Source organism: Salvelinus alpinus, chromosome 28, assembly GCF_045679555.1.
Source record: "Salvelinus alpinus chromosome 28, SLU_Salpinus.1, whole genome shotgun sequence".
NCBI lineage: Eukaryota > Metazoa > Chordata > Actinopteri > Salmoniformes > Salmonidae > Salvelinus > Salvelinus alpinus.
The window spans coordinates 44,370,381-44,514,559 of NC_092113.1; the positions used below are offsets into that span (position 1 = coordinate 44,370,381).

The following is a 144,179-nucleotide window of genomic DNA, read 5'->3' on the forward strand; positions in this document are numbered from 1 at the left end:
TCTTAGACAGAGCTTAGTAGGACCCCCCCATCTTAGACAGAGCTTAGTAGTACCCCCCCCATCTTAGACAGAGCTTAGTAGTACCCCCCCATCTTAGACAGAGCTTAGTAGTACCCCCCCATCTTAGACAGAGTTTAGTAGTACCCCCCCCATCTTAGACAGAGTTTAGTAGTACCCCCCCATCTTAGACAGAGTTTAGTAGTACCCCCCCATCTTAGACAGAGTTTAGTAGTACCCCCCCATCTTAGACAGAGTTTAGTAGTACCCCCCCATCTTAGACAGAGCTTAGTAGTACCCCCCCATCTTAGACAGAGTTTAGTAGCACCCCCCATCTTAGACAGAGCTTAGTAGTACCCCCCCATCTTAGACAGAGTTTAGTAGTACCCCCCCCCCATCTTAGACAGAGCTTAGTAGTACCCCCCCATCTTAGACAGAGTTTAGTAGCACCCCCCATCTTAGACAGAGCTTAGTAGTACCCCCCCATCTTAGACAGAGTTTAGTAGTACCCCCCCCCATCTTAGACAGAGCTTAGTAGTACCCCATCTTAGACAGAGTTTAGTAGTACCCCCCCATCTTAGACAGAGTTTAGTAGTACCCCCCCATCTTAGACAGAGCTTAGTAGTACCCCATCTTAGACAGAGTTTAGTAGTACCCCCCCATCTTAGACAGAGTTTAGTAGTACCCCATCTTAGACAGAGTTTAGTAGTACCTTATGAGTTAAAGGACTCTGACTCTCTTCATGTAGCTTTCCCACTCATCTTTTCGGATGCAAATAGCCTTGTGTGTGTGTGTGTGTGTGTGTGTGTGTGTGTGTGTGTGTGTGTGTGTGTGTGTGTGTGTGTGTGTGTGTGTGTGTGTGTGTGTGTGTGTGTGTGTGTGTGTGTGTGTGTGTGTGTGTGTGTGTGTGTGTGTGTGTGTGTGTGTGTGTGTGTGTCTTGCTCTCTGTAGGCTTAAGGTTCGTGTTTGTGTCTGTGTGGTCCTTTGTTAGAAAAAGGAGGAAGAGTGCTGAGGAGTTACATAATCACACTGAAGACACACACACAAGGTTGTAGGTAAGATTGCTATGGGTAAAGTCCAGTACACTTGTCTGTCTTTAGGTGAAGGTGTGGTCTTATACAGATCTGTAGGACAAACACACACACACACAAGGTTGTAGGTAAGATTGCTATGAGTAAAGTCCAGTACACTTGTCTGTCTTTAGGTGAAGGTGTGGTCTTATACAGATCTGTAGGACACACACACACAGGCCTTTAGAACAAACAGTGACTCAGTCACACTGAAAGACTCTGTACTGTTCAGTATTATTAGATACATCAAAGATGTTCAACAGATATATCCTGACTGTACCTGGTCTTTGCCTTTTTCAGCTCACTAACAGTAGTATGGGTAACTCTATCCCTAACAGTAGGCCAGGTAACCCTATCCCTAACAGTAGGACAGGTAACTATATCCCTAACAGTAGGACAGGTAACTCTATCCCTAACAGTAGGCCAGGTAACCCTATCCCTAACAGTAGGACAGGTAACCCTATCCCTAACAGTAGGACAGGTAACTATATCCCTAACAGTAGGACAGGTAACTCTATCCCTAACAGTAGGACAGGTAACCCTATCCCTAACAGTAGGACAGGTAACCCTATCCCTAACAGTAGGACAGGTAACTATATCCCTAACAGTAGGACAGGTAACTCTATCCCTAACAGTAGGCCAGGTAACCCTATCCCTAACAGTAGGCCAGGTAACCCTATCCCTAACAGTAGGACAGGTAACCCTATCCCTAACAGTAGGACAGGTAACCCTATCCCTAACAGTAGGCCAGGTAACCCTATCCCTAACAGTAGGACAGGTAACCCTATCCCTAACAGTAGGCCAGGTAACCCTATCCCTAACAGTAGGACAGGTAACCCTATCCCTAACAGTAGGCCAGGCTGCATGCAGGGCACAACAGGAGAATAGGTAACCCTATCCCTAACAGTAGGACAGGTAACCCTATTCCTAACAGTAGGCCAGGCTGCATGCAGGGCACAACAGGAGAATAGGTAACCCTATCCATAACAGTAGGACAGGTAACCCTTTCCCTAACAGTAGGACAGGTAACCCTATCCCTAACAGTAGGCCAGGTAACCCTATCCCTAACAGTAGGACAGGTAACCCTATCCCTAACAGTAGGCCAGGTAACCCTATCCCTAACAGTAGGACAGGTAACCCTATCCCTAACAGTAGGCCAGGCTGCATGCAGGGCACAACAGGAGAATAGGTAACCCTATCCCTAACAGTAGGACAGGTAACCCTATTCCTAACAGTAGGCCAGGCTGCATGCATGGCACAACAGGAGAATAGGTAACTCTATCCCTAACAGTAGGACAGGTAACCCTATCCCTAACAGTAGGCCAGGCTGCATGCAGGGCACAACAGGAGAATAGGTAACCCTATCCCTAACAGTAGGACAGGTAACCCTATCCCTAACAGTAGGCCAGGCTGCATGCAGGGCACAACAGTAGGACAGGTAACCCTATCCCTAACAGTAGGACAGGTAACCCTATCCCTAACAGTAGGCCAGGCTGCATGCAGGGCACAACAGGAGAATAGGTAACCCTATCCATAACAGTAGGACAGGTAACCCTTTCCCTAACAGTAGGACAGGTAACCCTATCCCTAACAGTAGGCCAGGTAACCCTATCCCTAACAGTAGGACAGGTAACCCTATCCCTAACAGTAGGCCAGGTAACCCTATCCCTAACAGTAGGACAGGTAACCCTATCCCTAACAGTAGGCCAGGTAACCCTATCCCTAACAGTAGGACAGGTAACCCTATCCCTAACAGTAAGCCAGGCTGCATGCAGGGCACAACAGGAGAATAGGTAACCCTATCCATAACAGTAGGACAGGTAACCCTTTCCCTAACAGTAGGACAGGTAACCCTATCCCTAACAGTAGGCCAGGTAACCCTATCCCTAACAGTAGGACAGGTAACCCTATCCCTAACAGTAGGCCAGGTAACCCTATCCCTAACAGTAGGACAGGTAACCCTATCCCTAACAGTAGGCCAGGCTGCATGCAGGGCACAACAGGAGAATAGGTAACCCTATCCCTAACAGTAGGACAGGTAACCCTATTCCTAACAGTAGGCCAGGCTGCATGCATGGCACAACAGGAGAATAGGTAACTCTATCCCTAACAGTAGGACAGGTAACCCTATCCCTAACAGTAGGCCAGGCTGCATGCAGGGCACAACAGGAGAATAGGTAACCCTATCCCTAACAGTAGGACAGGTAACCCTATCCCTAACAGTAGGCCAGGCTGCATGCAGGGCACAACAGGAGAATAGGTAACCCTATCCCTAACAGTAGGACAGGTAACCCTATCCCTAACAGTAGGACAGGTAACCCTATCCCTAACAGTAGGACAGGTAACCCTATCCCTAACAGTAGGCCAGGCTGCATGCAGGGCATAACAGGAGAATAGGTAACCCTATCCCTAACAGTAGGACAGGTAACCCTATCCCTAACAGTAGGCCAGTCTGCATGCAGGGCACAACAGGAGAATAGGTAACCCTATCCCTAACAGTAGGCCAGTCTGCATGCAGGGCACAACAGGAGAATAGGTAACCCTATCCCTAACAGTAGGCCAGTCTGCATGCAGGGCACAACAGGAGAATAGGTAACCCTATCCCTAACAGTAGGCCAGTCTGCATGCAGGGCACAACAGGAGAATAGGTAACCCTATCCCTAACAGTAGGCCAGTCTGCATGCAGGGCACAACAGGAGAATAGGTAACCCTATCCCTAACAGTAGGCCAGGCTGCATGCAGGGCACAACAGGAGAAGTAGAAAGATGAAGTATATTAGACAAACTGAATGCCCTTATATATCTCTCTGTTGGGTGTTCCTGTCTATATTCACCTGACCTCGTTTATCAAACTACAGCTATTAGAAGTGAACTGCCTTCATAACTATACATGGACAAGATCGAAAACATTACCTCACTCTCTCTCCCAGGTAGTTAGTTAGGTCATGTGATCTAGCAGGGTAAAGGTGGACTGTAATTCTGTCCCGCTGACTGATTCGACTCTGACAGCCACTCAGCGTGGTGCCTCAGACGCTTTTCCCGACTAAACTTCCTCACAGCCGGCCTCAACTCGACTGGGACCCCAGCTGCCATGTCCATCAGCCGGAAGAACTGGTCGGCTCTGTCCCGGTAAGAGCTGGTTTACGCCTGATGTATATGCGTGTTGTTTTGCCGGTTGTCTAGCCCACATTTTCCGTACTTGAAATATATGTGCTTCACTTTTTAACTAGCTGACAGCTAGCCAGTTGGAGTCAATGTGTGTACTTCCATTTGTACCACCGCATGAAGAAAGAAATGCACAACTTGAAAATATTGAACGCATGCAGTACACAGAACGCACCGGAGCCCAATGCGGCACGCAAAGAGGTTGATGTGTCTGGTGGACATGAGGCTTTAGTTCGTGGTGACTTTCTGTCAGGATTGTAACGATAACCGATAGCCTACAATTCATTTATAGTAGAGCTGCACTGCGCACTAATAGACACCTGTTTTCGCTGTGAACATAAATCAATGATGATTTAGATGGTTAGAACAGAATGTTGTTTTGTTTTTGTAAATAGTGAATGGTCTTCCGAGGTTTGTGACTGCTGTCGTTGATCATGATATTGATAAGGAAAGTGAAAGCTGATCAGATGACGGATCGGGTTGAGGTGGATGTTGTGTGGTCCTGTGATGTTGCTGTTGTTAACCCCCTAAAGTCAGTTGAAGCTAAAGATATCTGGATGATATCCATCTCAATCTACTGCATCCACCTGTGTCGTGCTTCTGCATCTGCGATGAAAGGTGACAGAGCTAAAGCAGTGTCTGTCAGACCATGAGACATCCTGAAAATTGGTCTTCTGAACGGTTTTGCCTACAAATTACTATGAACCCTCATAGGCTTCTCGGGACTCGTCTGAAGTCAGTACAGCCGATCTGCCAACTTCTGTCTGTAGCATCCCAACAGTTTGGGTTACATACTAATAACCCTAAACCCTCTATGGAAAGGTGACTCTCACGAACACTGTACATGATGGTTGTTTTGCTCTAAGACGCCCACAGGCCTCACAAGACTTGTCTGAAGGTCCCCCGGTACCAGTTGGGAAAATGAGTGAAAGTACTGTATGTATGGTGACTCGACATGTAAAAACAATTATATTCTTGATCTTTCTCATATCTCTCAGATACAGACACTTCAGAACAAACTTCCTTTAGATGTTCTGGCTGTCTGATGTTCCATGTAGTGAATCTGTTATTCAATGCGTTTTGTATGGGCTAATAGCAGTAAGGCCTATCTGTTATTCAATGCGTTTTGTATGGGCTAATAGCAGTAAGGCCTATCTGTTATTCAATGCGTTTTGTATGGGCTAATAGCAGTAAGGCCTATCTGTTATTCAATGCGTTTTGTATGGGCTAATAGCAGTAAGGCCTATCTGTTATTCAATGCGTTTTGTATGGGCTAATAGCAGTAAGGCCAAATCATCAGATTGTTTTTCTTTGATACTTCAAGGGGTCTGAAAATTAAGAGATGTTCCGAGTCTGAGTTTGATGTTGACGGGAGTTTGAAGAATTCCCTACCTCTTATCGGTCGGTCCTATCCCGTTTCTGTCCCTGTTCTGTCTGTGGTCGCTGTCCATTAGAACATTGGGTTAGTTCAGTCTAGTCAGAGACATTAGTGGTAAAGAAAGGCACATGTGGGAAATGTTAAATGAAGCTGAGATCCTTGATAAGGTGTGCCTCAATCGGGTCAATAGGAATTAGAACTACAACTCTAAATCTTACAAGTACCATCCAGATAGCACGTCACACAGACTACCGTCTCAGATAGCACGTCACACAGACTACCGTCTCAGATAGCACGTCACACAGACTACCATTTCAGATAGCACGTCACACAGACTACCGTCTCAGATAGCACGTCACACAGACTACCGTCTCAGATAGCACGTCACACAGACTACCGTCTCAGATAGCACGTCACACAGACTACCGTCTCAGATAGCACGTCACACAGACTACCGTCTCAGATAGCACGTCACACAGACTACCATTTCAGATAGCACGTCACACAGACTACCGTCTCAGATAGCACGTCACACAGACTACCGTCTCAGATAGCACGTCACACAGACTACCGTCTCAGATAGCACGTCACACAGACTACCATCCAGATAGCACGTCACACAGAGTACCGTCTCAGATAGCACGTCACACAGAGTACCGTCTCAGATAGCACGTCACACAGAGTACCGTCTCAGATAGCACGTCACACAGAGTACCGTCTCAGATAGCACGTCACACAGAGTACCGTCTCAGATAGCACGTCACACAGAGTACCGTCTCAGATAGCACGTCACACAGAGTACCGTCTCAGATAGCACGTCACACAGACTACCGTCTCAGATAGCACGTCACACAGACTACCGTCTCAGATAGCACGTCACACAGACTACCGTCTCAGATAGCACGTCACACAGACTACCGTCTCAGATAGCACGTCACACAGACTACCGTCTCAGATAGCACGTCACACAGACTACCGTCTCAGATAGCACGTCACACAGACTACCGTCTCAGATAGCACGTCACACAGACTACCGTCTCAGATAGCACGTCACACAGACTACCGTCTCAGATAGCACGTCACACAGACTACCGTCTCAGATAGCACGTCACACAGACTACCGTCTCAGATAGCACGTCACACAGACTACCGTCTCAGATAGCACGTCACACAGACTACCGTCTCAGATAGCACGTCACACAGACTACCGTCTCAGATAGCACGTCACACAGACTACCGTCTCAGATAGCACGTCACACAGACTACCGTCTCAGATAGCACGTCACACAGACTACCGTCTCAGATAGCACGTCACACAGACTACCGTCTCAGATAGCACGTCACACAGACTACCGTCTCAGATAGCACGTCACACAGACTACCGTCTCAGATAGCACGTCACACAGACTACCGTCTCAGATAGCACGTCACACAGACTACCGTCTCAGATAGCACGTCACACAGACTACCGTCTCAGATAGCACGTCACACAGACTACCGTCTCAGATAGCACGTCACACAGACTACCGTCTCAGATAGCACGTCACACAGACTACCGTCTCAGATAGCACGTCACACAGACTACCGTCTCAGATAGCACGTCACACAGACTACCGTCTCAGATAGCACGTCACACAGACTACCGTCTCAGATAGCACGTCACACAGACTACCGTCTCAGATAGCACGTCACACAGACTACCGTCTCAGATAGCACGTCACACAGACTACCGTCTCAGATAGCACGTCACACAGACTACCGTCTCAGATAGCACGTCACACAGACTACCGTCTCAGATAGCACGTCACACAGACTACCGTCTCAGATAGCACGTCACACAGACTACCGTCTCAGATAGCACGTCACACAGACTACCGTCTCAGATAGCACGTCACACAGACTACCGTCTCAGATAGCACGTCACACAGACTACCGTCTCAGATAGCACGTCACACAGACTACCGTCTCAGATAGCACGTCACACAGACTACCGTCTCAGATAGCACGTCACACAGACTACCGTCTCAGATAGCACGTCACACAGACTACCGTCTCAGATAGCACGTCACACAGACTACCGTCTCAGATAGCACGTCACACAGACTACCGTCTCAGATAGCACGTCACACAGACTACCGTCTCAGATAGCACGTCACACAGACTACCGTCTCAGATAGCACGTCACACAGACTACCGTCTCAGATAGCACGTCACACAGCCTACCGTCTCAGATAGCACGTCACACAGCCTACCGTCTCAGATAGCACGTCACACAGACTACCGTCTCAGATAGCACGTCACACAGACTACCGTCTCAGATAGCACGTCACACAGACTACCGTCTCAGATAGCACGTCACACAGACTACCGTCTCAGATAGCACGTCACACAGACTACCGTCTCAGATAGCACGTCACACAGACTACCGTCTCAGATAGCACGTCACACAGACTACCGTCTCAGATAGCACGTCACACAGACTACCGTCTCAGATAGCACGTCACACAGACTACCGTCTCAGATAGCACGTCACACAGACTACCGTCTCAGATAGCACGTCACACAGACTACCGTCTCAGATAGCACGTCACACAGACTACCGTCTCAGATAGCACGTCACACAGACTACCGTCTCAGATAGCACGTCACACAGCCTACCGTCTCAGATAGCACGTCACACAGCCTACCGTCTCAGATAGCACGTCACACAGCCTACCGTCTCAGATAGCACGTCACACAGCCTACCGTCTCAGATAGCACGTCACACAGCCTACCGTCTCAGATAGCACGTCACACAGCCTACCGTCTCAGATAGCACGTCACACAGCCTACCGTCTCAGATAGCACGTCACACAGACTACCGTCTCAGATAGCACGTCACACAGACTACCGTCTCAGATAGCACGTCACACAGACTACCGTCTCAGATAGCACGTCACACAGACTACCGTCTCAGATAGCACGTCACACAGACTACCGTCTCAGATAGCACGTCACACAGACTACCGTCTCAGATAGCACGTCACACAGACTACCGTCTCAGATAGCACGTCACACAGACTACCGTCTCAGATAGCACGTCACACAGACTACCGTCTCAGATAGCACGTCACACAGACTACCGTCTCAGATAGCACGTCACACAGACTACCGTCTCAGATAGCACGTCACACAGACTACCGTCTCAGATAGCACGTCACACAGACTACCGTCTCAGATAGCACGTCACACAGACTACCGTCTCAGATAGCACGTCACACAGACTACCGTCTCAGATAGCACGTCACACAGACTACCGTCTCAGATAGCACGTCACACAGACTACCGTCTCAGATAGCACGTCACACAGACTACCGTCTCAGATAGCACGTCACACAGACTACCGTCTCAGATAGCACGTCACACAGACTACCGTCTCAGATAGCACGTCACACAGACTACCGTCTCAGATAGCACGTCACACAGACTACCGTCTCAGATAGCACGTCACACAGACTACCGTCTCAGATAGCACGTCACACAGACTACCGTCTCAGATAGCACGTCACACAGACTACCGTCTCAGATAGCACGTCACACAGACTACCGTCTCAGATAGCACGTCACACAGACTACCGTCTCAGATAGCACGTCACACAGACTACCGTCTCAGATAGCACGTCACACAGACTACCGTCTCAGATAGCACGTCACACAGACTACCGTCTCAGATAGCACGTCACACAGACTACCGTCTCAGATAGCACGTCACACAGACTACCGTCTCAGATAGCACGTCACACAGACTACCGTCTCAGATAGCACGTCACACAGACTACCGTCTCAGATAGCACGTCACACAGACTACCGTCTCAGATAGCACGTCACACAGACTACCGTCTCAGATAGCACGTCACACAGACTACCGTCTCAGATAGCACGTCACACAGACTACCGTCTCAGATAGCACGTCACACAGACTACCGTCTCAGATAGCACGTCACACAGACTACCGTCTCAGATAGCACGTCACACAGACTACCGTCTCAGATAGCACGTCACACAGACTACCGTCTCAGATAGCACGTCACACAGACTACCGTCTCAGATAGCACGTCACACAGACTACCGTCTCAGATAGCACGTCACACAGAGAGCACCCTACAAAGAGAGTTGTTATCCCTAACCCTGTCATCAGCTGTTCATACTACTGCATCTTCATACAGATGATTTGTGAAGCATGGTGTGGTTATAAAGCCTTTTTGAAATCTAATGAGAACCTCAAAAGTCCCTGTAGTAGCCTCGGTCACTAGTGTTAAACTGTGTGGGTCTGTGTAGTCTTACCCGCCAGTGGACAGTGGAGGATGAAGAGGAAGTGGAAAGGGAGAGGAGGAGGAAGGAGAGGAGCTATAGCAGCACTGACCCCGACAATGGCCTTTCACCTGGAAACGACCTTTCTCCCCGACACACCCCCGGAAACCAACCCACCAATGACACTGCTCCAAGCATCACCAGGTCAGAGTACAAATACATGTTATCACACGCTCACACACACACACACACTTCAAAGTGTGTTTTTCTCTGTCGAGATGCTAGGGAGAACAGCAGTTAATTATGTTAATATACATGGTGTATTACAGTGTTTATGTTAATATACATGGTGTATTACAGTGTTTATGTTAATATACATGGTGTATTACAGTGTTTATGTTAATATACATTGTGTATTACAGTGTTTATGTTAATATACATGGTGTATTACAGTGTTTATGTTAATATACATGGTGTATTACAGTGTTTATGTTAATATACATTGTGTATTACAGTGTTTATGTTAATATACATTGTGTATTACAGTGTTTATGTTAATATACACTGTGTATTAGTGTTTATGTTAATATACATTGTGTATTACCGTGTTTATGTTAATATACATTGTGTATTACCGTGTTTATGTTAATATACATTGTGTATTACAGTGTTTATGTTAATATACATTGTGTATTACAGTGTTTATGTTAATATACATTGTGTATTACCGTGTTTATGTTAATATACATTGTGTATTACCGTGTTTATGTTAATATACATTGTGTATTACAGTGTTTATGTTAATATACAGTGTGTATTACAGTGTTTATGTTAATATACATTGTGTATTACAGTGTTTATGTTAATATACAGTGTGTATTACAGTGTTTATGTTAATATACATTGTGTATTACAGTGTTTATGTTAATATACAGTGTGTATTACAGTGTTTATGTTAATATACAATGTGTATTACAGTGTTTGTTAATATACAGTGTGTATTACAGTGTTTATGTTAATATACATTGTGTATTACAGTGTTTATGTTAATATACATGGTGTATTACAGTGTTTGTTAATATACATTGTGTATTACAGTGTTTATGTTAATATACATGGTGTATTACAGTGTTTGTTAATATACACTGTGTATTACCGTGTTTGTTAATATACATTGTGTATTACAGTGTTTATGTTAATATACATTGTGTATTACAGTGTTTATGTTAATATACATTGTTTATTACAGTGTTTATGTTAATATACATTGTTTATTACAGTGTTTAAATTAATATACACTGTGTATTAGTGTTTATGTTAATATACACTGTGTATTACAGTGCGGAGCTGCTCCAGCTGGACTTTGAGGAGATGCTCAGTGTTCGAGACGAGAGGAGGAGGAACAGACACATAGAGACTCTCAGACGACAGAAAGGAGAGGAGGAGGGGAGAGTGGAGCTATTGGGGGATATGGAGGAAGGGGGGAGACAGACACCTCCAATAGACACCCCCATCCAACCTTCACCCTCAACCCCACCCTCATCCATATCATCAACCCCTATACCTACCAACCCCTTAGAAAGACAGGTGAGAGGGAAGGAGGGCTCTATTTTGATGTGAGTGTGTCAGTAAGGACAGAGAGTGTGTGTTTGTGATGTTAAAGACAGTAGTACTGTATGTAATGTATAACATCGTGTTAACCCTAACCCCTACCATACAGGATGTGTAACTAGTGTTAACCCTAACCCCTACCATACAGGGTGTGTAACTAGTGTTAACCCTAACCCTAACCCCTACCATACAGGGTGTGTAACTAGTGTTAACACTAACCCCTACCATACAGGGTGTGTAACTAGTGTTAACCCTAACCCCTACCATACAGGGTGTGTAACTAGTGTTAACCCTAACCCCAACCATACAGGATGTGTAACTAGTGTTAACCCTAACCCCTACCATACAGGGTGTGTAACTAGTGTTAACCCTAACCTCTACCATACAGAATGTGTAACTAGTGTTAACACTAACCCCTACCATACAGGATGTGTAACTAGTGTTAACCCTAACCCCTACCATACAGGATGTGTAACTAGTGTTAACCCTAACCCCTACCATACAGGGTGTGTAACTAGTGTTAACCCTAACCCCTACCATACAGGATGTGTAACGAGTGTTAACCCTAACCCCTACCATACAGGATGTGTAACTAGTGTTAACCCTAACCCCTACCATACAGGGTGTGTAACTAGTGTTAACCCTAACCTCTACCATACAGAATGTGTAACTAGTGTTAACACTAACCCCTACCATACAGGGTGTGTAACTAGTGTTAACCCTAACCCCTACCATACACGGTGTGTAACTAGTGTTAACCCTAACCCCTACCATACAGGGTGTGTACCTAGTGTTAACCCTAACCCCTACCATACAGGGTGTGTAACTAGTGTTAACACTAACCCTAACCCCTACCATACAGGGTGTGTAACTAGTGTTAACCCTAACCCCTACCATACAGGGTGTGTAACTAGTGTTAACCCTAACCCCTACCATACAGGGTGTGTAACTAGTGTTAACCCTAACCCCTACCATACAGGGTGTGTAACTAGTGTTAACCCTAACCCCTACCATACAGGGTGTGTAACTAGTGTTAACCCTAACCCCTACCATACAGGGTGTGTAACTAGTGTTAACCCTAACCCTAACCCCTACCATACAGGATGTGTAACTAGTGTTAACTCTAACCCCTACCATACAGGGTGTGTAACTAGTGTTAACCCTAACCCCTACCATACAGGATGTGTAAATAGTGTTAACCCTAACCCCTACCATACAGGGTGTGTAACTAGTGTTAACCATAACCTCTACCATACAGGGTGTGTAACTAGTGTTAACCCTAACCCCTACCATACAGGATGTGTAACTAGTGTTAACCCTAACCCCTACCATACAGGGTGTTTAACTAGTGTTAACCCTAACCCCTACCATACAGGGTGTGTAACTAGTGTTAACCCTAACCCCTACCATACAGGATGTGTAACTAGTGTTAACTCTAACCCTAACCCCTACCATACAGGGTGTGTAACTAGTGTTAACACTAACCCTAACCCCTACCATACAGGGTGTGTAACTAGTGTTAACCCTAACCCCTACCATACAGGGTGTGTAACTAGTGTTAACTCTAACCCCTACCATACAGGGTGTGTAACTAGTGTTAACTCTAACCCTAACCCCTACCATACAGGGTGTGTAACTAGTGTTAACACTAACCCTAACCCCTACCATACAGGGTGTGTAACTAGTGTTAACCCTAACCCCTACCATACAGGGTGTGTAACTAGTGTTAACCCTAACCCCTACCATACAGGGTGTGTAACTAGTGTTAACCCTAACCTCTACCATACAGGATGTGTAACTAGTGTTAACACTAACCCTAACCCCTACCATACAGGGTGTGTAACTAGTGTTAACCCTAACCCCTACCATACAGGATGTGTAACTAGTCTTAACCCTAACCCCTACCATACAGGGTGTGTAACTAGTGTTAACCCTAACCTCTACCATACAGGATGTGTAACTAGTGTTAACCCTAACCCCTACCATACAGGGTGTGTACCTAGTGTTAACCCTAACCCCTACCATACAGGGTGTGTAACTAGTGTTAACCCTAACCTCTACCATACAGGATGTGTAACTAGTGTTAACACTAACCCTAACCCCTACCATACAGGGTGTGTAACTAGTGTTAACCCTAACCCCTACCATACAGGGTGTGTAACTAGTGTTAACACTAACCCTAACCCCTACCATACAGGATGTGTAACTAGTGTTAACTCTAACCTCTACCATACAGGGTGTGTAACTAGTGTTAACCCTAACCCCTACCATACAGGGTGTGTAACTAGTGTTAACCCTAACCCCTACCATACAGGATGTGTAACTAGTGTTAACCCTAACCCCTACCATACAGGGTGTGTAACTAGTGTTAACCCTAACCCCTACCATCCAGGGTGTGTAACTAGTGTTAACCCTAACCCCTACCATACAGGGTGTGTACCTAGTGTTAACCCTAACCTCTACCATACAGGGTGTGTAACTAGTGTTAACTCTAACCCCTACCATACAGGGTGTGTACCTAGTGTTAACCCTAACCCCTACCATACAGGGTGTGTAACTAGTGTTAACCCTAACCCCTACCATACAGGGTGTGTAACTAGTGTTAACTCTAACCCCTACCATACAGGGTGTGTAACTAGTGTTAACCCTAACCCCTACCATACAGGATGTGTAACTAGTGTTAACCCTAACCCCTACCATACAGGATGTGTAACTAGTGTTAACCCTAACCCCTACCATACAGGGTGTGTAACTAGTATTAACCCTAACCCCTACCATACAGGGTGTGTAACTAGTGTTAACCCTAACCCCTACCATACAGGGTGTGTACCTAGTGTTAACCCTAACCCCTACCATACAGGGTGTGTAACTAGTGTTAACTGTAACCCCTACCATACAGGGTGTGTAACTAGTGTTAACCCTAACCCCTACCATACAGGATGTGTAACTAGTGTTAACTCTAACCCTAACCCCTACCATACAGGGTGTGTAACTAGTGTTAACACTAACCCTAACCCCTACCATACAGGATGTGTAACTAGTGTTAACCCTAACCCCTACCATACAGGGTGTGTAACTAGTATTAACCCTAACCCCTACCATACAGGGTGTGTAACTAGTGTTAACCCTAACCCCTACCATACAGGGTGTGTACCTAGTGTTAACCCTAACCCCTACCATACAGGGTGTGTAACTAGTGTTAACTGTAACCCCTACCATACAGGGTGTGTAACTAGTGTTAACCCTAACCCCTACCATACAGGATGTGTAACTAGTGTTAACTCTAACCCTAACCCCTACCATACAGGGTGTGTAACTAGTGTTAACACTAACCCTAACCCCTACCATACAGGGTGTGTAACTAGTGTTAACCCTAACCCCTACCATACAGGGTGTGTAACTAGTGTTAACCCTAACCCCTACCATACAGGGTGTGTAACTAGTGTTAACCCTAACCTCTACCATACAGGATGTGTAACTAGTGTTAACACTAACCCTAACCCCTACCATACAGGGTGTGTAACTAGTGTTAACCCTAACCCCTACCATACAGGATGTGTAACTAGTCTTAACCCTAACCCCTACCATACAGGGTGTGTAACTAGTGTTAACACTAACCCCTACCATACAGGGTGTGCAACTAGTGTTAACCCTAACCCCTACCATACAGGGTGTGTAACTAGTGTTAACCCTAACCTCTACCATACAGGATGTGTAACTAGTGTTAACCCTAACCCCTACCATACAGGGTGTGTACCTAGTGTTAACCCTAACCCCTACCATACAGGGTGTGTAACTAGTGTTAACCCTAACCTCTACCATACAGGATGTGTAACTAGTGTTAACACTAACCCTAACCCCTACCATACAGGGTGTGTAACTAGTGTTAACCCTAACCCCTACCATACAGGGTGTGTAACTAGTGTTAACACTAACCCTAACCCCTACCATACAGGATGTGTAACTAGTGTTAACTCTAACCTCTACCATACAGGGTGTGTAACTAGTGTTAACCCTAACCCCTACCATACAGGGTGTGTAACTAGTGTTAACCCTAACCCCTACCATACAGGATGTGTAACTAGTGTTAACCCTAACCCCTACCATACAGGGTGTGTAACTAGTGTTAACCCTAACCCCTACCATCCAGGGTGTGTAACTAGTGTTAACCCTAACCCCTACCATACAGGGTGTGTACCTAGTGTTAACCCTAACCTCTACCATACAGGGTGTGTAACTAGTGTTAACTCTAACCCCTACCATACAGGGTGTGTACCTAGTGTTAACCCTAACCCCTACCATACAGGGTGTGTAACTAGTGTTAACCCTAACCCCTACCATACAGGGTGTGTAACTAGTGTTAACTCTAACCCCTACCATACAGGGTGTGTAACTAGTGTTAACCCTAACCCATACCATACAGGATGTGTAACTAGTGTTAACCCTAACCCCTACCATACAGGGTGTGTAACTAGTGTTAACCCTAACCCCTACCATACAGGGTGTGTAACTAGTGTTAACCCTAACCTCTACCATACAGGGTGTGTAACTAGTGTTAACCCTAACCCCTACCATACAGGGTGTGTAACTAGTGTTAACACTAACCCCTACCATACAGGATGTGTAACTAGTGTTAACCCTAAACCCTACCATACAGGGTGTGTAACTAGTGTTAACCCTAACCCTAACCCCTACCATACAGGATGTGTAACTAGTGTTAACTCTAACCCCTACCACACAGGGTGTGTAACTAGTGTTAACCCTAACCCCTACCATACAGGATGTGTACCTAGTGTTAACCCTAACCCCTACCATACAGGGTGTGTAACTAGTGTTAACCCTAACCCCTACCATACAGGGTGTGTAACTAGTGTTAACTCTAACCCCTACCATACAGGATGTGTAACTAGTGTTAACACTAACCTCTACCATACAGGGTGTGTACCTAGTGTTCACTCTAACCCCTACCATACAGGGTGTGTAACTAGTGTTAACCCTAACCCCTACCATACAGGGTGTGTAACTAGTGTTAACCCTAACCCCTACCATACAGGGTGTGTAACTAGTGTTAACTCTAACCTCTACCATACAGGGTGTGTAACTAGTGTTAACCCTAACCCCTACCATACAGGGTGTGTACCTAGTGTTAACCCTAACCCTAACCCCTACCATACAGGGTGTGTAACTAGTGTTAACCCTAACCCCTACCATACAGGGTGTGTAACTAGTGTTAACCCTAACCCCTACCATACAGGGTGTGTACCTAGTGTTAACCCTAACCCCTACCATACAGGGTGTGTACCTAGTGTTAACAGTAACCCCTACCATACAGGGTGTGTAACTAGTGTTAACCCTAATCCCTACCATACAGGGTGTGTAACTAGTGTTAACCCTAACCCCTACCATACAGGATGTGTAACTAGTGTTAACTCTAACCCCTACCATACAGGGTGTGTAACTAGTGTTAACCCTAACCCCTACCATACAGGGTGTGTAACTAGTGTTAACCCTAACCCTAACCCCTACCATACAGGGTGTGTAACTAGTGTTAACCCTAACCCCTACCATACAGGGTGTGTAACTAGTGTTAACCCTAACCCCTACCATACAGGGTGTGTAACTAGTGTTAACCCTAACCCCTACCATACAGGGTGTGTAACTAGTGTTAACCCTAACCTCTACCATACAGGATGTGTAACTAGTGTTAACACTAACCCTAACCCCTACCATACAGGGTGTGTAACTAGTGTTAACCCTAACCCCTACCATACAGGATGTGTAACTAGTCTTAACCCTAACCCCTACCATACAGGGTGTGTAACTAGTGTTAACACTAACCCCTACCATACAGGGTGTGCAACTAGTGTTAACCCTAACCCCTACCATACAGGGTGTGTAACTAGTGTTAACCCTAACCTCTACCATACAGGATGTGTAACTAGTGTTAACCCTAACCCCTACCATACAGGGTGTGTACCTAGTGTTAACCCTAACCCCTACCATACAGGGTGTGTAACTAGTGTTAACCCTAACCTCTACCATACAGGATGTGTAACTAGTGTTAACACTAACCCTAACCCCTACCATACAGGGTGTGTAACTAGTGTTAACCCTAACCCCTACCATACAGGATGTGTAACTAGTGTTAACCCTAACCCCTACCATACAGGGTGTGTAACTAGTGTTAACCCTAACCCCTACCATCCAGGGTGTGTAACTAGTGTTAACCCTAACCCCTACCATACAGGGTGTGTACCTAGTGTTAACCCTAACCTCTACCATACAGGGTGTGTAACTAGTGTTAACTCTAACCCCTACCATACAGGGTGTGTACCTAGTGTTAACCCTAACCCCTACCATACAGGGTGTGTAACTAGTGTTAACCCTAACCCCTACCATACAGGGTGTGTAACTAGTGTTAACTCTAACCCCTACCATACAGGGTGTGTAACTAGTGTTAACCCTAACCCATACCATACAGGATGTGTAACTAGTGTTAACCCTAACCCCTACCATACAGGGTGTGTAACTAGTGTTAACCCTAACCCCTACCATACAGGGTGTGTAACTAGTGTTAACCCTAACCTCTACCATACAGGGTGTGTAACTAGTGTTAACCCTAACCCCTACCATACAGGGTGTGTAACTAGTGTTAACACTAACCCCTACCATACAGGATGTGTAACTAGTGTTAACCCTAAACCCTACCATACAGGGTGTGTAACTAGTGTTAACCCTAACCCTAACCCCTACCATACAGGATGTGTAACTAGTGTTAACTCTAACCCCTACCACACAGGGTGTGTAACTAGTGTTAACCCTAACCCCTACCATACAGGATGTGTACCTAGTGTTAACCCTAACCCCTACCATACAGGGTGTGTAACTAGTGTTAACCCTAACCCCTACCATACAGGGTGTGTAACTAGTGTTAACTCTAACCCCTACCATACAGGATGTGTAACTAGTGTTAACACTAACCTCTACCATACAGGGTGTGTACCTAGTGTTCACTCTAACCCCTACCATACAGGGTGTGTAACTAGTGTTAACCCTAACCCCTACCATACAGGGTGTGTAACTAGTGTTAACCCTAACCCCTACCATACAGGGTGTGTAACTAGTGTTAACTCTAACCTCTACCATACAGGGTGTGTAACTAGTGTTAACCCTAACCCCTACCATACAGGGTGTGTACCTAGTGTTAACCCTAACCCTAACCCCTACCATACAGGGTGTGTAACTAGTGTTAACCCTAACCCCTACCATACAGGGTGTGTAACTAGTGTTAACCCTAACCCCTACCATACAGGGTGTGTACCTAGTGTTAACAGTAACCCCTACCATACAGGGTGTGTAACTAGTGTTAACCCTAATCCCTACCATACAGGGTGTGTAACTAGTGTTAACCCTAACCCCTACCATACAGGATGTGTAACTAGTGTTAACTCTAACCCCTACCATACAGGGTGTGTAACTAGTGTTAACCCTAACCCCTACCATACAGGGTGTGTAACTAGTGTTAACCCTAACCCCTACCATACAGGGTGTGTAACTAGTGTTAACCCTAACCCCTACCATACAGGGTGTGTAACTAGTGTTAACCCTAACCCCTACCATACAGGGTGTGTAACTAGTGTTAACCCTAACCCCTACCATACAGGGTGTGTAACTAGTGTTAACCCTAACCTCTACCATACAGGATGTGTAACTAGTGTTAACACTAACCCTAACCCCTACCATACAGGGTGTGTAACTAGTGTTAACCCTAACCCCTACCATACAGGATGTGTAACTAGTCTTAACCCTAACCCCTACCATACAGGGTGTGTAACTAGTGTTAACACTAACCCCTACCATACAGGGTGTGCAACTAGTGTTAACCCTAACCCCTACCATACAGGGTGTGTAACTAGTGTTAACCCTAACCTCTACCATACAGGATGTGTAACTAGTGTTAACCCTAACCCCTACCATACAGGGTGTGTACCTAGTGTTAACCCTAACCCCTACCATACAGGGTGTGTAACTAGTGTTAACCCTAACCTCTACCATACAGGATGTGTAACTAGTGTTAACACTAACCCTAACCCCTACCATACAGGGTGTGTAACTAGTGTTAACCCTAACCCCTACCATACAGGGTGTGTAACTAGTGTTAACACTAACCCTAACCCCTACCATACAGGATGTGTAACTAGTGTTAACTCTAACCTCTACCATACAGGGTGTGTAACTAGTGTTAACCCTAACCCCTACCATACAGGGTGTGTAACTAGTGTTAACCCTAACCCCTACCATACAGGATGTGTAACTAGTGTTAACCCTAACCCCTACCATACAGGGTGTGTAACTAGTGTTAACCCTAACCCCTACCATCCAGGGTGTGTAACTAGTGTTAACCCTAACCCCTACCATACAGGGTGTGTACCTAGTGTTAACCCTAACCTCTACCATACAGGGTGTGTAACTAGTGTTAACTCTAACCCCTACCATACAGGGTGTGTACCTAGTGTTAACCCTAACCCCTACCATACAGGGTGTGTAACTAGTGTTAACCCTAACCCCTACCATACAGGGTGTGTAACTAGTGTTAAGTCTAACCCCTACCATACAGGGTGTGTAACTAGTGTTAACCCTAACCCATACCATACAGGATGTGTAACTAGTGTTAACCCTAACCCCTACCATACAGGGTGTGTAACTAGTGTTAACCCTAACCCCTACCATACAGGGTGTGTAACTAGTGTTAACCCTAACCTCTACCATACAGGGTGTGTAACTAGTGTTAACCCTAACCCCTACCATACAGGGTGTGTAACTAGTGTTAACACTAACCCCTACCATACAGGATGTGTAACTAGTGTTAACCCTAAACCCTACCATACAGGGTGTGTAACTAGTGTTAACCCTAACCCTAACCCCTACCATACAGGATGTGTAACTAGTGTTAACTCTAACCCCTACCACACAGGGTGTGTAACTAGTGTTAACCCTAACCCCTACCATACAGGATGTGTACCTAGTGTTAACCCTAACCCCTACCATACAGGGTGTGTAACTAGTGTTAACCCTAACCCCTACCATACAGGGTGTGTAACTAGTGTTAACTCTAACCCCTACCATACAGGATGTGTAACTAGTGTTAACACTAACCTCTACCATACAGGGTGTGTACCTAGTGTTCACTCTAACCCCTACCATACAGGGTGTGTAACTAGTGTTAACCCTAACCCCTACCATACAGGGTGTGTAACTAGTGTTAACCCTAACCCCTACCATACAGGGTGTGTACCTAGTGTTAACCCTAACCCTAACCCCTACCATACAGGGTGTGTAACTAGTGTTAACCCTAACCCCTACCATACAGGGTGTGTAACTAGTGTTAACCCTAACCCCTACCATACAGGGTGTGTACCTAGTGTTAACCCTAACCCCTACCATACAGGGTGTGTACCTAGTGTTAACAGTAACCCCTACCATACAGGGTGTGTAACTAGTGTTAACCCTAATCCCTACCATACAGGGTGTGTAACTAGTGTTAACCCTAACCCCTACCATACAGGATGTGTAACTAGTGTTAACTCTAACCCCTACCATACAGGGTGTGTAACTAGTGTTAACCCTAACCCCTACCATACAGGGTGTGTAACTAGTGTTAACCCTAACCCTAACCCCTACCATACAGGGTGTGTAACTAGTGTTAACCCTAACCCCTACCATACAGGGTGTGTAACTAGTGTTAACCCTAACCCCTACCATACAGGGTGTGTAACTAGTGTTAACCCTAACCCCTACCATACAGGATGTGTAACTAGTGTTAACACTAACCCTAACCCCTACCATACAGGGTGTGTAACTAGTGTTAACCCTAACCCCTACCATACAGGGTGTGTAACTAGTGTTAACTCTAACCCCTACCATACAGGGTGTGTAACTAGTGTTAACCCTAACCCCTACCATACAGGATGTGTAACTAGTGTTAACTCTAACCCTAACCCCTACCATACAGGGTGTGTAACTAGTGTTAACACTAACCCTAACCCCTACCATACAGGGTGTGTAACTAGTGTTAACCCTAACCCCTACCATACAGGGTGTGTAACTAGTGTTAACCCTAACCCCTACCATACAGGGTGTGTAACTAGTGTTAACACTAACCCCTACCATACAGGGTGTGTACCTAGTGTTAACTCTAACCCCTACCATACAGGGTGTGTAACTAGTGTTAACCCTAACCTCTACCATACAGGATGTGTAACTAGTGTTAACCCTAACCCCTACCATACAGGGTGTGCACCTAGTGTTAACCCTAACCCCTACCATACAGGGTGTGTAACTAGTGTTAACCCTAACCTCTACCATACAGGATGTGTAACTAGTGTTAACACTAACCCTAACCACTACCATACAGGGTGTGTAACTAGTGTTAACCCTAACCCCTACCATACAGGGTGTGTAACTAGTGTTAACACTAACCCTAACCCCTACCATACAGGATGTGTAACTAGTGTTAACTCTAACCTCTACCATACAGGGTGTGTAACTAGTGTTAACCCTAACCCCTACCATACAGGGTGTGTAACTAGTGTTAACCCTAACCCCTACCATACAGGATGTGTAACTAGTGTTAACCCTAACCCTAACATATAGGGTGTGTAACTAGTGTTAACCCTAACCCCTACCATACAGGGTGTGTAACTAGTGTTAACCCTAACCCCTACCATACAGGGTGTGTACCTAGTGTTAACCCTAACCTCTACCATACAGGATGTGTAACTAGTGTTAACCCTAACCCCTACCATACAGGGTGTGTAACTAGTGTTAACCCTAACCCCTACCATACAGGGTGTGTAACTAGTGTTAACCCTAACCCCTACCATACAGGGTGTGTAACTAGTGTTAACCCTAACCCCTACCATACAGGATGTGTAACTAGTGTTAACCCTAACCCCTACCATACAGGGTGTGTAACTAGTGTTAACCCTAACCCCTACCATACAGGGTGTGTAACTAGTGTTAACACTAACCCCTACCATACAGGGTGTGTACCTAGTGTTAACTCTAACCCCTACCATACAGGGTGTGTAACTAGTGTTAACCCTAACCTCTACCATACAGGATGTGTAACTAGTGTTAACCCTAACCCCTACCATACAGGGTGTGTAACTAGTGTTAACCCTAACCCCTACCATACAGGGTGTGTAACTAGTGTTAACCCTAACCCCTACCATACAGGGTGTGTAACTAGTGTTAACTCTAACCTCTACCATACAGGGTGTGTAACTAGTGTTAACCCTAACCCCTACCATACAGGGTGTGTACCTAGTGTTAACCCTAACCCTAACCCCTACCATACAGGGTGTGTAACTAGTGTTAACCCTAACCCCTACCATACAGGGTGTGTAACTAGTGTTAACCCTAACCCCTACCATACAGGGTGTGTACCTAGTGTTAACCCTAACCCCTACCATACAGGGTGTGTACCTAGTGTTAACAGTAACCCCTACCATACAGGGTGTGTAACTAGTGTTAACCCTAATCCCTACCATACAGGGTGTGTAACTAGTGTTAACCCTAACCCCTACCATACAGGATGTGTAACTAGTGTTAACTCTAACCCCTACCATACAGGGTGTGTAACTAGTGTTAACCCTAACCCCTACCATACAGGGTGTGTAACTAGTGTTAACCCTAACCCTAACCCCTACCATACAGGGTGTGTAACTAGTGTTAACCCTAACCCCTACCATACAGGGTGTGTAACTAGTGTTAACCCTAACCCCTACCATACAGGGTGTGTAACTAGTGTTAACCCTAACCCCTACCATACAGGATGTGTAACTAGTGTTAACACTAACCCTAACCCCTACCATACAGGGTGTGTAACTAGTGTTAACCCTAACCCCTACCATACAGGGTGTGTAACTAGTGTTAACCCTAACCCCTACCATACAGGATGTGTAACTAGTGTTAACTCTAACCCTAACCCCTACCATACAGGGTGTGTAACTAGTGTTAACACTAACCCTAACCCCTACCATACAGGGTGTGTAACTAGTGTTAACCCTAACCCCTACCATACAGGGTGTGTAACTAGTGTTAACCCTAACCCCTACCATACAGGGTGTGTAACTAGTGTTAACACTAACCCCTACCATACAGGGTGTGTACCTAGTGTTAACTCTAACCCCTACCATACAGGGTGTGTAACTAGTGTTAACCCTAACCTCTACCATACAGGATGTGTAACTAGTGTTAACCCTAACCCCTACCATACAGGGTGTGCACCTAGTGTTAACCCTAACCCCTACCATACAGGGTGTGTAACTAGTGTTAACCCTAACCTCTACCATACAGGATGTGTAACTAGTGTTAACACTAACCCTAACCACTACCATACAGGGTGTGTAACTAGTGTTAACCCTAACCCCTACCATACAGGGTGTGTAACTAGTGTTAACACTAACCCTAACCCCTACCATACAGGATGTGTAACTAGTGTTAACTCTAACCTCTACCATACAGGGTGTGTAACTAGTGTTAACCCTAACCCCTACCATACAGGGTGTGTAACTAGTGTTAACCCTAACCCCTACCATACAGGATGTGTAACTAGTGTTAACCCTAACCCTAACATATAGGGTGTGTAACTAGTGTTAACCCTAACCCCTACCATACAGGGTGTGTAACTAGTGTTAACCCTAACCCCTACCATACAGGGTGTGTACCTAGTGTTAACCCTAACCTCTACCATACAGGATGTGTAACTAGTGTTAACCCTAACCCCTACCATACAGGGTGTGTAACTAGTGTTAACCCTAACCCCTACCATACAGGGTGTGTAACTAGTGTTAACTCTAACCCCTATCATACAGGGTGTGTAACTAGTGTTAACCCTAACCCCTACCATACAGGATGTGTAACTAGTGTTAACCCTAACCCCTACCATACAGGGTGTGTAACTAGTGTTAACCCTAACCCCTACCATACAGGGTGTGTACCTAGTGTTAACTCTAACCCCTACCATACAGGATGTGTAACTAGTGTTAACCCTAACCCCTACCATACAGGGTGTGTAACTAGTGTTAACCCTAACCCCTACCATACAGGGTGTGTAACTAGTGTTAACCCTAACCTCTACCATACAGGATGTGTAACTAATGTTAACACTAACCCTAACCCCTACCATACAGGGTGTGTACCTAGTGTTAACCCTAACCCCTACCATACAGGATGTGTAACTAGTGTTAACTCTAACCCCTACCATACAGGGTGTGTAACTAGTGTTAACCCTAACCCCTACCATACAGGATGTGTAACTAGTGTTAACTCTAACCCTAACCCCTACCATACAGGGTGTGTAACTAGTGTTAACACTAACCCTAACCCCTACCATACAGGGTGTGTAACTAGTGTTAACCCTAACCCCTACCATACAGGGTGTGTAACTAGTGTTAACCCTAACCCCTACCATACAGGGTGTGTAACTAGTGTTAACACTAACCCCTACCATACAGGGTGTGTAACTAGTGTTAACACTAACCCCTACCATACAGGGTGTGTAACTAGTGTTAACCCTAACCTCTACCATACAGGATGTGTAACTAGTGTTAACCCTAACCCCTACCATACAGGGTGTGCACCTAGTGTTAACCCTAACCCCTACCATACAGGGTGTGTAACTAGTGTTAACCCTAACCTCTACCATACAGGATGTGTAACTAGTGTTAACACTAACCCTAACCACTACCATACAGGGTGTGTAACTAGTGTTAACCCTAACCCCTACCATACAGGGTGTGTAACTAGTGTTAACACTAACCCTAACCCCTACCATACAGGATGTGTAACTAGTGTTAACTCTAACCTCTACCATACAGGGTGTGTAACTAGTGTTAACCCTAACCCCTACCATACAGGATGTGTAACTAGTGTTAACCCTAACCCTAACATATAGGGTGTGTAACTAGTGTTAACCCTAACCCCTACCATACAGGGTGTGTAACTAGTGTTAACCCTAACCCCTACCATACAGGGTGTGTACCTAGTGTTAACTCTAACCCCTACCATACAGGATGTGTAACTAGTGTTAACTCTAACCCCTACCATACAGGATGTGTAACTAGTGTTAACTCTAACCCTTTTTTTTATTTTATTTATTTTTATTTTATTTAACCTTTATTTAACCAGGTAGGCAAATTGAGAACACGTTCTCATTTACAATTGCGACCTGGCCAAGATAAAGCAAAGCAGTTCGACACATACAACAACACATAGTTACACATGGAGTAAAACAAACATATAGTCAATAATACAGTGAAAAAAAAATAAGTCTATATACAATGTGAGCAAGTGAGGTGAGATAAGGGAGGTGAAGGCAAACAAATATATGTATAAATAAATAAAAATATAAAAGGCCATGGAGGCGAAGTGAGTACAACACAGCAAGTAAAAAAAAAAAAAAAAACACTGGAATGGTTGGTTTGCATTGGAAGAAAGTGCAAAGTAGAGACAGAAATAATGGGGTGCAAAGGAGCAAAATAAATTAATAAATAAATACAGTAGGTAAAGAGGTAGTTGTTTGGGCTAAATTGTAGATGGGTTATGTACAGGTGCAGTAATCTATGAGCTGCTCTGACAGCTGGTGCTTAAAGCTAGTGAGGGAGATAGGTGTTTCCAGTTTCAGAGATTTTTGTAGTTCGTTCCAGTCATTGGCAGCAGAGAACTGGAAGGAGAGGCGTCCAAAGGAAGAATTGGTTTTGGGGGTGACTAGAGAGATATACCTGCTGGAGCGCGTGCTACAGGTAGGTGCTGCTATGGTGACCAGCGAGCTGAGATAAGGGGGGACTTTACCTAGCAGGGTCTTGTAGATGACCTGGAACCAGTGGGTTTGGCGACGAGTATGAAGCGAGGGCCAGCCAACGAGAGTGTACAGGTCGCAGTGGTGGGTAGTATATGGGGCTTTGGTGACAAAACGGATGGCACTGTGATAGACTGCATCCAATTTATTGAGTAGGGTTTTGGAGGCTATTTTGTAAATGACATCACCGAAGTCGAGGATTGGTAGGATGGTCAGTTTTACAAGGGTATGTTTGGCAGCATGAGTAAAGGATGCTTTGTTGCGGAATAGGAAGCCAATTCTAGATTTGACTTTGGATTGGAGATGTTTGATGTGAGTCTGGAAGGAGAGTTTACAGTCTAACCAGACACCTAGGTATTTGTAGTTGTCCACATATTCTAAGTCAGAGCCGTCCAAAGTAGTGATGTTGGACAGGCGGGCAGGAGCAGGCAGCGATCGGTTGAAGAGCATGCATTTGGTTTTACTTGTATTTAAGAGCAGTTGGAGGCCACGGAAGGAGAGTTGTATGGCATTGAAGCTCGCCTGGAGGGTTGTTAACACAGTGTCAAAAGAAGGGCCAGAAGTATACAGAATAGTGTCGTCTGCGTAGAGGTGGATCAGAGAATCACCAGCAGCAAGAGCGACATCATTGATGTAAACAGAGAAGAGAGTCGGTCCAAGAATTGAACCCTGTGGCACCCCCATAGAGACTGCCAGAGGCCCGGACAACAGACCCTCCGATTTGACACACTGAACTCGATCAGAGAAGTAGTTGGTGAACCAGGCGAGGCAATCATTAGAGAAACCAAGGCTGTCGAGTCTGCCAATGAGGATGTGGTGATTGACAGAGTCAAAGGCCTTGGCCAGGTCAATGAATACGGCTGCACAGTATTGTTTCCTATCGATGGCGGTTACGATATCGTTTATGACCTTGAGCGTGGCTGAGGTGCACCCATGACCAGCTCTGAAACCAGATTGCATTGCGGAGAAGGTGTGGTGGGATTCGAAATGGTCGGTAATCTGTTTGTTGACTTGGCTTTCGAAGACCTTAGAAAGGCAGGGTAGGATAGATATAGGTCTGTAGCAGTTAGGGTCAAGGGTGTCCCCCCCTTTGAAGAGGGGGATAACCGCAGCTGCTTTCCAATCTTTGGGGATCTCAGACGACACGAAAGAGAGGTTGAAGAGGCTAGTAATAGGGGTGGCAACAATTTCAGCAGATAGTTTTAGAAAGAAAGGGTCCAGATTATCTAGCCCGGCTGATTTGTAAGGGTCCAGATTTTGCAGCTCATTTAGAACATCAGCTGACTGTATTTGGGAGAAAGAGAAATGGGGAAGGCTTGGGCGAGTAGCAGAGGGGAGGGCAGTGCTGTTGTCCGGGGTAGGGGTAGCCAGGTGGAAAGCATGGCCAGCCGTAGAAAAATGCTTATTGAAATTCTCAATTATAGTGGATTTGTCGGTGGTGACAGTGTTTCCTACCATACAGGGTGTGTAACTAGTGTTAACCCTAACCCCTACCATACAGGATGTGTAACTAGTGTTAACTCTAACCCCTACCATACAGGATGTGTAACTAGTGTTAACCCTAACCCCTACCATACAGGATGTGTAACTAGTGTTAACCCTAACCCCTACCATACAGGGTGTGTAACTAGTGTTAACCCTAACCCCTACCATACAGGGTGTGTAACTAGTGTTAACCCTAACCCCTACCATACAGGGTGTGTAACTAGTGTTAACCCTAACCCCTACCATACAGGATGTGTAACTAGTGTTAACCCTAACCCCTACCATACAGGATGTGTAACTAGTGTTAACTCTAACCCCTACCATACAGGATGTGTAACTAGTGTTAACTCTAACCCCTACCATACAGGGTGTGTAACTAGTGTTAACCCTAACCCCTACCATACAGGGTGTGTAACTAGTGTTAACCCTAACCCTAACCCCTACCATACATTGTGTGTAACTAGTGTTAACCCTAACCCCTACCATACAGGGTGTGTAACTAGTGTTAACCCTAACCCCTACCATACAGGATGTGTAACTAGTCTTAACCCTAACCCCTACCATACAGGATGAGTAACTAGTGTTAACCCTAACCCCTACCATACAGGGTGTGTAACTAGTGTTAACCCTAACCTCTACCATACAGGGTGTTTAACTAGTGTTAACCCTAACCCCTACCATACAGGATGTGTAACTAGTGTTAACCCTAACCCTAACATATAGGGTGTGTAACTAGTGTTAACCCTAACCCCTACCATACAGGGTGTGTAACTAGTGTTAACCCTAACCCCTACCATACAGGGTGTGTACCTAGTGTTAACCCTAACCTCTACCATACAGGATGTGTAACTAGTGTTAACCCTAACCCCTACCATACAGGGTGTGTACCTAGTGTTAACCCTAACCCCTACCATACAGGGTGTGTAACTAGTGTTAACTCTAACCCCTACCATACAGGGTGTGTAACTAGTGTTAACCCTAACCCCTACCATACAGGATGTGTAACTAGTGTTAACCCTAACCCCTACCATACAGGGTGTGTAACTAGTGTTAACCCTAACCCCTACCATACAGGGTGTGTACCTAGTGTTAACTCTAACCCCTACCATACAGGATGTGTAACTAGTGTTAACCCTAACCCCTACCATACAGGGTGTGTAACTAGTGTTAACCCTAACCCCTACCATACAGGGTGTGTAACTAGTGTTAACCCTAACCTCTACCATACAGGATGTGTAACTAATGTTAACACTAACCCTAACCCCTACCATACAGGGTGTGTACCTAGTGTTAACCCTAACCCCTACCATACAGGATGTGTAACTAGTGTTAACACTAACCCCTACCATACAGGGTGTGTACCTAGTGTTAACCCTAACCCCTACCATACAGGGTGTGTAACTAGTGTTAACCCTAACCCCTACCATACAGGGTGTGTATCTAGTTTTAACCCTAACCCCTACCATACAGGGTGTGTAACTAGTGTTAACCCTAACCTCTACCATACAGGATGTGTAACTAGTGTTAACCCTAACCCCTACCATACAGGATGTGTAACTAGTGTTAACTCTAACCCCTACCATACAGGATGTGTAACTAGTGTTAACTCTAACCCCTACCATACAGGGTGTGTAACTAGTGTTAACCCTAACCCCTACCATACAGGGTGTGTAACTAGTGTTAACCATAACCCTAACCCCTACCATACATTGTGTGTAACTAGTGTTAACCCTAACCCCTACCATACAGGGTGTGTAACTAGTGTTAACCCTAACCCCTACCATACAGGATGTGTAACTAGTCTTAACCCTAACCCCTACCATACAGGATGAGTAACTAGTGTTAACCCTAACCCCTACCATACAGGGTGTGTAACTAGTGTTAACCCTAACCTCTACCATACAGGGTGTTTAACTAGTGTTAACCCTAACCCCTACCATACAGGGTGTGTAACTAGTGTTAACCCTAACCCCTAACATACAGGATGTGTAACTAGTGTTAACCCTAACCCTAACATATAGGGTGTGTAACTAGTGTTAACCCTAACCCCTACCATACAGGGTGTGTAACTAGTGTTAACCCTAACCCCTACCATACAGGGTGTGTACCTAGTGTTAACCCTAACCTCTACCATACAGGATGTGTAACTAGTGTTAACCCTAACCCCTACCATACAGGGTGTGTAACTAGTGTTAACCCTAACCCCTACCATACAGGGTGTGTAACTAGTGTTAACTCTAACCCCTACCATACAGGGTGTGTAACTAGTGTTAACCCTAACCCCTACCATACAGGATGTGTAACTAGTGTTAACCCTAACCCCTACCATACAGGGTGTGTAACTAGTGTTAACCCTAACCCCTACCATACAGGGTGTGTACCTAGTGTTAACTCTAACCCCTACCATACAGGATGTGTAACTAGTGTTAACCCTAACCCCTACCATACAGGGTGTGTAACTAGTGTTAACCCTAACCCCTACCATACAGGGTGTGTAACTAGTGTTAACCCTAACCTCTACCATACAGGATGTGTAACTAATGTTAACACTAACCCTAACCCCTACCATACAGGGTGTGTATCTAGTGTTAACCCTAACCCCTACCATACAGGGTGTGTAACTAGTGTTAACCCTAACCTCTACCATACAGGATGTGTAACTAGTGTTAACCCTAACCCCTACCATACAGGGTGTGTAACTAGTGTTAACTCTAACCCTAACCCCTACCATACAGGGTGTGTAACTAGTGTTAACCCTAACCCCTACCATACAGGGTGTGTAACTAGTGTTAACCCTAACCTCTACCATACAGGATGTGTAACTAGTGTTAACCCTAACCCCTACCATACAGGATGTGTAACTAGTGTTAACTCTAACCCCTACCATACAGGATGTGTAACTAGTGTTAACTCTAACCCCTACCATACAGGGTGTGTAACTAGTGTTAACCCTAACCCCTACCATACAGGGTGTGTAACTAGTGTTAACCATAACCCTAACCCCTACCATACATTGTGTGTAACTAGTGTTAACCCTAACCCCTACCATACAGGGTGTGTAACTAGTGTTAACCCTAACCCCTACCATACAGGATGTGTAACTAGTCTTAACCCTAACCCCTACCATACAGGATGAGTAACTAGTGTTAACCCTAACCCCTACCATACAGGGTGTGTAACTAGTGTTAACCCTAACCTCTACCATACAGGGTGTTTAACTAGTGTTAACCCTAACCCCTACCATACAGGGTGTGTAACTAGTGTTAACCCTAACCCCTAACATACAGGATGTGTAACTAGTGTTAACCCTAACCCTAACATATAGGGTGTGTAACTAGTGTTAACCCTAACCCCTACCATACAGGGTGTGTAACTAGTGTTAACCCTAACCCCTACCATACAGGGTGTGTACCTAGTGTTAACCCTAACCTCTACCATACAGGATGTGTAACTAGTGTTAACCCTAACCCCTACCATACAGGGTGTGTAACTAGTGTTAACCCTAACCCCTACCATACAGGGTGTGTAACTAGTGTTAACTCTAACCCCTACCATACAGGGTGTGTAACTAGTGTTAACCCTAACCCCTACCATACAGGATGTGTAACTAGTGTTAACCCTAACCCCTACCATACAGGGTGTGTAACTAGTGTTAACCCTAACCCCTACCATACAGGGTGTGTACCTAGTGTTAACTCTAACCCCTACCATACAGGATGTGTAACTAGTGTTAACCCTAACCCCTACCATACAGGGTGTGTAACTAGTGTTAACCCTAACCCCTACCATACAGGGTGTGTAACTAGTGTTAACCCTAACCTCTACCATACAGGATGTGTAACTAATGTTAACACTAACCCTAACCCCTACCATACAGGGTGTGTATCTAGTGTTAACCCTAACCCCTACCATACAGGGTGTGTAACTAGTGTTAACCCTAACCTCTACCATACAGGATGTGTAACTAGTGTTAACCCTAACCCCTACCATACAGGGTGTGTAACTAGTGTTAACTCTAACCCTAACCCCTACCATACAGGGTGTGTAACTAGTGTTAACCCTAACCCCTACCATACAGGGTGTGTAACTAGTGTTAACACTAACCTCTACCATACAGGGTGTGTAACTAGTGTTAACCCTAACCCTAACCCCTACCATACAGGATGTGTAACTAGTGTTAACCCTAACTCTAACCCCTACCATACAGGATGTGTAACTAGTGTTAACACTAACCCCTACCATACAGGGTGTGTAACTAGTGTTAACCCTAACCGCTACCATACAGGGTGTGTAACTATGGTGAAAACCCTAACCTCTACCATACAGGGTGTGTAACTAGTGTTAACCCTAACCTCTACCATACAGGGTGTGTAACTAGTGTTAACTCTAACCCTAACCCCTACCATACAGGGTGTGTAACTAGTGTTAACCCTAACCCCTACCATACAGGGTGTGTAACTAGTGTTAACCCTAACCCCTACCATACAGGATGTGTAACTAGTGTTAACCCTAACCCTTACCATACAGGGTGTGTAACTAGTGTTAACCCTAACCCTAACCCCTACCATACAGGGTGTGTAACTAGCGTTAACCCTAACCTCTACCATACAGGGTGTGTAACTAGTGTTAACCCTAACCCCTACCATACAGGGTGTGTAACTAGTGTTAACCCTAACCTCTACCATACAGGATGTGTAACTAGTGTTAACACTAACCCCTACCATACAGGGTGTGTAACTAGTGTTAACCCTAACCCCTACCATACAGGGTGTGTAACTAGTGTTAACCCTAACCTCTACCATACAGGGTGTGTAACTAGTGTTAACCCTAACCCCTACCATACAGGGTGTGTAACTAGTGTTAACACTAACCACTACCATACAGGATGTGTAACTAGTGTTAACCCTAAACCCTACCATACAGGGTGTGTAACTAGTGTTAACCCTAACCCTAACCCCTACCATACAGGGTGTGTAACTAGTGTTAACTCTAACCCCTACCATACAGGGTGTGTAACTAGTGTTAACCCTAACCCCTACCATACAGGGTGTGTACCTAGTGTTAACCCTAACCCTACCATACAGGGTGTGTAACTAGTGTTAACCCTAACCCCTACCATACAGGATGTGTAACTAGTGTTAACTCTAACCCCTACCATACAGGATGTGTAACTAGTGTTAACCCTAACCCCTACCATACAGGGTGTGTAACTAGTGTTAACCCTAACCCCTACCATACAGGATGTGTAACTAGTGTTAACCCTAACCCCTACCATACAGGATGTGTAACTAGTGTTAACTCTAACCCCTACCATACAGGGTGTGTAACTAGTGTTAACCCTAACCCCTACCATACAGGGTGTGTAACTAGTGTTAACCCTAACCCTAACCCCTACCATACATTGTGTGTAACTAGTGTTAACCCTAACCCCTACCATACAGGGTGTGTAACTAGTGTTAACCCTAACCCCTACCATACAGGATGTGTAACTAGTCTTAACCCTAACCCCTACCATACAGGATGAGTAACTAGTGTTAACCCTAACCCCTACCATACAGGGTGTGTAACTAGTGTTAACCCTAACCTCTACCATACAGGGTGTTTAACTAGTGTTAACCCTAACCCCTACCATACAGGGTGTGTAACTAGTGTTAACACTAACCCCTACCATACAGGATGTGTACCTAGTGTTAACCCTAACCCCTACCATACAGGATGTGTACCTAGTGTTAACCCTAACCCCTACCATACAGGGTGTGTAACTAGTGTTAACTCTAACCCTAACCCCTACCATACAGGATGTGTAACTAGTGTTAACACTAACCTCTACCATACAGGGTGTGTAACTAGTGTTAACCCTAACCCCGACCATACAGGGTGTGTAACTAGTGTTAACCCTAACCCCTACCATACAGGGTGTGTAACTAGTGTTAACCCTAACCCCTACCATACAGGATGTGTAACTAGTGTTAACCCTAACCCCTACCATACAGGATGTGTAACTAGTGTTAACCCTAACCCCTACCATACAGGGTGTGTAACTAGTGTTAACCCTAACCTCTACCATACAGGATGTGTAACTAGTGTTAACTCTAACCCCTACCATACAGGGTGTGTAACTAGTGTTAACCCTAACCCCTACCATACAGGGTGTGTAACTAGTGTTAACCCTAACCCCTACCATACAGGGTGTGTAACTAGTGTTAACCCTAACCCTAACTCCTACCATACAGGGTGTGTAACTAGTGTTAACCCTAACCCCTACCATACAGGATGTGTAACTAGTGTTAACCCTAACCCCTACCATACAGGGTGTGTAACTAGTGTTAACCCTAACCCCTACCATACAGGATGTGTAACTAGTGTTAACACTAACCCTAACCCCTACCATACAGGGTGTGTAACTAGTGTTAACCCTAACCCTAACCCCTATCATACAGGGTGTGTACCTAGTGTTAACACTAACCCCTACCATACAGGGTGTGTAACTAGTGTTAACCCTAACCTCTACCATACAGGATGTGTAACTAGTGTTAACCCTAACCCTAACCCCTATCATACAGGGTGTGTACCTAGTGTTAACACTAACCCCTACCATACAGGGTGTGTAACTAGTGTTAACCCTAACCTCTACCATACAGGATGTGTAACTAGTGTTAACCCTAACCCTAACCCCTACCATACAGGATGTGTAACTAGTGTTAACCCTAACCCCTACCATACAGGGTGTGTAACTAGTGTTAACCCTAACCTCTACCATACAGGATGTGTAACTAGTGTTAACCCTAACCTCTACCATACAGGATGTGTAACTAGTGTTAACCCTAACCCCTACCATACAGGGTGTGTAACTAGTGTTAACCCTAACCCCTACCATACAGGGTGTGTACCTAGTGTTAACACTAACCCCTACCATACAGGATGTGTAACTAGTGTTAACACTAACCCCTACCATACAGGGTGTGTAACTAGTGTTAACACTAACCCCTACCATACAGGGTGTGTACCTAGTGTTAACCCTAACCCCTACCATACAGGATGTGTAACTAGTGTTAACCCTAACCCCTACCATACAGGGTGTGTAACTAGTGTTAACCCTAACCCCTACCATACAGGGTGTGTACCTAGTGTTAACCCTAACCCCTACCATACAGGGTGTGTAATTAGTGTTAACTCTAACTCTAACCCCTACCATACAGGGTGTGTAACTAGTGTTAACTCTAACCCCTACCATTTGTTAATAATCTACTCCATTAACAGGGGACCTTTCTCCTTTCTCCCTGGGGAACACTTTCAGCCTCACACACGCCTACAGATTGACCCATTCTCACACACACACACACACACACACACACACACACACACACACACACACACACACACACACACACACACACACACACACACACACAGAGTCCTGACAGGTTAGACATGGTAGAACACTGCAAGGTCCCATTGTGCCAGACTAACTGGGTGTGGTTTGATGCGATCCTGTTGGTTGAGAACTCAGTGCTCTTTAACCTCACCCTAACCCTCTGTTTAGCAAAAGGAACTTTTCCTCAAAGAGCTTTTACTTTGTATTGTGTTGCTTGATAAAGCCTTCATAACAGCTGTTCTGTAGGAATACAGTTACTGTGAGAGAAGTGGATCAGTTAATATCAGGTACTAACTAAAACAGGCCTGGGTAATTATTTTCCATGGAGGGCCATATTAGAATATATGTTTGCCATCGCGGGCCAGATTCATAGTACAGGATTATACATCATGTGTATGACTGTGTTGACAGATATATCTACTGTAAATCACATCCAGATATGCAACTTATTTTAGTTTTTTAACATGTAGAGAAATAAACCACATCCAAGTTCTCCTTTTGGTAGGTCTTTTCATGATGAAGATCTAGGTTAAAGTACACTGTGCATTCAGCACCACGGACAGAACTCTTGTTAATGGTTATGCACAAAAACACAAGAGAGGGAGAGAGCTCAACATCACATTTAAACTCCTCAATCAGTGTGAGGAGTGAAGTCTCTGATGGGCATTGACTAGAGGAGTGAAGTCTCTGATGGGCATTGACTAGAGGAGTGAAGTCTCTGATGGGCATTGACTAGAGGAGTGAAGTCTCTGATGGGCATTGACTAGAGGAGTGAAGTCTCTGATGGGCATTGACTAGAGCAGTGAAGTCTCTGATGGGCATTGACTAGAGGAGTGAAGTCTCTGATGGGCATTGACTAGAGGAGTGAAGTCTCTGATGGGCATTGACTAGAGGAGTGAAGTCTCTGATGGGCATTGACTAGAGGAGTGAAGTCTCTGATGGGTATTGACTAGAGGAGTGAAGTCTCTGATGGGCATTGACTAGAGGAGTGAAGTCTCTGATGGGCATTGACTAGAGCAGTGAAGTCTCTGATGGGCATTGACTAGAGGAGTGAAGTCTCTGATGGGCATTGACTAGAGGAGTGAAGTCTCTGATGGGCATTGACTAGAGGAGTGAAGTCTCTGATGGGCATTGACTAGAGGAGTGAAGTCTCTGATGGGCATTGACTAGAGGAGTGAAGTCTCTGATGGGCATTGACTAGAGGAGTGAAGTCTCTGATGGGCATTGACTAGAGGAGTGAAGTCTCTGATGGGCATTGACTAGAGGAGTGAAGTCTCTGATGGGCATTGACTAGAGGAGTGAAGTCTCTGATGGGCATTGACTAGAGGAGTGAAGTCTCTGATGGGCATTGACTAGAGCAGTGAAGTCTCTGATGGGCATTGACTAGAGGAGTGAAGTCTCTGATGGGCATTGACTAGAGGAGTGAAGTCTCTGATGGGCATTGACTAGAGGAGTGAAGTCTCTGATGGGCATTGACTAGAGGAGTGAAGTCTCTGATGGGCATTGACTAGAGGAGTGAAGTCTCTGATGGGCATTGACTAGAGGAGTGAAGTCTCTGATGGGCATTGACTAGAGGAGTGAAGTCTCTGATGGGCATTGACTAGAGGAGTGAAGTCTCTGATGGGCATTGACTAGAGGAGTGAAGTCTCTGATGGGCATTGACTAGAGGAGTGAAGTCTCTGATGGGCATTGACTAGAGGAGTGAAGTCTCTGATGGGCATTGACTAGAGCAGTGAAGTCAGGTATAGTTTCTGACGTCGCTATGAGCAGGACTGCTGAGAGGTGAGAGTCAGTAAGAGATGATCTGTTCCTTGACTTGTTATATTTCATCACTGAACATGTCTGTTCACATACATAGGTTGACCCAAACAGTACAAACATCTTCTGAGCTCCACTCCTAATCTTTGTAAAGTTTTGGTCATCGAGAGATGCATAGAACCTCGTCAGTGACAATGTTTTGAATAGTTCTCCAATCACTGCATAAGACTGAAGATGGATAAGTTCAAGTTGCAGGTCAGTGGGAGCGTTATCCACATTGAAGGTGAAAGGAGAGGAAACCAACAGCATGTCATTTTCCCACACTTTCAAATCCTCAAAACGACGAGAAAACTCACCGTTCAAAGTAGCAGCGATGTATACTTCTCCCGCTGGTCAACTGACAGGGAACAGACTAGTGGTGTTGGGAGGTGGATGTATACTTCTCCCGCTGGTCAACTGATAGGGAACAGACTAGTAGTGTCGGAAGGTGGGTGAGATTGTTGACTTCTACTTGACGGGTCAGGAGGAGTCATTTTCCCTTGAAGGCTTTGACAAGGCTGTACATCTGATGTGCAAAAAGGCCCTTTCCTTGTAGTTTGGAAGTCAGTTCGTTCATGAGGGCCTGTAACGCCTGTTGGTGGAAGAAGGTGAGGACCAAGGTGCAGCGTGGTTCGTGTCCATTTTTATTATAACCGAACACTAGAACAAAAATTATCAAAACGGCACAAACGAAACAGTTCTATCGGGTGTAGACACACAAAAAAGAAAACTACCCACCAACACAGGTCGGAACAGGTTACCTAAGTATGGTTCTCAATCAGAGACAACGATTGACAGCTGCCTCTGATTGGGAACCATACCAGGCCAAAACACAGAACTACAAAACATAGAACAAAACATAGAATGCCCACCCCAACTCACGCCCTGACCTAACCAAAATAGAGACATAAACAAGGAACTAAGGTCAGGGCGTGACAGTGCCATAATGTCCACGGTGAAGGCAAAATCAGCCAAACATTTTTTATCTTGCAGTTGAGGGAAATCCACATTTTCCTTTCATTTGCAAAAACTCAGCATTCTCCGACTTCAGGTCCCACAACCTTTAAAGCACCTTCCCCTAACTCAGCCATCTCATGTTTGTGTGGTCAGGGAGATCTGCATGACCCGACTCTGTCTCTTCCAACAGTGAGACAAACTGCCTGTGGTTTAAAGATTTTTCTCTTATGAAGTTTACCACTTTAGTGACTGTATCCACAACATGGCTCATTTTCAGAACACATTTACAGAGCACCTCCTGATGAATAATGCAATGCAGGAAAATAATTGTCTGATCTGGGTTCAGCTCAGCTACTTGATCTTGTATCCTTTTCAAAAGGTTAATGTTTTTTCCTGTTAAGTTTGGGCACCCAACAGTGATCACACAGGAGAGACTTTAACTAAGTGGATCAGTTACTGTAAGATACTTTAACTGCATCAGTTATTGTAAGAGACTCTAAGTGGTACTGTAAGAGATTTTGGAAGATAACTAAGTGGACCAGTAAAATATAAATGTCCAGGACATGTTTGATCAGGTCTATGTTATTTAAGTAATAATGCCCGAGAAGCTGGGGTTCGGAGGATATATTGGCACAGGTGTTGTTAGGCCCGAGACATAGTTATTTTGATGAATTTATTCTTACTGTTTCGTCCACCCACAAAATATAGTCCTGAGACAAATCGAGGGTGGCTACCCAAGCCGGCTGGTCGTTCATTCTATCGGTTCGGTTGACAGAGACGCGACCCAGCCATTCAGTCTTTTTGTTCTGTATCTATGGACACAACCCAGTCATTCAGTCTTTTTGTTCTGTATCTATGGACGCAACCCAGTCAATAAGTTTTTTTGTTCTGTATCTATGGATGCGACCCAGTCAATTTATAATATTTTTAATTTAACTTTATTTAACTAGGTAAGTCAGTTAAGAACAAATTCTTATTTTCAATGACGGCCTAGGAACAGCGGGATTACTGCCTTGTTCAGGGGCAGAACAACAGATTTTTACCTTGTCAGCTCGGCGATTCAATCTTGCAACCTTTCGGTTACTAGTCCAACACTCTAACCACTAGGCTACCTGCTGCCCAAGGGTTAACTGTAACCTGGGTGTCCTCTTTAGCCTGGTCTACTTGGCTTGTTGCCACCAAATGCGCCTTGGTTCAGGCATGTTCAAAAACCTTTTTTCGGGGAGGGATCTTTGTTGTTGTTATTTTACATCTGATGCGTAGGAAGTTAATTTACTGTACATTCCACCCACTCTTTTGCTAGTTTAATCCCTACAGTCGTTTCTAGCCCCAAGCTCACTACTGTGTTGCATGTTGTCCAACCGAACTTTGAATTCTGCATGACAAGCCAGGGGTTATATGTATTTTTACATTTATTTTAAATATAACCTTTATTTAGCTATTTTGGTTCTGTATCTATATGTTTGATTGTTCTTAAACTGGAAATTGCACCTTCTCCGAGCACTTCGCACTGCCCCCCATCCCCCAGCTCCCCGTCTCCCTCTCCCACTGAGTCTTACTCGCTAGTAAGCCAAGCTAGTGGAGGTGCCGGTGGTGATGCTGAACTGGCGGGATTAGCATCGCTGCTAGCTAAGGCGTCGCCATCAGGAACACCCCTCACTCCTCTCCTCCGTCACTGATAGTGCTCTCGCTCGTTCAAGGTTTGATTCACCATTTTCTCTGGATTTTTTTACTTGAAAAAACTCGATTGACTTTTCTCATCCTTTCTTTATTTTTTAATTTATTTTTTATTTCACCTTTATTTAACCAGGTAGGCCAGTTGAGAACAAGTTCTCATTTACAACTGCGACCTGGCCAAGATAAAGCAAAGCAGTGCGACAAAAACAACACAGAGTTACACATAAACAAACGTACAGTCAATAACACAATAGAAAAATCTATGTACAGTGCGTGCAAATGTAGAAGAGTAGGGAGGTAAGGCAATAAATAGGCCATGGAGGCGAAATAATTACAATTTAGCATTAACACTGGAGTGATAGATGTGCAGATATTGATGTGCAAGTAGAGACACTGGGGTGCAAAAGAGCAAGAGAATAAGTAACAATATGGGGATGACGTAGTTGGGTATGCTATTTACAGATTGGCTGTGTACAGGTACAGTGATCGGTAAGCTACTCTGACAGCTGATGCTTAAAGTTAGAGAGAGGGAGATATAAGACTCCAGCTTCATATGATTTTTGCAATTCGTTCCAGTCATTGGCAGCAGAGAACTGGAAGGAAAGGCGGCCAAAGGAAGTGTTGGCTTTGGGGGTGACCAGTGAAATATACCTGCTGGAGCGCGTGCTACGGGTGGGTGTTGCTATGGTGACCAGTGAGCTGAGATAAGGCGGGGATTTACTTAGCAAAGACTTATAGATGACCTGGAGCCAGTGGGTCTGGTGACGAATATGTAGCGAGGGCCAGCCTACGAGAGCATACAGGTCGCAGTGGTGGGTAGTATATGGGGCTTTGGTGACAGAACAGATGGCACTGTGATAGACTACATCCAGTTTGCTGAGTAGAGTGTTGGAGGCTATTTTGAAATGACATCGCCGAAGTCAAGGATCGGTAGGATAGTCAGTTTTACGAGGGTATGTTTAGCAGCATGAGTGAAGGATGCTTTCTTTTGCGAAATAGGAAGCCAATTCCAGATTTAATTGGATTGGAGATGCTTAATGTGAGTCTGGAAGGAGAGTTTACAGTCTAACCAGACACCTAGGTATTTGTAGTTGTCCACATATTCTAAGTCAGAACCGTCCAGAGTAGTGATGCTAGTCTGGCGGGAGGGTGCGGGCAGCAATCGGTTGAAGAGCATGCACTTAGTTTTACTTGCATTTAAAAGCAATTGGAGGCCTTGGAAGGAGTGTGGTATGGCATTGAAGCTCGTTTGGAGGTCTGTTAGCACAGTGTCCAAAGAAGGGCCAGATGTATACAGAATGGTGTCATCTGCGTAGAAGTCGATCAGAGAATCACCAGCAGCAGGAGCGACATCATTGATATATACAGAGAAAAGAGTCGGCCCGAGAATTGAACCCTGTGGCACCCCCATAGAGACTGCCAGAGGTCCGGACAACAGGCCCTCCGATTTGAGACACTGAACTCTATCTGAGAAGTAGTTGGTGAACCAGGCGATGCAGTCATTTGAGAAGTCAAGGCTATTGAGTCTGCCGATAAGAATGCGGTGATTGACAGAGTCGAAAGCCTTGGCCAGGTCGATGAAGACGGTTGCACAGTACTGTCTTTTATCGATGGTGGTTATGATATCGTTAGGACCTTGAGCGTGGCTGAGGTGCACCCATGACCAGCTCGGAAACCAGACTGCATAGTGGAGAAGGTACGGTGGTATTCGAAATGGCCGGTGATCTGTTTGTTAACTTGGCTTTCAAAGATTTCAGAGACGCAGGGCAGGATGGATATAGGTCTAGAGTGTCTCCCCCTTTGAAGAGGGGGATGACCGCGGCAGCTTTCCAATCTTTGGGGATCTCAGACGACACGAGAGGTTGAATAGGCTAGTAATAGGGGTTGCAACAATTTTGGTGGATCATTTTAGAAAGAGAGGGTCCAGATTGTCTAGCCCAGCTGATTTGTAGGTTTCCAGATTTTGCAGCTCTTTCAGAACATCAGCTGTCTGGATTTGGGTGAAGGAGAAGCAGGGGGGGGGGCTTGGGCAAGTTGCTGCAGGGGGTGCTGAGATGTTGACCGGGGTAGGGGTAGCCAGGTGGAAAGCATGGCCAGGCATAGGAAAATGCTTATGGAAAAGATCGATTATTGTAGATTTATTGGTGGTGACAATGTTTCCTATCCTCAGTGTAGTGGGCAGCTGGGAGGAGGTGCTCTTATTCGCCATTGACTTTAGTGTCCCAAAACTTTTTGGAATTAGTGCTACAGGATGCAAGTTTCTGTTTGAAGAAGCTAGCCTTAGCTTTCCTAACTGACTGAGTATATTGGTTCCTGACTTCCCTGAACAGTTGCATATCGCGGGGGCTATTCGATGCTAATGCAGAACGCCACAGGATGTTTTTGTGCTGGTCAAGGGCAGTCAAGTCTGGGGTGAACCAAGGGCTATATCTGTTCTTAGTTCAACATTTTTTTGAATGGGGCATGCTTATTTAAGATGGAGAGGAAATTGCTTTAAAAGAACGATCAGGCATCCTCTACTGACGGGATGAGGTCAATTTTCTTTCCCACGATTCAAATTCAGTAGGGAGATGACTAGCCTAGGCTATGTGACGTGATTAAGTAGGGACCTCTTCACTAGCTGACCACCACCACCAAGAGCCACCAAGAGTGTGTGTTGTTGGTTAAGGGCTTGTAAGTAAGCATTTCATGGTAAGGTCTACTGTCTATATATTATGTGTTGTAACAGCAGCAGAATGGTTCCCAGGACCCAGGCCCAGACTCCAAACCTCCCTTCAAGTTTGTCAGGTAAGAACACGGCCCCTAGATAAATTAGTCTGCCAAGTGTCTGTCCAATTTGACCTATTCCTGTAGTTCTCTAACTTCCTGTTATCTCTTCCTGTTGTTCTATAACATCCTGTTATTGCTTCCTGTAGTTCTCAAACTTCCTGTTATCTCTTCCAGTAGTTCTCTAACTTCCTGTTATCCCTTCCTTTAGTTCTCTGTCCATCTCCTTTGATAAGAGTCCCTCCCCCAGCGGGCATACAAGTCCCATGAGCCCCCATTCTCCCACAACGCCGCTGTCCCCCGCTAGAGGAGCTCAGAGCCCCACCCACTACGGACACACAGAGGTAATACACACAGTTGGACTTTTGCCACTACTCACAGACATACAGTCTCTGTAACTGTGCAAGAGCACCCTCTAGTGTTAAAATCAATAAGACTTTACACTGTACTCTAAAAGACAGCTTTATACTCTGTGTTGATGGTTTAACCTTTTCATTGTGTGTGTGTGTCTGTGTGCATTTGTGTGTGTGTGTGTGTGTGTTTAGGGCAGTGTTAATGGATTGGAGCAGATTAGTTTGGAGCAGACGGCCAGACCAGCCTTCGCCAGACAGAGCTCTAGGACCGTCTCCTTCAGGGTAACTAACACATGCTATAAACACCTGTGGCTAGAAAATAGGGTTTTAAACACTGTTATGTTGTTCTGTTGGTCAGAATTTGACTGTAAACTGTAGAGTTGGAGTGAGTTTAGAACTGTAGAGTAGAGTTAGTGGGGATTTAGAACTGTAGAGTTGTTATACGGGCGGAGCAGGTGAACCCAAGTGCAGACTCGGACGAGGAGGCAGGGATAAGGTGACTACGGTATTTATTGAACAACGGCAGGGAACCAGGGACTGAGGCTGAGGCAAGGGGAGCGAGGGCAGGGTAAGCAGGTCTGGAGCGGATTCCAAGGAAGCCGTAGAGTGGGGGTCCAGGACACGAAAGCAGGACTGACGAGACGAGGGACTGGGGACAGGGACCAGAGGCAGAGCGGGCGGAACTGTAGGGGAGGGAAAAGCAGCGTCAGGCTAGCAAAAACAGGCACAAGAGGATAACAAGTTATATGCAGGAACAAACGGCTTGAAGCGTAGACTGACTGAGCAGAGATTACGATCTGGCAGCGTGGAAGTGGCAGGACTGAGTGTTTGTAGAGGTCTTGATTATGGAACAGGTTGCAGCTGGTGGGGATCTGCTCTGCCTCAGCACACCTATCTACACTCATACAGAGAGGGAGAGAGCACCGGGGGAGTGGCGGCAGGTTAGGGAGGATGAGAAGTAGGGTGTGGCAGGGGCAGATGTAACACGAGTAGAGTTAGAGTTTAGAACTGTCGAGGTAGAGGGAGTTTAGACCTGTCGAGGTAGAGGGAGTTTAGAACTGTCGAGGTAGAGGGAGTTTAGAACTGTCGAGGTAGAGGGAGTTTAGAACTGTCGAGGTAGAGGGAGTTTAGAACTGTCGAGGTAGAGGGAGTTTAGAACTGTCGAGGTAGAGGGAGTTTAGAACTGTCGAGGTAGAGGGAGTTTAGAACTGTCGAGGTAGAGGGAGTTTAGAACTGTCGAGGTAGAGGGAGTTTAGAACTGTCGAGGTAGAGGGAGTTTAGAACTGTCGAGGTAGAGGGAGTTTAGAACTGTCGAGGTAGAGGGAGCTTAGAACTGTCGAGGTAGAGGGAGCTTAGAACTGTCGAGGGAGTCAGTCTAGAACTGTAGTTAGTGTCACGTTCCTGACCTATTTTATGTTATTTTTGTATATGTTTAGAGGGTCAGGGCGTGAGTTGGGGTGGGCATTATATGTTTTGTGTTTCATTGTTTAGGTCACTTGTAATTAGCCTTATATGGTTCTCAATCAGAGACAGGTGTTTGACGTTTTCCTCTGATTGAGAACCATATATAGGTTGGCTGTTCACACTGTTTGTTTGTGGGTGATTGTCTCCTGTGTCTTCCGTGTCTGTGTCTGTACACCACACGGGACTGTTTTCGGTTTGTTCGCTTTATGTAGTCTGTTCCTGTTGGTGAGTTCTTTCGTGTCTTTATGTAAGTTCCATGTTCAGGTCTGTCTACGTCGTGTTTGTTATTTTGTAGATTTCAAGTATAGTTCGTGTCAGTGTTCGTCGCTTGTCATTAAATTTCATTATGGCATCATACCTCGCTGCGTATTGGTCCACCGATCCTTCTCTAGTCTCCTCGTCCGAGGAAGAGGAAGACGACAGCCGTTACAGTTAGTCAGTCTAGAACTGTAGTTAGTCAGTCTAGAACTGTCGAGGGAGTCAGTCTAGAAATGTAGTTAGTCAGTCTAGAACTGTAGAGTAGAGTTAGAGGGATTTTAAAATCAAATCAAATAAATAAATGCGCCGAATACAACAGGTGTAGACCTTACCGTGAAATGTTGACTTACAAGCCCTTAACCAACAATGCAGTTGTTTACAGACAGATTATTTCACATATAATTCACTGTATCACAATTCCAGTGGATCAGAAGTTTACATACACTAAGTTGACTGTGCCTTTAAACAGCTTGGAAAATTCCAGAAAAGTATGTCATGGCTTTAGAAGCTTCTGATAGGCTAATAGACATCATTTGAGTCAATTGGAGGTGTACCTGTGGATGTATTTCAAGGCCTACCTTCAAACTCGGTGCCTCTTTGCCTGACATCATGGAAAAATCAAAAGAAATCAGCCAAGACCTCAGAAAAAAATTGTAGACCTCCACAAGTCTGGTTCATCCTTGAGAGCAATTTCCAAATGCCTGAAGGTACAACGTTTATCTGTACAAACAATAGTACGCAAGTATAAACCCCATGGGACCATGCAGCCGTCATACTGCTCAGGAAGGAGTCTCTTTCTGTCTCCTAGAGATGAACGTACTTTGGTGCAAAAAGTGCAAATCAATCCCAGAACAACAGCAAAGGACCTTGTGAAGATGCAGGGGGAAACAGGTACAAAAGTATCTATATCCACAGTAAAACGAGTACTATATCGACATAACCTGAAAGGCCGATCAGCAAGGAAGAAGCCACTGCTCCAAAACCGTCATAAAAAAGCCAGACTATGGTTTGCAACTGCACATGGGGACAAAGATTGTACTTTTTGGAGAAATGTCCTCTGGTCTGATGAAACAAAAATAGAACTGTTTGGCCATAATGACCATCGTTATGTTTGGATGAAAAAGAGGGAGGCTTGCAAGCCGAAGAACACCATCCCAACTGTGAAGCAACATCATGTTGTGCTGTGCTTTTCTGCAGGTGCACGTCACAAAACAGGAAGGATCATGAAGGAGGAAAATTATGTGGATATATTCAAGCAACATCTCAAGACCTCAGTCAGGAAGTTAAAGCTTGGTCACAAATGGGTCTTCCAAATAGACAATGACCCCAAGCATACTTCCAAAGTTGTGGCAAAATGGCTTAAGGACAACAAAGTCAATGTATTGGAGTGGCCATCACAAAGCCCTGACCTCAAACCTATAGAAAATGTGTGGGCAGAACTGAAAAAGCATGTGCGAGCAAGGAGGCCTACAAACCTGACTGAAATCAAATCAAGTCAAAGCTGTAATGTGCGCCGAATACAACAGGTGTAGACCTTACAGTGAAATGCTTACTTACAGGCTCTAACCAATAGTGCAAAAAAGGTATTAGGTGAACAATAGGTAGGTAAAGAAATAAAACAACAGTGAAAAAGACAGGCTATAAAAGTAGCGAGGCTATAAAAGTAGCGAGGCTACATACAGACACCGGTTAGTCAGGCATGTAGATATGGTTAAAGTGACTATGCATATATGATGAACAGAGTGTAGCAGCAGCGTAAAAAGAGAGGTTTGGGTGGTGGGTGACGGGACACAATGCAGATAGCCCGGTTAGCCAATGTGCGGGAGCACTGGTTGGTCGGCCCAATTGAGGTAGTATGTACATGAATGTATAGTTAAAGTGACTATGCATATATGATTAACAGAGAGTAGCATCAGCGTAAAAAGAGGGGTTGGGGGGGACACACAATGCAAATAGTCCGGGTAGCCATTTGATTACCTGTTCAGGAGTCTTATGGCTTGGGGGTAAAAACTGTTGAGAAGCCTTTTTGTTCTTGACTTGGCACTGTGGTACCGCTTGCCATGCGGTAGTAGAGAGAACAGTCTATGACTGGGGTGGCTGGGGTCTTTAACAATTTTTAGGGCCTTCCTCTGACACTGCCTGGTGTAGAGGTCCTGGATGGCAGGCAGCTTAGCCCCAGTGATGTACTAGGCCGTACGCACTACCCTCTGTAGTGCCTTGCGGTCAGAGGCCGAGCAATTGTCGTACCAGGCAGTGATGCAACCGGTCAGGATGCTCTCGATGTTGTAGCTGTAGAACCTTTTGAGGATCTCAGGACCCATGCCAAATCTTTTTAGTTTCCTGAGGGGGAATAGGCTTTGTCGTGCCCTCTTCACGACTGTCTTGGTGCGTTTGGACCATTCTAGTTTGTTTTTGATGTGGACACCGAGGAACTTAACTCTCAACCTGCTCCACTACAGCCCCATCGATGAGAATAGGGGCGTGCTCGGTCCTCCTTTTCCTGTAGTCCACAATCATCTCCTTAGTCTTGGTTACGTTGAGGGATAGGTTGCTATTCTGGCACCACCCGGCCAGGTCTCTGACTTCCTCCCTATAGGCTGTCTCGTCGTTGTCGGTGATCAGGCCTACCACTGCTGTGTCGTCTGCAAACGTAATGATGGTGTTGGAGTCGTGCCTGGCCATGCAGTCGTGGGTGAACAGGGAGTACAGGAGGGGACTGAGCACGTACCCCTGGGGAGCTCCAGTGTTGAGGATCAGCGTGGCAGATGTGTTGCTACCTACTCTCACCACCTGGGGGCGGCCCGTCAGGAAGTCCAGGAGCCAGTTGCAGAGGGAGGTGTTTAATCCCAGGGTCCTTAGCTTAGTGATGAGCTTTGAGGGTACTATGGTGTTGAACGCTGAGCTGTAGTCAATGAATAGCATTCTCACATAAGTGTTCCGTTTGTCTACGTGGGAAAGGGCAGTGTGGAGTGCAATAGAGATTGCATCATCTGTGGATCTGTTTGGGCGGTATGCAAATTAGAGTGGGTCTAGGGTTTCTGGGATAATGGTGTTGATGTGAGCCATTACCAACCTTTCAAAGCACTTCATAGCTACAGACGTGAGTGCTACGGGCGGTAAGCAGGTTACCTTCGCTTCCTTGGGCACAGGGACTATGGTGGTCTTCTTGAAACATGTAGGTATTACAGACTCAGTCAGGGAGAGGTTGAACATGTCAGTGAAGACACTAGCCAGTTGGTGTGCGCATGCCTTCAGTACACGTCCTGGTACTCCATCTGGCCCTGCGGCTTTGTGAATGTTGATCTTTTTAAAGGTCTTACTCACATCGACTATGGAGAGTGTGATTACACAGTCGTCTGGAACCGCTAGTGATCTCAGCACGCTTCAGTGTTGCTTGCCCCGAGGCATAAAAGGCATTCATCTCGTCTGGTTGGCTCGTGTCACTGGGCACCTCGCGGCTGGGTTTCCCTTTGTAGTCCGTAATATTTTTCAAGCCGTGCCACATCCGACGAGTGTCAGAGCCAGTGCAGTAGGATTCAATATTAGTCCTGTATTGAGGCTTTACCTGTTTGATGGTTCGTCTGAGGGCATAGCGGGATTTCTTATGAGCGTCCGGATTAGTGTCATATCACTGTTACAAACAGACATAAAACACTGACATATTGACCAGATAAATACTCTAACAGTCTAAAAAGATAGATTGATTATTCATCTACCATAGTCCAGCACAACGTTCCTATGTATTATGTTTAAATGGTTTTAAAGAATTGTTTGAAGTTAGTAATGGGCCTAGACCGCTTCCCTGGTGAATTTCGGATTCTACCTTGATTATATTAAATAACACCTTCTGTGTTCTGTTAGACAGGTAACTCTTTATCCACAATAGAGTAAACACTAGGTACACACCCTGTATGGTAGTGGTTAGAGTTAACAGTGCGTTCACGCCTTGTAACGTAGTGGATATGGTTAACCTAATCATTGGTAAAGATGGTGTTCTAATGTCAACTCTTATCAGTGGAGGTTATATATTACATACAGTACTACTGTCTTTACCATCACACACAGGTTATATATTACATACAGTACTACTGTCTTTACCATCACACACAGGTTATATATTACATACAGTACTACTGTCTTTACCATCACACACAGGTTATATATTACATACAGTACTACTGTCTTTACCATCACACACAGGTTATATATTACATACAGTACTACTGTCTTTACCATCACACACAGGTTATATATTACATACAGTACTACTGTCTTTACCATCACACACAGGTTATATATTACATACAGTACTACTGTCTTTACCATCACACACAGGTTATATATTACATACAGTACTACTGTCTTTACCATCACACACAGGTTATATATTACATACAGTACTACTGTCTTTACCATCACACACAGGTTATATATTACATACAGTACTACTGTCTTTACCATCACACACAGGTTATATATTACATACAGTACTACTGTCTTTACCATCACACACAGGTTATATATTACATACAGTACTACTGTCTTTACCATCACACACAGGTTATACATTACATACAGTACTACTGTCTTTACCATCACACACACAGGTTATACATTACATACAGTACTACTGTCTTTACCATCACACACAGGTTATATATTACATACAGTACTACTGTCTTTACCATCACACACAGGTTATATATTACATACAGTACTACTGTCTTTACCATCACACACAGGTTATATATTACATACAGTACTACTGTCTTTACCATCACACACAGGTTATACATTACATACAGTACTACTGTCTTTACCATCACACACAGGTTATATATTACATACAGTACTACTGTCTTTACCATCACACACAGGTTATACATTACATACAGTACTACTGTCTTTACCATCACACACAGGTTATATATTACATACAGTACTACTGTCTTTACCATCACACACAGGTTATATATTACATACAGTACTACTGTCTTTACCATCACACACAGGTTATATATTACATACAGTACTACTGTCTTTACCATCACACACAGGTTATATATTACATACAGTACTACTGTCTTTACCATCACACACAGGTTATACATTACATACAGTACTACGGTCTTTACCATCACACACAGGTTATACATTACATACAGTACTACTGTCTTTACCATCACACACAGGTTATATATTACATACATTACTACTGTCTTTACCATCACACACACACACAGGTTATATATTACATACAGTACTACTGTCTTTACCATCACACACAGGTTATATATTACATACAGTACTACTGTCTTTACCATCACACACAGGTTATATATTAAATACAGTACTACTGTCTTTACCATCACACACAGGTTATACATTACATACAGTACTACTGTCTTTACCATCACACACAGGTTATACATTACATACAGTACTACTGTCTTTACCATCACACACAGGTTATATATTACATACATTACTACTGTCTTTACCATCACACACACACACAGGTTATATATTACATACAGTACTACTGTCTTTACCATCACACACAGGTTATATATTACATACAGTACTACTGTCTTTACCATCACACACAGGTTATATATTACATACAGTACTACTGTCTTTACCATCACACACAGGTTATATATTAAATACAGTACTGCTGTCTTTACCATCACACACAGGTTATATATTACATACAGTACTACTGTCTTTACCATCACACACAGGTTATATATTACATACAGTACTACTGTCTTTACCATCACACACAGGTTATATATTACATACAGTACTACTGTCTTTACCATCACACACAGGTTATATATTACATACAGTACTACTGTCTTTACCATCACACACAGGTTATATATTACATACAGTACTACTGTCTTTACCATCACACACAGGTTATATATTACATACAGTACTACTGTCTTTACCATCACACACAGGTTATATATTACATACAGTACTACTGTCTTTACCATCACACACAGGTTATATATTACATACAGTACTACTGTCTTTACCATCACACACACAGGTTATACATTACATACAGTACTACTGTCTTTACCATCACACACAGGTTATATATTACATACAGTACTACTGTCTTTACCATCACACACAGGTTATACATTACATACAGTACTACTGTCTTTACCATCACACACAGGTTATACATTACATACAGTACTACTGTCTTTACCATCACACACAGGTTATACATTACATACATTACTACTGTCTTTACCATCACACACACACACAGGTTATATATTACATACAGTACTACTGTCTTTACCATCACACACAGGTTATATATTACATACAGTACTACTGTCTTTACCATCACACACAGGTTATATATTACATACAGTACTACTGTCTTTACCATCACACACAGGTTATATATTACATACAGTACTACTGTCTTTACCATCACACACAGGTTATATATTACATACAGTACTACTGTCTTTACCATCACACACACAGGTTATACATTACATACAGTACTACTGTCTTTACCATCACACACAGGTTATATATTACATACAGTACTACTGTCTTTACCATCACACACAGGTTATACATTACATACAGTACTACTGTCTTTACCATCACACACAGGTTATACATTACATACAGTACTACTGTCTTTACCATCACACACAGGTTATACATTACATACATTACTACTGTCTTTACCATCACACACACACACAGGTTATATATTACATACAGTACTGCTGTCTTTACCATCACACACAGGTTATATATTACATACAGTACTGCTGTCTTTACCATCACACACAGGTTATATATTACATACAGTACTGCTGTCTTTACCATCACACACAGGTTATATATTACATACAGTACTACTGTCTTTACCATCACACACAGGTTATATATTACATACAGTACTACTGTCTTTACCATCACACACAGGTTATATATTACATACAGTACTACTGTCTTTACCATCACACACAGGTTATATATTACATACAGTACTACTGTCTTTACCATCACACACACACAGGTTATATATTACATACAGTACTACTGTCTTTACCATCACACACAGGTTATACATTACATACAGTACTACTGTCTTTACCATCACACACAGGTTATATATTACATACATTACTACTGTCTTTACCATCACACACACACACAGGTTATATATTACATACAGTACTACTGTCTTTACCATCACACACAGGTTATATATTACATACAGTACTACTGTCTTTACCATCACACACAGGTTATATATTACATACAGTACTACTGTCTTTACCATCACACACACAGGTTATACATTACATACAGTACTACTGTCTTTACCATCACACACAGGTTATATATTACATACAGTACTACTGTCTTTACCATCACACACAGGTTATATATTACATACATTACTACTGTCTTTACCATCACACACACACACAGGTTATATATTACATACAGTACTACTGTCTTTACCATCACACACAGGTTATATATTACATACAGTACTACTGTCTTTACCATCACACACAGGTTATATATTACATACAGTACTACTGTCTTTACCATCACACACAGGTTATATATTACATACAGTACTACTGTCTTTACCATCACACACAGGTTATATATTACATACAGTACTACTGTCTTTACCATCACACACAGGTTATATATTACATACAGTACTACTGTCTTTACCATCACACACACAGGTTATACATTACATACAGTACTACTGTCTTTACCATCACACACAGGTTATATATTACATACAGTACTACTGTCTTTACCATCACACACAGGTTATACATTACATACAGTACTACTGTCTTTACCATCACACACAGGTTATACATTACATACAGTACTACTGTCTTTACCATCACACACAGGTTATACATTACATACATTACTACTGTCTTTACCATCACACACACACACAGGTTATATATTACATACAGTACTGCTGTCTTTACCATCACACACAGGTTATATATTACATACAGTACTGCTGTCTTTACCATCACACACAGGTTATATATTACATACAGTACTGCTGTCTTTACCATCACACACAGGTTATATATTACATACAGTACTACTGTCTTTACCATCACACACAGGTTATATATTACATACAGTACTACTGTCTTTACCATCACACACAGGTTATATATTACATACAGTACTACTGTCTTTACCATCACACACAGGTTATATATTACATACAGTACTACTGTCTTTACCATCACACACACACAGGTTATATATTACATACAGTACTACTGTCTTTACCATCACACACAGGTTATACATTACATACAGTACTACTGTCTTTACCATCACACACAGGTTATATATTACATACATTACTACTGTCTTTACCATCACACACACACACAGGTTATATATTACATACAGTACTACTGTCTTTACCATCACACACAGGTTATATATTACATACAGTACTACTGTCTTTACCATCACACACAGGTTATATATTACATACAGTACTACTGTCTTTACCATCACACACACAGGTTATACATTACATACAGTACTACTGTCTTTACCATCACACACAGGTTATATATTACATACAGTACTACTGTCTTTACCATCACACACAGGTTATATATTACATACATTACTACTGTCTTTACCATCACACACACACACAGGTTATATATTACATACAGTACTACTGTCTTTACCATCACACACAGGTTATATATTACATACAGTACTACTGTCTTTACCATCACACACAGGTTATATATTACATACAGTACTACTGTCTTTACCATCACACACAGGTTATATATTACATACAGTACTACTGTCTTTACCATCACACACAGGTTATACATTACATACAGTACTACTGTCTTTACCATCACACACACAGGTTATATATTACATACAGTACTACTGTCTTTACCATCACACACAGGTTATATATTACATACAGTACTACTGTCTTTACCATCACATGCTCTCTCTGTCCACAGATGCTGAGGAAGAAAGAGGAGGAAAGCATGCCTTTACAGAGGAGGTAACAGACACACACACACACACACACACATTAGATAAGCCCGAGCCCTACCCATGCCCATGACATTCACCATTGCCCGATGGCTTCTGCCAAATTTAAGGCCATGTTTGAGGTATTCTGAAAGACTCTGAATGACTGGCCATCAAGTGCATGTCGTCACTTCCTTTTGAACGCAGAACGAGAGAGAGCTTGGTTTGTTGTTTTGAAAGTCTCTGAAAAAGTGTTTGGTTACTAGCTAGCTACCTTTTGAGTTTGGATCCCGCTACGTGGTTGGCATCAGTTGACCGCTACTATCTGTCCTGCGGACCAAATCTGGGTTTGAGGAGCTGCTTGGCTTAGTAGCTAGCCTAGCTGCCACTGTTAGCTGTCTATCAAGCTAAAGGGGTTTCCTTGAGGGCTTGAACGCAGCCCGGGCTTGTGGCTGATCCAATTTCTGCTGTTTGTTGCTGTTTCCATCTTCCCTGTGACCTTCCCTGTCTGGAACTGCAAGGAGTCACAGCATAGCCTACGTTGCTACCATGAAAGAGACCAATGCCAGTGGGAACAGGGGTTTCTCTATCACAGGTGAAGGATTTTTTTTAACAAACAAAAAGAGTTGAACAAGAAGTTGTTACAACAACAAGAAAATAGCTTCAAGTTTTTGTCCAACTACTGGTGGATTCTACTAATAACAGAATGGACGACCTGACCAGAGAGGTCCAGGACCTGAAGAACAATACTGGTGGAGTCAACTAATAACAGAATGGACGACCTGACCAGAGAGGTCCAGGACCTGAAGAACAATACTGGTGGAGTCAACTAATAACAGAATGGACGACCTGACCAGAGAGGTCCAGGACCTGAAGAACAGTTTTCAGTTCTCCCAGGGTCAGCTCAATGAGTTTCAACAGGAGAACATCAAGATGACAGCAATCTGTAAGTCAATGAGAGAGGACATCAGTTCTGTATGTGAATATATGATAAGAATGACGGAGAAATCAGATTATCTCAAGGGACAATCAAGGTGGAACAGCGGAATTGCAGAATATCCACATGAGACCTGAATGGAGACTGAGGACAAAGTAAGGGAAATGATCTCTGAGAAACTGAAGATGGACCTCAGGAAGATTGAGGTGGAGCGCGCCTACAGGACTGGAAAACCCACCACCGGCCCAGGTGACAGGCCCAGGTGACAGGCCCAGGTGACAGGCCCAGGTGATAGGCCCAGGTGACAGGCCCTGGTGACAGGCCCAGGTGACAGGCCCAGGTGACAGGCCCAGGTGACAGGCCCAGGTGACAGGCCCAGGTGACAGGCCCAGGTGACAGGCCCAGGTGACAGGCCCAGGTGACAGGCCCGAGTGACAGGCCCAGATGACAGGCCCCAGATGACAGGCCCCAGGTGACAGGCCCAGGTGACAGGCCCAAGTGATAGGCCCAGGTGATAGGCCCAGGTGACAGGCCCAGGCTGATAGTGGTCAGGATCCTGAGGTTCAAGGACAAGGTAGCTGTTCTGGAAAGAGCCAAGAACTTGAGAGGAACGTATATCTTCCTCAACGAGAACTATCCTGAAGCTGTGCACCAGAAGAGGAAAGAACTGATCCCAGCCATGAAAGCTGCCAGAGCGCGTGGGGACAATGCTTACATCCGCTATGACAGGCTCATTGTCCGTCCACCCTCCCAAAAGCCTGGAAGCGATGAGCGAGCCAAGCCTATAGGTTCATAAGCTTCAACCCCCACAGTGCACACACACACACACACACACACACACACACACCATTATTGGCCTGCTGAATGTATATATTTTTTATCTTGCTTTGTTTGCTCTTTTCCATATTATGTCTATCTCAGATCAGCTACCCAGGAAAGGGCTTTAAATATCCCATATTAATATATGGAGCCTTAGAAATAAGGTTCATGAAATCAAAAACTGACATCAGATAACATTCATATATTAGCCATTTCTGAGACTATACAGCAGTAGCAATACAAGGATACAACTGGAGTTCTTATGTGTGTTGCTATATTTATATATAATGTGGTAAACCGTGGGGTGTTGGGTTGAGCGTGCAGCGATTGACACAGAGACAGGGAGGTTTTAGTCCGCAAAAACAGCTTTACTAAGACAGAAAATAAACATAACAAAGAAAATGACTGAGGTTTGGCTCGGTCCTTCTCCTCTGCTGTGGCTTGGTGTCGGTCTCTCCCCGTTCTCTCTCTTGACTGGTGTCCGTCTCTCTCCCCGTTCTCTCTCTTGACTGGTGTCCGTCTCTCTCCCCGTTCTCTCTCTTGACTGGTGTCCGTCTCTCTCCCCATTCTCTCTCTTGACTGGTGTCGTTCTCTCTCCCCGATCTCTCTCTTGACTGGTGTCCGTCTCTCTCCCCGTTCTCTCTCTTGACTGGTGTCCGTCTCTCTCCCCGTTCTCTCTCTTGACTGGTGTCCGTCTCTCTCCCCCTTCTCTCTCTTGACTGGTGTCCGTCTCTCTCCCCGTTCTCTCTCTTGACTGGTGTCCGTCTCTCTCCCCCTTCTCTCTCTTGACTGGTGTCCGTCTCTCTCCCCGTTCTCTCTCTTGACTGGTGTCCGTCTCTCTCCCCGTTCTCTCTCTTGACTGGTGTCCGTCTCTCTCCCCGTTCTCTCTCTTGACTGGTGTCCGTCTCTCTCCCCGTTCTCTCTCTTGACTGGTGTCCGTCTCTCTCCCCCTTCTCTCTCTTGACTGGTGTCCGTCTCTTTCCCCGTTCTCTCTCTTGACTGGTGTCCGTCTCTCTCCCCGTTCTCTCTCTTGACTGGTGTCCGTCTCTCTCCCCCTTCTCTCTCTTGACTGGTGTCTGTCTCTCCCCCTTCTCTCTCTTGACTGGTGTCCGTCTCTCTCCCCGTTCTCTCTCTTGACTGGTGTCCGTCTCTCTCCCCCTTCTCTCTCTTGACTGGTGTCCGTCTCTCTCCCCGTTCTCTCTCTTGACTGGTGTCCGTCTCTCTCCCCCTTCTCTCTCTTGACTGGTGTCCGTCTCTCTCCCCCTTCTCTCTCTTGACTGGTGTCCGTCTCTCTCCCCCTTCTCTCTCTTGACTGGTGTCCGTCTCTCTCCCCCTTCTCTCTCTTGACTGGTGTCCGTCTCTCTCCCCGTTCTCTCTCTTGACTGGTGTCCGTCTCTCTCCCCCTTCTCTCTCTTGACTGGTGTCCGTCTCTCTCCCCGTTCTCTCTCTTGACTGGTGTCCGTCTCTCTCCCCCTTCTCTCTCTTGACTGGTGTCCGTCTCTCTCCCCGTTCTCTCTCTTGACTGGTGTCCGTCTCTCTCCCCCTTCTCTCTCTTGACTGGTGTCCGTCTCTCTCCCCGTTCTCTCTCTTGACTGGTGTCCGTCTCTCTCCCCGTTCTCTCTCTTGACTGGTGTCCGTCTCTCTCCCCGTTCTCTCTCTTGACTGGTGTCCGTCTCTCTCCCCGTTCTCTCTCTTGACTGGTGTCCGTCTCTCTCTCCCTTCTCTCTCTTGACTGGTGTCCGTCTCTCTCTCCCTTCTCTCTCTTGACTGGTGTCCGTCTCTCTCCCCGTTCTCTCTCTTGACTGGTGTCCGTCTCTCTCTCCATTCTCTCTCTTGACTGGTGTCCGTCTCTCTCCCCGTTCTCTCTCTTGACTGGTGTCGTTCTCTCTCCCCGTTCTCTCCTTTCGCTTGGTGTCCGTCTCTCTCTCCGTTCTCTCCTTTCGACTGGTGTCCGTCTCTCTCCCCGTTCTCTCTCTTGACTGGTGTCCGTCTCTCTCCCCGTTCTCTCTCTTGACTGGTGTCCGTCTCTCTCCCCCTTCTCTCTCTTGACTGGTGTCCGTCTCTCTCCCCGTTCTCTCTCTTGACTGGTGTCCGTCTCTCTCCCCCTTCTCTCTCTTGACTGGTGTCCGTCTCTCTCCCCGTTCTCTCTCTTGACTGGTGTCCGTCTCTCTCCCCGTTCTCTCTCTTGACTGGTGTCCGTCTCTCTCCCCGTTCTCTCTCTTGACTGGTGTCCGTCTCTCTCCCCGTTCTCTCTCGACTGGTGTCCGTCTCTCTCCCCCTTCTCTCTCTTGACTGGTGTCCGTCTCTTTCCCCGTTCTCTCTCTTGACTGGTGTCCGTCTCTCTCCCCGTTCTCTCTCTTGACTGGTGTCCGTCTCTCTCCCCCTTCTCTCTCTTGACTGGTGTCTGTCTCTCCCCCTTCTCTCTCTTGACTGGTGTCCGTCTCTCTCCCCCTTCTCTCTCTTGACTGGTGTCCGTCTCTCTCCCCGTTCTCTCTCTTGACTGGTGTCCGTCTCTCTCCCCCTTCTCTCTCTTGACTGGTGTCCGTCTCTCTCCCCGTTCTCTCTCTTGACTGGTGTCCGTCTCTCTCCCCCTTCTCTCTCTTGACTGGTGTCCGTCTCTCTCCCCCTTCTCTCTCTTGACTGGTGTCCGTCTCTCTCCCCCTTCTCTCTCTTGACTGGTGTCCGTCTCTCTCCCCCTTCTCTCTCTTGACTGGTGTCCGTCTCTCTCCCCGTTCTCTCTCTTGACTGGTGTCCGTCTCTCTCCCCCTTCTCTCTCTTGACTGGTGTCCGTCTCTCTCCCCGTTCTCTCTCTTGACTGGTGTCCGTCTCTCTCCCCCTTCTCTCTCTTGACTGGTGTCCGTCTCTCTCCCCGTTCTCTCTCTTGAAGGGTGTCCGTCTCTCTCCCCCTTCTCTCTCTTGACTGGTGTCCGTCTCTCTCCCCGTTCTCTCTCTTGACTGGTGTCCGTCTCTCTCCCCGTTCTCTCTCTTGACTGGTGTCCGTCTCTCTCCCCGTTCTCTCTCTTGACTGGTGTCCGTCTCTCTCCCCGTTCTCTCTCTTGACTGGTGTCCGTCTCTCTCTCCCTTCTCTCTCTTGACTGGTGTCCGTCTCTCTCTCCCTTCTCTCTCTTGACTGGTGTCCGTCTCTCTCCCCGTTCTCTCTCTTGACTGGTGTCCGTCTCTCTCTCCGTTCTCTCTCTTGACTGGTGTCCGTCTCTCTCCCCGTTCTCTCTCTTGACTGGTGTCGTTCTCTCTCCCCGTTCTCTCCTTTCGCTTGGTGTCCGTCTCTCTCTCCGTTCTCTCCTTTCGACTGGTGTCCGTCTCTCTCCCCGTTCTCTCTCTTGACTGGTGTCCGTCTCTCTCCCCGTTCTCTCTCTTGACTGGTGTCCGTCTCTCTCCCCGTTCTCTCTCTTGACTGGTGTCCGTCTCTCTCCCCGTTCTCTCTCTTGACTGGTGTCCGTCTCTCTCCCTGTTCTCTCTCTTGACTGGTGTCCGTCTCTCTCCCCGTTCTCTCTCTTGACTGGTGTCCGTCTCTCTCCCCGTTCTCTCTCTTGACTGGTGTCCGTCTCTCTCTCCGTTCTCTCCTTTCGACTGGTGTCCGTCTCTCTCCCCGTTCTCTCTCTTGACTGGTGTCCGTCTCTCTCCCTGTTCTCTCTCTTGACTGGTGTCCGTCTCTCTCCCCGTTCTCTCTCTTGACTGGTGTCCGTCTCTCTCCCCGTTTTCTCTCTTGACTGGTGTCCGTCTCTCTCCCCGTTCTCTCTCTTGACTGGTGTCCGTCTCTCTCTCCGTTCTCTCCTTTCGACTGGTGTCCGTCTCTCTCCCCGTTCTCTCTCTTGACTGGTGTCCGTCTCTCTCCCCCTTCTCTCTCTTGACTGGTGTCCGTCTCTCTCCCCGTTCTCTCTCTTGACTGGTGTCCGTCTCTCTCCCCCTTCTCTCTCTTGACTGGTGTCCGTCTCTCTCCCCGTTCTCTCTCTTGACTGGTGTCCGTCTCTCTCCCCGTTCTCTCTCTTGACTGGTGTCCGTCTCTCTCCCCGTTCTCTCTCTTGACTGGTGTCCGTCTCTCTCTCCGTTCTCTCCTTTCGACTGGTGTCCGTCTCTCTCCCCGTTCTCTCTCTTGACTGGTGTCCGTCTCTCTCCCTGTTCTCTCTCTTGACTGGTGTCCGTCTCTCTCCCCGTTCTCTCTCTTGACTGGTGTCCGTCTCTCTCCCCGTTTTCTCTCTTGACTGGTGTCCGTCTCTCTCCCCGTTCTCTCTCTTGACTGGTGTCCGTCTCTCTCTCCGTTCTCTCCTTTCGACTGGTGTCCGTCTCTCTCCCCGTTCTCTCCCGCGGTGTGCCACCGTGCTCCTTTTATTTGGCCTCCCCGGCTGGTTGGCACTTTCCTCTAATTACCTCCACTTGGAGCTGTCCGTGTCGGGGTGCCCAGCTCCCATATTCCCAGCAGAGGGAGCCAACATCGCCTCACGTACCTCCCCTCTATTACTATCCCCCGTGGTAGACCTCCTGGGATACCACAATATATATATATATATATATATATTCAGAGCTATATCCCTGTAATACTTAGAGAAGGTCTCATGTCAAGTGTTATTGAAGTGTTGTGGTTGCAGGTTCACCTGCCTCATCTTAAGCCTACTCATTTGGGTTGTTGCTATAGGCCACCAAGTGCTGAGAGTCAGTTTCTAAATGTGTAAAATTCTTGATAGTGTATGTGATGTTAACAGAGAGGTCTACTTTCTTGGGAACCTGAATATTGACAGGTTTTTATGATCTGTCCGCTCAACAGGAAGCTTCTCACTGTAACCAGTGCCTGTAATCTGGTTCAGGTTATTAATCAACCTACCAGGCTGTTTAGAAAACTACATGAATAAGATCATCCACATGTATTGATCACATTTTTACTAATAATGTAGAACTTTGTTCTAAATCTGTATCCGTCCCCATTGGATGCAGTGATCACAATATAGTGGCTATATCCAGGAAAGACAAAGTTCCAAAAGTTTTATAATAGTGTATAAAGATCAATAAAAAATATTTTGCTGTGACTCTTATGTGGATGATGTTACAAATATGTGTTGGTCTGATGTGATTAATGAGGAGCATCCAGGCGCTGCATTTGATGAATTTATTAAATTGCTCCTTCCAATTATTGCTAAACATCTACCTTGAAACTGACTGTTAGAACTGTTCCATGGATTGATGAGGAATCGAAGAAGAGATGGGAAAAAGGAGGGGCTAATAATTCTGACACCACATCTGACTGGCTGACTTCCTGTAAATTGAGAAATTATGTGATTAAACAACAAGACAAAACTATATTATGAAGCCTAGGTCAATGACAAAAATAATTATCAAAAAATACACACTTTGGGCTACATTAAATACAATTCTAGGCAGAAAGACAAATTCAACATCCTTCATCGAATCAGATGGTTTATTCATCACAAAACCATTTGATTGTGCCAATTATTTTAATTATTACTTCATTGGCAAGGTGGGCAAATTTAGGCAGGAATTTAGGCCAACAGCGAACAGTGAGCCATCGTACTAATGCACAGATAAATGTATAAGAAAAGCATTGCAAGTTTCAATTTTGTAAAGGTAGTGTGGGAGAGATGGAAAAATTATTGTTATCGATTAATAATGACAAACCTCCTGGCATTGACAACTTAGATGGAAAGCTACTGAGGATGGTGGCTGACTCTATAGCCACTCCTATCTGTCATATCTTTAATCTGAGCCGAGAGGAAAGTCTTTGTCCTCAGGCCTGGAGCGAAGCCAAAGTCATTCTGCTACCCAAGAGTGGTAAAGTGGCCTTTACTGGTTCTAACAGCAGACCTATCGGCTTGCTGCCAGCTCTTAGCAAACTGTTGGAAAAAATGGTGTTTAAACAAATTCAATGTCATTTTTCAGACTTACAGCATGCTTATAGAGAAGGGCACTCAACATGTACTGCACTGACACAAATGAATGACGATTGGTTGAAAGAAATTAACAAGAAAAATATTGTGGGAGCTGTACTGTGAGATTGCAATGCAGACTTTGATATTATTGACCATAACCTGTTGTTGAGATAATGTACACTACCGTTCAAATGTTTGGGGTCACTTAGAAATGTCCTTGGTTTGAAAGAAAAGCACATTTTTTGTCCATTAAAATAACATAAAATTGATCAGAAATACAGTGTAGACATTGTTGATATTGTAAATTACTATTGTAGCTGGAAATGGCAGATTTTTAATGGAATGCGTACAGAGGCCCATTATCAGCAACTATCACTCCTGTGTTCCAATAGGACATTGTGTTAGCTAATCTAAGTTTATCATTTTAAAAGGCAATTATGTTAGCACAGCTGAAAATAGTTGTGCTAATTAAAGAAGCAATAAAACTGTCAATAAAGCAATAAAGCAATAAAACCTTCTTTAAACTAGTTGAGCATCAGCATTTGTGGGTTCGATTACAGGCTCAAAATGGCCATAAACAAAGCACTTTCTTCTGAAACTGATCAATCTATTCTTGTTCTGATAAATGAAGGCTATTCCATGCGAGAAATTGCCAAGAAACTGAAGATCTTGTACAATGCTGTGTACTACTCCATTCACAGAACAGCGCAAACTGGCTCTAACCAGAATAGAAAGAGAAGTGGGAGGCCCCGGTGCACAACTGAGCAAGAGGACAGTCTAGTTTGAGAAACAGACGCCTCAACTGGCAGCTTCATGAAATAGTCCTCAACTGGCAGCTTCATGAAATAGTACCCACAAAACACCAGTCTCAATGTCAACAGTGAAGAGGCGACTCCGGGATTCTGGCCTTCTAGGTAGAGTTCCTCTGTCCAGTGTCTGTGTTATTTTGCCCATCTTAATATTAGATTTTTATTGGCCAGTCTGAGATATGGCTTTTTCTTTGCAGAGCCAGTTTGCGCTGTTCTGTGCTGTCTAGAAGGCCAGCATTCTGGAGTCGCCTCTTCACTGTTGACATTGAGACTGGTGTTTTTTCTTTTTTATGGTCCATTGAAGTGCTGCAAAGAAAGACCTAGTTGACCTAATGGCGCCGAAGGAGATGGCTGCCGTTTTACGATCATGTAACCAATTGTGCTATTGTGTATGTTTTTTCGCGTTATTTGTAACTTATTTTGTACATCATGTTTTAGCCATCGTGTCTTATGACTGAAAAGAGCTTCTAGATATCAGGACAGCGGTTACTCACCCCGTACTGGAGGAAGACTTTTTCTTCAACGAGTCGTAGAAGGAAGGGAAGGATTTACTTCAGACGCCAGACAAGGCCTTCATGCCCATCATTCGCAGCAGAAAGAGACGGAGATATCGGGGACGAAGGTCCTGGTGCCTTGTAAGGATCCGATGCTGAGAGGGTAATCTACCTTTACCTTCGGTCCAATTAGCCAACGTACAATCAATCGATAATAAAATAGACGAACTACGATCACGCATATCCTACCAACGGGACATTAAAAACTGTAATCTGTTTCACCGAGTCGTGGCTGAACGACGACATGAACAACATACAGCTGGCGGGTGTTAAGCTTTTTTGGCAGAGCAGTGGCCTCTGGTAAGACAAGGGGTGGCGGTCTATGTATATTTGTAAACAACAACTGGTGAACAAAATCTAAGGAAGTCTTGAGGTTTTGCTCGCCTGAGGTAGAGTATCTCATGATAAACTGTAGACCACACTATTTACCAAGAGAGTTTTCATCTGTATTTTTCGTAGCTGTCTATTTACCACCACAAACCGATGCTAGCACTAAGACTGCACTAAATGAGCTGTATAAGGCAATAAGCAGACAGGACAACACTCAATGAGCTGTATAGCAAACAGGAAAGCGCTCATCCAGAGGCGGTGCTCCTAGTGGCCGGGGACTTTAATGCAGAAACTCAAATCAGTTTTACCTCATTTCTACCAGCATGTTAAATGTGCAACCAGAGGGGGAAAAAATTCTAGACCGCTTTTACTCCACATACAGAGATGCATACAAATCTCTCCATCGCTATCCATTTGGCAAATCTGACAATTATTTTCTTCTGATTCCTGCTTACGAACAAAATCTAAAGCCGGAAGCACCAGTGACTCGGTCGACAAGAAAGTGGTCAGATGAAGCAGATACTAAGCTACAGGACTCTTTCTAGCACAGACTGAAATATGTTCCAGGATTCTTCCGATGGCATTGAGGAGTACAACACATTAGTCACTGACTTCATCAATAAGTGCATTGATGACGTCGTCCTCACAGTGACTGTACGTACATATCCCAACCAGAAGCCATGTATTACTGGCAACATCTGCACTTAGCTAAAGGGTAGAGCTGCTGCTTTCAACTGGCCTCTAACCCGGAAGCTTACAAGAAATTCCGCTATGCCCATCGACGAACCATCAAACAGGCAAAGCAAAGATACAGGACTAAGATTGAATTGTACTACACCGGTTCCGACGCTCGTCGGATTTGGGAGGGCTTACAAACAATTACAAACTACAAAGGGAAGCACAGCCGTGAGCTGCCCAGTGACGTAGTGGAACAGGTTGAGAGTTTCAAGTTCCTTGGTGTCCACATCAAAAACAAACTAGAATGGTCCAAACGCACCAAGACAGTCGTGAAGAGGGCACGACAAAGCCTATTCCCCCTCAGGAAACTAAAAAGATTTGGCATGGGTCCTGAGATCCTCAAAAGTTTCTACAGCTGCAACATTGAGAGCATCCTGACTGGTGGCATCACTGCCTGGTACGACAATTGCTCGGCCTCTGACCGCAAGGCACTACAGAGGGTAGTGTGTACGGCCTAGTACATCACTGGGGCTAAGCTGCCTGCCATCCAGGACCTCTATACCAGGCAGTGTCAGAGGAAGCCCCTAAAAATTGTTAAAGACCCCAGCCACCCCAGTCATAGACTGTTCTCTCTACTACCGCATGGCAAGCGGTACCACAGTGCCAAGTCAAGAACAAAAAGGCTTCTCAACAGTTTTTACCCCCAAGACATAAGACTCCTGAACAGGTAATCAAATGGCTACCCGGACTATTTGCATTGTGTGCCCCCCATCCCCCCCAACCCCTCTTTTTTACGCTGCTGCTACTCTCTGTTAATCATATATGCATAGTCACTTTAACTATACATTCATGTACATACTACCTCAATTGGGCCGACCAACCAGTGCTCCCGCACATTGGCTAACCGGGCTATCTGCATGGTGTCCCACCACCCGCCAACCCCTCTTTTTACGCTTCTGCTACTCTCTGTTCATCATATATGCATAGTCACTTTAGCAATATCTACATGTACATCTACCTCAATCAGCCTGACTAACCGGTGTCTGTATATAGCCTTGCTACTCTTTTTTCAAATGTATTTTTACTGTTGTTTTATTTCTTTACTTACCTACACACAAACATACCTTTTTTTCCGCACTATTGGTTAGAGCCTGTAAGTAAGCGTTTCACTGTAAGGTCTACACCTGTTGTATTCGGCGCACGTGACACAAACTTTGATTCGATTTGAAAACCTAGGAAGAAACCTAGAGAGGAACCAGGCTATGAGGTGTGGCCAGTCCTTTCCTGGCTGTGCCGGGTGGAGATTATAACAGTTCATGGCCAAGATGTTCAAATGCTCATAAATGACCAGCATGGTCAAATTATAATAATAACAGTAGTTGTCGAGGGTGCAACAAGTCAGCACCTCAGGAGTAAATGTCAGTTGGCTTTTCATAGCTGATCAATGAGAGTATCTCTACCGCTCCTGCTGTCTCTAGAGAGTTGAGAACAGCAGGTCTGGGAGAGGTAGCACGTCCGGTGAACAGGTCAGGGTTCCATAGCCGCAGGCAGAACAGTTAACTGGAGCAGCAGCACGGCCAGGTGGACTGGGGACAGCAAGGAGTCATCATGCCAGGTAGTCCTGAGGCATGGTCCTAGGGCTTAGGTCCTCTGAGAGAGAGAGAAAGAAAGAGAGAATTAGAGAGATCATACTTAAATACACACAAGACACCGGATAAGAACTCCATATATAACAGACTGACCCAAGCCCCCCGGCACATGAACTACTGCAGCATAAATACTGGAGGCTGAGACAGGAGGGGTCAGGAGACACTGTGGCCACATCCAATAATACCCCCGGACAGGACCAAACAGACAGGATATAACCCCACCCACTTTGCCAAAGCACAGCCCCCACACCACTAGAGAGATATCTTCAACCACCAACTTACCATCCTGAGACAAGGCAGAGTATAGCCCACAAAGATCTCCACCACAGCACAAACCAAGGGGGGGCGCCAACCCAGACAGGAAGATCACGTCAGTGACTCAACCCACTCAAGTGACGCACCCCTCCTAGGGACGGCATGGAAGAGCACCAGTAAGCCAGTGGCTCAGCCCCTGTAATAGGGTTAGAGGCAGAGAATCCCAGTGGAGAGAGGCAAACCGGCCAGGCAGAGACAGCAAGGGCGGTTCGTTGCTCCAGAGCCTTTCCGTTCACCTTCACACTCCTGGGCCAGACTACACTCAATCATATGACCTACTGAAGAGACGAGTCTTCAGTAAAGACTTAAAGGTTGAGACTCAACTGAGAGGTTGAGTCTGCGTCTCTCACATGGGTAGGTAGACCATTCCATAAAAATTGAGCTCTATAGGAGAAAGCCCTGCCTCCAGCTGTTTGCTTAGAAATTCTAGGGACAATTAGGAGGCCTGCATCTTGTGACCGTAGCGTACGTGTAGGTATGTACGGCAGGACCAAATCGGAAAAATAGGTAGGAGCAAGCCCATGTAATGCTTTGTAGGTTAGCAGTAAAACCTTGAAATCAGCCCTTGCCTTAAAAGAAAGCCAGTGTAGGGAGGCTAGCACTGGAGTAATATGATCAAATTTTTTGGTTCTAGTCAGGATTCTAGCAGCCGTATTTAGCACTAACTGAAGTTTATTTAGTGCTTTATCCGGGTAGCAGGAAAGTAGAGTATTGCAGTAGTCTAACCTAGAAGTAACAAAAGCATGGATTAATTTTTCTGCATCATTTTTGGACAGAACGTTTCTGATTTTTGCAATGTTACGTAGATGGAAAACAGCTGTCCTTGAAACAGTCTTCATATGTTTGTCAAAAGAGAGATCAGGGTCTAGAGTAATGCCGAAGTCCTTCACAGCTTTATTTGAGACGACTGTGCAACCATCAAGATTAATTGTCAGATCCAACAGAAGATCTCTTTGTTTCTTGGGACCTAAAACAAGCATCTCTGTTTTGTCCGAGTTTAAAAGTAGAAAGTTTGCAGCCACCCACTTCCTTATGTCTGAAACAAAGGCTTCTAGCGAGGGAAATTTTGGGGCTTCGCCATGGTTCATTGAAATGTACAGCTGTGTGTCATCCGCATAGCAGTGAAAGTTAACATTATGTTTTCGAATGACATCCCCAAGAGGTAAAATATATAGTGAAAACAATAGTGGTCCTAAAACGGAACCTTGAGGAACACCGAAATTTACAGTTGATTTGTCAGAGGACAACCCATTCACAGAGACAAACTGATATCTTTCCGACAGATAAGATCTAAATCAGGCCAGAACTTGTCCGTGTAGACCAATTTGGTTTTCCAATCTCTCCAAAAGAATGTGGTGATCGATGGTATCAAAAGCAGCACTAAGGTCTAGGAGCACGAGGACAGATGCAGAGCCTCAGTCTGACACCATTAAAAGGTAATTTACCACCTTCACAAGTGCAGTCTCAGTGCTATGATGGGGTCTAAAACCAGACTGAAGCATTTTGTATACATTGTTTGTCTTCAGGAAGGCAGTGAGTTGCTGCGCAACAGCTTTTTCAAAAATGTTTGAGAGGAATGGAAGATTCGATATAGGCCGATAGTTTTTTATATTGGCTGAGTCGTTTATTATGTTCAACATAGGAGGGCCAAGCGCAGGAAGCAGCTCTTTCAGTAGTTTAGTTGGAATAGGGTCCAGTATGCAGCTTGAAGGTTTAGAGGCCATGATTATTTTCATCATTGTGTCAAGAGATATAGTACTAAAACACTTGAGTTTCTCCCTTGATCCTAGGTCCTGGCAGAGTTGTGCAGACTCAGGACAACTGAGCTTTGGAGGAATACGCAGATTTAAAGAGGAGTCCGTAATTTGCTTTCTAATGATCATGATCTTTTCCTCAAAGAAGTTCATGAATTTATTACTGCTGAAGTGAAAACCATCCTCTTGGGGAATGCTGCTTTTTAGTTAGCTTTGGGACAGTATCAAAAATAAGTGTAGGATTGTTCGTATTTTCCTCAATTAAGTTAGAAAAATAGGATGATCGAGCAGCAGTGAGGGCTCTTCGATACTGCACGGTACTGTCGTTCCAAGCTAGTCGGAAGACTTCCAGTTTGGTGTGGCTCCATTTCCGTTCCAATTTTCTGGAAGCTTGCTTCAGAGCTCGGGTATTTTCTGTATACCAGGGAGCTAGTTTCTTATGACAAATGTTTTTCGTTTTTACGGGTGCAACTGCATCTAGGGTATTGCGCAAGGTTAAATTGAGTTCCTCAGTTAGGTGTTTAATTAACTGATTTTTGGATAGGCAGAGGGAGTCTGAAAGGGCATCAAGGAATCTTTGGGTTGTCTGAGAATTTATAGCACGACTTTTGATGCTCGTTGGTTGGGGTCTGAGCAGATTATTTGTTGCGATTGCAAACGTAATAAAATGGTGGTCCGATAGTCCAGGATTATGAGAAAAACATTAAGATCCACAACATTTATTCCATGGGACAAAACTAGGTCCAGAGTATGACTGTGGCAGTGAGTAGGTCCAGAGACATGTTGGACAAAACCCACTGAGTCGATGAAGCTCCGAAAGCCTTTTTGGAGTGAGTCTGTGGACTTTTCCATGTGAATATTAAAGTAACCAAAAATTGGAATATCATCTGCTATGACTACAAGGTCCGATAGCAACTTATTGAGGAACGCTGTATATGGCCCAGGAGGCCTGTAAACAGTAGCTATAAAAAGCGCTTGAGTAGGCGGCATAGATTTCATGACTGGAAGCTCAAAAAACAAAAACGTCGGGGGTTTTTGTAAATTGAAATTTGCTATCGTAAATGTTAGCAACACTTCGGCCTTTGCGGGATGCACAGGGGATATGGTAACTAGTGTAACCAGGAGGTGAGGCCTCATTTAACACAGTAAATTCATCAGGCTTAAGCCATGTTTCAGTCAGGCCAATCACATCAAGATTATGATCAGTGATTAGTTCATTGACTATAACTGCCTTTGAAGTGAGGGATCTAACATTAAGTAACCCTATTTTGAGATGTGATGTATCACGATCTCTTTCAATAATGGCAGGAATGGAGGAGGTCTTTATTCTAGTGAGATTGCTAAGGCGAACACCGCCATCTTTAGTTTTGCCCAACCTAGGTCGAGGCACAGACACGGTCTCAATGGGGATAGCTGAGCTGACTACACTGACTGTGCTAGTGGCAGACTCCACTAAGCTGGCAGGCTGGCTAACAGCCTGCTGCCAGGCCTGCACCCTATTTCATTGTGGAGCTAGGGGAGTTAGAGCCCTGTCTATGTTCGTAGATAAGATGAGAGCACCCCTCCAGCTAGGATGGAGTCTGTCACTCCTCACCAGGCCAGGCTTGGTCCTGTTTGTGGGTGAGTCCCAGAAAGAGGGCCAATTATCTACAAATTCTATCTTTTGGGAGGGGCAGAAAACAGTTTTCAACCAGCGATTGAGTTGTGAGACTCTGCTGTAGAGCTCATCACTCCCCCTAACTGGGTGGGGGCCAGAGACAATTACTCGATGCCGACACATCTTTCTAGTTGATTTACACGCTGAAGCTATGTTGCGTTTGGTGACCTCTGACTGTTTCATCCTAACATCGTTGGTGCCGACGTGGATAACAATATCTCTATACTCTCTACACTCACCAGTTTTAGCTTTAGCCAGCACCATCTTCAGATTAGCCTTAACGTCGGTAGCCCTGCCCCGTGGTAAACAGTGTATGATCGCCTGATGATTCGTTTTAAGTCTAATACTGCGGGTAATGGAGTCGCCAATGACTAGCGTTTTCAATTTGTCAGAGCTAATGGTGGGAATCTTCGGCGTCTCAGACCCCGTAACGGGAGGAGTTAGAGACCAGAGAAGGCTTGGCCTCTGACTCCGACTCGCTGCTTAATGGGGAGAACCGGTTGAAAGTTTCTGTCGGCTGAATGAGCGACACCGGTTGAGCATTCCTACAGCATTTCCCTCCAGAAGCCATGAGAAAGTTGTCCGGCTGCGGGGACTGTGCGGGGGGATTTATACTAATGTTAGTATCTGTACTTACTGGTGGCACAGACGCTGTTTCATACTTTCCTACACTGAAATTACCCTTGCCTAACGATTGCGTCTGAAGCTGGGGTTGCAGCACGGCTATCCTCGCCATAAGGCGATCGTTCTCCTGTATATTATGAGTACAGCGACTGCAATTAGAAGACATCATGTTAATGTTACTACTTAGCTTCGGCTGGTGGAAGTCCTGACGAACCACTTCCAGATAAAGCGTTCGGAGTGAAAAAGTTGAATGAAAAAAGAGTGAGGGAAAAACAAAAAATATAAACGGTAATTAAAAAGTAAAAACCGTAAAGTTGCCAGGTAGCAAAGTAAGGTTGGCAACAAAACGCACAGCAGCACGTAAACAAGTCTGCAAGTTATATAGACTTTTTCTATTGTGTTATTGACTATACGTTTGTTTATTCCATGTGTAACTCTGTTTTGTTTGTGTCGCACTGCTTTGCTTTATCTTGGCCAGGTCACAGTTGTAAATGAGAACTTGTTCTCAACTGGCCTACCTGGTTAAATAAAGGTGAAAATAAATGTTTAAAAATTAAAAAGGTCCTTTGCTGTTGTTCTGGGATTGATTTGCACTTTTCGCACCAAAGTACGTTCATCTCTAGGAGACAGAACGCGTCTCCTTCCTGAGCGGTATGATGGCTGCGTGGTCCCATGGTGTTTATACTTGCGTACTATTGTTTGTACAGATGAACGTGGTACCTTCATGCGTTTGGAAATTGCTCCCAAGGTAAACCAGGCTTGTGGAGGTCTACCATTTTTTTTTGAGGTCTTGGCTGATTTCTTTTGATTTTCCGATGATGTCAAGCAAAGAGGCACTGAGTTTGAAGGTAGGCCTTGAAATACTTCCACAGGTACACCTCCAATTGACTCAAATTATGTCAATTAGCCTATCAGAAGCTTCTAAAGCCATGACATTATTTTCTGGAATTTTCCAAGCTGTTTAAAGGCACAGTCAACTTAGTGTATGTAAACTTTTGTCCCACTGGAATTGTGATACAGTGAAATAATCTGTCTGTTAACAATTGTTGGAAAAATTACTTGTGTCAAGCACAAAGTAGATGTCCTAACCGACTTACCAAAACTATAGTTTGTTAACAAGACATTTGTGGAGTGGTTGAAAAACAAGTTTTAATGACTCCAACCTAATTGCATGTAAACTTCAACTGTAACCTCGCTATTGTTATTTTACTGCTGCTGTTTAATTATTTGTAACTTTTATTTTCAATTTTTACTTAACTTTTTTTTCTTAAAACTTCTTAAAACTTTGTTGGTTAAGAAGCATTTCACTGTCACGGTTGTACCTGTTGTATTCGGCGCATGTGACAAATACAATTAGATTTAGTTAAACTGCAGCTGGCTCAAAACAGAGCAGCACGTCTTACTCTTCATTTTAATCAGAGGGCTGATATAAATACTATGCAGCCAGTCTCTCTTGGCTAAGAGTTGAGGAGAGACTGACTGCATCACTTCTTCTTTTTATAAGAAACATTCATGTGTTGAAAATCCCTAATTGTTTGCATAGTCAACTTACACACAGCTCTGACACACACACTTACCCCACCAGACATGCCACCAGGGGTCTTTTCACAGTCCCCAAATCCAGAACATATTCAAAAAAGTGTACCGTATTATATAGAGGCATTATTGCATGAAACTCTCTTCCAGCTCATATTGCTCAAATGAACAGAAAACCTGGTTTTAAAAAACAGATTCAGCAACACTTCACGGCAAAATGCATCTCCCCTATTTGACCTAGGTACTGTAGATTGTGTGTATTGATACCTGGGTAATGTAGTTTGTGTGTATTGATATGTAGGCTAGGTGTGCCGTTTTTACATTGATGTAGTTCTATTAGTGTTCTATATTATGTTCCATGTTAGGGACGACCAGGTCTTGATCATATGTGCCGAAACAGGTACTTTCTTACGATGCAACTGCAATGATGAGATGGATGTTCTTCTTTGTTTTTATGTTTTATTATCTCTCTGTGTTGGATCTTGCCATCTTGTCTAAAGAGGACCACAATGGAAATAAGTCCCAGACTTTGTGTTATCCTCAATGATTGTACTCATGTGCATGCATGTATGTCTTTTTCAAGTTCTATGTGTGCTTGTTTTTAAAATGGTTGAATTAATAAATCAGACCAGATATTGATGAAAAAACAGGCCCTACCCCCTATGCCGATGTATAATGTCGGGTTCAGGTCGGGTAGCAGAGCTCTAACATACACACCTCTGACTGTGATGCTTGCTACATCATGGCTGTTATGTTTGATAATCAATTATCTTTTATTTTCTCCAACTTTGTCTTTCAATCTCTCTCTCCTCCCAATCTCTCCTCTCTATCCTTTCAATCTCTCTATCTCTCCTCTCCATCTCTCTCCTCTCTCTCTCTCTCTCTCTCTCTCTCTCCCTCTCTCTCTCTCTCTCTCTCTCTCTCTCTCCTCTCAATCTCTCTCTGTGTCTCTCTCTCTTAGTGCCAGCGTCCGGATGGCCTCCAAGACATTTGAACCCAGTAGCTCGGTGAGTTACAGTTTGGTACAGTACTGTAAATTACAGAATATTACGCTGTTTTCACATTAGGCTATACACTTGCACTGCTCATTAAAATGGACTGAACATACAAAACGTACACTCGGCCATTACAGACTTCATATGGGCAAATAAACTCATAGAATTAAAAGGGAAGTTTTATATGTACCTAAATCTGAGGGTGGGTTTAATCTTCCAGATTTGGAATTGTGCTCGCCACCAAAGCTTTTACTTGCAACATAATGTTAAATGCACTAAAGAGGAAGAATGGGGAATATTGAAGCATGCTCAACCCCAGAATCTTTTCACGTGTTTGTTTTCAAAGGATGGAGCTAAGAAAATTAACTTCATGAAATGGATTCTACAATAACCCTAAAAACACAACCCTATAGAACAATCCATTGGTCTACATGGAAAATTAAAGGCATTGAAACTGGAAATGACTTGGTAACAGGAAATATAATTTTTTCCATGACAGAATTAAAAAATACATTTTGGCCAATATTTGCAACTTATATGTTTTATATCATCAAATTTCATCCAGAAAGCTTTTGGACATCAGAGCGATGTTGAGGGAATCATATTTGACAAAGAAAAATACACTCATATGATTGGTAAGACATACAAAACCTTGCAGAAAGCCAACTGACAATCTCTTAGAAAAAAATATGAAGTACTGAAATCAGACTTAAAAATAACTGATATAGGCACAAGATGGAGGGAGTTTTGGAACATAACTAATGAAATTACAGTTAACAAAACGGTAAACTTAATCCAGTATAAACTAATTATACAAGAGACAAAATTCACAAATTCGACAGCACAACAGAAGAGTCATATCTTAAATGTAAAAAAAAATTTTTTTAAAAGGACTCAATAGTTCATGCCTTCTGGGAGTTCTATAAAGACATTGTCTGTCAGAAGTTTTAGAATGTAAATGTACTTTTAATCTGTGCTGTGAGATACCCAATGGGGTGGACTGTTACAGTGACCGTATTACTGCCAGTCATGATGGCAGTCAAATTCCATGTGACTGTTTAGTCACTGTAATTAGGCTTCTCCAAGCTCTGATGCTGCTGATGGTCATTAGTAGCCCACCAAACCTTCTAACTGCCTGGTCCTCAGCACTCTGTTGTCCCTCTAATCACTCTGACATCAATACAAATGTAATTTAAAATCTAATCAAACACTTCATGAGAGCCCATGAGCTCATGTTGCTCAACATTTCTATATACTGTATTTTTTTTTTTTTTTTTTCACCTCTATTTAACCAGGTAGGCCAGTTGAGAACAAGTTCTCATTTACAACTGTGACCTGGCCAAGATAAAGCAAAGCAGTTCGACACATACAACAACACAGAGTTACACATGGAATAAACCAACATACAGTAGAAAAAGTCTATATACAGTGTGTGCAAATGAGGTAGGATAAGGGAGGTAAGGCAATAAATAGGCCATGGTGGCGAAGTAATTACAATATAGCAATTAAACACTGGAATGGTAGATGTGCAGAAGATGAATATGCTATGCAATTGCGTGAGAAAACTGAGCGGGGCCAGACGGATTACCGGGACGTGTACTCAGCATTAACCAACTGGTAAGTGTCTTCACTGATATTTTCAACCTCTCCCTGACCGAGTCTGTAATACCAACGTTTCAAGCAGACCACCATAGTACCTGTGCCCAAGAACACTAAGGTAACCGTCTTAAATGACTAGCACTTATGTCGGTAGCCATGAAGTGCTTTGAAAGGCTCGCATCAATACCATCATCCTGGGGAGCCTAGACCCATCCAATTCGCATACCGCCCCAACAGATCAACAGATGATGCAATCCCAATTGCACTCCACACTGCCCTTTCCCACCTGGACAAAATGAACACCTATGTGAGAATTCTGTTCATTGACTACAGCCCAGCATTCAACACCATAGTGCCCTCAAAGCTCATCACTAAGTTAAGGACCCTGGGACTAAACACCTCCCTCTGCAACTGGATCCTGCACTTCCTGATGCCCCCGGGTAGTAAGGGTAGAAAAACAATATCTGCCACGCTGAACCTCCCGAGTGGCACAGCGGTCTAAGGCACTGCATCTCAGTGCTAGAGGCGTCTTACAGACCCTGGTTCAGTTCCAGGCTGTATCACAACCGGATGTGATGAGGGGTCCCATAGGGCGGCGCACACTTGGCCAAGCGCCATCCGGGTTAGGGTTTAGCTGGGGTAGGCCGTCATTGTAAATAATGATAAATATTTAATAATAATAAATAAATAATAATAATAATAATTCTTATTTTCTCTCCATATCCCCGGATTCCTACCGCAAGCTCTGAACCTTTTCACCTGGATCATCTCAGCTAGCTAGCTGCAATCCGAGTGGCTACTTCTGGCTACCGTCTCTGTCCCGAAGCAAGCACCAATTAGCCTGGAGCTAGCCCATGGTAGGCCCATCTCCCGGCTAGCTGAAGAGGTCCATCAGCCACTCCTGGGCTACAATACCTATTTTGCCAATTGGCCTGGACCCCTTTTTACTGCCGGTTCGGAGCCCCACCGATCCTTCACGACTGGACTACCGATGTAATCTGCCCGAGGGGGTTCTTCAACTGGCTACAACGTCGCGACGTCCCCTGAATGCCCATCTGCTAGCCTGCTAACGGCGGCCTGCTAGCTGTCTAGAGCATATCGAACTGTTAACTGAAGAGATCCATCGGCCAATTTCTTGGGCCACTATACCTATTTTGCCATACCTTTGTCTCTACATTATGCCTTGAATCTATTCTACCGTGCCCAGAAACCTGCTCCTTTTACTCTCTGTTCCGAACGTACGAGACGACCAGTTCTTATAGCCTTTTGCCGTACCCTTATCCTCCTCTCCTCCTCTGTTCCTCTGGTGATGTAGAGGTTAATCCAGGACCTGCAGTGCCTAGCTCCACTCCTATTCCCCAGGTGCTCTCATTTTTGTTGACTTCTGTAACCGTAAAAGCCTTGTTTCATGCATGTTAACATCAGAAGCCTCCTCCCTAAGTTTGTTTTATTCACTGCTTTTGCACACTCTGGCAATCCGGATTTCCTAGCCGTGTCTGAATCCTGGCTTAGGAAGACCACCAAAAACCCTGACATTTCCATCCCTAACTATAACATTTTCAGACAAGATAGAACTACCAAATACGGCGGAGTTGCAATCTACTGCAGAGATGGCCTGCAGAGTTCTGTCTTACTATCCAGGTCTGTACCCAAACAATTCGAGCTTCTACTTTTAAAAATCCACCTTTCCAGAAACAAGTCTCTCACTGTTGCCGCTTGCTATAGACCACCCTCTGTCCCCAGCTGTGCCCAGGACACCATATGTGAATTGATTGCCCCCCATCTATCTTCAGAGCTCGTGATGTTAGGTGACATAAACTGGGACATGCTTAACACTCCGGCCATCCTACAATCTAAGCTTGATGCCCTCAATCTCACACAAATGATCAATGAACCTACCAGGTACAACCCCAAATCTGTAAACACAGGCACCCTCATAGATATCATCCTAACCAACCTGCACTCCAAATACACCTCTGCTGTTTTCAACCAGGATCTCAGCGATCACTGCCTCATTGCCTGCATTTGTAATGGGTCTGCGGTCAAACAACCACTCCTCATCACTGTCAAACTCCCTAAAACACTTCTGCGAGCAAGCCTTTCTAATCAACCTGGCCCGGGTATCCTGGAATGATATTGACCTCATCCCGTCAGTAGAGGATGCCTGGTTATTCTTTAAAAGTGCCTTCCTCACCATCTTAAATAAGAATGCCCCATTCCATTTTTTTTTTAAACCAGGAACAGATATAGCCTGTGGTTCCCTCCAGACCTGACTGCCCTTGACCAGCAGAAAAACATCCTGTGGCGTATTGCATTAGCATCAAATAGCCCCCGTGATATGCAACTTTTCAGGGAAGTTAGGAACCAATATATACAGGCAGTTAGGAATGCTAAGGCTAGCTTTTTCAAACAGAAATTTGCGTGCTGTGGCACAAACTCCAAAAAAGTTCTGGGACACTGTAAAGTCCATGGAGAATAAGAGCACCTCCTCCCAGCTGCCCACTGCACTGAGGCTAGGAAACACTGTCACCACCGATGAATCCACTATAATTGAGAATTTCAATAAGCATTTTTCTACGACTGGCCATGCTTTCCACCTGGCTACCCCAAACCCCGGTCAACAGCCCTGCACCCCCCAGAGCAACTCGCCCAAGCCTCCCCCATTTTTCCTTCACCCAAATCCAGATAGCTGATGTTCTGAAAGAGCTGCAAAATCTGGACCCCTACAAATCAGCCACGCTAGACAATGGGGACCCTCTCTTTCTAAAATTATCATCCCAAAATGATCTCCTCTTTTTCCCATTGTCTGAGATTCCCAAAGATTGGAAAGCTGCTGCGGTCATCCCCCTTTTTCAAAGCGGGAGACACTCTAGATCCAAACTGCTACAGACCTATATCTATCCTACCCTGCCTTTCTAAGGTCTTCGAAAGCCAAGTTAACAAAAAGATTACCGACCATTTCGAATCCCACCGTACCTTCTCCGCTATGCAATCTGGTTTCCGAGCTGGTCATGGGTGCACCTCAGCGACGCTCAAGGTCCTAAACGATATCATAACCGCCATCGATAAGAGACAATACTGTGCAGCTGTATTCATCGACCTGACCAAGGCTTTCGACTCTGTCAATCACCACATTCTTATCGGCAGACTCAACAGCCTTGGTTTCTCAATGTACTGCCTCGCCTGGTTCACCAACTACTTCTCTGATAGAGTTCAGTGTGTCAAATCGGAGGGCCTGTTGTCAGGACCTCTAGCAGTCTCTATGGGGGTGCTACAGGGTTCAATTCTCGGGCCGACTCTCTTCTCTGTATACATCAATGATGTCTCTCTTGCTGCTGGTGATTCTCTGATCCACCTCTATGCAGACGACACCATGCTGTGTTACTTCTGGCCCTTCTTTGGACACTGTGTTAACAACCCTCCAGACCAGCTTCAATGCCAGTAAAACTAAATGCATGCTCTTCAAACGATCGCTGCCCGAACCTGCCCGCCAGTCCAGCATCACTACTCTGGACGGTTCTGACTTAGAATATGTGGACAATTACAAATACCTAGGTGTCTGGCTAGACTGTAAACTCTCCTTCCAGACTCACATTAACTTCTTACGGCTGGGATCCCGTTAACAGGATCGATATGACAACAGCAAGTGAAAGTGCAGGGCTCCAAATTCAAAACAACATAAATCTCATAATTAAAATTCCTCAGACATACAAGTACTTTACACCATTTTAAAGAAAACTTCCCACCAACGAAAGCACAACATATCATTATGTTAGGTCAGCACCTATTCACAGAAAAACACAGCCATTTTTCCAGCCAAAGAGAGGAGTCACAAAAAGCATAAATGGAGATAGAATTAATCACTAACCTTTGATGATCTTCATCAGATGACACTCATAGGACTTCATGTTACACAATACATGTATGTTTTGTTCGGTAAAGTTCATATTTATATCCCAAAATTTGAGTTTACATTGGCGCGTTAAGTTCAGTAATGTTTTGCCTCCAAAACATCCGGTGATTTTGCAGAGAGCCATATCAATTTACAGAAATACTCATAATAAACTTTGCGAAAAGGTACAATTGTTATGCATGGAATTTTAGATCCACTTCTCCTTAATGCAACCGCTGTGTCAGATTTCTAAAAAACTTTACGGAAAAAAGCACACCATGCTATAATCTGAGTACAGCGCTCAGAGACCAAAACAACCATAAAGAAATCCGCCATGTTGTGGAGTCAACAGATGTCAGAAATAGCATTATAAATATTCACTTACCTTTGATGATCTTCAGAATGCACTCCCAGGAATCCCAGTTCCACAATAAATGTTTGATTTGTTCCATAAAGTCCATAATTTATGTCCAAATACCTCCTTTTGGAGGGCAGGTCCAGGCAAAAGTTCAGACGAAAAGTCATATTACAGTTCGTAGAAACATGTCAAATGAAGTATAGAATCAATCTTTAGGATGTTTTTAACATACATCTTCAATAATGTTCCAACAGGAGAATTCCTTTGTCTGTAGAAATGCAATGGAACAGAGCTCGCTCTCACGTGAACGCGCGAGACTGAGCTCGTGGCACTCTGCCAGACCACTGACTCAAAGAGCCCTCATTCCCCCCTCCTTCACAGTAGAAGCATCAAACAAGGTTCTAAAGACTGTTGACATCTAGTGGAAGCCTTAGGAAGTGCAATATGCCCAATATCCCACTGTATCTTCGATAGGCCAAGAGTTGAAAACATATACAAACCTCAGATTTCCCACTTCCTGGTTGGATTTTTTCTCAGGTTTTTCCTTGCCATATGAGTTATGTTATACTCACAGACATCATTCAAACAGTTGTAGAAACTTCGGAGTGTTTTCTATCCAAATCTACTAATACATTGCATATATTAGCAACTGGGCATGAGTTGCAGACAGTTTACTCTGGGCACCTTATTCATCCAAGCTACTCAATACTGCCCCCAGCCATAAGACGTTAAGCATCTCCAATCCAAAATTAAATCTAGAATCGGCTTCCTATTTTGCAACGAAGCATCCTTCACTAATGCTGCCAAACATACCCTCGTAAAACTGACCATCCTACTGATCCTCGATTTCGGCGATGTCATCTACAAAATAGCCTCCAACACTGTGCTCAGCAAACTGGATGCAGTGTATCACAGTGCCATCTGTTCTGTCACCAAAGCTCCATATACCACCCACCACTGCGACCTGTACGCTCTCTTTGGCTGGCCCTCGCTACATATTCATCGCCAAACCCACTGGCACCAGGTCATCTATAAGTCTTTGCTAGGTAAAGCCCCGCCAAAGCCAATTCCCCATTTGGCCACCTTTTCTTCCAGTTCTCTGCTGCCAATGACTGTAACGAACTGCAAAAATCACTGAAGCTGGAGACTCATATCTCCCTCACTAACTTTAAGCACCAGCTATCAGAGCAGCTCATAGATCACTGCACCTGTACATAGTCCATCTGTAAATAGCCCATCCAACTACCTCATTAACCCACGACTGCGTGGCCTAGCACGACTCCAACACTCTCATTAAGTTTGCTGACGTTCACCGACAACAATGAGACAGCCTATAGGGAGGAGGTCAGAGACCTGGCAGTGTGGTGCCAAGACAACAACCTCTCCCTCAATGTGAGCAAGACAAAGGAACTGACCGTGGACTACAGGAAAAGGAGGGTCGAACAGGCCCCCATTAACATCGACGGGGCTGTAGTGGTGCAGATCGAAAGTTCAAAGTTCCTTGGTGTCCACATCACCAACAAACTATCATGGTGCAAACATATCAAGACAGTTATCTATATTCACTTTACCCCTACCTACATGTAACAAATGTAGGTAGGGGTAAAGTAACAAATAAAAAATGTCAGTCTCAGGAAACTGAAAAGATTTTGTAAGAGTCCCCAGATCCTCAAAAAGTTCTACAGCTGCACCATCAAGAGCATCCTGACCTGTTGCATCACCGCCTGGCATTGCAACTGCTCGGCATCCGACTGTAAGTTGCTACAGAGGGTAGTGCGTACGGCCCAGTACATCATGGGGCCAAGCTTCCTGCCATCCAGGAACTCTATACTCTACCTCTATAGGAAGGCCCCCCCAAAAAAGTCATAAACTGTTCTCTCTGCAGTACCGGAGTGCCAAGTCTAGGTCCAAAAGCTCCTTAACAGCTTCTACCTCCAAGCCTTAAGACTGCTGATCAAATGGCCACCTGGACTATTTGCATTGCCCCCCCCCCCCCTTTGTTTTTACACTACTGCTGCTACTCTCTGTTTATTATCTATGCATAGTCACTTTACCCCTACCTACAAGTACAAATTACCTCGACTAACCTGTACATTGACTCGGTACCCGTACCCCCTGTATATAGCCTCGATATTGTTATTTTATTGTGTTATTTTTTTAAACTTTAGTTTATTTAGTAAATATTTTCGTAACTCTATTTTCTTAAAACTGCATTGTTGGTTAAGGGCTTGTAAGTAAGCCTTTCATGGTAAGGTTGTACCTGTTGTATTCGGCGCATGTGACAAATAAAATTGTATTTGTTGCGGCATTCACTTGTCGGTTCATTGCGCATGTATAAAACGAGGAGATAGCTTGCCCACTCCATAGCAGCTGCTTTATCCACACTGATTGGTCATTTAATGTCAAGCTAAATGTAAATAAACATCATATTCAGAGGTTTGAAAAGGAACAGAAAGGAACGAAATAAACCGGTACTTTATCGGGGATCAAACCGATTCAGAACTTTATTTTGCTGGTCGGAACATTGGAACGGAATGAAAGAAATTCTGTTCAGAACGAAATGATTGGAAAATAATTTAGGTTTCAACCTCTGCTTTGAATAAGTCTGCAAAATTGCCCTTTCCTGCAGTCAATGATCAAAGCACCCTACTTTTCCTCATGGGTGGAATGTTATTCATATTTTCATAATTTATAAAGATTATTTAAATGTAAAAAAACTCACAAAAGCCGGTGTCTCTGTCAAACGTGTGATGTACATAAAGTGTAATATTGGGATGCAAACTCAAAATGGAACACATTTTAACTTTGTCCACCATCAAAAAGATCCCAACAAATGTTTACTGTACAGAGGATGCAGTTGTTTTACTGTACAGAGGATGCAGTTGTTTTACTGTACAGAGGATGCAGTTGTTTTACTGTACAGAGGATGCAGTTGTTTTACTGTACAGAGGATGCAGTTGTTTTACTTTACAGAGGATGCAGTTGTTTCATTGTACAGAGGATGCAGTTGTTTTACTGTACATAAACATAAACATGTATCACAGAGCCAGGTCAGCGGAGTCAATCACCACCTTCCAGAAACACCTGAAACACCACCTCTTTAAGGAATACCTAGGATAGGATAAAGTAATCCTTCTAACCCCCCCCCCCCCTTAAAAGAGTTAGATGCACTATTGTAAAGTGGTTGTTCAACTGGATATCATAAGGTGAATGCACCAACTTGTAAGTCGCTCTGGATAAGAGCGTCTGCTAAATGACTTAAATGTAAATGTAATGTAAATGATGCAGTTGTTTTATTGTACAGAGGATGCAGTTGTTTTACTGTACAGAGGATGCAGTTGTTTTACTGTACAGAGGATGCAGTTGTTTTACTGTACAGAGGATGCAGTTGTTTTACTTTACAGAGGATGCAGTTTTATTGTACAGAGGATGCAGTTGTTTTACTGTACAGAGGATGCAGTTGTTTTATTGTACAGAGGATGCAGTTGTTTTACTGTACAGAGGATGCAGTTGTTTTACTGTACAGAGGATGCAGTTGTTTTACTGTACAGAGGATGCATTTGGTACGTACAGTACATCTCTGATCTGGTCAATCAGCTTTTTGTTTTACTTACTGTGAAGGAAAATCAGAATAGGCATCATAATAGTACATTACAGTTTAAATCATATTTTATATATTTCTTCTTCACAGACATTTTCATTATGTCGTTTTTTAAATCTGTAGAGAAGTCAGATTAAGTAATAGTCAAATATATTTTAACAAATAAGAAGAGAATCATACCTAAAGTAATGTGAGCATTGCATTGTGAAAGGGAATTACTTTATATAAACACGTATCACAGAGCCTGGACCTAACCCTTTATATAAACACGTATCACAGAGCCTGGACCTAACCCTTTATATAAACACGTATCACAGAGCCTGGACCTAACCCTTTATATAAACATGTATCACAGAGCCTGGACATAACCCTAACCCTTTATATAAACACGTATCACAGAGCCTGGACCTAACCCTTTATATAAACACGTATCACAGAGCCTGGACCTAACCCTTTATATAAACATGTATTGAAACGTATTTCTAGATGAAACACTGATTAAGTTTAGTGAAAAGTGACTGTATGATTTTGTGTTGTCCTTAGTCAATTGAAAATGAGTTTTGAAACGACTGCCTTTTTGATGATCTGTATTGAGTTTTGTGTATCACATGCTATATCCCCAAAGCTTTTGAAACAAACTATAAATTCTAGTTATATAACAGTATCTGTGTTTTCCAGGACCAAACTGAGGAGCAGGACAAAGCATCACCTTTCCAAAGGAAGTGAGTCTGGTGAACATTTAACATGTTTTATACTGACACTATAAGAATATAATAATAATGCCTGTTCGTAACCCCTTACCCTAAAATGTAACCCTAATCTCTAAACTCTAACCCTGTCCCCTAACTTCGGACTCTAACCCTGTCCCCATGTAGTTCCAAACAGAGGGTGTCATCCCGTTCCATCCAGGAGAAGATGGAGAGACTGGCCCATGCCGCTCAGGTAGAACATCATATAACATCACACATAACATTACACAACATCACATAACGTCACACATAACGTCACATAACATCACACAACATCATATAACATCACACATAACATCACACGTAACATCACATATAACGTCACATATGTGACCGACCGTTTCAAATCGGTCATATGTAAAAAAATGTGAAATTGTGTTTTTTCCATTGGATAAAAGTAAAGACGCAGAGCTACAAAATGGTGTATCATTCACTACAGTTGAGGAACAATGGGAAAGTCATTTTCCTTTGAAAATTGATGAACCTGTAAACTCTCTTTCGAGAAAATGGCCTTTGAATGTTTTTGTACTACTATTGGAGAGCTCTTCTTTGTCTCCACCCATTCAGCATTGTTCACACCCTCTTAAGCTTTAGCCCCACCCATCTCTTTAAGAGTTGATCCGAGCGTACTTTTTGAATTTATTTTCTATTTTATTTCACCTTTATTTAACTAGGCAAGTCAGTTAAGAACAAATTCTCATTTACAATGACAGCCTACACCGGCCAAACCCGGACGACGCTGGGCCAATTGTGTGCCCTATGGGACTCCCAATCACGGTCGGATGTGATTCAGCCTGGATTCGTTTCTGCTGTCAAAATTTATGACATAACCAACTGTTGCCACGAGAACCAGCTTTTGGTTGGTCTTAAATATCTGCTCGGCCTAGTGCAACAGGGATGGTTGGTCTTAAATATCTGCTCGGCCTAGTGCAACAGGGATGGTTGGTCTTAAATATCTGCTCGGCCTAGTGCAACAGGGATGGTTGGTCTTAAATATCTGCTCGGCCTAGTGCAACAAGGATGGTTGGTCTTAAATATCTGCTCGGCCTAGTGCAACAGGGATGGTTGGTCTTAAATATCCCTATCAGCGCTGCCTGAAATTAGCACTTTGGATCTTGTTCTTAAGGACACGTCTCAAATATGTCCGCCCATCTGAGCACAAGTCAAGCTGGTATAAGACAGGTATATTATAACCTGGGCTGGTATAAGACAGGTATATTATAACCTGGGCTGGTATAAGACAGGTATATTATAACCTGGGCTGGTATAAGACAGGTATATTATAACCTGGGCTGATATAAGACAGGTATATTATAACCTGGGCTGATATAAGACAGGTATATTATAACCTGGGCTGGTATAAGACAGGTATATTATAACCTGGGCTGGTATAAGACAGGTATATTATAACCTGGACTGATATAAGACAGGTATATTATAACCTGGGCTGGTATAAGACAGGTATATTATAACCTGGGCTGGTATAAGACAGGTATATTATAACCTGGACTGATATAAGACAGGTATATTATAACCTGGGCTGGTATAAGACAGGTATATTATAACCTGGACTGGTATAAGACAGGTATATTATAACCTGGGCTGGTATAAGACAGGTATATTATAACCTGGGCTGGTATAAGACAGGTATATTATAACCTGGGCTGGTATAAGACAGGTATATTATAACCTGTGCTGGTATAAGACAGGTATATTATAACCTGGACTGGTATAAGACAGGTATATTATAACCTGGGCTGGTATAAGACAGGTAAATTATAACCTGGGCTGGTATAAGACAGGTATATTATAACCTGGGCTGATATAAGACAGGTATATTATAACCTGGGCTGATATAAGACAGGTATATTATAACCTGGGCTGGTATAAGACAGGTATATTATAACCTGGACTGGTATAAGACAGGTATATTATAACCTGGACTGGTATAAGACAGGTATATTATAACCTGGGCTGGTATAAGACAGGTATATTATAACCTGGGCTGGTATAAGACAGGTATATTATAACCTGGGCTGATATAAGACAGGTATATTATAACCTGGGCTGGTATAAGACAGGTATATTATAACCTGGGCTGATATAAGACAGGTATATTATAACCTGGACTGGTATAAGACAGGTATATTATAACCTGGGCTGGTATAAGACAGGTATATTATAACCTGGGCTGGTATAAGACAGGTATATTATAACCTGGGCTGGTGTAAGACAGGTATATTATAACCTGGGCTGATATAAGACAGGTATATTATAACCTGGGCTGGTATAAGACAGGTATATTATAACCTGGGCTGGTATAAGACAGGTATATTATAACCTGGGCTGGTATAAGACAGGTATATTATAACCTGGGCTGATATAAGACAGGTATATTATAACCTGGGCTGATATAAGACAGGTATATTATAACCTGGGCTGGTATAAGACAGGTATATTATAACCTGGGCTGATATAAGACAGGTATATTATAACCTGGGCTGATATAAGACAGGTATATTATAACCTGGGCTGATAAAAGACAGGTATATTATAACCTGGGCTGATATAAGACAGGTATATTATAACCTGGGCTGGTATAAGACAGGTATATTATAACCTGGGCTGATATAAGACAGGTATATTATAACCTGGGCTGGTATAAGACAGGTATATTATAACCTGGGCTGATATAAGACAGGTATATTATAACCTGGACTGGTATAAGACAGGTATATTATAACCTGGGCTGGTATAAGACAGGTATATTATAACCTGGGCTGGTATAAGACAGGTATATTATAACCTGGGCTGGTGTAAGACAGGTATATTATAACCTGGGCTGATATAAGACAGGTATATTATAACCTGGGCTGGTATAAGACAGGTATATTATAACCTGGGCTGGTATAAGACATGTATATTATAACCTGGGCTGGTATAAGACAGGTATATTATAACCTGGGCTGATATAAGACAGGTATATTATAACCTGGACTGATATAAGACAGGTATATTATAACCTGGGCTGGTATAAGACAGGTATATTATAACCTGGGCTGGTGTAAGACAGGTATATTATAACCTGGGCTGATATAAGACAGGTATATTATAACCTGGGCTGATATAAGACAGGTATATTATAACCTGGGCTGGTATAAGACAGGTATATTATAACCTGGGCTGGTATAAGACAGGTATATTATAACCTGGGCTGGTATAAGACAGGTATATTATAACCTGGGCTGGTTTAAGACAGGTATATTATAACCTGGACTGGTATAAGACAGTTATATTATAACCTGGGCTGGTATAAGACAGGTATATTATAACCTGGGCTGGTATAAGACAGGTATATTATAACCTGGGCTGGTATAAGACAGGTATATTATAACCTGGGCTGGTATAAGACAGGTATATTATAACCTGGGCTGATATAAGACAGGTATATTATAACCTGGGCTGATATAAGACAGGTATATTATAACCTGGGCTGGTATAAGACAGGTATATTATAACCTGGGCTGGTATAAGACAGGTATATTATAACCTGGACTGATATAAGACAGGTATATTATAACCTGGGCTGGTATAAGACAGGTATATTATAACCTGGACTGGTATAAGACAGGTATATTATAACCTGGGCTGGTATAAGACAGGTATATTATAACCTGGGCTGGTATAAGACAGGTATATTATAACCTGGGCTGGTATAAGACAGGTATATTATAACCTGTGCTGGTATAAGACAGGTATATTATAACCTGGACTGGTATAAGACAGGTATATTATAACCTGGGCTGGTATAAGACAGGTAAATTATAACCTGGGCTGGTATAAGACAGGTATATTATAACCTGGGCTGATATAAGACAGGTATATTATAACCTGGGCTGATATAAGACAGGTATATTATAACCTGGGCTGGTATAAGACAGGTATATTATAACCTGGACTGGTATAAGACAGGTATATTATAACCTGGACTGGTATAAGACAGGTATATTATAACCTGGGCTGATATAAGACAGGTATATTATAACCTGGGCTGATATAAGACAGGTATATTATAACCTGGGCTGATATAAGACAGGTATATTATAACCTGGGCTGATATAAGACAGGTATATTATAACCTGGGCTGGTATAAGACAGGTATATTATAACCTGGACTGGTATAAGACAGGTATATTATAACCTGGGCTGATATAAGACAGGTATATTATAACCTGGGCTGGTATAAAACAGGTATATTATAACCTGGGCTGGTATAAGACAGGTATATTATAACCTGGGCTGGTATAAGACAGGTATATTATAACCTGGGCTGGTATAAGACAGGTATATTATAACCTGGACTGGTATAAGACAGGTATATTATAACCTGGGCTGATATAAGACAGGTATATTATAACCTGGGCTGGTATAAGACAGGTATATTATAACCTGGGCTGGTATAAGACAGGTATATTATAACCTGGGCTGGTATAAGACAGGTATATTATAACCTGGGCTGGTATAAGACAGGTATATTATAACCTGGACTGGTATAAGACAGTTATATTATAACCTGGGCTGGTATAAGACAGGTATATTATAACCTGGGCTGGTATAAGACAGGTATATTATAACCTGGGCTGGTATAAGACAGGTATATTATAACCTGGGCTGGTATAAGACAGGTATATTATAACCTGGGCTGATATAAGACAGGTATATTATAACCTGGGCTGATATAAGACAGGTATATTATAACCTGGGCTGGTATAAGACAGGTATATTATAACCTGGGCTGGTATAAGACAGGTATATTATAACCTGGACTGATATAAGACAGGTATATTATAACCTGGGCTGGTATAAGACAGGTATATTATAACCTGGACTGGTATAAGACAGGTATATTATAACCTGGGCTGGTATAAGACAGGTATATTATAACCTGGGCTGGTATAAGACAGGTATATTATAACCTGGGCTGGTATAAGACAGGTATATTATAACCTGTGCTGGTATAAGACAGGTATATTATAACCTGGACTGGTATAAGACAGGTATATTATAACCTGGGCTGGTATAAGACAGGTAAATTATAACCTGGGCTGGTATAAGACAGGTATATTATAACCTGGGCTGATATAAGACAGGTATATTATAACCTGGGCTGGTATAAGACAGGTATATTATAACCTGGGCTGGTATAAGACAGGTATATTATAACCTGGGCTGGTATAAGACAGGTATATTATAACCTGGACTGATATAAGACAGGTATATTATAACCTGGGCTGGTATAAGACAGGTATATTATAACCTGGACTGGTATAAGACAGGTATATTATAACCTGGGCTGGTATAAGACAGGTATATTATAACCTGGGCTGGTATAAGACAGGTATTTTATAACCTGGGCTGGTATAAGACAGGTATATTATAACCTGGGCTGGTATAAGACAGGTATATTATAACCTGGGCTGGTATAAGACAGGTATATTATAACCTGGGCTGGTATAAGACAGGTATATTATAACCTGGGCTGGTATAAGACAGGTATATTATAACCTGGGCTGGTATAAGACAGGTATATTATAACCTGGGCTGGTATAAGACAGGTATATTATAACCTGGGCTGATATAAGACAGGTATATTATAACCTGGGCTGGTATAAGACAGGTATATTATAACCTGGGCTGGTGTAAGACAGGTATATTATAACCTGGGCTGATATAAGACAGGTATATTATAACCTGGGCTGATATAAGACAGGTATATTATAACCTGGGCTGGTATAAGACAGGTATATTATAACCTGGGCTGGTATAAGACAGGTATATTATAACCTGGACTGGTATAAGACAGGTATATTATAACCTGGGCTGGAAAATGCCCGTGCGAATGTATTTACATGCCCAAATTGCAAACTAAAGTGCGTTTGACAATATCGCCGTAAACACCAGCCGAAAATAGAGCCCTATGTCTGATATTTGTCTCAAATGTTGTTACTCCTGATGCTGTCTTGGTATCTCTTGAAAAATAGATTTTATCTCAATAACTCTAACCTGGATAAATAAAGAATAACAATTTAAATTAAAATTAAAATGGTCTCTAACCCTAACCCTCTCTGTCTTACCCTAACCCTCTTTGTCTCTCTGTCTTACCCTAACCCTCTCTGTCTTACCCTAACCCTCTTTGTCTTACCCTAACCCTCTCTGTCTTACCCTAACCCTCTCTGTCTTACCCTAACCCTCTCTGTCTTACCCTAACCCTCTCTGTCTTACCCTAACCCTCTCTGTCTTACCCTAACCCTCTCTGTCTTACCCTAACCCTCTTTGTCTTACCCTAACCCTCTCTGTCTTACCCTAACCCTCTCTGTCTTACCCTAACCCTCTCTGTCTTACCCTAACCCTCTTTGTCTTACCCTAATCCTCTCTGTCTTAACCTAACGCTCTCTGTCTTAACCTAACGCTCTCTGTCTTAACCTAACCCTCCCTGTCTCTAATCCTGTAGAAGTCTGAGTCTCTGCGTTCTCCCGACATTGCCCAGAGGACCCTGTTCCTGCTGGATGAGGTTTCGAAGAAGAGATGCCTATTTGAAAAGGATCAGGCAGCAGCTCCATGCAGCCCTGGGGTCCTCAGACAGGAACCTCGCAGATTCGCGTCTGGGATCTCCGACCGCATCAACCGCTGGGTCAGCAAGAACAACAGACCTGGTGGCTCTGCCCACAAACCCATGGTGAGTACATAGCCCCTCCCACAACTAACTCCACCCACAGCCCAAATAGCCCCTCCCACTTATTCACCAGTGTTACTTACAACCCAACTGGCTCCACCCACAACCCCACAGTGTGGCAGAACACTCAGACAACCATCGTACCACGTTCCAGGAAGTAGGTCAATTCAGGAAGTTAATTAAAATTGTCATAAAATATAATCTGCATTCATGGATGTGATGGATGATGGCACTAAGCCAACAGTGGTTTAATGATAAAGGTTATTACCAGGTCTAACCGCTAGATCACAGCTTCATCAGTGCAGCACTAGGGAGCCCTGTCTCTGCTCTGACTGTGGTGTGGATACAGACAGACACACACACTGACTGACTGACACGTTAAGCGTGTAAGCTGGTGTCTGCACCTGGCCCAACACAGCTCCATCCTCTATAGTGTTTTCACCTGGCCCAACACAGCTCCATCCTCTATAGTGTCTTCACTTGGCCCAACACAGCCCCATCCTCTATAGTGTCTGCACTTGGCCTAACACAGCTCCATACTCTATAGCACAGGTGTCAAACTCATTCCACGGGGGGCCGAGTGTCTGCGGGTTTTCGCTCCTCCCTTGTACTTGATTGATGAATTAACATCACTAATTAGTTAGGAACTCCCCACACCTGGTTGTCTAGGGCTTTATTGAGAGGAAAAACCAAAAACCTGCAGACACTAGGCCCTCCGTGGAATGAGTTTGACACCCCTGCTCTATAGTGTCTTCACTTGGCCCAACACAGCTCCATCCTCTATAGTGTATGCTCTTGGCCCAACACAGCTCCATACTCTATAGTGTCTGCACTTGGCCCAACACATCTCCATCCTCTATAGTGTCTGCACCTGGCCCAACATAGCTCCATCCTCTATGGTGTCTTCACTTGGCCCAACACAGCTCCATCCTCTATGGTGTCTTCACTTGGCCCAACACAGCTCCATCCTCTATAGTGTCTTCACCTGGCCCAACACAGCTCCATCCTCTATAGTGTCAGCACTTGGCCCAACACAGCTCCATCCTCTATAGTGTCTGCACCTGGCCCAACACGGCTCCATACTCTATAGTGTCTGCACTTGGCCCAACACAGCTCCATACTCTATAGTGTCCACACTTGGCCCAACACAGCTCCATCCTCTATGGTGTCTCCACTTGGCCCAACACAGATCCATCCTCTATAGTGTCTTCACTTGGCCCAACACAGCTCCATACTCTATAGTGTCTGCACTTGGCCCAACACAGCTCCATCCTCTATGGTGTCTGCACCTGGCCCAACACAGCTCCATCCTCTATAGTGTTTTCACCTGGCCCAACACAGCTCCATCCTCTATAGTGTCTGCACTTGGCCCAACACAGCTCCATACTCTATGGTGTCTTCACTTGGCCCAACACAGCTCCATCCTCTATGGTGTCCTCACTTGGCCCAACACAGCTCCATCCACTATAGTGTCTTCACCTGGCCCAACACAGCTCCATCCTCTATGGTGTCTTCACTTGGCCCAACACAGCTCCATACTCTATAGTGTCTGCACTTGGCGCAACACAGCTCCATACTCTATGGTGTCTTCACTTGGCCCAACACAGCTCCATCCTCTATGGTGTCTTCACTTGGCCCAACACAGCTCCATCCACTATAGTGTCGTGACTTGGCCCAACACAGCTCCATCCACTATAGTGTCTGCACTTGGCCCAACACAGCTCCATACTCTATGGTGTCTGCACCTGGCCCAACACAGCTCCATCCTCTATAGTGTCTACACCTGGCCCAACACAGCTCCATCCTCTATAGTGTCTGCACCTGGCCCAACACAGCTCCATCCACTATAGTGTCTGCACCTGGCCCAACACAGCTCCATCCTCTATAGTGTCTGCACTTGGCCCAACACAGCTCCATCCTCTATAGTGTCTTCACTTGGCCCAACACAGCTCCATCCTCTATGGTGTCTCTACTTGGCCCAACACAGATCCATCCTCTATAGTGTCTTCACTTGGCCCAACACAGCTCCATACTCTATAGTGTCTGCACTTGGCCCAACACAGCTCCATCCTCTATAGTGTTTTCACTTGGCCCAACACAGCTCCATCCTCTATAGTGTTTTCACTTGGCCCAACACAGCTCCATCCTCTATAGTGTCTGCACTTGGCCCAACACAGCTCCATACTTTATGGTGTCTTCACTTGGCCCAACACAGCTCCATCCTCTATGGTGTCCTCACTTGGCCCAACACAGCTCCATCCACTATAGTGTCTGCACCTGGCCCAACACAGCTCCATCCTCTATGGTGTCTGCACCTGGCCCAACACAGCTCCATACTCTATGGTGTCTTCACTTGGCCAAACACAGCTCCATCCTCTATGGTGTCTTCTCTTGGCCCAACACAGCTCCATCCTCTATAGTGTCTTCTCTTGGCCCAACACAGCTCCATCCTCTATAGTGTCTGCACTTGGCCCAACACAGCTCCATCCTCTATAGTGTCTTCACTTGGCCCAACACAGCTCCATCCTCTATAGTGTCTGCACTTGGCACAACACAGCTCCATACTCTATAGTGTCTGCACTTGGCCCAACACAGCTCCATCCTCTATAGTGTCTGCACCTGGCCCAACACAGCTCCATCCACTATAGTGTCTGCACTTGGCGCAACACAGCTCCATACTCTATAGTGTCTCCACCTGGCCCAACACAGCTCCATCCTCTATAGTGTCTGCACCTGGCCCAACACAGCTCCATCCTCTATAGTGTCTACACCTGGCCCAACACAGCTCCATCCTCTATAGTGTCTACACCTGCCCCAACACAGCTCCATCCTTTATAGTGTCTTCACTTGGCCCAACACAGCTCCATACTCTATGGTGTCTTTACTTGGCCCAACACAGCTCCATCCTCTATAGTGTCTGCACTTGGCCCAACACAGCTCCATACTCTATGGTGTCTGCACTTGGCACAACACAGCTCCATCCTCTATTGTGTCTTCACTTGGCCCAACACAGCTCCATCCTCTATAGTGTCTACACCTGGCCCAACACAGCTCCATCCTCAATAGTGTCTTCACTTGGCCCAACACAGCTCCATCCTCTATTGTGTCTACACCTGGCCCAACACAGCTCCATCCACTATAGTGTCTTCACTTGGCCCAACACAGCTCCATCCTCTATAGTGTCTACACTTGGCCCAACACAGCTCCATCCTCTATAGTGTCTACACCTGGCCCAACACAGCTCCAACCTCTATAGTGTCTACACCTGGCCCAACACAGCTCCATCCTCTATAGTGTCTTCACTTGGCCCAACACAGCTCCATCCTCTATAGTGTCTGCACCTAGCCCAACACAGCTCCATCCATCCTCTATAGTGTCTTCACTTGGCCCAACACAGCTCCATACTCTATAGTGTCTGCACTTGGCCCAACACAGCTCCATACTCTATGGTGTCTTCACTTGGCCCAACACAGCTCCATCCTCTATAGTGTCTTCACTAGGCCCAACACAGTTCCATCCTCTATAGTGTCTGCACTTGGCCCAACACAGCTCCATCCTCTATAGTTTCTACACCTGGCCCAACACAGCTCCATCCTCTATAGTGTCTGAACTTGGCCCAACACAGCTCCATACTCTATAGTGTCTACACTTGGCCCAACACAGCTCCATACTCTATGGTGTCTTCACTTGGCCCAACACAGCTCCAACCTCTATAGTGTCTGCACTTGGCCCAACACAGCTCCATACTCTATGGTGTCTTCACTTGGCCCAACACAGCTCCATACTCTATGGTGTCTTTACTTGGCCCAACACAGCTCCATCCTCTATGGTGTCTTCACTTGGCCCAACACGGCTCCATCCTCTATGGTGTCTGCACCTGGCCCAACTCAGCTCCATCCTCTATAGTGTCTGTACTTGGCCCAACACAGCTCCATCCTCTATAGTGTCTTCACCTGGCCCAACACAGCTCCATCCTCTATAGTGTCTGCACTTGGCGCAACACAGCTCCATACTCTATAGTGTCTTCACTTGGCCCAACACAGCTCCATCCACTATAGTGTCTGCACCTAGCCCAACACAGCTCCATCCTCTATAGTGTCTTCACCTGGCCCAACACAGCTCCATCCTCTATAGTGTCTGCACTTGGCCCAACACAGCTCCATCCTCTATAGTGTCTTCACTAGGCCCAACACAGTTCCATCCTCTATAGTGTCAGCACTTGGCCCAACACAGCTCCATCCTCTATAGTTTCTACACCTGGCCCAACACAGCTCCATCCTCTATAGTGTCTGAACTTGGCCCAACACAGCTCCATACTCTATAGTGTCTACACTTGGCCCAACACAGCTCCATACTCTATGGTGTCTTCACTTGGCCCAACACAGCTCCAACCTCTATAGTGTCTGCACTTGGCCCAACACAGCTCCATACTCTATGGTGTCTTCACTTGGCCCAACACAGCTCCATACTCTATGGTGTCTTTACTTGGCCCAACACAGCTCCATCCTCTATGGTGTCTTCACTTGGCCCAACACGGCTCCATCCTCTATGGTGTCTGCACCTGGCCCAACTCAGCTCCATCCTCTATAGTGTCTGTACTTGGCCCAACACAGCTCCATCCTCTATAGTGTCTTCACCTGGCCCAACACAGCTCCATCCTCTATAGTGTCTGCACTTGGCGCAACACAGCTCCATACTCTATAGTGTCTTCACTTGGCCCAACACAGCTCCATCCACTATAGTGTCTGCACCTAGCCCAACACAGCTCCATCCTCTATAGTGTCTTCACCTGGCCCAACACAGCTCCATCCTCTATAGTGTCTGCACTTGGCCAAACACAGCTCCATACTCTATGGTGTCTTCACTTGGCCCAACACAGCTCCATCCTCTATAGTGTCTACACCTGGCCCAACACGGCTCCATCCTCTATAGTGTCTTCACTTGGCCCAACACAGCTCCATCCTCTATAGTGTCTTCACCTGGCCCAACACAGCTCCATCCACTATAGTGTCTGCACTTGGCGCAACACAGCTCCATACTCTATAGTGTCTGCACCTGGCCCAACACAGCTCCATCCTCTATAGTGTCTTCACCTGGCCCAACACAGCTTCAGCCTCTATAGTGTCTTCACTTGGCCCAACACAGCTCCATACTCTATGGTGTCTTAACTTGGCCCAACACAGCTCCATCCTCTATAGTGTCTGCACTTGGCCCAACACAGCTCCATACTCTATGGTGTCTGCACTTGGCCCAACACAGCTCCATCCTCTATGGTGTCTTCACTTGGCCCAACACAGCTCCATCCTCTATAGTGTCTACACCTGGCCCAACACAGCTCCATACTCTATGGTGTCTTCACTTGGCCAAACACAGCTCCATCCTCTATGGTGTCTTCACTTGGCCCAACACAGCTCCATCCTCTATAGTGTCTACTCTTGGCCCAACACAGCTCCATCCTCTATAGTGTCTTCACTTGGCCCAACACAGCTCCATCCTCTATGGTGTCTTCACTTGGCCCAACACAGCTCCATACTCTATAGTGTCTGCACTTGGCGCAACACAGCTCCATACTCTATGGTGTCTTCACTTGGCCCAACACAGCTCCATCCTCTATGGTGTCTTCACTTGGCCCAACACAGCTCCATCCACTATAGTGTCGTCACTTGGCCCAACACAGCTCCATCCACTATAGTGTCTTCACTTGGCCCAACACAGCTCCATACTCTATGGTGTCTGCACCTGGCCCAACACAGCTCCATCCTCTATAGTGTCTACACCTGGCCCAACACAGCTCCATCCTCTATAGTGTCTGCACCTGGCCCAACACAGCTCCATCCACTATAGTGTCTGCACCTGGCCCAACACAGCTCCATCCTCTATAGTGTCTGCACTTGGCCCAACACAGCTCCATCCTCTATAGTGTCTTCACTTGGCCCAACACAGCTCCATCCTCTATAGTGTCTGCACTTGGCACAACACAGCTCCATACTCTATAGTGTCTACACTTGGCCCAACACAGCTCCATCCTCTATGGTGTCTCTACTTGGCCCAACACAGATCCATCCTCTATAGTGTCTTCACTTGGCCCAACACAGCTCCATACTCTATAGTGTCTGCACTTGGCCCAACACAGCTCCATCCTCTATAGTGTCTGCACCTGGCCCAACACAGCTCCATCCTCTATAGTGTTTTCACTTGGCCCAACACAGCTCCATCCTCTATAGTGTCTGCACTTGGCCCAACACAGCTCCATACTTTATGGTGTCTTCACTTGGCCCAACACAGCTCCATCCTCTATGGTGTCCTCACTTGGCCCAACACAGCTCCATCCACTATAGTGTCTGCACTTGGCCCAACACAGCTCCATCCTCTATAGTGTCTTCACTTGGCCCAACACAGCTCCATCCTCTATAGTGTCTGCACTTGGCACAACACAGCTCCATCCTCTATAGTGTCTTCACTTGGCCCAACACAGCTCCATCCTCTATAGTGTCTGCACTTGGCACAACACAGCTCCATACTCTATAGTGTCTGCACTTGGCCCAACACAGCTCCATCCTCTATAGTGTCTGCACCTGGCCCAACACAGCTCCATCCACTATAGTGTCTGCACTTGGCGCAACACAGCTCCATACTCTATAGTGTCTCCACCTGGCCCAACACAGCTCCATCCTCTATAGTGTCTGCACCTGGCCCAACACAGCTCCATCCTCTATAGTGTCTACACCTGGCCCAACACAGCTCCATCCTCTATAGTGTCTACACCTGCCCCAACACAGCTCCATCCTTTATAGTGTCTTCACTTGGCCCAACACAGCTCCATACTCTATGGTGTCTTTACTTGGCCCAACACAGCTCCATCCTCTATAGTGTCTGCACTTGGCCCAACACAGCTCCATACTCTATGGTGTCTGCACTTGGCACAACACAGCTCCATCCTCTATTGTGTCTTCACTTGGCCCAACACAGCTCCATCCTCTATAGTGTCTACACCTGGCCCAACACAGCTCCATCCTCAATAGTGTCTTCACTTGGCCCAACACAGCTCCATCCTCTATTGTGTCTACACCTGGCCCAACACAGCTCCATCCACTATAGTGTCTTTACTTGGCCCAACACAGCTCCATCCTCTATAGTGTCTACACTTGGCCCAACACAGCTCCATCCTCTATAGTGTCTACACCTGGCCCAACACAGCTCCAACCTCTATAGTGTCTACACCTGGCCCAACACAGCTCCATCCTCTATAGTGTCTTCACTTGGCCCAACACAGCTCCATCCTCTATAGTGTCTGCACCTAGCCCAACACAGCTCCATCCATCCTCTATAGTGTCTTCACTTGGCCCAACACAGCTCCATACTCTATAGTGTCTGCACTTGGCCCAACACAGCTCCATACTCTATGGTGTCTTCACTTGGCCCAACACAGCTCCATCCTCTATAGTGTCTTCACTAGGGCCAACACAGTTCCATCCTCTATAGTGTCTGCACTTGGCCCAACACAGCTCCATCCTCTATAGTATCTACACCTGGCCCAACACAGCTCCATCCTCTATAGTGTCTGAACTTGGCCCAACACAGCTCCATACTCTATAGTGTCTACACTTGGCCCAACACAGCTCCATACTCTATGGTGTCTTCACTTGGCCCAACACAGCTCCAACCTCTATAGTGTCTGCACTTGGCCCAACACAGCTCCATACTCTATGGTGTCCTCACTTGGCCCAACACAGCTCCATACTCTATGGTGTCTTTACTTGGCCCAACACAGCTCCATCCTCTATGGTGTCTTCACTTGGCCCAACACGGCTCCATCCTCTATGGTGTCTGCACCTGGCCCAACACAGCTCCATCCTCTATAGTGTCTGTACTTGGCCCAACACAGCTCCATCCTCTATAGTGTCTTCACCTGGCCCAACACAGCTCCATCCTCTATAGTGTCTGCACTTGGCGCAACACAGCTCCATACTCTATAGTGTCTTCACTTGGCCCAACACAGCTCCATCCACTATAGTGTCTGCACCTAGCCCAACACAGCTCCATCCTCTATAGTGTCTTCACCTGGCCCAACACAGCTCCATCCTCTATAGTGTCTGCACTTGGCCAAACACAGCTCCATACTCTATGGTGTCTTCACTTGGCCCAACACAGCTCCATCCTCTATAGTGTCTACACCTGGCCCAACACGGCTCCATCCTCTATAGTGTGTGCACTTGGCCCGACACAGCTCCATCCTCTATAGTGTCTTCACTTGGCCCAACACAGCTCCATCCACTATAGTGTCTGCACCTAGCCCAACACAGCTCCATCCTCTATAGTGTCTTCACTTGGCCCAACACAGCTCCATCCTCTATAGTGTCTTCACCTGGCCCAACACAGCTCCATCCACTATAGTGTCTGCACTTGGCGCAACACAGCTCCATACTCTATAGTGTCTGCACCTGGCCCAACACAGCTCCATCCTCTATAGTGTCTTCACCTGGCCCAACACAGCTTCAGCCTCTATAGTGTCTTCACTTGGCCCAACACAGCTCCATCCTCTATAGTGTCTGCACTTGGCCCAACACAGCTCCATACTCTATGGTGTCTGCACTTGGCCCAACACAGCTCCATCCTCTATGGTGTCTTCACTTGGCCCAACACAGCTCCATCCTCTATAGTGTCTACACCTGGCCCAACACAGCTCCATCCTCTATAGTGTCTTCACTTGGCCCAACACAGCTCCATCCTCTATAGTGTCTGCACTTGGCCCAACACAGCTCCATCCTCTATGGTGTCTTCACTTGGCCCAACACAGCTCCATCCTCTATAGTGTCTACACCTGGCCCAACACAGCTCCATCCTCTATAGTGTCTACACTTGGCCCAACACAGCTCCATCCTCTATGGTGTCTTTACTTGGCCCAACACAGCTCCATCCTCTATAGTGTCTTCACTTGGCCCAACACAGCTCCATACTCTATGGTGTTTTCACTTGGCCCAACACAGCTCCATCCTCTATAGTGTCTGCACTTGGCCCAACACAGCTCCATCCTCTATAGTGTCTACACCTGGCCCAACACAGCTCCATCCTCTATAGTGTCTACACTTGGCCCAACACAGCTCCATCCTCTATGGTGTCTTTACTTGGCCCAACACAGCTCCATCCTCTATAGTGTCTTCACTTGGCCCAACACAGCTCCATACTCTATGGTGTTTTCACTTGGCCCAACACAGCTCCATCCTCTATAGTGTCTGCACTTGGCCCAACACAGCTCCATCCTCTATAGTGTCTACACCTGGCCCAACACAGCTCCATCCTCTATAGTGTCTGCACTTGGCCCAACACAGCTCCATACACTATAGTGTCTACACCTGGCCCAACACAGCTCCATCCTCTATGGTGTCCTCACCTGGCCCAACACAGCTCCATCCTCTATAGTGTCTTCACTTGGCCCAACACAGCTCCATACTCTATAGTGTCTTCACTTGGCCCAACACAGCTCCATACTCTATGGTGTCTTCACTTGGCCCAACAAACCTCCATCCACTATAGTGTCTTCACCTGGCCCAACACAGCTCCATCCACTATGGTGTCTTCACCTGGCCCAACACAGCTCCATCCTCTATAGTGTATACACCTGGCCCAACACAGCTCCATACTCTATAGTGTCTACACTTGGCCCAACACAGCTCCATACTCTATGGTGTCTCCACTTGGCCCAACACAGCTCCATCCTCTATAGTGTCTGCACTTGGCCCAACACAGCTCCATACTCTATGGTGTCTTGACTTGGCCCAACACAGCTCCATCCTCTATAGTGTCTGCACTTGGCCCAACACAGCTCCATAATCTATGGCGTCTTCACTTGGCCCAACACAGCTCCATCCTCTATGGTGTCTTCACTTGGCCCAACACAGCTCCATCCTCTATAGTGTCTACACCTGGCCCAACACAGCTCCATCCTCTATAGTGTCTACACTTGGCCCAACACAGCTCCATCCTCTATTGTGTCTGCACCTGGCCCAACACAGCTCCATCCACTATAGTGTCTTCACTTGGCCCAACACAGCTCCATCCTCTATAGTGTCTACACTTGGCCCAACACAGCTCCATCCTCTATGGTTCTTAAATTGGCCCAACACAGCTCCATCCTCTATAGTGTCTTTACTTGGCCCAACACAGCTCCATACTCTATGGTGTCTTCACTTGGCCCAACACAGCTCCATCCTCTATAGTGTCTACACTTGGCCCAACACAGCTCCATCCTCTATGGTTCTTAACTTGGCCCAACACAGCTCCATCCTCTATAGTGTCTGTACTTGGCCCAACACAGCTCCATCCACTATAGTGTCTGCACTTGGCGCAACACAGCTCCATACTCTATAGTGTCTTCACTTGGCCCAACACAGCTCCATCCTCTATAGTGTCTACACTTGGCCCAACACAGCTCCATCCTCTATAGTGTCTACACCTGGCCCAACACAGCTCCATACTCTATGGTGTCTTCACTTGGCCTAACACAGCTCCAACCTCTATAGTGTTTTCACTTGGCCCAACACAGATCCATACTCTATGGTGTCCTCACTTGGCCCAACACAGCTCCATCCTATATGGTGTCTTCACTTGGCCCAACACGGCTCCATCCTCTATGGTGTCTTCACCTGGCCCAACACAGCTCCATCCTCTATAGTGTCTGTACTTGGCCCAACACAGCTCCATCCTCTATAGTGTCTCCACCTGGCCCAACACAGCTCCATCCACTATAGTGTCTGCACTTGGCGCAACACAGCTCCATACTCTATAGTGTCCTCACCTGGCCCAACACAGCTCCATCCTCTATAGTGTCTGCACCTGGCCCAACACAGCTCCATCCTATATAGTGTCTACACCTGGTCCAACACAGCTCCATCCTCTATAGTGTCTACACCTGGCCCAACACAGCTCCATCCTCTATAGTGTCTTCACTTGGCCCAACACAGCTCCATACTCTATGGTGTCTGCACTTGGCCCAACACAGCTCCATCCTCTATAGTGTCTCCACTTGGCCCAACACAGCTCCATACTCTATGGTGTCTTCACTTGGCCCAACACAGCTCCATCCTCTATAGTGTCTTCACTTGGCCCAACACAGCTCCATCCTCTATAGTGTCTTCACTTGGCCCAACACAGCTCCATCCTCTATAGTGTCTTCACTTGGCCCAACACAGCTCCATCCTCTATAGTGTCTACACCTGGCCCAACACAGCTCCATCCTCTATAGTGTCTTCACTTGGCCCAACACAGCTCCATACTCTATAGTGTCTACACCTGGCCCAACACAGCTCCATCCTCTATGGTGTCTGCACCTGCCCCAACACAGCTCCATCCTCTATAGTGTCCTCACTTGGCCCAACACAGCTCCATACTCTATAGTGTCTTGACTTGGCCCAACACAGCTCCATACTCTATGGTGTCTTCACTTGGCCCAACACAGCTCCATCCACTATAGTGTCTGCACCTGGCCCAACACAGCTCCATCCACTATGGTGTCTTCACCTGGCCCAACACAGCTCCATCCTCTATAGTGTCTACACCTGGCCCAACACAGCTCCATCCTCTATAGTGTCTGCACTTGGCCCAACACAGCTCCATACTCTATAGGTTCTACACTTGGCCAAACACAGCTCCATACTCTATGGTGTCTTCACTTAGCCCAACACAGCTCCATCCTCTATAGTGTCTGCACTTGGCCCAACACAGCTCCATCCTCTATAGTGTCCTCACTTGGCCCAACACAGCTCCATCCTCTATAGTGTCTGCACTTGGCCCAACACAGCTCCATCCTCTATAGTGTCTACACCTGGCCCAACACAGCTCCATCCTCTATAGTGTCTACACCTGGCCCAACACAGCTCCATCCTCTATAGTGTCCTCACTTGGCCCAACACAGCTCCATACTCTATAGTGTCTTGACTTGGCCCAACACAGCTCCATACTCTATGGTGTCTTCACTTGGCCCAACACAGCTCCATCCACTATAGTGTCTGCACCTGGCCCAACACAGCTCCATCCACTATGGTGTCTTCACCTGGCCCAACACAGCTCCATCCTCTATAGTGTCTACACCTGGCCCAACACAGCTCCATCCTCTATAGTGTCTGCACTTGGCCCAACACAGCTCCATACTCTATAGGTTCTACACTTGGCCAAACACAGCTCCATACTCTATGGTGTCTTCACTTAGCCCAACACAGCTCCATCCTCTATAGTGTCTGCACTTGGCCCAACACAGCTCCATCCTCTATAGTGTCCTCACTTGGCCCAACACAGCTCCATCCTCTATAGTGTCTGCACTTGGCCCAACACAGCTCCATCCTCTATAGTGTCTACACCTGGCCCAACACAGCTCCATCCTCTATAGTGTCTACACCTGGCCCAACACAGCTCCATCCTCTATAGTGTCTGCACTTGGCCCAACACAGCTCCATCCTCTATAGTGTCTGCACCTAGCCCAACACAGCTCCATCCTCTATAGTGTCTTCACTTGGCCCAACACAGCTCCATACTCTATAGTGTCTTCACTTGGCCCAACACAGTTCCATACTCTATGGTGTCTTCACTTGGCCCAACACAGCTCCATCCTCTATAGTGTCTGCACTTGGCCCAACACAGCTCCATCCTCTATAGTGTCTGCACTTGGCCCAACACAGCTCCATCCTCTATAGTGTCTAAACCTGGCCCAACACAGCTCCATCCTCTATAGTGTCTTCACTTGGCCCAACACAGCTCCATACTCTATAGTGTCTAAACTTGGCCCAACACAGCTCCATACTCTATGGTGTCTGCACTTGGCCCAACACAGCTCCAACCTCTATAGTGTCTGCACTTGGCCCAACACAGCTCCATACTCTATGGTGTCTGCACTTGGCCCAACACAGCTCCATACTCTATGGTGTCTTCACTTGGCCCAACACAGCTCCATCCTCTATGGTTACTTCACTTGGCCCAACACGGCTCCATCCTCTATGGTGTCTTTACTTGGCCCAACACAGCTCCATACTCTATGGTGTCTTTACTTGGCCCAACACAGCTCCATCCTCTATGGTTACTTCACTTGGCCCAACACGGCTCCTTCCTCTATGGTGTCTTCACCTGGCCCAACACAGCTCCATCCTCTATAGTGTCTTCACTTGGCCCAACACAGCTCCATCCTCTATAGTGTCTGCACCTGGCCCAACACAGCTCCATCCACTATAGTATCTGCCCTTGGCGCAACACAGCTCCATACTCTATAGTGTCTGCACCTGGCCCAACACAGCTCCATCCTATATAGTGTCTACACCTGGTCCAACACAGCTCCATCCTCTATAGTGTCTACACCTGGCCCAACACAGCTCCATCCTCTATAGTGTCCTCACTTGGCCCAACACAGCTCCATACTCTATGGTGTCTTTACTTGGCCCAACACAGCTCCATACTCTATGGTGTCTTCACTTGGCCCAACACAGCTCCACCCTCTATAGTGTCTACACCTGGCCCAACACAGCTCCATCCTCTATAGTGTCTACACTTGGCCCAACACAGATCCATCCTCTATGGTGTCTTCACCTGGCCCAACACAGCTCCATCCACTATAGTGTCTGCACTTGGCCCAACACAGCTCCATCCTCTATGGTGTCTTCACCTGGCCCAAAACAGCTCCATCCACTATAGTATCTGCCCTTGGCGCAACACAGCTCCATACTCTATAGTGTCTGCACCTGGCCCAACACAGCTACATCCTATATAGTGTCTACACCTGGTCCAACACAGCTCCATCCTCTATAGTGTCTACACCTGGCCCAACACAGCTCCATCCTCTATAGTGTCCTCACTTGGCCCAACACAGCTCCATACTCTATGGTGTCTTTACTTGGCCCAACACAGCTCCATACTCTATGGTGTCTTCACTTGGCCCAACACAGCTCCACCCTCTATAGTGTCTACACCTGGCCCAACACAGCTCCATCCTCTATAGTGTCTACACTTGGCCCAACACAGATCCATCCTCTATGGTGTCTTCACCTGGCCCAACACAGCTCCATCCTCTATAGTGTCTGCACTTGGCCCAACACAGCTCCATCCTCTATGGTGTCTCCACTTGGCCCAACACAGCTCCATCCTCTATAGTGTCTACACCTGGCCCAACACAGCTCCATCCTCTATAGTGTCTACACTTGGCCCAACACAGCTCCATCCTCTATGGTGTCTTTACTTGGCCCAACACAGCTCCATCCTCTATAGTGTCTTCACTTGGCCCAACACAGCTCCATTCTCTATAGTGTCCTCACTTGGCCCAACACAGCTCCATCCTCTATAGTGTCTACACCTGGCCCAACACAGCTCCATCCTCTATAGTGTCTTCACTTGGCCCAACACAGCTCCATACTCTATAGTGTCTACACCTGGCCCAACACAGCTCCATCCTCTATGGTGTCTGCACCTGCCCCAACACAGCTCCATCCTCTATAGTGTCCTCACTTGGCCCAACACAGCTCCATACTCTATAGTGTCTTCACTTGGCCCAACACAGCTCCATACTCTATGGTGTCTTCACTTGGCCCAACACAGCTCCATCCACTATAGTGTCTCCACCTGGCCCAACACAGCTCCATCCACTATGGTGTCTTCACCTGGCCCAACACAGCTCCATCCTCTATAGTGTCTACACCTGGCCCAACACAGCTCCATCCTCTATAGTGTCTTTACTTGGCCCAACACAGCTCCATACTCTATAGGTTCTTCACTTGGCCCAACACAGCTCCATACTCTATGGTGTCTTCACTTAGCCCAACACAGCTCCATCCTCTATAGTGTCTGCACTTGGCCCAACACAGCTCCATCCTCTATAGTGTCTTCACTTGGCCCAACACAGCTCCATCCTCTATAGTGTCTGCACTTGGCCCAACACAGCTCCATCCTCTATAGTGTCTACACCTGGCCCAACACAGCTCCATCCTCTATAGTGTCTACACCTGGCCCAACACAGCTCCATCCTCTATAGTGTCTGCACTTGGCCCAACACAGCTCCATCCTCTATAGTGTCTGCACCTAGCCCAACACAGCTCCATCCTCTATAGTGTCTTCACTTGGCCCAACACAGCTCCATACTCTATAGTGTCTTCACTTGGCCCAACACAGTTCCATACTCTATGGTGTCTTCACTTGGCCCAACACAGCTCCATCCTCTATAGTGTCTGCACTTGGCCCAACACAGCTCCATCCTCTATAGTGTCCGCACTTGGCCCAACACAGCTCCATCCTCTATAGTGTCTAAACCTGGCCCAACACAGCTCCATCCTCTATAGTGTCTGCACTTGGCCCAACACAGCTCCATACTCTATAGTGTCTAAACTTGGCCCAACACAGCTCCATACTCTATGGTGTCTTCACTTGGCCCAACACAGCTCCAACCTCTATAGTGTCTGCACTTGGCCCAACACAGCTCCATACTCTATGGTGTCTTCACTTGGCCCAACACAGCTCCATACTCTATGGTGTCTTTACTTGGCCCAACACAGCTCCATCCTCTATGGTGTCTTCACTTGGCCCAACACGGCTCCATCCTCTATGGTGTCTGCACCTGGCCCAACACAGCTCCATCCTCTATAGTGTCTTCACTTGGCCCAACACAGCTCCATCCTCTATAGTGTCTGCACCTGGCCCAACACAGCTCCATCCACTATAGTATCTGCCCTTGGCGCAACACAGCTCCATACTCTATAGTGTCTTCACTTGGCCCAACACAGCTCCATACTCTATGGTGTCTACACTTGGCCCAACACAGCTCCATCCACTATAGTGTCTCCACTTGGCCCAACACAGCTCCATCCTCTATAGTGTCTGCACTTGGCCCAACACAGCTCCATCCTCTATGGTGTCTTCACTTGGCCCAACACAGCTCCATCCTCTATAGTGTCTACACCTGGCCCAACAAAGCTCCATCCTCTATAGTGTCTACACTTGGCCCAACACAGCTCCATCCTCTATGGTGTCTTTACTTGGCCCAACACAGCTCCATCCTCTATAGTGTCTTTACTTGGCCCAACACAGCTCCATACTCTATGGTGTCTGCACTTGGCCCAACACAGCTCCATCCTCTATGGTGTCTGCACTTGGCCCAACACAGCTCCATCCTCTATAGTGTCTGCACTTGGCCCAACACAGCTCCATCCACTATAGTGTCTGCACTTGGCGCAACACAGCTCCATACTCTATAGTGTATACACCTGGCCCAACACAGCTCCATCCTCTATAGTGTCCGCACTTGGCCCAACACAGCTCCATCCACTATAGTGTCTTCACTTGGCCCAACACAGCTCCATCCTCTATAGTGTCTTCACTTGGCCCAACACAGCTCCATACTCTATAGTGTCAACACCTGGCCCAACACAGCTCCATCCTCTATAGTGTCTTCACTTGGCCCAACACAGCTCCATACTCTATAGTGTCTTCACTTGGCCCAACACAGTTCCATACTCTATGGTGTCTTCACTTGGCCCAACACAGCTCCATCCTCTATAGTGTCTGCACTTGGCCCAACACAGCTCCATCCTCTATAGTGTCTGCACCTAGCCCAACACAGCTCCATCCTCTATAGTGTCTTCACTTGGCCCAACACAGTTCCATACTCTATAGTGTCTTCACTTGGCCCAACACAGCTCCATCCTCTATAGTGTCTTCACTTGGCCCAACACAGCTCCATCCTCTATAGTGTCCGCACTTGGCCCAACACAGCTCCATCCTCTATAGTGTCTAAACCTGGCCCAACACAGCTCCATCCTCTATAGTGTCCTCACTTGGCCCAACACAGCTCCATACTCTATAGTGTCTAAACTTGGCCCAACACAGCTCCATACTCCATGGTGTCTTCACTTGGCCCAACACAGCTCCAACCTCTATAGTGTCTTCACTTGGCCCAACACAGCTCCATACTCTATGGTGTCTTCACTTGGCCCAACACAGCTCCATACTCTATGGTGTCTTTACTTGGCCCAACACAGCTCCATCCTCTATGGTGTCTTCACTTGGCCCAACACGGCTCCATCCTCTATGGTGTCTGCACCTGGCCCAACACAGCTCCATCCTCTATAGTGTCTAATCTTGGCCCAACACAGATCCATACTCTATGGTGTCTTCACTAGGCCCAACACAGATCCATACTCTATGGTGTCTTCACTTGGCCCAACACAGCTCCAACCTCTATAGTGTCTGCACTTGGCCCAACACAGCTCCATACTCTATGGTGTCTTCATTTGGCCCAACACAGCTCCATACTCTATGGTGTCTTTACTTGGCCCAACACAGCTCCATCCTCTATGGTGTCTTCACTTGGCCCAACACGGCTCCATCCTCTATGGTGTCTTCACCTGGCCCAACACAGATCCATCCTCTATAGTGTCTGCACCTGGCCCAACACAGCTCCATCCACTATGGTGTCTTCACCTGGCCCAACACAGCTCCATCCTCTATAGTGTCTACACCTGGCCCAACACAGCTCCATCCTCTATAGTGTCTCCACTTGGCCCAACACAGCTCCATACTCTATAGTGTCTACACTTGGCCCAACACAGCTCCATACTCTATGGTGTCTTCACTTAGCCCAACACAGCTCCATCCTCTATAGTGTCTGCACTTGGCCCAACACAGCTCCATCCTCTATAGTGTCTTCACTTGGCCCAACACAGCTCCATCCTCTATAGTGTCCGCACTTGGCCCAACACAGCTCCATCCACTATAGTGTCTTTACTTGGCCCAACACAGCTCCATACTCTATAGTGTCTTCACTTGGCCCAACACAGTTCCATACTCTATGGTGTCTTCACTTGGCCCAACACAGCTCCATCCTCTATAGTGTCTGCACTTGGCCCAACACAGCTCCATCCTCTATAGTGTCCGCACTTGACCCAACACAGCTCCATCCTCTATAGTGTCTAAACCTGGCCCAACACAGCTCCATCCTCTATAGTGTCTTCACTTGGCCCAACACAGCTCCATACTCTATAGTGTCTAAACTTGGCCCAACACAGCTCCATACTCTATGGTGTCTTCACTTGGCCCAACACAGCTCCAACCTCTATAGTGTCTGCACTTGGCCCAACACAGCTCCATACTCTATGGTGTCTTCACTTGGCCCAACACAGCTCCATACTCTATGGTGTCTTTACTTGGCCCAACACAGCTCCATCCTCTATGGTGTCTTTACTTGGCCCAACACGGCTCCATCCTCTATGGTGTCTGCACCTGGCCCAACACAGCTCCATCCTCTATAGTGTCTTCACTTGGCCCAACACAGCTCCATCCTCTATAGTGTCTGCACCTGGCCCAACACAGCTCCATCCTCTATAGTATCTGCACTTGGCGCAACACAGCTCCATACTCTATAGTGTCTGCACCTGGCCCAACACAGCTCCATCCTCTATAGTGTCTGCACCTGGTCCAACACAGCTCCAACCTATATAGTGTCTACACCTGGTCCAACACAGCTCCATCCTCTATAGTGTCTACACCTGGCCCAACACAGCTCCATCCTCTATAGTGTCCTCACTTGGCCCAACACAGCTCCATACTCTATGGTGTCTTTACTTGGCCCAACACAGCTCCATCCTCTATAGTGTCTGCACTTGGCCCAACACAGCTCCATCCTCTATAGTGTCTTCACCTGGCCCAACACAGCTCCATCCTCTATAGTGTCTACACCTGGCCCAACACAGCTCCATACTCTATGGTGTCTGCACTTGGCCCAACACAGCTCCATCCTCTATAGTGTCTACACCTGGCCCAACACAGCTCCATCCTCTATAGTGTCTACACTTGGCCCAACACAGATCCATCCTCTATGGTGTCTTCACCTGGCCCAACACAGCTCCATCCACTGTAGTGTCTGCACTTGGCCCAACACAGCTCCATCCTCTATAGTGTCTTCACTTGGCCCAACACAGCTCCATCCTCTATGGTGTCTTCACTTGGCCCAACACAGCTCCATCCTCTATAGTGTCTACACCTGGCCCAACACAGCTCCATCCTCTATAGTGTCTACACTTGGCCCAACACAGCTCCATCCTCTATGGTGTCTTTACTTGGCCCAACACAGCTCCATCCACTATGGTGTCTTCACCTGGCCCAACACAGCTCCATCCTCTATAGTGTCTGCACCTAGCCCAACACAGCTCCATCCTCTATGGTGTCTTCACTTGGTCCAACACAGCTCCATCCACTATAGTGTCTGCACTTGGCCCAACACAGCTCCATACTCGATAGTGTCTTCACTTGGCCCAACACAGCTCCATACTCTATAGTGTCTTCACTTGGCCCAACACAGCTCCATCCTCTATGGTGTCTTCACTTGGCCCAACACAGCTCCATACTCTATGGTGTCTTTACTTGGCCCAACACAGCTCCATCCTCTATGGTGTCTTTACTTGGCCCAACACGGCTCCATCCTCTATGGTGTCTGCACCTGGCCCAACACAGTTCCATCCTCTATAGTGTCTTCACTTGGCCCAACACAGCTCCATCCTCTATAGTGTCTGCACCTGGCCCAACACAGCTCCATCCACTATAGTATCTGCACTTGGCGCAACACAGCTCCATACTCTATAGTGTCTTCACTTGGCCCAACACAGCTCCATACTCTATAGTGTCTTCACTTGGCCCAACACAGCTCCATCCTCTATGGTGTCTTCACTTGGCCCAACACAGCTCCATACTCTATGGTGTCTTTACTTGGCCCAACACAGCTCCATCCTCTATGGTGTCTTTACTTGGCCCAACACGGCTCCATCCTCTATGGTGTCTGCACCTGGCCCAACACAGCTCCATCCTCTATAGTGTCTTCACTTGGCCCAACACAGCTCCATCCTCTATAGTGTCTGCACCTGGCCCAACACAGCTCCATCCACTATAGTATCTGCACTTGGCGCAACACAGCTCCATACTCTATAGTGTCTGCACCTGGCCCAACACAGCTCCATCCTCTATAGTGTCTGCACCTGGTCCAACACAGCTCCAACCTATATAGTGTCTACACCTGGTCCAACACAGCTCCATCCTCTATAGTGTCTACACCTGGCCCAACACAGCTCCATCCTCTATAGTGTCCTCACTTGGCCCAACACAGCTCCATACTCTATGGTGTCTTTACTTGGCCCAACACAGCTCCATCCTCTATAGTGTCTGCACTTGGCCCAACACAGCTCCATCCTCTATAGTGTCTTCACTTGGCCCAACACAGCTCCATACTCTATGTTGTCTTTACTTGGCCCAACACAGCTCCATACTCTATGGTGTCTGCACTTGGCCCAACACAGCTCCATCCTCTATAGTGTCTACACCTGGCCCAACACAGCTCCATCCTCTATAGTGTCTACACTTGGCCCAACACAGATCCATCCTCTATGGTGTCTTCACCTGGCCCAACACAGCTCCATCCACTGTAGTGTCTGCACTTGGCCCAACACAGCTCCATCCTCTATAGTGTCTTCACTTGGCCCAACACAGCTCCATCCTCTATGGTGTCTTCACTTGGCCCAACACAGCTCCATCCTCTATAGTGTCTACACCTGGCCCAACACAGCTCCATCCTCTATAGTGTCTACACTTGGCCCAACACAGCTCCATCCTCTATGGTGTCTTTACTTGGCCCAACACAGCTCCATCCACTATGGTGTCTTCACCTGGCCCAACACAGCTCCATCCTCTATAGTGTCTGCACTTGGCCCAACACAGCTCCATACTCTATAGTGTCTTCACTTGGCCCAACACAGCTCCATCCTCTATAGTGTCTGCACCTGGCCCAACACAGCTCCATCCTCTATAGTGTCTGCACCTGGCCCAACACAGCTCCATACTCTATAGTGTCTGCACTTGGCCCAACACAGCTCCATCCTCTATGGTGAATGTGTGCTGAGTGGACAGAATCACGATCGCTCTCTTCTCTCTCTCTAGGATCTGCATCATGTTGATATCCCCAGTAAGCGGAGTGCGTTTGAGAGTGCCGGGGAGGACAGCTCTCCTAACCCAAACCCCCACACCAAGGTCGATAAGTGAAGAAGGACTCAATGTTAACCTTAGTTTTACAGTTCAAAAGTGCATACAGACTGAGGTAGGGAGAAAGAAAGATGTGGAGGGGAGGAATAGAGGAAAGGAGAGGTTAGCGGCAGGTGATTATTTGAACACTTTTAAAGGTAACTTACTCTAACCTGATTTAGGGAATTTTGGGATTGTAATTGTAATAAGGTGAATCTTTCTGTACTGCCTAAAATGACTCTACTAGCTATGCCAATGCTCTCTTAACCTTAATCTGTTTCAAACCTAACCCTAATCCTACCATATTAAATCCCATAACCCCTGACCCCTAACCCTAACCCCTAAACATAACTCCTAAGAATGTGTCTAACCTTTAACCCTAAATAAAACATTTTATATCAACACTTTATATCCTCCTGGTCTTTATATTTATGTATTTATTTAACCTTTATTTAACTAGGCAAGTCAGTAAAGAAAACATTTGTATTTACAATGATGGCCTACCAAAAAGGCTAATGGCCTCCTGCGTGGGCGGGTGATTAAAATAAATTAAATAAAAATATAGGAAATAACACACATCGCAACAAGAGAGACACCACATCACTACATAGAGAGAGACGACACATCACTACATAAAGAGAGACAACACATCACTACATAAAGAGAGACACCACATCACTACATAGAGACAACACATCACTACATAAAGAGAGACACCACATCACTACATAAAGAGAGACACCACATCACTACATAAAGAGAGACACCACATCACTACATAGAGACAACACATCACTACATAAAGAGAGACAACACATCACTACATAAAGAGAGACACCACATCACTACATAGAGACAACACATCACTACATAAAGAGAGACACCACATCACTACATAAAGAGAGACACCACATCACTACATAGAGACGACACATCACTACATAAAGAGAGACACCACATCACTACATAGAGACAACACATCACTACATAAAGAGAGACACCACATCACTACATAAAGAGAGACAACACATCACTACATAAAGAGAGACACCACATCACTACATAAAGAGAGACAACACATCACTACATAAAGAGAGACACATCACTACATAAAGAGAGACGACACATCACTACATAAAGAGAGACAACACATCACTACATAAAGAGAGACACATCACTACATAGAGAGAGACGACACATCACTACATAAAGAGAGACAACACATCACTACATAAAGAGAGACACCACATCACTACATAAAGAGAGACAACACATCACTACATAAAGAGAGACACCACATCACTACATAAAGAGAGACGACACATCACTACATAAAGAGAGACAACACATCACTACATAAAGAGAGACAACACATCACTACATAAAGAGAGACAACACATCACTACATAAAGAGAGACGACACATCACTACATAAAGAGAGACACCACATCACTACATAAAGAGAGACACCACATCACTACATAAAGAGAGACACCACATCACTACATAAAGAGAGACGACACATCACTACATAAAGAGAGACAACACATCACTACATAAAGAGAGACACCACATCACTACATAAAGAGAGACAACACATCACTACATAAAGAGAGACACCACATCACTACATAAAGAGAGACATCACAACATAAAGAGAGACAACACATCACTACATAAAGAGAGACAACACATCACTACATAGAGACACCACATCACTACATAAAGAGAGACAACACATCACTACATAAAGAGAGACACCACATCACTACATAAAGAGAGACAACACATCACTACATAAAGAGAGACACCACATCACTACATAAAGAGAGACAACACATCACTACATAAAGAGAGACAACACATCACTACATAAAGAGAGACACCACATCACTACATAAAGAGAGACATCACAACATAAAGAGAGACAACACATCACTACATAAAGAGAGACAACACATCACTACATAAAGAGAGACACCACATCACTACATAAAGAGAGACAACACATCACTACATAAAGAGAGACACATCACTACATAAAGAGAGACGACACATCACTACATAAAGAGAGACAACACATCACTACATAAAGAGAGACACATCACTACATAGAGAGAGACGACACATCACTACATAAAGAGAGACAACACATCACTACATAAAGAGAGACACATCACTACATAAAGAGAGACGACACATCACTACATAAAGAGAGACGACACATCACAACATAGAGAGAGACACATCACTACATAAAGAGAGACAACACATCACAACATAAAGAGAGACGACACATCACAACATAGAGAGAGACACATCACTACATAAAGAGAGACGACACATCACAACATAAAGAGAGACGACACATCACAACATAAAGAGAGACGACACATCACAACATAGAGAGAGACACATCACTACATAAAGAGAGACGACACATCACAACATAGAGAGAGACACATCACTACATAAAGAGAGACGACACATCACAACATAGAGAGAGACACATCACTACATAAAGAGAGACGACACATCACAACATAGAGAGAGACACATCACTACATAAAGAGAGACGACACATCACAACATAGAGACAACACATCACTACATAAAGAGAGACAACACATCACTACATAAAGAGAGACGACACATCACAACATAGAGACGACACATCACTACATAAAGAGAGACAACACATCACTACATAAAGAGAGACACACCACTACATAAAGAGAGACGACACATCACAACATACAGAGAGACACCACATCACTACATAAAGAGAGACAACACATCACTACATAAAGAGAGACGACACATCACAACATAAAGAGAGACAACACAACACTACATAAAGAGAGACACCACATCACTACATAAAGAGAGACAACACAACACTACATAAAGAGAGACGACACATCACAACATAGAGACAACACATCACTACATAGAGACACCACATCACTACATAGAGAGAGACAACACATCACTACATAAAGAGAGACGACACGTCACAACATAAAGAGAGACAACACATCACTACATAAAGAGAGACGACACATCACAACATAAAGAGAGACAACACATCACTACATAAAGAGAGACGACACATCACTACATAAAGAGAGACAACACATCACTACATAAAGAGAGACGACACATCACAACATAAAGAGAGACAACACATCACAACATAAAGAGAGACACCACATCACTACATAAAGAGAGACAACACATCACTACATAGAGAGACGACACATCACTACATAAAGAGAGACACCACAACACAACATAGAGACACATCACTACATAGAGAGACGACACATCACTACATAAAGAGAGACACATCACAACATAAAGAGAGACAACACATCACTACATAAAGAGAGACGACACATCACTACATAAAGAGAGACACCACATCACTACATAAAGAGAGACAACACATCACTACATAAAGAGAGACACATCACTACATAGAGAGACGACACATCACTACATAAAGAGAGACACATCACAACATAAAGAGAGACAACACATCACTACATAAAGAGAGACGACACATCACTACATAAAGAGAGACAACACATCACAACATAAAGAGAGACACCACATCACTACATAAAGAGAGACAACACATCACTACATAAAGAGAGACGACACATCACTACATAAAGAGAGACAACACATCACTACATAGAGAGACGACACATCACTACATAAAGAGAGACACCACATCACTACATAAAGAGAGACAACACATCACTACATAAAGAGAGACACCACATCACTACATAAAGAGAGACAACACATCACTACATAAAGAGAGACACCACATCACTACATAAAGAGAGACAACACATCACTACATAAAGAGAGACACCACATCACTACATAGAGAGAGACGACACATCACTACATAAAGAGAGACGACACATCACTACATAGAGAGAGACAACACAACACTACATAAAGAGAGACACCACATCACTACATAAAGAGAGACACCACATCACTACATAAAGAGAGACGACACATCACTACATAAAGAGAGACAACACATCACTACATAAAGAGAGAGACAACACAACACTACATAAAGAGAGACAACACATCACTACATAGAGAGAGACGACACAACACTACATAAAGAGAGACACCACATCACTACATAAAGAGAGACAACACATCACTACATAAAGAGAGACAACACATCACTACATAAAGAGAGAGACAACACAACACTACATAAAGAGAGACGACACATCACTACATAAAGAGAGACGACACATCACTACATAAAGAGAGAGACAACACAACACTACATAAAGAGAGACAACACAACACTACATAAAGAGAGACACCACAACACTACATAAAGAGAGACGACACATCACAACATAGAGACGACACATCACAACATAGAGACAACACATCACAACATAGAGACAACACATCACAACATAGAGACACCACATCACTACATAGAGACACCACATCACTACATAGAGAGAGACGGCACATCACTACATAAAGACAACTTCCGGCGCCGAAAAGAGATGGCCGCCTCGCTTCGCGTTCCTTGGAAAACATGCAGTATTTTGTTTTTTTATGTGTTATTTCTTACATCGGTACCCCAGGTAATCTTAGGTTTCATTACATACAGTCGGGAGGAACTACTGAATATACGATTAACGTCAACTCATCATCGTTCCTACCAGGAATATGACTTTCCCGAAACGGATCCAGTGTTTTGCCTTCCACCCAATACAATGGATCTGATCCCAGCCGGCGACCCTGTGCGACGCCGTAAAAGGGGCAAACGAGGCGGTCTCGTGGTCAGGCTTCGGAGACGGGCACATCGCGCTCCACTCCCTAGCATACTACTCGCCAATGTCCAGTCTCTTGACAATAAGGTTGATGAAATCCGAGCACGGGTAGCATTCCAGAGAGACATCAGGGATTGCAACGTGCTCTGCTTCACGGAAACATGGCTAACTCAAGAGACGCTAACGGAGTCGGTGCAGCCAGCTGGTTTCTTCATGCATCGCGCCGACAGAAACAAACATCTTTCTGGTAAGAAGAGGGGCGGGGGGGTATGCCTTATGATTAACGAGACGTGGTGTGATCATCATAACAACACACAGGAACTCAAGTCATTCTGTTCACCTGATCTAGAACTCCTCACAATCAAATGTCGACCGCATTATCTACCAAGGGAATTCTCTTCAATCATAATCACAGCCGTATATATTCCCCCCCAAGCAGACACATCGATGGCCCTGAACGAACTTTATCTGACTCTTTGTAAACTGGAAACCACACACCCTGAGGCTGCATTCATCGTAGCTGGGGATTTTAACAAGGCTAATCTAAAAACAAAACTCCCTAAATTCTATCAGCATATCGATTGTGCTACCAGGGCTGGAAAAACCCTAGATCATTGTTATACTAATTTCCGCGACGCATATAAGGCCCTCCCCCGCCCCACTTTCGGAAAAGCTGACCACGACTCCATTTTGTTGATTCCAGCCTACAAACAGAAACTAAAACAACAAGCTCCCGCGCTCAGGTCTGTTCAACGCTGGTCCGACCAATCTGAATCCACGCTTCAAGACTGCTTCGATCACGCGGATTGGAATATGTTCCGCATTGCGTCCAACAACAATATTGACGAATATGCTGATTCGGTGAGCGAGTTCATTAGGAAGTGCATTGACGATGTCGTACCCACAGCAACGATTAAAACATTCCCAAACCAGAAACCGTGGATTGACGGCAGCATTCGCGTGAAACTGAAAGCGCGAACCACTGCTTTTAACCAGGGCAAGGTGACCGGAAGCATGACCGAATACAAACAGTGTAGCTATTCTCTCCGCAAGGCAATCAAACAGGCTAAGTCCCAGTACAGAGACAAAATCGAGTCGCAAATCAACAGCTCAGACACAAGAGGTATGTGGCAGGGTCTACAGTCAATCACGGATTACAAAAAGAAAACCAGCCCCGTCGCGGACCAGGATGTCTTGCTCCCAGACAGGCTAAACAACTTTTTTGCCCGCTTTGAGGACAATACAGTGCCACTGACACGGCCCCCTACCAAAACCTGCGGGCTCTCCTTCACTGCAGCCGAGGTGAGTAAAACATTTAAACGTGTTAACCCTCGCAAGGCTGCAGGCCCAGACGGCATTCCCAGCCGCGTCCTCAGAGCATGCGCAGACCAGCTGGCTGGTGTGTTTACGGACATATTCAATCAATCCTTATCCCAGTCTGCTGTTCCCACATGCTTCAAGAGGGCCACCATTGTTCCTGTTCCCAAGAAAGCTAAGGTAACTGAGCTAAACGACTACCGCCCCGTAGCACTCACTTCCGTCATCATGAAGTGCTTTGAGAGACTAGTCAAGGACCATATCACCTCCACCCTACCGGACACCCTAGACCCACTCCAATTTGCTTACCGACCCAATAGGTCCACAGACGACGCAATCGCAACCACACTGCACACTGCCCTAACCCATCTGGACAAGAGGAATACCCATGTGAGAATGCTGTTCATCGATTACAGCTCAGCATTTAACACCATAGTACCCTCCAAACTCGTCATCAAGCTCGAGACCCTGGGTCTCGACCCCGCCCTGTGCAACTGGGTCCTGGACTTCCTGACGGGCCGCCCCCAGGTGGTGAGGGTAGGTAACAACATCTCCACCCCGCTGATCCTCAACACTGGGGCCCCACAAGGGTGCGTTCTGAGCCCTCTCCTGTACTCCCTGTTCACCCACGACTGCGTGGCCATGCACGCCTCCAACTCAATCATCAAGTTTGCGGATGACACTATAGTGGTAGGCTTGATTACCAACAACGACGAGACGGCCTACAGGGAGGAGGTGAGGGCCCTCGGAGTGTGGTGTCAGGAAAATAACCTCACACTCAACGTCAACAAAACAAAGGAGATGATTGTGGACTTCAGGAAACAGCAGAGGGAGCACCCCCCTATCCACATCGACGGGTCAGTAGTGGAGAAGGTGGAAAGTTTTAAGTTCCTCGGTGTACACATCACGAACAAACTGAATTGGTCCACCCACACAGACAGCGTTGTGAAGAAGGCGCAGCAGCGCCTCTTCAACCTCAGGAGGCTGAAGAAATTCGGCTTGTCACCAAAAGCACTCACAAACTTCTACAGATGCACAATCGAGAGCATCCTGTCGGGCTGTATCACCGCCTGGTACGGCAACTGCTCCGCCCACAACCGTAAGGCTCTCCAGAGGGTAGTGAGGTCTGCAGAACGCATCACCGGGGGCAAACTACCTGCCCTCCAGGACACCTACACCACCCGATGTCACAGGAAGGCCATAAAGATCATCAAGGACAACAACCACCCAAGCCACTGCCTGTTCACCCCGCTATCATCCAGAAGGCGAGGTCAGTACAGGTGCATCAAAGCAGGGACCGAGAGACTGAAAAACAGCTTCTATCTCAAGGCCATCAGACTGTTAAACAGCCACCACTAACATTTAGCGGCCGCTGCCAACATACTGACTCAACTCCAGCCACTTTAAAAATGGGAATTGATGGAAATTATGTAAAAATGTACCACTAGCCACTTTAAACAATGCCACTTAATATAATGTTTACATACCCTACATTACCCATCTCATATGTATATACTGTACTCTATATCATCTACTGCATCTTGCCATCTTAATGTAATACATGTACCACTAGCCACTTTAAACTATGCCACTTTATGTTTACATACCCTACAGTACTCATCTCATATGTATATACCGTACTCTATACCATCTACTGCATCTTGCCATGCCGTTCTGTACCACCACTCATTCATATATCTTTATGTACATACTCTTTATCCCTTTACACTTGTGTGTGTGTATAAGGTAGTAGTTGTGGAATTGTTAGGTTAGATTACTTGTTGGTTATTACTGCATTGTCGGAACTAGAAGCACAAGCATTTCGCTACACTCGCATTAACATCTGCTAACCATGTGTATGTGACTAATAAAATTTGATTTGATTTGATTTAAAGAGAGACGACACATCACAACATAAAGAGAGACAACACATCACTACATAGAGACAACACATCACAACATAGAGACACCACATCACTACATAGAGAGAGACGGCACATCACTACATAAAGAGAGACAACACATCACAACATAAAGAGAGACACCACAACACTACATAAAGAGAGACGACACATCACTACATAAAGAGAGACACCACAACACTACATAAAGAGAGACGACACATCACTACATAAAGAGAGACACCACATCACTACATAAAGAGAGACACCACATCACTACATAAAGAGAGACGACACATCACTACATAAAGAGAGACGACACATCACTACATAAAGAGAGACACCACATCACTACATAAAGAGAGACACCACATCACTACATAAAGAGAGACAACACATCACTACATAAAGAGAGACGACACATCACTACATAAAGAGAGACGACACATCACTACATAAAGAGAGACAACACATCACTACATAAAGAGAGACGACACATCACTACATAAAGAGAGACAACACATCACTACATAAAGAGAGACACCACATCACTACATAAAGAGAGACGACACATCACTACATAAAGAGAGACAACACATCACTACATAAAGAGAGACAACACATCACTACATAAAGAGAGACGACACATCACTACATAAAGAGAGACATCACAACATAAAGAGAGACAACACATCACTACATAAAGAGAGACACCACTACATAAAGAGAGACAACACATCACTACATAAAGAGAGACGACACATCACTACATAAAGAGAGACACCACATCACAACATAAAGAGAGACACCACTACATAAAGAGAGACACCACAACACTACATAAAGAGAGACAACACAACACTACATAAAGAGAGACACCACAACACTACATAAAGAGAGACACCACATCACTACATAAAGAGAGACAACACATCACTACATAAAGAGAGACAACACATCACTACATAAAGAGAGACACATCACAACATAGAGACAACACATCACTACATAAAGAGAGACAACACATCACTACATAAAGAGAGACAACACATCACTACATAAAGAGAGACGACACATCACTACATAAAGAGAGACACCACATCACTACATAAAGAGAGACAACACATCACTACATAAAGAGAGACATCACAACATAAAGAGAGACAACACATTACTACATAAAGAGAGACACCACATCACAACATAAAGAGAGACACCACTACATAAAGAGAGACAACACATCACTACATAAAGAGAGACGACACATCACTACATAAAGAGAGACACCACATCACAACATAAAGAGAGACACCACTACATAAAGAGAGACAACACAACACTACATAAAGAGAGACACCACAACACTACATAAAGAGAGACACCACATCACTACATAAAGAGAGACAACACATCACTACATAAAGAGAGACACCACATCACTACATAAAGAGAGACACATCACAACATAGAGACAACACATCACTACATAAAGAGAGACAACACATCACTACATAAAGAGAGACAACACATCACTACATAAAGAGAGACGACACATCACTACATAAAGAGAGACACATCACTACATAAAGAGAGACAACACATCACTACATAAAGAGAGACACCACATCACTACATAAAGAGAGACACATCACAACATAGAGACAACACAACACTACATAAAGAGAGACAACACATCACTACATAAAGAGAGACGACACATCATTACATAAAGAGAGACACCACAACACTACATAAAGAGAGACAACACTACATAAAGAGAGACGACACATCACTACATAAAGAGAGACACCACATCACTACATAAAGAGAGACACCACATCACTACATAAAGAGAGACAACACTACATAAAGAGAGACACATCACAACATAGAGACAACACATCACTACATAAAGACAGACGACACATCACTACATAAAGAGAGACACCACAACACTACATAAAGAGAGACACCACATCACTACATAAAGAGAGACAACACTACATAAAGAGAGACAACACATCACTACATAAAGAGAGACAACACATCACTACATAAAGAGAGACACCACAACACTACATAGAGAGAGACGACACATCACTACATAAAGAGAGACACCACATCACTACATAAAGAGAGACAACACAACACTACATAAAGAGAGACAACACATCACTACATAAAGAGAGACACATCACTACATAAAGAGAGACGACACATCACTACATAAAGAGAGACGACACATCACAACATAAAGAGAGACACATCACTACATAAAGAGAGACAACACTACATAAAGAGAGACAACACATCACTACATAAAGAGAGACACCACATCACTACATAAAGAGAGACAACACAACACTACATAAAGAGAGACACCACAACACTACATAGAGACAACACATCACTACATAAAGAGAGACAACACATCACTACATAAAGAGAGACGACACAACACTACATAAAGAGAGACGACACATCACAACATAAAGAGAGACACATCACTACATAAAGAGAGACGACACATCACTACATAAAGAGAGACGACACATCACAACATAAAGAGAGACACATCACTACATAAAGAGAGACGACACATCACAACATAGAGACGACACATCACTACATAAAGAGAGACAACACATCACTACATAAAGAGAGACAACACATCACTACATAAAGAGAGACAACACATCACTACATAGAGAGAGACACCACATCACTACATAGAGAGAGACAACACATCACTACATAGAGAGAGACGACACATCACTACATAAAGAGAGACAACACATCACTACATAGAGAGAGACACCACATCACTACATAGAGAGAGACACCACATCACTACATAAAGAGAGACGACACATCACTACATAGAGAGAGACGACACATCACAACATAGAGACAACACATCACTACATAAAGAGAGACACCACATCACTACATAAAGAGAGACATCACATCACTACATAGAGAGAGACACCACATCACTACATAAAGAGAGACATCACATCACTACATAGAGAGAGACACCACATCACTACATAGAGAGAGACGACACATCACTACATAGAGAGAGACGACACATCACAACATAGAGACAACACATCACTACATAAAGAGAGACACCACATCACTACATAAAGAGAGACAACACATCACTACATAGAGAGAGACACCACATCACTACATAGAGAGAGACACCACATCACTACATAAAGAGAGACGACACATCACTACATAGAGAGAGACAACACATCACTACATAAAGAGAGACAACACATCACTACATAGAGACAACACATCACTACATAAAGAGAGACGACACATCACTACATAAAGAGAGACACCACAACACAACATAGAGACACCACATCACTACATAAAGAGAGACAACACATCACTACATAAAGAGAGACATAAGACAACATAACATGGCAGCAACACATGACAACACAGCATGGTAAAACACAACATGACAACACAGCATGGTAGCAACACAACATGACAACAACATGGTAGCAAAACAAAATGGCATCAGCACAACATGGTAGCAGCACAAAACAGGGTACAAACATTATTGGGCACAGACAACAACACAAAGGGCAAGAAGGTAGAGACAACAATGCATCACTCAAAGCAGCCACAACTGTCAGTAAGAGTGTCCATGATTGAGTCTTTGAATGAAGAGATTGAGATAAAACTGTCCAGATTGAGTGTTTGTTGCAGCTTGTTCCAGTCGCTAGCTGCAGCGAACTGAAAAGAGGAGCGACCCAGGGATGTGTGTGTTTTGGGGACCTTTAACAGAATGTGACTGGCAGAACGGGTGTTGTATGTGGAGGATGAGGGCTGCAGTAGATATCTCAGATAGGGGGGGGGGTGAGGCCTTTTTTATTTATTTTTATTTTTTTCACCTTTATTTAACCAGGTAGGCTAGTTGAGAACAAGTTCTCATTTGCAACTGCGACCTGGCCAAGATAAAGCAAAGCAGTGTGAACAGACAACAACAGAGTTACACATGGAGTAAACAATAAACAAGTCAATAACATGGTAGAAAAAAGAGAATCTATATACAATGTGTGCAAAAGGCATGAGGAGGTAGGCCATAAATCGAATAATTAGAATTTAGCAGATTAACACTGGAGTGATAAATCATCAGATGATCATGTGCAAGTAGAGATACTGGTGTGCAAAAGAGCAGAAAAGTAAATAAATAAAACAGTATGGGGATGAGGTAGGTAAATTGGGTGGACTGTTTACAGATGGACTATGTACAGCTGCAGCGATCGGTTAGCTGCTCAGATAGCAGATGTTTAAAGTTGTTGAGGGAGATAAAAGTCTCCAACTTCAGAGATTTTTGCAATTCGTTCCAGTCGCAGGCAGCAGAGAACTGGAAGGAAAGGCGGCCAAATGAGGTTTTAGCTTTAGGGATGATCAGTGAGATACACCTGCTGGAGCGCGTGCTACGGGTGGGTGTAGCCATCGTGACCAGTGAACTGAGATAAGGCGGCACTTTACCTAGCATAGCCTTGTAGATGACCTGGAGCCAGTGGGTCTGACGACGAACATGTAGCGAGGGCCAGCCGACTAGGGCATACAGGTCGCAGTGGTGGGTCGTATAAGGTGCTTTAGTAACAAAACGAATGGCACTGTGATAAACTGCATCCAGTTTGCTGAGTAGAGTATTGGAAGCTATTTTGTAGATGACATCGCCGAAGTCGAGGATCGGTAGGATAGTCAGTTTTACTAGGGTAAGTTTGGCGGCGTGAGTGAAGGAGGCTTTGTTGCGAAATAGAAAGCCGACTCTAGATTTGATTTTGGATTGGAGATGTTTGATATGAGTCTGGAAGGAGAGTTTGCAGTCTAGCCAGACACCTAGGTACTTATAGATGTCCACATATTCTAGGTCGGAACCGTCCAGGGTGGTGATGCTAGTCGGGCGTGCGGGTGCAGGCAGCGAACGGTTGAAAAGCATACATTTGGTTTTACTAGCGTTTAAGAGCAGTTGGAGGCCACGGAAGGAGTGTTGTATGGCATTGAAGCTCGTTTGGAGGTTAGATAGCACAGTGTCCAAGGAAGGGCCAGAAGTATACAGAATGGTGTCGTCTGCGTAGAGGTGGATCAGGGAATCGCCCGCAGCAAGGCAGCAAGGCCTAAGAGGGTTTTATAAATAAGCATCAACCAGTGGGTCTTGCGACGGGTATACAGAGATGACCAGTTTACAGAGGAGTACAGAGTGCAGTGATGTGTCCTATAAGGAGCAATGGTGGCAAATCTGATGGCCGAATGGTAAATAATATCTAGCCACTCGAGCACCCTTACCTGCCGATCTATAAATTATGTCTCAGTAATCTAGCATAGGTAGGATGGTCATCTGAATCAGGGTTAGTTTGGCAGCTGGGGTGAAAGAGGAGCGATTACGATAGAGGAAACCAAGTCTAGATTTAACTTTAGCCTGCAGCTTTGATATGTGCTGAGAGAAGGACAGTGTATCGTCTAGCCATACTCCTAAGTACTTGTATGAGGTGACTACCTCAAGCTCTAAACCCTCAGAGGTAATAATCACACCCGTGGGGAGAGGGGCATTCTTCTTACCAAACCACATGACCTTTGTTTTGGAGGTGTTCAGAACAAGGTTAAGGGTAGAGAAAGATTGTTGGACACTAAGAAAGCTTTGTTGTAGAGCATTAAAACACAAAATCCGGGGAGGGGCCAGCTGAGTATAAGACTGTATCATCAGCATATAAATGGATGAGAGAGCTTCCTACTGCCTGAGCAATGTTGTTGATGTAAATTGGGAAGAGTGTGGGACCTAGGATCGAGCCTTGGGGTACTCCCTTGGTGACAGGCAGTGGCTGAGACAGCAGATTTTCTGACTTTATACACTGCACTCTTTGAGAGAGGTAGTTAGCAAACCAGGCCAAAGACCCCTCAGAGACACCAATACTCCTTAGCCGATAAAAATAGCAGCACAACATTGTTTATAATCAAGGGCGATGGTGACATCATTGAGGACCTTTAAAGTGACACATCCATAACCTGAATGGAAACCAGATTGCATACCAGAGAGAAAACTATAGACATCAAGAAAGCCAGTCAGTTGATTATTGACAAGTTTTTCCAACACTTTTGATAAACAGGGCAAAATAGAAATTGGCCATTAACAGTTAGCATCAGCTTGATCTCCCCCTTTAAATAAAGGAGGCACCATGGCTGCCTTCCAAGCAATGGTAACCTCCCCAGAGAGGAGAGACAGGTTAAAAAGGTCAGAGATACTGTAGGCTTGGCGATGATAGGAGCAGCAAACTTAAAGAAGAAAGGGTCTAACCCATCTGACCCAGATGTTTTTTAGGGGTCAAGTTTCTGGAGCTCCTTTTGCACCTTGGACTCAGTGACCGTCTCCAGGGAGATACTTTGTAGCGAGGCAGGGGGAAAAGATGGAGGAGCATTCGGAGTAGTAGCATTAGAAGAGGTGGGAGATGAGGAAATGTTGGACGGGCAAGGAGGCATGGATGAGTCAAATACGAATCCTGACTTAATGAAGTGGTGATTAAAGAGCTCAGCCATGTGCTTCTTGTCAGTAACAACCACATCAACTTTAAAGGTCTACTTTACTGAACATAACCTATACCGCTAATTAAACCCAAAAGAGACCAGATCTAAACCACTAACTAAACCCAAGAGGCGTTGTGCCGTGAGGTGTTACTTTATCTGTTTTTTAAAAGCAGGTTTGCTTTTCATTTGAGTAATATGAGACGGAACGAAGTTCCATGCAATACTGTCTCTATATAGTACTGTATGCTTTCTAGGGTTAGTACTGTTAATACTGGCTCTATATAATACTGTATGCTTTCTAGGGTTAGTACTGTTAATACTGGCTCTATATAATACTGTACGCGTTCAAGGGTTAGTACTGTTAATACTGGCTCTATATAATACTGTACGCTTTCTAGGATTAGTACTGTTAATACTGGCTCTATATAATACTGTATGCTTTCTAGGGTCAGGGTTAGTACTGTTAATACTGGCTCTATATAATACTGTACGCTTTCTAGGGTTAGGGTTAGTACTGTTAGTACTGGCTCTATATGATACTGTATGCTTTCTAGGGTTAGTACTGTTAATACTGGCTCTATATAATACTGTATGCTTTCTAGGGTTAGTACTGTTAATACTGGCTCTATATAATACTGTATGCTTTCTAGGGTTAGTACTGTTAATACTGGCTCTATATAATACTGTATGCTTTCTAGGGTTAGTACTGTTAGTACTGGCTCTATATAATACTGTACGCGTTCTAGGGTTAGTACTGTTAATACTGGCTCTATATAATACTGTATGCTTTCTTGAATGTGTTCTGGATTTAGGGACTGTGAAAAGACAAACCATGTGCATGCACACCATCTAGTGGTTGATCAATTGTATTGCAAGCTAATATTGAAAAACAATTTGTGTTTTGCATAGAAGTTTGGCCTGTAGGCAGCATTTACTTTAAATGTTCAACAGACAATCGATATTGAACAATGCCAGTGTTTAGAACTCGCTAACGGCTGCAAGCATTTAAGTCACTGAAAAAATTACAACATTCTGCCCACACCTCTAGAGACATGCGATCAAATTTGCCATTGTGCTTTCTTTTATAAACTCAAATATAGTATGTCTCTGATTTATCAATGAAAGCATACATATATGTTGCATGCAAAAGTTGAAAAGTCCCCCCACAAAATTTGCTCAGCAAATTCTAGAATCTCCACGCAAGCCAGAATTGAGTTAGAAAGGTATGCATGTTTGATAAGAGAACCCTAAAACCTAGCCAACACCTGGAAACTATCTGGTTCTACCCAACACCTGAGAACTAGCTGGTTCTACCCAACACCTGGGAACTAGCTGGTTCTACCCAACACCAGGGAACTAGCTGGTTCTACCCAACACCTGGGAACTAGCTGGTTCTACCCAACACCTGGGAACTAGCTGGTTCTACCCAACACCTGGGAACTAGCTGGTTCTACCCAACACCTGGGAACTAGCTGGTTCTACCCAACACCTGGGAACTAGCTGGTTCTACCCAACACCTGGAAACTAACTGGTTCTACCCAATACCTGGAACCTAGCAGGTTCTACCCAATACCTGGAAGCTAGCAGGTTCTACCCAACACCACAAACCTAGCTGGTTCTATCCAACATCTTGAACCTAGCTGGTTCTACTGAAGGATTGGAACCTAGCTGGTTCTACTCAAAGAATGGAACTTAGCAGGTTGTACTGAAGGACTGGAAACCAGCTGGTTCCAATGAAGGACTGGAAGCTATCTGTTTTTACCCAACACCTGGATACTAGCTGGTTCTACCCAACATCTCAACCCTAGCCGGTTCTACCTAACATCTGGAAACTAGCTGATTCTACCCAACACCTAGAACCTAGCTGGTTCTAACCAACACCTAGAACCTAGCTGGTTCTAACCAACACCTAGAACATAGCTGGCTCTAGCCAACACCAGGAACCTAGCTGGTTCTACCCAACTTATGGAAACTAGCTGGTTCTACCCAACTTATGGAAACTAGCTGGTTCAATCCAACATTTGGAACCTAGCTGGTTCTACCCAACTTATGGAAACTAGCTGGTTCTACCCAACTTATGGAAACTAGCTGGTTCTACCCAACTTATGGAAACTAGCTGGTTCTACCCAACTTATGGAAACTAGCTGTTTCTACCCAACATCTGGAACCTAGATGGTTCTACCCAAGAATTGGAAACTAGCTGGTTCTACCCAACTTATGGAAACTAGCTGGTTCTACCCAACTTATGGAAACTAGCTGGTTCTACCCAACTTATGGAAACTAGCTGGTTCTACCCAACTTATGGAAACTAGCTGGTTCTACCCAACATTTGGAAACTAGCTGGTTCTACCCAACTTATGGAAACTAGTTGGTTCTACCCAACATTTGGAAACTAGCTGGTTCTACCCAACTTATGGAAACTAGCTGGTTCTACCCAACATTTGGAAACTAGCTGGTTCTACCCAACATTTGGAAACTAGTTGGTTCTACCCAACATTTGGAAACTAGCTGGTTCTACCCAACTTATGGAAACTAGCTGGTTCTACCCAACTTATGGAAACTAGCTGGTTCTACCCAACTTATGGAAACTAGCTGGTTCTAACCAACTTATGGAAACTAGCTGGTTCTACCCAACTTATGGAAACTAGCTGGTTCTACCCAACATTTGGAAACTAGCTGGTTCTATCCATTATTTGGAAACTAGCTGGTTCTACCCAACATTTGGAAACTAGCTGGTTCTATCCAACATTTGGAAACTAGCTGGTTCTATCCAACATTTGGAAACTAGCTGTTTCTACCCAACATTTGGAAACTAGCTGGTTCTATCCAACATTTGGAAACTAGCTGGTTCTATCCAACATTTGGGAACTAGTTGGTTCTACCCAAGAATTGGAAACTAGCTGGTTCTACCCAACTTATGGAAACTAGCTGTTTCTACCCAACATTTGGAAACTAGCTGGTTCTATCCAACATTTGGAAACTAGCTGGTTCTATCCAACATTTGGAAACTAGCTGGTTCTACCCAACATTTGGAAACTAGCTGGTTCTATCCAACATTTGGAAACTAGCTGGTTCTATCCAACATTTGGAAACTAGCTGGTTCTATCCAACATTTGGAAACTAGCTGGTTCTATCCAACATTTGGAAACTAGCTGGTTCTATCCATTATTTGGAAACTAACTGGTTCTACCCAACTTGTGGAAACTAGCTGGTTCTACCCAACATTTGGAAACTAGCTGGTTCTACCCAACTTGTGGAAACTAGCTGGTTCTACCCAACATTTGGAAACTAGCTGGTTCTACCCAACTTGTGGAAACTAGCTGGTTCTACCCAACATCTGGAAACTAGCTGGTTCTATCCATTATGTGGAAACTAGCTGGTTCTACCCAACATTTGGAAACTAGCTGGTTCTACCCAACTTATGGAAACTAGCTGGTTCTACCCAACATTTGGAAACTAGTTGGTTCTACCCAACTTATGGAAACTAGCTGGTTCTACCCAACTTATGGAAACTAGCTGTTTCTACCCAACTTATGGAAACTAGCTGGTTCTACCCAACATCTGGAACCTAGATGGTTCTACCCAAGAATTGGAAACTAGCTGGTTCTACCCAACTTATGGAAACTAGCTGGTTCTACCCAACTTATGGAAACTAGCTGGTTCTACCCAACTTATGGAAACTAGCTGGTTCTACCCAACTTATGGAAACTAGCTGGTTCTACCCAACATTTGGAAACTAGCTGGTTCTACCCAACTTATGGAAACTAGTTGGTTCTACCCAACTTATGAAAACTAGCTGGTTCTACCCAACATTTGAAAACTATCTGGTTCTACCCAACTTATGGAAACTAGCTGGTTCTACCCAACATTTGGAAACTAGCTGGTTCTACCCAACATCTGGAACCTAGATGGTTCTACCCAAGAATTGGAAACTAGCTGGTTCTACCCAACTTATGGAAACTAGCTGGTTCTACCCAACTTATGGAAACTAGCTGGTTCTACCCAACTTATGGAAACTAGCTGGTTCTACCCAACATTTGGAAACTAGCTGGTTCTACCCAACTTATGGAAACTAGATGGTTCTACCCAACTTATGGAAACTAGCTGGTTCTACGCAACTTATGGAAACTAGCTGGTTCTAACCAACTTATGGAAACTAGCTGGTTCTACCCAACTTATGGAAACTAGATGGTTCTACCCAACATTTGGAAACTAGCTGGTTCTATCCATTATTTGGAAACTAGCTGGTTCTACCCAACATTTGGAAACTAGCTGGTTCTATCCAACATTTGGAAACTAGCTGGTTCTATCCAACATTTGGAAACTAGCTGTTTCTACCCAACATTTGTAAACTAGCTGGTTCTATCCAACATTTGTAAACTAGCTGGTTCTATCCAACATTTGTAAACTAGCTGGTTCTACCCAACATTTGGAAACTAGCTGGTTCTATCCAACATTTGGAAACTAGCTGGTTCTATCCAACATTTGGAAACTAGTTGGTTCTACCCAAGAATTGGAAACTAGCTGGTTCTACCCAACTTATGGAAACTAGCTGTTTCTACCCAACATTTGGAAACTAGCTGGTTCTATCCAACATTTGGAAACTAGCTGGTTCTATCCAACATTTGGAAACTAGCTGGTTCTACCCAACATTTGGAAACTAGCTGGTTCTACCCAACTTATGGAACCTAGCTGGTTCTACCCAACTTATGGAAACTAGCTGGTTCTACCCAACTTATGGAAACTAGCTGGTTCTACCCAACTTATGGAACCTAGCTGGTTCTACCCAACTTATGGAAACTAGCTGGTTCTACCCAACTTATGGAAACTAGCTGGTTCTACCCAACTTATGGAACCTAGCTGGTTCTACCCAACTTATGGAACCTAGCTGGTTCTACCCAACTTATGGAAACTAGCTGGTTCTACCCAACTTATGGAAACTAGCTGGTTCTACCCAACTTATGGAAACTAGCTGGTTCTACCCAACTTATGGAACCTAGCTGGTTCTACCCAACTTTTGGAAACTAGCTGGTTCTACCCAACTTATGGAAACTAGCTGGTTCTACCCAACATCTGGAACCTAGATGGTTCTACCCAAGAATTGGAAACTAGCTGGTTCTACCCAACTTATGGAAACTAGCTGGTTCTACCCAACTTATGGAAACTAGCTGGTTCTACCCAACTTATGGAAACTAGCTGGTTCTACCCAACTTATGGAAACTAGCTGGTTCTACCCAACATTTGGAAACTAGCTGGTTCTACCCAACTTATGGAAACTAGCTGGTTCTACCCAACTTATGGAAACTAGCTGGTTCTACCCAACATTTGGAAACTAGCTGGTTCTACCCAACTTATGAAAACTAGATGGTTCTACCCAAAATTTGGAAACTAGCTGGTTCTACCCAACTTATGGAAACTAGCTGGTTCTACCCAACTTATGGAAACTAGCTGGTTCTACCCAACTTATGGAAACTAGTTGGTTCTACCCAACATTTGGAAACTAGCTGGTTCTACCCAACATTTGGAAACTAGCTGGTTCTAACCAACTTATGGAAACTAGCTGGTTCTACCCAACTTATGGAAACTAGCTGGTTCGATCCATTATTTGGAAACTAGTTGGTTCTACCCAACTTATGGAAACTAGCTGGTTCTACCCAACATTTGGAAACTAGCTGGTTCTACCCAACATTTGGAAACTAGCTGGTTCTAACCAACTTATGGAAACTAGCTGGTTCTACCCAACTTATGGAAACTAGCTGGTTCTACCCAACATTTGGAAACTAGCTGGTTCGATCCATTATTTGGAAACTAGTTGGTTCTACCCAACTTATGGAAACTAGCTGGTTCGAACCAACTTATGGAAACTAGCTGGTTCTACCCAACATCTGGAACCTAGATGGTTCTACCCAAGAATTGGAAACTAGCTGGTTCTACCCAACTTATGGAAACTAGCTGGTTCTACCCAACTTATGGAAACTAGCTGGTTCTACCCAACTTATGGAAACTAGCTGGTTCTACCCAACATTTGGAAACTAGCTGGTTCTACCCAACTTATGGAAACTAGTTGGTTCTACCCAACTTATGAAAACTAGCTGGTTCTACCCAACATTTGAAAACTATCTGGTTCTACCCAACTTATGGAAACTAGCTGGTTCTACCCAACATTTGGAAACTAGCTGGTTCTACCCAACATCTGGAACCTAGATGGTTCTACCCAAGAATTGGAAACTAGCTGGTTCTACCCAACTTATGGAAACTAGCTGGTTCTACCCAACTTATGGAAACTAGCTGGTTCTACCCAACTTATGGAAACTAGCTGGTTCTACCCAACATTTGGAAACTAGCTGGTTCTACCCAACTTATGGAAACTAGATGGTTCTACCCAACTTATGGAAACTAGCTGGTTCTACGCAACTTATGGAAACTAGCTGGTTCTAACCAACTTATGGAAACTAGCTGGTTCTACCCAACTTATGGAAACTAGATGGTTCTACCCAACATTTGGAAACTAGCTGGTTCTATCCATTATTTGGAAACTAGCTGGTTCTACCCAACATTTGGAAACTAGCTGGTTCTATCCAACATTTGGAAACTAGCTGGTTCTATCCAACATTTGGAAACTAGCTGTTTCTACCCAACATTTGTAAACTAGCTGGTTCTATCCAACATTTGTAAACTAGCTGGTTCTATCCAACATTTGTAAACTAGCTGGTTCTACCCAACATTTGGAAACTAGCTGGTTCTATCCAACATTTGGAAACTAGCTGGTTCTATCCAACATTTGGAAACTAGTTGGTTCTACCCAAGAATTGGAAACTAGCTGGTTCTACCCAACTTATGGAAACTAGCTGTTTCTACCCAACATTTGGAAACTAGCTGGTTCTATCCAACATTTGGAAACTAGCTGGTTCTATCCAACATTTGGAAACTAGCTGGTTCTACCCAACATTTGGAAACTAGCTGGTTCTACCCAACTTATGGAACCTAGCTGGTTCTACCCAACTTATGGAAACTAGCTGGTTCTACCCAACTTATGGAAACTAGCTGGTTCTACCCAACTTATGGAACCTAGCTGGTTCTACCCAACTTATGGAAACTAGCTGGTTCTACCCAACTTATGGAAACTAGCTGGTTCTACCCAACTTATGGAACCTAGCTGGTTCTACCCAACTTATGGAAACCTAGCTGGTTCTACCCAACTTATGGAAACTAGCTGGTTCTACCCAACTTATGGAAACTAGCTGGTTCTACCCAACTTATGGAAACTAGCTGGTTCTACCCAACTTATGGAAACTAGCTGGTTCTACCCAACTTATGGAAACTAGATGGTTCTACCCAACATTTGGAAACTAGCTGGTTCTATCCATTATTTGGAAACTAGCTGGTTCTACCCAACATTTGGAAACTAGCTGGTTCTATCCAACATTTGGAAACTAGCTGGTTCTATCCAACATTTGGAAACTAGCTGTTTCTACCCAACATTTGTAAACTAGCTGGTTCTATCCAACATTTGGAAACTAGCTGGTTCTATCCAACATTTGTAAACTAGCTGGTTCTACCCAACATTTGGAAACTAGCTGGTTCTATCCAACATTTGGAAACTAGCTGGTTCTATCCAACATTTGGAAACTAGTTGGTTCTACCCAAGAATTGGAAACTAGCTGGTTATACCCAACTTATGGAAACTAGCTGTTTCTACCCAACATTTGGAAACTAGCTGGTTCTATCCAACATTTGGAAACTAGCTGGTTCTATCCAACATTTGGAAACTAGCTGGTTCTACCCAACATTTGGAAACTAGCTGGTTCTACCCAACTTATGGAACCTAGCTGGTTCTACCCAACTTATGGAAACTAGCTGGTTCTACCCAACTTATGGAAACTAGCTGGTTCTACCCAACTTATGGAACCTAGCTGGTTCTACCCAACTTATGGAAACTAGCTGGTTCTACCCAACTTATGGAAACTAGCTGGTTCTACCCAACTTATGGAACCTAGCTGGTTCTACCCAACTTATGGAACCTAGCTGGTTCTACCCAACTTATGGAAACTAGCTGGTTCTACCCAACTTATGGAAACTAGCTGGTTCTACCCAACTTATGGAAACTAGCTGTTTCTACCCAACTTATGGAAACTAGCTGGTTCTACCCAACTTATGGAAACTAGCTGGTTCTATCCAACATTTGGAAACTAGCTGGTTCTACCCAACATTTGGAAACTAGCTGGTTCTACCCAACTTATGGAACCTAGCTGGTTCTACCCAACTTATGGAAACTAGCTGGTTCTACCCAACTTATGGAAACTAGCTGGTTCTACCCAACTTATGGAACCTAGCTGGTTCTACCCAACTTATGGAAACTAGCTGGTTCTACCCAACTTATGGAAACTAGCTGGTTCTACCCAACTTATGGAACCTAGCTGGTTCTACCCAACTTATGGAACCTAGCTGGTTCTACCCAACTTATGGAAACTAGCTGGTTCTACCCAACTTATGGAAACTAGCTGGTTCTACCCAACTTATGGAAACTAGCTGGTTCTACCCAACTTATGGAACCTAGCTGGTTCTACCCAACTTATGGAAACTAGCTGGTTCTACCCAACTTATGGAAACTAGCTGGTTCTATCCAACATTTGTAAACTAGCTGGTTCTACCCAACATTTGGAAACTAGCTGGTTCTATCCAACATTTGGAAACTAGCTGGTTCTATCCAACATTTGGAAACTAGTTGGTTCTACCCAAGAATTGGAAACTAGCTGGTTATACCCAACTTATGGAAACTAGCTGTTTCTACCCAACATTTGGAAACTAGCTGGTTCTATCCAACATTTGGAAACTAGCTGGTTCTATCCAACATTTGGAAACTAGCTGGTTCTACCCAACATTTGGAAACTAGCTGGTTCTACCCAACTTATGGAACCTAGCTGGTTCTACCCAACTTATGGAAACTAGCTGGTTCTACCCAACTTATGGAAACTAGCTGGTTCTACCCAACTTATGGAACCTAGCTGGTTCTACCCAACTTATGGAAACTAGCTGGTTCTACCCAACTTATGGAAACTAGCTGGTTCTACCCAACTTATGGAACCTAGCTGGTTCTACCCAACTTATGGAACCTAGCTGGTTCTACCCAACTTATGGAAACTAGCTGGTTCTACCCAACTTATGGAAACTAGCTGGTTCTACCCAACTTATGGAAACTAGCTGTTTCTACCCAACTTATGGAACCTAGCTGGTTCTACCCAACTTATGGAAACTAGCTGGTTCTATCCAACATTTGGAAACTAGCTGGTTCTACCCAACATTTGGAAACTAGCTGGTTCTACCCAACTTATGGAACCTAGCTGGTTCTACCCAACTTATGGAAACTAGCTGGTTCTACCCAACTTATGGAAACTAGCTGGTTCTACCCAACTTATGGAACCTAGCTGGTTCTACCCAACTTATGGAAACTAGCTGGTTCTACCCAACTTATGGAAACTAGCTGGTTCTACCCAACTTATGGAACCTAGCTGGTTCTACCCAACTTATGGAACCTAGCTGGTTCTACCCAACTTATGGAAACTAGCTGGTTCTACCCAACTTATGGAAACTAGCTGGTTCTACCCAACTTATGGAAACTAGCTGGTTCTACCCAACTTATGGAACCTAGCTGGTTCTACCCAACTTATGGAAACTAGCTGGTTCTACCCAACTTATGGAAACTAGCTGGTTCTACCCAACATCTGGAACCTAGATGGTTCTACCCAAGAATTGGAAACTAGCTGGTTCTACCCAACTTATGGAAACTAGCTGGTTCTACCCAACTTATGGAAACTAGCTGGTTCTACCCAACTTATGGAAACTAGCTGGTTCTACCCAACTTATGGAAACTAGCTGGTTCTACCCAACATTTGGAAACTAGCTGGTTCTACCCAACTTATGGAAACTAGCTGGTTCTACCCAACTTATGGAAACTAGCTGGTTCTACCCAACATTTGGAAACTAGCTGGTTCTACCCAACTTATGAAAACTAGATGGTTCTACCCAAAATTTGGAAACTAGCTGGTTCTACCCAACTTATGGAAACTAGCTGGTTCTACCCAACTTATGGAAACTAGCTGGTTCTACCCAACTTATGGAAACTAGTTGGTTCTAACCAACATTTGGAAACTAGCTGGTTCTACCCAACATTTGGAAACTAGCTGGTTCTAACCAACTTATGGAAACTAGCTGGTTCTACCCAACTTATGGAAACTAGCTGGTTCGATCCATTATTTGGAAACTAGTTGGTTCTACCCAACTTATGGAAACTAGCTGGTTCTACCCAACATTTGGAAACTAGCTGGTTCTACCCAACATTTGGAAACTAGCTGGTTCTAACCAACTTATGGAAACTAGCTGGTTCTACCCAACTTATGGAAACTAGCTGGTTCTACCCAACATTTGGAAACTAGCTGGTTCGATCCATTATTTGGAAACTAGTTGGTTCTACCCAACTTATGGAAACTAGCTGGTTCGAACCAACTTATGGAAACTAGCTGGTTCTACCCAACATCTGGAACCTAGATGGTTCTACCCAAGAATTGGAAACTAGCTGGTTCTACCCAACTTATGGAAACTAGCTGGTTCTACCCAACTTATGGAAACTAGCTGGTTCTACCCAACTTATGGAAACTAGCTGGTTCTACCCAACATTTGGAAACTAGCTGGTTCTACCCAACTTATGGAAACTAGTTGGTTCTACCCAACTTATGAAAACTAGCTGGTTCTACCCAACATTTGAAAACTATCTGGTTCTACCCAACTTATGGAAACTAGCTGGTTCTACCCAACATTTGGAAACTAGCTGGTTCTACCCAACATCTGGAACCTAGATGGTTCTACCCAAGAATTGGAAACTAGCTGGTTCTACCCAACTTATGGAAACTAGCTGGTTCTACCCAACTTATGGAAACTAGCTGGTTCTACCCAACTTATGGAAACTAGCTGGTTCTACCCAACATTTGGAAACTAGCTGGTTCTACCCAACTTATGGAAACTAGATGGTTCTACCCAACTTATGGAAACTAGCTGGTTCTACGCAACTTATGGAAACTAGCTGGTTCTAACCAACTTATGGAAACTAGCTGGTTCTACCCAACTTATGGAAACTAGATGGTTCTACCCAACATTTGGAAACTAGCTGGTTCTATCCATTATTTGGAAACTAGCTGGTTCTACCCAACATTTGGAAACTAGCTGGTTCTATCCAACATTTGGAAACTAGCTGGTTCTATCCAACATTTGGAAACTAGCTGTTTCTACCCAACATTTGTAAACTAGCTGGTTCTATCCAACATTTGTAAACTAGCTGGTTCTATCCAACATTTGTAAACTAGCTGGTTCTACCCAACATTTGGAAACTAGCTGGTTCTATCCAACATTTGGAAACTAGCTGGTTCTATCCAACATTTGGAAACTAGTTGGTTCTACCCAAGAATTGGAAACTAGCTGGTTCTACCCAACTTATGGAAACTAGCTGTTTCTACCCAACATTTGGAAACTAGCTGGTTCTATCCAACATTTGGAAACTAGCTGGTTCTATCCAACATTTGGAAACTAGCTGGTTCTACCCAACATTTGGAAACTAGCTGGTTCTACCCAACTTATGGAACCTAGCTGGTTCTACCCAACTTATGGAAACTAGCTGGTTCTACCCAACTTATGGAAACTAGCTGGTTCTACCCAACTTATGGAACCTAGCTGGTTCTACCCAACTTATGGAAACTAGCTGGTTCTACCCAACTTATGGAAACTAGCTGGTTCTACCCAACTTATGGAACCTAGCTGGTTCTACCCAACTTATGGAAACCTAGCTGGTTCTACCCAACTTATGGAAACTAGCTGGTTCTACCCAACTTATGGAAACTAGCTGGTTCTACCCAACTTATGGAAACTAGCTGGTTCTACCCAACTTATGGAAACTAGCTGGTTCTACCCAACTTATGGAAACTAGATGGTTCTACCCAACATTTGGAAACTAGCTGGTTCTATCCATTATTTGGAAACTAGCTGGTTCTACCCAACATTTGGAAACTAGCTGGTTCTATCCAACATTTGGAAACTAGCTGGTTCTATCCAACATTTGGAAACTAGCTGTTTCTACCCAACATTTGTAAACTAGCTGGTTCTATCCAACATTTGGAAACTAGCTGGTTCTATCCAACATTTGTAAACTAGCTGGTTCTACCCAACATTTGGAAACTAGCTGGTTCTATCCAACATTTGGAAACTAGCTGGTTCTATCCAACATTTGGAAACTAGTTGGTTCTACCCAAGAATTGGAAACTAGCTGGTTATACCCAACTTATGGAAACTAGCTGTTTCTACCCAACATTTGGAAACTAGCTGGTTCTATCCAACATTTGGAAACTAGCTGGTTCTATCCAACATTTGGAAACTAGCTGGTTCTACCCAACATTTGGAAACTAGCTGGTTCTACCCAACTTATGGAACCTAGCTGGTTCTACCCAACTTATGGAAACTAGCTGGTTCTACCCAACTTATGGAAACTAGCTGGTTCTACCCAACTTATGGAACCTAGCTGGTTCTACCCAACTTATGGAAACTAGCTGGTTCTACCCAACTTATGGAAACTAGCTGGTTCTACCCAACTTATGGAACCTAGCTGGTTCTACCCAACTTATGGAACCTAGCTGGTTCTACCCAACTTATGGAAACTAGCTGGTTCTACCCAACTTATGGAAACTAGCTGGTTCTACCCAACTTATGGAAACTAGCTGTTTCTACCCAACTTATGGAACCTAGCTGGTTCTACCCAACTTATGGAAACTAGCTGGTTCTATCCAACATTTGGAAACTAGCTGGTTCTACCCAACATTTGGAAACTAGCTGGTTCTACCCAACTTATGGAACCTAGCTGGTTCTACCCAACTTATGGAAACTAGCTGGTTCTACCCAACTTATGGAAACTAGCTGGTTCTACCCAACTTATGGGAACCTAGCTGGTTCTACCCAACTTATGGAAACTAGCTGGTTCTACCCAACTTATGGAAACTAGCTGGTTCTACCCAACTTATGGAACCTAGCTGGTTCTACCCAACTTATGGAACCTAGCTGGTTCTACCCAACTTATGGAAACTAGCTGGTTCTACCCAACTTATGGAAACTAGCTGGTTCTACCCAACTTATGGAAACTAGCTGGTTCTACCCAACTTATGGAACCTAGCTGGTTCTACCCAACTTATGGAAACTAGCTGGTTCTACCCAACTTATGGAAACTAGCTTGGTTCTACCCAACTTATGGAAACTAGCGGTTCTACATCTCCCAACTTATGGAAACTAGCTGGTTCTACCCAACTTATGGAAACTAGCTGGTTCTACCCAACTTATGGAAACTAGCTGGTTCTACCCAACTTATGGAACCTAGCTGGTTCTACCCAACTTATGGAAACTAGCTGGTTCTACCCAACTTATGGAAACTAGCTGGTTCTACCCAACATCTGGAACCTAGATGGTTCTACCCAAGAATTGGAAACTAGCTGGTTCTACCCAACTTATGGAAACTAGCTGGTTCTACCCAACTTATGGAAACTAGCTGGTTCTACCCAACTTATGGAAACTAGCTGGTTCTACCCAACTTATGGAAACTAGCTGGTTCTACCCAACATTTGGAAACTAGCTGGTTCTACCCAACTTATGGAAACTAGCTGGTTCTACCCAACTTATGGAAACTAGCTGGTTCTACCCAACATTTGGAAACTAGCTGGTTCTACCCAACTTATGAAAACTAGATGGTTCTACCCAAAATTTGGAAACTAGCTGGTTCTACCCAACTTATGGAAACTAGCTGGTTCTACCCAACTTATGGAAACTAGCTGGTTCTACCCAACTTATGGAAACTAGTTGGTTCTAACCAACATTTGGAAACTAGCTGGTTCTACCCAACATTTGGAAACTAGCTGGTTCTAACCAACTTATGGAAACTAGCTGGTTCTACCCAACTTATGGAAACTAGCTGGTTCGATCCATTATTTGGAAACTAGTTGGTTCTACCCAACTTATGGAAACTAGCTGGTTCTACCCAACATTTGGAAACTAGCTGGTTCTACCCAACATTTGGAAACTAGCTGGTTCTAACCAACTTATGGAAACTAGCTGGTTCTACCCAACTTATGGAAACTAGCTGGTTCTACCCAACATTTGGAAACTAGCTGGTTCGATCCATTATTTGGAAACTAGTTGGTTCTACCCAACTTATGGAAACTAGCTGGTTCGAACCAACTTATGGAAACTAGCTGGTTCTACCCAACATCTGGAACCTAGATGGTTCTACCCAAGAATTGGAAACTAGCTGGTTCTACCCAACTTATGGAAACTAGCTGGTTCTACCCAACTTATGGAAACTAGCTGGTTCTACCCAACTTATGGAAACTAGCTGGTTCTACCCAACTTATGGAAACTAGCTGGTTCTACCCAACATTTGGAAACTAGCTGGTTCTACCCAACTTATGGAAACTAGCTGGTTCTACCCAACTTATGGAAACTAGCTGGTTCTACCCAACATTTGGAAACTAGCTGGTTCTACCCAACTTATGGAAACTAGCTGGTTCTACCCAACTTATGGAAACTAGCTGGTTCTACCCAACTTATGGAAACTAGCTGGTTCTACCCAACATTTGGAAACTAGCTGGTTCTACCCAACTTATGGAAACTAGCTGGTTCTACCCAACTTATGGAAACTAGCTGGTTCTACCCAACATTTGGAAACTAGCTGGTTCTACCCAACTTATGAAAACTAGATGGTTCTACCCAAAATTTGGAAACTAGCTGGTTCTACCCAACTTATGGAAACTAGCTGGTTCTACCCAACTTATGGAAACTAGCTGGTTCTACCCAACTTATGGAAACTAGTTGGTTCTACCCAACATTTGGAAACTAGCTGGTTCTACCCAACATTTGGAAACTAGCTGGTTCTAACCAACTTATGGAAACTAGCTGGTTCTACCCAACTTATGGAAACTAGCTGGTTCGATCCATTATTTGGAAACTAGTTGGTTCTACCCAACTTATGGAAACTAGCTGGTTCTACCCAACATTTGGAAACTAGCTGGTTCTACCCAACATTTGGAAACTAGCTGGTTCTAACCAACTTATGGAAACTAGCTGGTTCTACCCAACTTATGGAAACTAGCTGGTTCTACCCAACATTTGGAAACTAGCTGGTTCGATCCATTATTTGGAAACTAGTTGGTTCTACCCAACTTATGGAAACTAGCTGGTTCGAACCAACTTATGGAAACTAGCTGGTTCTACCCAACTTATGGAAACTAGCTGGTTCTACCCAACTTATGGAAACTAGCTGGTTCTACCCAACATTTGGAAACTAGCTGGTTCTACCCAACTTATGAAAACTAGATGGTTCTACCCAAAATTTGGAAACTAGCTGGTTCTACCCAACTTATGGAAACTAGCTGGTTCTACCCAACTTATGGAAACTAGCTGGTTCTACCCAACTTATGGAAACTAGTTGGTTCTACCCAACATTTGGAAACTAGCTGGTTCTACCCAACATATGGAAACTAGCTGGTTCTACCCAACTTATGGAAACTAGCTGGTTCGATCCATTATTTGGAAACTAGTTGGTTCTACCCAACTTATGGAAACTAGCTGGTTCTACCCAACATTTGGAAACTAGCTGGTTCTACCCAACATTTGGAAACTAGCTGGTTCTAACCAACTTATGGAAACTAGCTGGTTCTACCCAACTTATGGAAACTAGCTGGTTCTACCCAACATTTGGAAACTAGCTGGTTCGATCCATTATTTGGAAACTAGTTGGTTCTACCCAACTTATGGAAACTAGCTGGTTCGAACCAACTTATGGAAACTAGCTGGTTCTACCCAACATCTGGAACCTAGATGGTTCTACCCAAGAATTGGAAACTAGCTGGTTCTACCCAACTTATGGAAACTAGCTGGTTCTACCCAACTTATGGAAACTAGCTGGTTCTACCCAACTTATGGAAACTAGCTGGTTCTACCCAACTTATGGAAACTAGCTGGTTCTACCCAACATTTGGAAACTAGCTGGTTCTACCCAACTTATGGAAACTAGCTGGTTCTACCCAACTTATGGAAACTAGCTGGTTCTACCCAACATTTGGAAACTAGCTGGTTCTACCCAACTTATGAAAACTAGATGGTTCTACCCAAAATTTGGAAACTAGCTGGTTCTACCCAACTTATGGAAACTAGCTGGTTCTACCCAACTTATGGAAACTAGCTGGTTCTACCCAACTTATGGAAACTAGTTGGTTCTACCCAACATTTGGAAACTAGCTGCTTCTACCCAACATTTGGAAACTAGCTGGTTCTAACCAACTTATGGAAACTAGCTGGTTCTACCCAACTTATGGAAACTAGCTGGTTCGATCCATTATTTGGAAACTAGTTGGTTCTACCCAAAATTTGGAAACTAGCTGGTTCTAACCAACTTATGGAAACTAGCTGGTTCTACCCAACTTATGGAAACTAGCTGGTTCGATCCATTATTTGGAAACTAGTTGGTTCTACCCAACTTATGGAAACTAGCTGGTTCTACCCAACATTTGGAAACTAGCTGGTTCTACCCAACATTTGGAAACTAGCTGGTTCTAACCAACTTATGGAAACTAGCTGGTTCTACCCAACTTATGGAAACTAGCTGGTTCTACCCAACATTTGGAAACTAGCTGGTTCGATCCATTATTTGGAAACTAGTTGGTTCTACCCAACTTATGGAAACTAGCTGGTTCGAACCAACTTATGGAAACTAGCTGGTTCTACCCAACATCTGGAACCTAGATGGTTCTACCCAAGAATTGGAAACTAGCTGGTTCTACCCAACTTATGGAAACTAGCTGGTTCTACCCAACTTATGGAAACTAGCTGGTTCTACCCAACTTATGGAAACTAGCTGGTTCTACCCAACATTTGGAAACTAGCTGGTTCTACCCAACTTATGGAAACTAGTTGGTTCTACCCAACTTATGAAAACTAGCTGGTTCTACCCAACATTTGAAAACTATCTGGTTCTACCCAACTTATGGAAACTAGCTGGTTCTACCCAACATTTGGAAACTAGCTGGTTCTACCCAACATCTGGAACCTAGATGGTTCTACCCAAGAATTGGAAACTAGCTGGTTCTACCCAACTTATGGAAACTAGCTGGTTCTACCCAACTTATGGAAACTAGCTGGTTCTACCCAACTTATGGAAACTAGCTGGTTCTACCCAACATTTGGAAACTAGCTGGTTCTACCCAACTTATGGAAACTAGATGGTTCTACCCAACTTATGGAAACTAGCTGGTTCTACGCAACTTATGGAAACTAGCTGGTTCTAACCAACTTATGGAAACTAGCTGGTTCTACCCAACTTATGGAAACTAGATGGTTCTACCCAACATTTGGAAACTAGCTGGTTCTATCCATTATTTGGAAACTAGCTGGTTCTACCCAACATTTGGAAACTAGCTGGTTCTATCCAACATTTGGAAACTAGCTGGTTCTATCCAACATTTGGAAACTAGCTGTTTCTACCCAACATTTGTAAACTAGCTGGTTCTATCCAACATTTGTAAACTAGCTGGTTCTATCCAACATTTGTAAACTAGCTGGTTCTACCCAACATTTGGAAACTAGCTGGTTCTATCCAACATTTGGAAACTAGCTGGTTCTATCCAACATTTGGAAACTAGTTGGTTCTACCCAAGAATTGGAAACTAGCTGGTTCTACCCAACTTATGGAAACTAGCTGTTTCTACCCAACATTTGGAAACTAGCTGGTTCTATCCAACATTTGGAAACTAGCTGGTTCTATCCAACATTTGGAAACTAGCTGGTTCTACCCAACATTTGGAAACTAGCTGGTTCTACCCAACTTATGGAACCTAGCTGGTTCTACCCAACTTATGGAAACTAGCTGGTTCTACCCAACTTATGGAAACTAGCTGGTTCTACCCAACTTATGGAACCTAGCTGGTTCTACCCAACTTATGGAAACTAGCTGGTTCTACCCAACTTATGGAAACTAGCTGGTTCTACCCAACTTATGGAACCTAGCTGGTTCTACCCAACTTATGGAAACCTAGCTGGTTCTACCCAACTTATGGAAACTAGCTGGTTCTACCCAACTTATGGAAACTAGCTGGTTCTACCCAACTTATGGAAACTAGCTGGTTCTACCCAACTTATGGAAACTAGCTGGTTCTACCCAACTTATGGAAACTAGATGGTTCTACCCAACATTTGGAAACTAGCTGGTTCTATCCATTATTTGGAAACTAGCTGGTTCTACCCAACATTTGGAAACTAGCTGGTTCTATCCAACATTTGGAAACTAGCTGGTTCTATCCAACATTTGGAAACTAGCTGTTTCTACCCAACATTTGTAAACTAGCTGGTTCTATCCAACATTTGTAAACTAGCTGGTTCTATCCAACATTTGTAAACTAGCTGGTTCTACCCAACATTTGGAAACTAGCTGGTTCTATCCAACATTTGGAAACTAGCTGGTTCTATCCAACATTTGGAAACTAGTTGGTTCTACCCAAGAATTGGAAACTAGCTGGTTATACCCAACTTATGGAAACTAGCTGTTTCTACCCAACATTTGGAAACTAGCTGGTTCTATCCAACATTTGGAAACTAGCTGGTTCTATCCAACATTTGGAAACTAGCTGGTTCTACCCAACATTTGGAAACTAGCTGGTTCTACCCAACTTATGGAACCTAGCTGGTTCTACCCAACTTATGGAAACTAGCTGGTTCTACCCAACTTATGGAAACTAGCTGGTTCTACCCAACTTATGGAACCTAGCTGGTTCTACCCAACTTATGGAAACTAGCTGGTTCTACCCAACTTATGGAAACTAGCTGGTTCTACCCAACTTATGGAACCTAGCTGGTTCTACCCAACTTATGGAACCTAGCTGGTTCTACCCAACTTATGGAAACTAGCTGGTTCTACCCAACTTATGGAAACTAGCTGGTTCTACCCAACTTATGGAAACTAGCTGTTTCTACCCAACTTATGGAACCTAGCTGGTTCTACCCAACTTATGGAAACTAGCTGGTTCTATCCAACATTTGGAAACTAGCTGGTTCTACCCAACATTTGGAAACTAGCTGGTTCTACCCAACTTATGGAACCTAGCTGGTTCTACCCAACTTATGGAAACTAGCTGGTTCTACCCAACTTATGGAAACTAGCTGGTTCTACCCAACTTATGGAACCTAGCTGGTTCTACCCAACTTATGGAAACTAGCTGGTTCTACCCAACTTATGGAAACTAGCTGGTACTACCCAACTTATGGAACCTAGCTGGTTCTACCCAACTTATGGAACCTAGCTGGTTCTACCCAACTTATGGAAACTAGCTGGTTCTACCCAACTTATGGAAACTAGCTGGTTCTACCCAACTTATGGAAACTAGCTGGTTCTACCCAACTTATGG

General features: G+C 44.6%; 1 protein-coding gene and 1 pseudogene across 2 annotated transcripts; one reads left to right on the top strand and one right to left on the bottom strand.

The window, feature by feature from the left end:
* The first annotated feature begins 4,002 nt into the window (after positions 1 to 4,002).
* lad1 (ladinin) lies at positions 4,003 to 110,494 on the top strand. 2 transcript variants are annotated; one of them, XM_071373256.1, is made up of 12 exons: positions 4,003 to 4,195; positions 9,927 to 10,103; positions 11,240 to 11,486; positions 42,393 to 42,451; positions 42,642 to 42,774; positions 42,976 to 43,065; positions 53,565 to 53,608; positions 72,098 to 72,143; positions 82,260 to 82,303; positions 82,457 to 82,523; positions 88,842 to 89,066; positions 110,010 to 110,494. In XM_071373256.1, the coding sequence occupies exons 1-12, from the start codon at positions 4,158 to 4,160 to the stop codon at positions 110,109 to 110,111; spliced, it is 1,272 nt and encodes a 423-aa protein (XP_071229357.1). In that variant the 5' UTR covers positions 4,003 to 4,157; the 3' UTR covers positions 110,112 to 110,494. The 2 variants fall into 2 exon arrangements, with proteins under 2 accessions (XP_071229357.1, XP_071229358.1); XM_071373257.1 differs by having other exon boundaries at positions 42,396 to 42,451.
* LOC139557967 (general transcription factor II-I repeat domain-containing protein 2A-like) lies at positions 37,404 to 38,742 on the bottom strand (annotated as a pseudogene).
* Positions 110,495 to 144,179: the final 33,685 nt, after the last annotated feature.

Coding starts and splice junctions, on each gene's coding strand:
- lad1 (XM_071373256.1), top strand. CDS start 4,158: ATGTCCATCAGCCGGAAGAACTGGTCGGCTCTGTCCCG. Junction 10,104..11,239: donor ACTGCTCCAAGCATCACCAG/GTCAGAGTACAA, acceptor TGTGTATTACAG/TGCGGAGCTGCTCCAGCTGG. Junction 82,524..88,841: donor GACTGGCCCATGCCGCTCAG/GTAGAACATCAT, acceptor CTAATCCTGTAG/AAGTCTGAGTCTCTGCGTTC.